General features: G+C 41.3%; 1 protein-coding gene across 4 annotated transcripts; it reads right to left on the reverse strand.

Moving 5' to 3' along the window:
• Positions 1-21979: 21979 nt before the first annotated feature.
• CUL2 (cullin 2) lies at positions 21980-107824 on the reverse strand. Of its 4 annotated transcripts, XM_077945018.1 has the most exons (22): positions 107388-107539; positions 105139-105229; positions 88300-88440; positions 79617-79719; positions 77293-77387; positions 70882-70987; positions 66834-66916; positions 56513-56609; positions 56307-56417; positions 50636-50798; positions 46294-46418; positions 43697-43804; positions 42977-43036; positions 42031-42159; positions 41840-41926; positions 40033-40185; positions 39357-39434; positions 35938-36004; positions 28315-28517; positions 25818-25919; positions 23978-24094; positions 21980-22567 (listed from the first exon to the last, which is right to left on the reverse strand). In XM_077945018.1, the coding sequence occupies exons 3-22, from the start codon at positions 88416-88418 to the stop codon at positions 22436-22438; spliced, it is 2238 nt and encodes a 745-aa protein (XP_077801144.1). In that variant the 5' UTR covers positions 88419-88440; positions 105139-105229; positions 107388-107539; the 3' UTR covers positions 21980-22435.
• Positions 107825-144179: the final 36355 nt, after the last annotated feature.

Genomic DNA, 144179 nt, shown 5'->3' on the forward strand with positions numbered 1-144179 from the left:
AAAAAAGTAGAGACAGGGTTGCTTAGGCTGGCCTTGAACACCTGGGTTGAAGTGATCCTCCTGCCTTAGCCTCCAAAATTGCTGGGATTATAGGCCTGAGCCACTGTGCCCAGCCCAGTGTAACTTTTTATAGATATAATTCCTTCCTGAAAATGTTGGTTTCCATCTCCATGAACATAATAGGCATAGGGATTTTACAGTTTGTATCTAGTAGTTGCGCTATCAGGAGTAGCTGTGAGTCAGTCCCTACTGTCTGCTGATACTGATTCTCATTATTTGGCCTTGTTCCCTCAAGTAGTAAATTGGATCTGATTTTGTGTTGGTCATTACAGTTTTGTTTTGTTTTTTTGAGACAGAGTTTCGCTCTATAGCCCAGGCTGGGGTGCAGTGGCGTGACCTCAGCTCGCTGAAACCTCCACTTCCCAGGTCCCAGTTCAAGTGATTCTCCTGCCTCAGCTTCCCGAGTAGCTGGGATTACAGGCACGCACCATCATACCCAGCGAATTTTTTTATTTGAGTACAGACAGGGTTTTACAATGTTGGTCAGGCTGGTCTCCAACTCCTGGCCTCAAGTGATCCGCCCACCTCAGCCTCACGAAGTGCTGGGATTACAGGTGTGAGCTACCATGCCCGGCTAATTCTCTATTTAATCCTATCTAGACTGTGAGTTACTTGAGGACAAGTAACTCTTTGTGTCCGTGATGTCTATCATGGTGCCCTGCTCCTAGGAGACCTCCAATAACTGCTACATGAATGAAGGAATGGTTAAGAAAGGATTTATTCTGATTTCTTAAATTTTGACATTTCCTCCAAAAGGGTGATCTTATCTTTGGGAGTAAGAGTTCAATCTGTTTTTCAAGGACTGACTCTTAAGGACTGAACCTACAGAGCCTGCTCAGGCTTGCCATAGATGCCTTTCTTCCTCTTTCTCATAGCACTAATCTCTGCTTCACAGAGAACTTTTCTTTCCAGGTATTCGTGTTTCAACAAGTCAGGAAGCAAATGATTTGACGTTAATTTGGTGTCAAAAAGACGTCAGCCCAGGATCCCAAAATTAGATTTTAAAAAAATCAACGCATGGAGATTAATTTACTTTAAAATACTGTAACTTTCTTTAAGGTACTTTGGCAAGGATAATGTGATGTGTGTAGGCATGCCTGCTTCTCTGTGTGTGTGTGTGTGTGTGTGTGTGTGTGTGTGTGTGTCTGTGTATGTTCGTTTAAGATACACTTCAGGGAAGTCAATGTCTTTAATCAGGAACTCGCTCTTCAAGAGTGGTCAGCTAACATTTCACCTTAAGGCCACACAGCAGAGTCAGTTACCACAAAGCCTTCACTGTACATATGTTGATTGATAGAGCAGGGTTTTAGTAGCAAAATGAATGTCATAAATAGGTTTCATTTGTAAAATTGGTGGCTTGCTAAACAGTATGATGAATGTCAGAAATGGTCTCTTTTTCTACAAAGAAAATACCAAGCCCAGTTAGTTTCACAGACAAGTCAACTTTTTTGAAAAATGTCATTCTAATTTTATAGATTTTCCTAGAGAGGAGAGAAAAATAGATTACTCCCCAACTCATTTCATGAGGCCTATATAAATTCCATTAAAATAATTAGTATCCTTTAAAATCAGGAAGAAGACAAAGATGCCCCATAGGACCATGTCTGTTCCACATATTCCGGCCAATACAAAGAAAACAAATTCGAGTCAAAGGCCTGAAAGGGAGGAAAGAAAACTGTAATTATTTTGTGATTGTATGAATCCTCTCCTAGAAGATTGAATATATAAAGGAGAGAGTTTAGCAAGATGATAAACAGAAGATCCACATATAATATGCCACAATGCATTCTATTCATTAGCAACAATATTACTAATATTGTTAGTAATATTACTTCTTTACTATTTATTTCATTTATTTTACACTGGCATTTCCTCTCTTTACTTTTTTTCTTTTTTTTTTTTTTCTTTGCTGATGTGATCACATCCTCCTTTATTTTACCCTTCCTGCTTGTTATTTTGGAGACTGGCCAGCAAGATGCTTTCCAGCTGGAAAGATGGTGAGGGACCACTCAGTGATGCCGAGGAACTGACCCTGATCCCTACTCCCACTCCAAAGATGTGACCTTCCTGGCTCTAAAATTAACTCAAGAAACTGCAGACCCCCAAAATTAGATTGTAAAGGTTCTCACCACAAAGATCTGGGTGTGATGGCTCATGCCTGTAATCCCAGCATTTTGGGAGGCCAAGATGGGCAGATCACTTGAGGTCAGAGTTCAAGACCAGCCTAGGTAACATAATGAAACCCTGTCTCTACTAAAAATACAAAAATTAGCTGGGTGTGGTGGCGTGTGCCTGTAATTCCAGCTACTCGGGAAGCTGAGGTGGAAGGCTCGCTTGAACCTGGGAGGCGGAGGTTGCAGTGGGTCTACACAGCCTCACTGTACTCTAGCCTGGGCAGAGAGCGAGATCCGTCTCAAAAAAAGTTCTCGCCACAAAGGAATGACAGTATGTGAGGTGATGGATATGTTCATTAGCTTGATTTAATCAGTCTGCATTGTCAACATGTATCAAATCATCACATTGTACTCCATGAATATATACAATTATTACTTTGTAAATTAAAAATAAAATTAGGGGCCTGGCGTGGTTGCTCACACCTGTAATCCCAGCACTTTGGGAGGCTGAGGTGGGCAGATCACGAGGTCAGGAGATCAAGACCCTCCTGGCTAACACAGTGAAACCCCGTCTCTACTAAAAATACAAAAATTAGCCAGGCATGGTGGCAGGCGCCTGTATTCCCAGCGACTCAGGAAGCTGAGGCAGAAGAATCGTTTGAACCCGGGAGGCAGAGGTTGCAGTGAGTTGAAATTGTGCCACTGCACTCCAGCCTGGGTGACAGAGCGAGACTCTGTCTCAAAAAAATAAAATAAAATAAAATAAAATAAATAAGATTAGGTCAGGTTCTGTGGCTCCTGTCTGTAATCCCAGTGCTTTGGTTTGTTTGTTTGTTTATTTATTTATTTATTTTTGAGACGAGTTTTCCTCTTGTCGCCCAGGCTGGAGTCCAACGGTGGGATCTCGGCTCACTGCAACTTCTGCCTCTCGGGTTCAAGTAATTCTCTTGCCTCAGCCTCCTGAGTAGCTGGGATTACAGGCAAGTGCTACCACACCCGGCTAATTTTGTAATTTTAGTAGAGACAGGGTGACAGGGTTAACATGTTGGTCAGGCTGGTCTTGAACTCCTGACCTCAGGTGATCTGCATGCCTCAGCCTCCCACAGTGCTGCAATTACAGGTATGAGCTACCGAACCTGGCCTGTAATCCCAGGGCTTTAGAAAGCCCAGGCAGAAAAAATACTTGAGGCCAGGAGTTGGAAACCAGCCTGGGCAACATAGCAAGACCCCATCTTTACAAAAAATTTTAAAATTGGCCAAGTATGGTGGCACATGCCTGGGGTCCCAGCTACTCAGGGGTTCAGGCAGGAGAATTGTTTGAGCCCAGGAGTTTGAGGCTGCAGTGAACTATGATCATGCCACTGTACTCCAGCCTGGGTGACAGAGGGAGACCCTGTCTCTAAAAAAAAAAAATGAAATAAAATAAAAACAAATTAAAATTTAAAGACTCTCATAACTAGATGGTACATTTAAACCTAAATAGATCAATACTTTTATTAAACATTAATGTCATAAATACTCCAATAGACATAGATTGTCACACACACACACATACAAACACACACACACAACAAGCAGCCCCTCATGTTTGTATTCGTTCATTACACAGAAGTATTAAGGTCGTTTATATAAATTTTTCCTGAACAGAATGCAAGTCCTAAAAAATAAAGGGCTGTTAAACACCCTAGAATTAAACCTCTCAAATCAGGCAAGATTCTATCAGCACCAAAAAACACATCTTTTTTAGTCCTGCATTGTATCTTTAATTTGTTGAGCTTCTGTGTCCTTGGCTAAAGAAATCAAGAATTTCCAGTGTATGGATGTGGAAATCGGAAGTGGGGATGGAGCAAGGAATGGGTGTATCATTCTGTCATTCCTTAACAGACCTAAAAAAATGCAAAGTTCTGATGTAATTTTCCATTTCACTAATGATTCCATTTTATACCGGATACACATAAACAAATATTTCTCTACCATTACCTGTGAAAAGAAAAACAAAAGCACACTATCAAATATTTCTGTTCACCAAGGCACTCCATTCCTTGGGCAGTAAGATAAAATCTTAAGAATGCTGTAACTATCCTTCTGCTCCCTTACCCAGTATTGCAACACACACACACACACACACACACACACACTCACACACACACAAGTTCATTACTCACCATGACAATCTTGTGGTCTTCTTTCTGATTTACTTATCATTTAATTAGAGTTCTTCTGGAATATTTTCATCAAACAGAAGTAGGTGTAGGATTTATTTTCTAAATCTTGTGTAATTTTGAATATATTTCTTCTACCTTAACAGTTATATAGGCTGGGCGCAGTGGCTCACACCTGTAATCCCAGCACTGAGGGAGGCTGAGGTAGGCAGATCACTTTAGGTCAGAAGCTCAAGACCAGCCTGGCCAAAGTGCTGGTATTACAGGCATGAGCCACCACGCCCAGTTCACCAGGATATTCCTTAAGTGTTTTATTAATCCAGATTGGGATTTGGTGAATTCTTTCATTTTGAATACTCAATTTCTTTTTAGTACATAGGATTTATTATCATTATTATTGATTTGGTTTAATTATAGCTTCTCTTCTACATTTCTTTTTTAAAAACATTTCTAGGCATTACATCATTTACATGTAAGGTTGTCTGAATCTAGGCTTCAAAGACTTTGTCAGTTTCTTCAATATTTCCATCTGCTTGTAATTTTATGTTTTGAGATTTTTCTCTCACTGAATCTTCTGGGCCACTAATTTAACCTGCAACTATCCTCTTCTTCAATCATCAACTGAAATTTAAAATGAAAAACTCATGTTTCTTATTTATTTTTCTTTCTTTTTTTTTTTTTTAGACAGTCTTGCTCTGTCGCCCAGGCTGGAGTGCAGTGGCATGATCTCGGATCACTGCAACCTCCGCCTCCCGGGTTCAAGTGATTCTCCTGCCTCAGCCTCCTGAGTAGCTGGGACTACAGGCACGTGCCACCACGCCCGGCTAAGTTTTGTACTTTTAGTAGAAACGGGGTTTCACCATGTTAGCCAGGATGGTCTCAATCTCCTGACCTCGTGATCCGCCCACCTCGGCCTCCCAAAGTGTTGGGATTACAGGCGTGAGCTACTGCGCCCGGCCTTGTTTCTTATTTCCGCAAAGTATTTTATGCTGTAATAGAATCTCTTCTATTCTGGCTGGGCACAGTGGCTCACAACTGTAATCCCAGCACTTTGGGAGGCTGAGGCAGGCAGATCACTTGAGGTCAGGCATACGAGACCAGCCTAGCCAACATGGTGAAACCCTGTCTCTACTAAAAATACAAAAATTAGCTGGGCGTGATGGCATGCACCTGTAGTCTCAGCTACTGGGGAGGCTGAGTTGGGAGAATTGCTTGAACCCAGGAGGAGGAGGTTGCAGTGAGCTGAGATGGCACCACTGCACTCCAGGCCTGGGTGACAGAGTGAGACTCAAAAACAAAATGAAAAGGAATCTCTTCTATTTTATTTTATTTTACTATATAAATTTAAGGAGTACAAGTGCAGTTTTGTTACATGGATATATCTTGTAGTGGGGAAATCTAGGCTTTTAGTGTAACCATCACCCAAATATTCAATTTTACTTTCTTGTTCCTTTTTGGTCCAAGTTATTGAATGCCTTCATAGATTCCTGCTTTTCCTTGGGCCGGTTCCTTTCAGATGGGCCAGTTCCTTTCCTTAGCTCACTCGTGAGTCTATTTATCATTGTGGTCCAGACCGAGCTAACTGGATACTTTTGCAATCTCTCAAGTAGTGCAAAGTCTAGGATTGGCTTTCCCTATGGTAGGTGACATGCCAGCTGGCAGGTTGAAAGGGGATCTGGGAAGCTTTATTGTCCCTGCTGTCCTCAATGGCAAAAGCTAGATCTGTACAGCCTCAGGCCTGTGGGACACCATCTTTTCATCCTTGAAATTCTCTCCTTAGGAGATCAGCAGTGCATAGATTTTCTCCAGCCCAGCTCTCCCCAGAAAGGGAGCTCTGGTCATTGCTCTGGGCTTCTTACTGCTGGTCCCACCCCCATCCTGCTTCAGTCATTCCTGTTGGTTGAACAGGAGACACCAAGCTTCACCTGCCTGATGGCCACAGCTTTAGCTGCACTCAGGAAGGGGACTTAAGCTGGTGGTTGAAATAGAGGAAGAAAAACTTGCCATTGTGTCTCATTGGTTTAGGGATGTGGAACCATGGCAACTTCCGTGAAAGGCTGCAGAGAGAAAAAGAGAAATATTTAGAGCAGTAATTTTTTATTGTTGCCTGTGGAGTCTGAATCAACGGGAAGGCAAGTATTATTTATTGAACACTTAAAATAGTATGTCAGGCATGGCGCTAGGAACTTCAGATAAGTTATCTCATACAATCTTCACGACAACACTATAGTTTTTGTTCGTTAAGAGATGTGAAGGAACTTGCTCAGGGTCACCTCGGTAAGCTATTCAATGGACTAGAATGATTCAACTTCCAAATGTCTACAGTTCCCCATTGAGCTGGAGAGAGAGGGCAGCCTCCCTAACGAGCCAGCTCTACAGCTTCAGCTCCCAAAGCTTGCAGAGAACCAGTTGCCATGACAACAGGACAAAATGCAGAGACCCTAGTTGCTGGGAGAAAATGACATGAGCCAAAAGATTAAAAACTTACCCCGGTACTGGAATGTACGAGTTACTTACAAAGAATGCCTGTAATTTTGAGAGTTTAAACCACCAGAGGGAGACAGAGATTGCCACAGGTGGGGGAATCTGTATTCCAAATGTAGCTGCCTCCCAGCGCTCCTGCCTTTTCCCCACACCAAGGACCTCTGCCCAGTCTCCAGGGTTGACCCTCCCTCTTTCAGAGCTCCTCAGACTATCTCCTCCCAACCAGAGCTCAGGACTTGGGACCTGGCCCCTTGAGGGTGACAGAAAGGTGACTTGCATCTGCTGGGGGAAAAAGCAGAGGCATTCAGAAACGAGAGCCCTTCCAGTAAACCAGTTTGCACAATGACCAGGAACTCTGACACCCTAAACCCATGGGAATCTTGAGTAGAGAAATCTTAGACACTGAGGTAAGGGTGGTGCTCAGAAAGTATTTTGGTCGAGATTTTTCCAGACCCTTCGATTCATAGTGGCATAGATGCTGGCAACCTGCTTGCTAGTCTCCCAAGCAATTCCAGCCTGGCGTCAGGGAGGAAGATGCCCTCCGTCCTCGTTCATCTGGAAAAAGCAGGGTAACACGTGTTAACTCTTACATATCAAATTCCTCTAGGAATTCTGGGGATTCCTTTTATTTGGCTCAGAGAGGAAACACCTAGAACATTTATACTCTAACCCAGAGAACTGAGGTGGCTTCCTGGGTATTTCTGCTGTGCATGAAGAAAGAAGCTATTTCATTTCGGCCAGAAACATAAGTGGGGGCTGGATTCAAAAGCAGATTCTCCCCTTAAAACAGCTTCTTTCTTTGCTTCTAGTCATTAAGAGACAAGTCATGAGTCTCTTAAGCAGTAAGCACGTGAACAATTGGTCTGGTTCTAATTAGTGGCCCTTCCAGCAGCACTTTTGGGAGCAGAAGTGTATGAACTGCTGCAGAAAACGAGTTAGAAACTATCATAAAGGAGGAATGTTGCGCTTGCAGGAAAAAAGTTATGAAGAATTACCAGATAGCAGGGGAATGACATGTCTTCACTGCTGCTCCAGAGAACTAGACTAGAACCAAAGGGTGGTCCTGGGCGTGAGGCATGAGGAGAACTAGATAGGGAAGAGGTCTGTGGAGAAGTAGTAGAACCAGATAATGGAAACAAACAAACAAAAATAATCAACGCAGATAGAGTCTGATTCTAGCCAGGGCTTCTAGGCAGCTCAAAGCCTAGTGTCAGAGGATGTAATAAACTCGGCACCATTTGGGACAATCACTGGGACCAGGCACTCCCCTCCAGCAGGCAGGACAAAGGATGCCAGGAAGCTTTCCAAAGATCTTTCCTCAAAGGACCGTCACAGCTGGTGGTGGGGTATGTGGAGGGCAGGAGGCAAAAAAGAGAACGCATGGTACCGGCATTCCATCACCAGGACAAGGCCTGGTGAAGGCCTGGCAGGAAGCTAGGTCACTAAATAGAAACTAAGGGGCTAGGTTCAGTGGCTCAAATCTGTGGTTAAAAAAAAAAAAATTAAAATTTGACTTTAGTCAAATTACATTTAAAGGAGTTTAATTGAGCAAAGAATGACTGGCAAATTGGGCCATCTCCTGAGCCAGAGTAGACTCAGAGACGCCAGTGTAGTCACGTGGTGGAAGATTTATGGGCAGAAAAAGGAAAGTGACATACAGAAAATGGAAAAGAAGTGCAAAAACAGCCGGATTGGTTATAGCTCAGCCTTTGCCTTATTAGAACATGGTTGGAACAGTTGACCACATTTGATTGGCCAAAACTGGTTGGTTGGCACAAGAGTAGGCTATAGTCTGTTTACAATTCCATTTAGCTTATAGTCCACAATGTACAGAGAAACCTTTAGGTTGAACTTAAAATATGTAAGGAGATAGCTTTAGGTTAAATTTGATTTAATACTTATAATCCCAGCACGTTAGGAAGTTGAGGCAGGAGGATCTCTTGAGGCCAGGAATTCAAGACCAGCCTGGGCAACATGGGGAGACCCTGTCTCTATAAAAAAAAATTAGCCAGGGCATGGTGGTGTGTGCCTGTAGTCCCAGCTACTCGGGAGGCTGAGGTGACTGCTTGAGCCCACGAGCTTGAGGCTGCAGTGAGCTATGATGGTACCATTATACTCCAGGCTGGGTGACAGAGCAAGACCTTGTCTCTAAAAATTGAAGAAAGAAAAAGGAACTAGGGGAGTACACTCTTGTTTAAAGCCCAGCTGGTGGACTCAGCCAATAAAACAGGAGGATTAAGCAGGAAGGAGAAGCACGAGGCACACTGTGGCTTGAGCTTCACACGGACCAGGATGCACGAGGCCTGTGGTGCTCTGCCGTGAGAGCTGTGGCAGAGCATGTGGCATTCTGGAGTCTCTGATCTTCTTCTCACAGTACTGGTTTTCAGTGCTTGAAATAAAATACCCAGGATTATAAAGGAAACCAACAACATTGAAAGATTGTTATCAAAATAGTATTAGAAAACACATTTTTGAGTCCAGGCACGGTGGCTCATGCCTGTAACCCCAGCCCTTTGGGAGGCCAAGGCAGGCAGATCACCTGAGGTCAGGAGTTCAAGACCAGCCTGGCCAATGTGGTGAAACTCCATCTCTACTAAAAGTATGAAAATTAGTCAGGCATGGTGGCGTGTGCCTGTAGCGCTAGCTATTCAGGAGTCTGAGGCAGGAGAATCGCTTGAACCCAGGAGGTGGAGGTTACAATGAGCCGAGATCACACCACTGCCCTTCATCCTGGGCGACAGAGTGAGACTCTGTCTCAAAAAAGAAAAAAGAAAAAATTTTGACTTAGGGACATGTAGCAACAACAGATATTCCTATGTATTAAAGTATCTAGGGGCTGGTGAGAGGTGTGGCAGAACATGTGGGTCTGGGGAATGGAGAGCAGCATGCAGAGCTGGGGAAGACCAGGAAAGACAGAGGGAGGGACCACAACGTGGAGTCCACTGAAGAGGCAACTTTGGGAGGTGATAATGACTTAAATACCAGGAAAGTTACTACAGAGGTCAGAGGACTTGCTGTCGGGCTGCTGGGAAGAGGGTATTTCGGTGTGTGAAAGGTTAAGCCTTTAAGACTCAACTCAACCTCCATCCTCCTGGGGCCCAGGAGACACAAGACCCAGGAAATACCATCTGTAGATCCTCACTATAGCCACCCAACTGTCTTCCATGCTTTTTGTTTGGGAGCTGAGTGCTTCAGAAGCAGGATTCTGTGGCATTTCTTGTTTGAATGGTGTCCAGTCAGCTTGACTGCCAGATCAGCTTCCCCCAGTCTCCCCAGCCTGGGACCTGCTGACCTCCCTTGCAGGCATTTGTCCATTCTAGGTCCATTCCCTGCTTTGGGGTAAGAGGCCCATAGCCCAGCACTGCTCATTCAGGCTTATTTGGTGCCCAATGATGATGCATGAATTTCCTCCTGCTTCGGAGACCTTCAGGCCCTAGTTGGGTGAACTAGACATCTGCCTTGCTTCTTCCACTTGGATCTCTGTCATGGAAGCCTGCCTGGTGCTTCAGTTCCTCCAGTCCTGTGCCTGGCTTGCCCATTCTGGGCTCAGTAGCTGGGGCCCTGGTAACTGTGGACTTCCTTCCTGATGGCACCTTCTGCTTGTCCACCCTGCTGAACATCCCTTGCCTCTAGTCATCCTGATATATTGATCTGGCAGCCTACTGCTTGACACACATCTGCTATTCTGCTGGCCTGCCGTCATTGTCTCTGGTGGGACCTGTCTGCCAGGTGCTGAATATGTTCTGAAAGTAGACCTGGCCATGCATGGTGGCTCATGCCAGTAATCCCAGCACTTTGGGAGGCCAACGTAGGAGGATCGTTTGAGTCTGGGAGTCCGAGACCAGCCTGGGCAACATAGCCTCTTGAAAAAATAAAATAAGAAAATGAAAATAGAGCCAACAGGGTTTCAAGATGAATTACATGTAGAGTGTGAAAGACATGAGTAAAGAGCCGGGTGCAGTGGCTCACGCCTGTAATTCCAGCACTTTGGGAGGCCGAGGCAGGTGGATCATCTGGGGTCAGGAACTCCAGACCAGTCTGGCCAACATGGTGAAACCCCATCTCTACTAAAAATACAAAAATTAGCCAGGTGCAGTAGCGCATGCCTATAGTCCCAGCTACTTGGGAAGCTCAGGCAGGAGAACACTTGAACCCGAAAGGCCTTGCACTCTAGCCTGGGTGACAGAGTGAGACTCCGTCAAAAAAAAAATGAGTAAAGAAAAACTCCGAGGTTTTTGGCCTGAAAAACTGGAAGGAAGGAGTTGCCATCAACCAATATGGGAAAGGCTGGAGAAAGATTGTCTTGACTAGCTCAGATTACTATAACAAAATACCTTAGGCTGCATAATTTATAAACAACAGAAATTTATGTCTTACCGTTCTAGAGGCTGGGAAGTCCAAGATCAAGGCAGCAGCCAGTTCTGTATCTGGTGAGGGCTCATTTGCTCTGCTTCATAGATAAGGGTGCCTTCTCACCCTTATTCCCTATAGCTGCAGGGCTGAGATTGCTGAAAATCAAACACAGAATTTCACCCTATGTCTGGCTGAATCTCATTGCAAGTTGTACTCCTGGCCTTGCAGAGTGCCCACTATTAAAGTGAGAGCATTGATTGAGAAAGAATGGAGTCTTGTTAGTTGAGGTGGGAATGTATGGCAAGATCCTGGCAAAGCAGGGGGCACTGAGTCCCTAAATTCTGATGAGTCTTTTTGCCAGTGGAAGAGGTCTCTACAACCCTAGTGGTATCAGCCTCTCCTCTCACAGTGGTATCAGCCTTTCCACCCAGTCAGGACTCACAGGTCCAGGAATCAAGGGGTGAAAGTGACAGCATCACTCTTCACTATTACCCCTGGTAACCATTAGCAAAATCTTTGCTTCCTGGCCCCGTAATCTTATGCTCTGGTGACCTAGAGGTCTTAGTTCCGGAGGGAAGAATGCTTCAATCGGGAAACACAGCAATGATTTCATTGAACTGGAAGAGTATCCCCAGCCACTTTGAACTTCTCATGGCTCTGAATCAACAGGCAAAGAAGAGAGTTCCTGTGATGGCTGGGGTGACTGATGCTGAATACCAGGAGGAAATTGGACAACTACTCCACAGTGAAGATCAGGAAGAGTATATCTGGATTACAGGAGATCCCTTAAGGTTGTCTCTTGGTACCACCTATGATTAGGGTCAATGGAAAACCACAACTCCTCAATTCAGGCAGACTTTTAATGGCCTAGACTCTTCAAAAATAAAGGTTTGGGTCACCCCACCAGATGAAGAGCTACAACCAGCTGCAAAGGGAATATACAGTGGGTAGTAGAAACAAGGTAGTTACAAATACCAGCTATGGCCATGTGACCAGTTACAAAAACAAGGAATGTAATTGTCCTATTTCCTCCTCATCTTGTTATGAATGTTTGTGTTTCTATTTTTCATCTCTTATTCCCTTATCATATAACATAAATACTGACTTTATATCATAGTATTTATTAATTTTACACCATAGTATTTAAGTTATGGGCTATCAACAGAAGAATAAACATCACTGATAGATTTTACCTCCTCTTTTGGGGAAAGGATTGGTGCGTTTTCAGTTGCATATAGGGTAGTTAGTTGTATCATGTTAGGTGGAACTATGACCTTGTTATTGACTTTTTTTGTTTGTTTTGAGGAGTCTCGCTCTGTCACCCAGGCTGGAGTACAGTGGCATGATCTCGGTTCACTGCAACCTCCACCTCCTGAGTTCAAGCAATTCTCCTGTCTCAGCCTCCTGAGTAGCTAGGCATATGCCAACACACCTGGCTAAGTTTTTGTATTTTTAGTAGAGACGGGGTGTCATCATGTTGGTCAAGCTGGTCTCAAACTCCTGACCTCAAATGATCCACCCTCCCCGGCCACCCAAAGTGCTGGGATTATAGGCATGAGCCACTGTGTCCAGCCTGTTACGGTTTTCATTTGGAGATTAAATATGTTTTACAGCGAGGCATACAGGTGCCAAGTTGACAAGAGGTAGACTTGTGATGGTTAATTTTCTGTGTCAACCTTACTAGCCCTCAGGATGCCCAGATATCTGCTTAAACATTATTTCTGGGTATGTCTGTGAGGAGGTTCTGGAAAAGAGTAGCATTTCAATCAGTGGACTGACTAAAGTAGATTGTCCTCTCCAATATGGGTAGGCATAATTCAACACTTTGAGGGCCCAAGCAGAAGAAAAAGGTGAAAGAAGGTTGAATTCTGTCTCTCTACTTGAGTGCTTGAGCTGAGACATCAGTCTTTTCCTTATCTTGGAATGTGAGTTATGCCATTAGCACTCCTCCTTCTCAGGCCTTCAGACTCAGACTGGAATTCATGCCATTGGCTTTCCTGGGTCTCTAGCTAGAAGACAGCAGATTGTGGGATTAGTCAACCACCAATATCTTGTGAGTCAATTCCTTATAATAAATCTCATTTTGGGCCAGGCGCGGCGGCTCATGCCTATGAGCCCAGCATTTTGGGAGGCCGAGGCAGGGGGATCACCTGAGGTCAGAAGTTCGAGACCAGCCTGGCCAACATGGTGAAACCTCATCTCTATTAAAAATATAAAAAATTAGCCAAGTGTGGTGGCACACACCTGTAATCCCAGCCACTATGGAGGCTGAGGCAGGAGAATCGCTTGAACCCGGGAGGTGGAGGTTGCAGTGAGCCAAGATTGCGCCATTGCACTCCAGCCTGGGCCACAAGAGTGAAACTCTGTCTCAAAAATAAATAAATAAATAAATAAATAAATAAATAAATAAGTAAATCTCATTTTACATGAACAGTCAGCCCTCTGTATTCATGGGTTCCACATCCATGGATTCAACCAACTACAGATCAAAAACATTTGAAAAAAAGAAAAGAACAGTTGCATCTATAATGAACATGTACAGACTTCTTTTTCTTCTTATAATTTCCTAAACACCACAGTATAACAACTACTTACATAGCCTTTACCTTGTGTTAGAGATTATAAGTAATCTAGAGATAATTTAAAGCATACAGGAAGATGTGCATAGGTTCTATGCAAATACTACATCATTTTGTATAAGGGACTTGAGCATCTGTGGATTTTGATATCCGTGAGGGGTCCTGGAAGCAATCCCCCATGTAAACTGAGAGACAACTGTGTGTGTGTGTGTGTGTGTGTGTGTGTGTGTGTGTATCCTGTGGGTTCTGTTTCTCTGGAAAACTCGAATACACAGATGATTTTCATAAAAATGAACATTCACACCCATGCAAATACCCTAATTTTGAGTTCACATCACACTTCACATTACACTTGTATTTTTCAAGTGTATTTTTGGAAACCACAGCACTATAATACTGTGTTCTGCTGCATCCCAGGAGATTCCTTGGTTGGTCACGTACTTGCCCTTTTATGGATAGTCCCTGGTGGGTTTGATGGTCTAGCAGGGATCAAAATGAGCTGGCTGTCTGACCTTTCTCTGCTTTCTCTCCCCTCATCTCTGCTTCCTAAAGAATCCCACATTGGTTGCTTCAAGGACTTCCAATTGCTGTCAGAACTTTCAGATCTAATTAGATTGAATTTTAATTACTAGGTCAGCAGTGAGCCTGATCTGACTTTTGGAGAGCTAAGGTTGACCCCCACTAAGGGTGCAACTGCCCAAGAAATGCAAACTGGCTCACTCCATTTAGACTTGGAGGTCAAATGCCAGAAATAGTTCAGAAAAGTAGTGGTGGCTGGCTACTGAAGCCTCTTCCTTAATTTGAGTAACTCTCTTCCCTACTTTACGGAGCAGTGGAGATGGCAGCCCAAACCAGAGCCAAGTAAGTAACTTACAAGTGAAGGCACATGCACCTTCCTGACGGCTGACACCATGTATTTCCAATTTACCATTACCAAGTGGCTGGAGGTCCTCATCTTTCTTGGCTGTCAACAGTTAGAGACGATTATTTTAAAATATACAATCTAGGGTGGGTGTGGTGGCTCAGTCTATAATCCCAACACTTTGGGAAGCTGAGGCAGGTGGATCACCTCAGATAAGGAGTTCGAGACCAGTCTGGCCAACATGGTGAAACCCTGTCTCTACTAAAAATTTAAAAATTAGCCGGGGTGGCCAGGCACAGTGGCTCATACCTGTAATCCCAGCACTTTGGGAGGCCGAGGCTAGTGGATCACCTGAGGTCAGGAATTTGAGAGCAGCCTGACCAACATGGAGAAACCCCATCTCTATTAAAAATACAAAATTAGCCGGGCATGGTGGTGCATGCCTGTAATCCCAGCTACTTGGGAGGCTAAGGCAGGAGAATCGCTTGAACCTCAGAGGCAGAGGTTGCAGTGCGCCAAGATCGCGCCACTGCACTCCAGCCTGGGAAACAAGAGCAATACTTCATCAAAAAAATAAAATAAAATAAAAATTAACCGGGCGTGATGGCACACGTCTGTAATCCCAGTGACTTGGAGGCTGAGGCAGGAGAATTGCTTGAACCCAGGAGGCAGAGGCAGCAGTGAGCTGAGACTGTGCCACTGTACTCCAGCCCGGAGGACAGAATGAGACTCTATTTCAAAAAACAAAAAAAATAAAATGTACAATTTAAACAAGGTGTCTCAGATATCTACTTTGCAGCACTGCATTGATATGCATTTGGCGAGTTTCCTTTAACATCAGTATACTTCTCCTGCATCACTGACCTCCTCAGGCCAAAATTTGATACACTTGATGCTAGACCAGCGTTCTTTTTCTCGTGTGTGTGTGTGTGTGTGTGTGTGTGTGTGTGTTTTGAGATGGCTCTGTCACCCTGGCTGGAGCACAGTGGCAGGATCTCAGCTCACTGCAGTTTCTGTCTACTGGATTCAAGCGATTCTCATGCCTCGGCCTCCCAACTAGCTGGGACTACAAGTGTGTGCCACGCCCTGCTAATTTTTGTATTTTTAGTAGAGACTGGGTTTCACCACATTGGCCAGGCTGGTCTTGAACTCCTGACTTCAAATGATCTGCCCACTTCAGCCTCCCGAAGTGTTGGGATTACAGGTGTGAGCCACTGTGCCCGGCCACTAGACCAGCTTTGTTTCTGCTAACAGTAGATCTGAGCTTATCATACCTGTTTTTTCCCCTAAAGACAAACAGCCTGAAAACCATCCATTTAAGAATGCTGAGGCTCTCGGCATAGGATTGAGTACTACTGAGCTAGGGACAGCCCCATAAACTAGTTGATACCTGAACAGGGCTGCTTATGAAAGTCACAGAAAATTTTCATCTTTTTTTCTGCAACATCAAAGTTCCTCCAAGGAAAATATCAGTCTGGCCATCCAAGTACAAAAATAGCAACCCACTGAGTTTACTCCTTACCCAAGGCTGCAAACTTCAACACAGTCTACAATTCTTCAATTACTAGAACTATAAATAGCAAGCTACTAACAATGGAAAAAAGGAAAACAATAACAAAACATCTAATATCGCCCTTTGTTATTCAAATTCTTTTCCACAAGTTGGTTTCCAAAGGTTTCTTCCTTTGCTGATGACTCATTTTAAGCTTGCCAGGAGTACAGTGCAAAAGCAGTAGTGAGCAAAGATTTATGAATATAAGAAAGAACCAGCCGGGCGCGGTGGCTCACGCCTGTCATCCTAGCACTTTGGGAGGCCGAGGCGGGTGGATCACGAGGTCAAGAGATAGAGACCATCCTGGCCAAAATGGTGAAACCCTGTCTCTATGAAAAATACAAAAAAATTAGCTGGGGGTAGTGGTGCACACCTGTGGTCCCAGCGACTCGGGAGGCTGAGGCAGGAGAATCACTTGAACCTGGAGGTGCAGGCTGCAGTGAGCCGAGATCATGTCACTGCACTCCAGCCTGGTGACAGAGAATCCGGCAGGTTCACCTTGGGCTCAATGACCCCGCTTCTGTAAATGTGTTCTCACCTCAAAGCGGGGGTGAAAAGACCACTCACTGAAACACAGGAAGGCAAATACTAGAATGTATTAATATATAAATAACTAAAGGAAAAATCTCATTCCTATTCATTCCCATTTTTATGACTTAACATGTCTGTAACACATTCATGTGGTAGTAAATGTTTGTTATTCTCTAGTCACAATGAACCTGGAAAGTGTTGACTCATGGGTTAGGGTCAGAGAGAGGAGAATGGTTCAAACAGCTTCTAAGGATTGGTTTCTAAGAATCAGGATGGGAATAGGTGCACAGCGAACTTTCAGCCTTTACAACCAACCACCTGCTGCACTTGCACATCTCAAAAGCACATCCAGTGCACATTGTCTAAAACCCACCCTACTAACTTCCTTCTCCATTCTGGCTTCTAGGATCCTCCTAACTCGCTAAATGGTATTAGTTGTGAAAGCCAAAAATCTAGGTTGCCATCCTTGACTCATCCGTTCCCCTACTCACCCTGTCTCAAACCATAACTCACTCCGGTTCATCCACTTGATCCCTCTAGAAGTAGCCACTGTCATTAAGATAACTCCTGAGCTGGGCACAGTGGCTCATGCTTGTAATCCCAGCACTTTGGGAGGCTGACGCGGGCGGATTGCTTGAGGTCAGGAGTTCAAGACCGGCCTGGCCAACATGATGAAACCCTGACTACTAAAAATACAAAAATTAGCCAAGCATGGTCATGCAAACTAATCCCAGCTACTTGGGAGGCTGAGGCACAAGAATCGCTTGAACCTGGGAGGCAGAGTTTGCAGTGAGCTGAGATGGCACCACTGCACTCCATCCTGGGCGACAGAGCAAGACTCTGTAAAAGATTACTCCTGCCCAGACCTCCTAATTTCTTCCGATCCATTTTCCCTTAAAATTTACAAATATTGGCCAGGCGTGGTGGCTCACACCTGTAATCCCAGCACTTTGGGAGGCTGAGGCGAGTGGACCACCTGAGGTTGGGAGTTCAAGACCAGCCTGGTCAACATGGTGAAACCCCATCTCTACTAAAAATACAAAAATTAGCTGGGCATGGTGGTGTGTGCCCATAATCCCAGCTACTAGGGGGGCTGAGGCAGGAGGATCAGTTGAACCTGGGAGGCGGAGATTGCAGTGAGCAGAGATCGTGCCACTGCACTCCAGCCTGGGCAACAGAGCAAGACTCTGTTTCAAAAAAAAAAAAAAAGAAATTCACAAATATTATGACATAGTTCACACAAATGCCAAAGCAAAATAATATATAAATATGTACACCATAAAGCATGTTAACAAAATGAATATTCACACACTGACTAGCCAAGTTATGAAAACATTGCCATCATCTTTTAAAAATGTAAATATAACTAAATCACTCTCTGCATAAAATGCAAATAATTCGGCCACACTGGTCTTTTTGATTTCCAGGTTCTGGATGCCTCTTATCTCAGGATCTTTGCTGTCACTTCCGTTTAGAATGTGCTCTCCCACCTTCATTCTCCACCCATTAACCTCTCTTATGAAATCCTCCTGAGCAGTCAGGATTTCCTTCACAAGCACTTACCACATCTGGAATGACACAGCTCTGACTGACTGTTAAAGACCGGAAGCTCCATGTGAGCACAGACCGCATCTTTTCTGCACATCATTGCGTATCTTGCACCCAGCGTAATGCCCTGGCACCAGTACCTGTTTGCTAGATGATAAGAGGAGGAATTTCCTGGGTTGTGGATAGGGGCCAGGGGAAGAAAAAAAAAAATCTCTTACAATTTCATAGGTAGTACAGCCATTCCTTATGAAAATTATCATTTTTCCCCATTAGTAAATCCTACCTTTAATAAATTCTGGCCTATGGGGCCATATATTTCAAAGGAGTGCCTAATTTAATTGCTTTGGCCTTGATATGCTCCAAGAACACAGCAATCTTCTACTAGTGGGTCTCTCCACATTAATTTCCATTAATTTTGCTATGGCCCATGTGCAACAGCCCTTAGGACTAGTTTGTTTACTTATTTATTTATTTATTTATTTGAGACTGAGTTTTGCTCGTCGCCCAGGCTGGAGTGCAATGGCGCAATCTCCACCTCCTGGGTTCAAGTGATTCTCCTGCCTCAGCCTCCTCAGTAGCTGGGACTACAGGTGCCCGCCACCACGCCCAGCTAATTTTTTGTATTTTTAGTAGAGACAGGGTTTCTCCATGTTGGTCAGGCTGGTCTTGAACTCCTGACCTCAGGTGATCCACCCACCTCAGTCTCCCAAAGTGCTGGGATTACAGGCATGAGCCACTGTGCCCAGCCACGGACTAGTATTTTTAAAGTTCGCATCCTGACTTTGACCTTGCTCAACCAAGAATTTATTCTTGGAACCAAAAATTAAGTACATAGCTCAACAAAATTAACTGGTAACAACTTTTAAGTATATATACACTGTGAAATAAATGTTTTGTAATAGTACATGTGAATGTAAAATACTAAATTCACAAATACCCTTTGTCATGAATCAGCTATGTGCCAAGACAAATTCCTTAATCGTGTGTATTTACATCATCTTAAATAAGTATCTTAAGAAAAATATGAAGTTTTTATCATACATTATTTAACTGGAAATAAATTGTTACTCTAAAAAGTCAGGAAAAACTATTCTTTATGTATGAAATGAAGTTATTTCTACTTATTTTAGAGGCTATGTACATAGAGAGGCTATACTTATAACATCCATGGAATTGACTGGCATTTAAATTCAGGTTCTGCAGTTTACAATAGTAACTCCTAGAAAAGTCTCATTTAGCTTCCTCACCTATGAAAAAAGAAGCATTGCCTACCAAACAGGATTACCTGAAGATTAAATAAAATAACATAGGTGGAAGCACCTGTCATCAGTTATACTCAAAAAGTTTTTTTAAGAAGTGGACATGGGATAGCATGGTAGCATATATAGGTTACAAAATCCTAAGAAGATAGTAAGTTACAAAGAAAATAAAGCCTGGCATGGTGGCTCACACCTCTAATCCCAGCACTTTGGAAGGCTGAGGCAGGCGGATTGCTTGAGCTCAGGAGTTTGAGACCAGCCTCGGCAACATGGCAAAACCTTGTCTCTACAAAAAATACAAAGATTAGCCAAGTGTGGTGGCATGTGCCTGTGGTCCCAGCTACTTGGGAGCTGAGGTGGGAGGATCACTTGAGCCCGGCAGGTCGAGGGTGCAGTGTGCCGTGATTGCACTACTGCACTCCAGCCTGGGTGACAGAGCAAGACCCTGCCTTAAAGCAACAAAATAAGCACCCAACCCCCAGAGTGTTTGTTTATATTAAAGCAAATGGTCATAAAATATTGGACTAAACCTTAAAATAAGTCTGCACCTTCATTAGCAATTAAATATTTGCTTTCCAAGGGGAAGGATATTGGCATGTTGACAAGGCCTCATGCTGACTGGCTATAAAATGCATCACTGACTCATACACGTAAACTACCTTAGTATTAATGACTTCTAAAAAACTTCTGAGGGTTTTGCTCACTTGTGTTTTCTGCAGTGAAGCATAGAAAATCCTCCTCTCCTTGCTCCTTTTTCCTTTTCGTAGCTCTGGGCTATTTTGTCCACTCGCACTAGTTATTGCACAGCAGGGCAGCCAGGTCAGAGCTCTGGGCTGTGTGCTACAGCTTCTGCAGTGATGACTTCAATCTCCTGACCTAACTTGACAAGACTGCAACTGTTCCCTGCACTCTGCAGGGGAAGGTGTGTGCTGCAATGAATTCCAAACATTGCTCATTTTCTGAATGGTGCCTTGGTTGAATGGATCTGGCCTCTTTTCTTCCTCATGCGAGAGATGTTTCCTTTCAGGTAAAATGGAGAAAGGATGTGAAGAAAACTCTTGTAAGCCATCTCTGTAGACCTTCGCACAAGTACTTTGTCCATTTTTCAGTATATTTTCTTGACAATTAGATACCAGGATAAGACTTAATTTAACATTTATAAATATTTAAGAAAAAAGGAATCAATTTGGAAAACTTTTATCAATCAACAAGTTATCAAAACAAGGGTTTTCTTTTTGACAGTGAATGTACAATATTATATGGTTTGCCATTATTTCCTCATTTGGAAGAAAGGTAAAATGAGAAATACAGTATATAAGTCATTGTAAGTTCAGCAGATTTTTAAAACACTTGAGACACGAGTTAGAAAAAATGCAATCGAATAAACCAATTGTAAAAGCCATTTCAAAACAACAACAAATTTAAATATGAACCACCTATTAGATGATACTAAGTAATTATTGTTTTTGTTAGGAGTAATATAAAATTGTGGATTTTTTTAAAGGTCTTATTTAAGTATTATAAGTGAAATACTTTCTGTGTGATTTGCTTTAAAATATTCCGGATTTTAAAAATTGTGTGTTGGATGCATGCAGTGGCTCACGCTTGTAATCCCAGCACTTTGGGAGACAGACAGGATTGCTTGAGGCCAGAAGTTCCAGACTAGCCTGGGAAACATGGCGAAACCCCATCTCTTATTTAAAAAAAAAAAGAAAAATTGTTTGTCTGTCAAGGGAGGAGGGGTGTGGTGGTGGTGACGGCATGGATAGACAATAAATATGATAATAGATCGCAGTATTCTAACACTGCTGTTGAGATATATATATATATATATATATATAAAATAAACAAAATAATGGGATTTATATATGTGGCACCCAGTACAATGTACAATTTTCTTTAAAAAAAGTATTTAAGTTATGCATTGCTAAGCACATCTGTAACTGATGAGAGTGACTCTAGTATCTAAACTGTTGGAGGAGGGCTATAAGGGTAACAGGTAGGGAAGGCATATAGAAGGAATATGTTGGTATCACAGATTTCCTAAGACTCAGGGAAGGCCATAGAGCTAGGGTACTAGTCTATGCTAGAACTAATGGATTATGCAACAGAAGAAAGACAACTTTTGAATGAAAAGCTCTCTTTGTGCCAGACTTGAGGTCACCACACATCCTGCTCACACTCTGCGATGTCTGTGGGGTAGCACACCACCAGAAACTGCTGATGGAATTACATCTTCAAGATTCAAAACGTTTAGATCCAGTATATCTAATCCATAAAAATAAAGCATTCTTTATCCTGAATGCAGTTCTATGCATTCAAGAACAATAATCTAGACATTTTTCATGTAGGATTTAAATAGGAGTACAAGTGAATTAAACCATTCAGATAAAAACGCAACTAAAGATGCATTAGCTGCTTTGAGTCAATATATTGTGTGGTCAACCTGATACTCCACATAAAAAAGGCATTCTATTTCTTTATTTTTTTTTATTTGACAAGCAGCAGTATCATGTTTGTCATTTTAATGTAGATACAATTATTAGGTTATCTGTCATATTACAATATTTAAGTTTTTTAATTTTATGTCCTTTAAGATACATTAAAAAAAAAAAAAAAAAAAAAAAGACACATCAACTGCAAACGTGAAGGGGAGAAAAAGCATGGTACCCAACCGAATGTCCACATTTCAGCAATACTTCACTCATTCTTTTAATAAAGTTTTAAGAAATGTCATAATGACATGAGCTTGAAATATCTCTAGGCATTTTCTTTGACGCTCATGACGTGGCACTGGTGATGTTGTAAACAGCAGAAAACAGGGGCTGCCAAATGACCAAATTATGGAGGCACAGGCCTGCTTTTTCCCACAGGAATACACCAAATGGTGATGGCAATGATCTTCTCACACCACGCTGGAGGAGAGCGACATCACGCGACGTAGCTGTATTCATCTGCCGATGCCTGGCTGCGTTCGATGTACTGTTTGTCTATCAGAACTTCAATACACTTCTTAATCATGCTGATACTGGGATTAAACCTAGCTCTTGACTGACTAATCACCTGTGGAAGAGAGATGTTGAAGTCAAAGTACTGCCAGTTCTTCAGCTATAAGTAATTACTTTTAACCAATCAGTTTAAAGTGCCTCAAAGGTACTGAGGTTTCAACAAATGGGCCAAATTAAGTATGAAAATAGGAACTAAATTGTGGAAAATGGATACAGCAAAATCTAATAATGATACATAATTAAGTGAAACAATAAACTAAGTACTCACACACAACCCCAAGCTTCTATTTAACTTTAACTCAACTCTCAGTTCTTAGTTCAAACACCACTTTCTCAAGAGAGTTTCCCCCAGCAGACCCCAGGCCAGGATATTTAAATACATTCCTACAGTACTGCATACCTTTCCTTTAGTGCATGTTAATACAATGTTATAGTTATTTGCATATTACTTCAATAGTGTATTTCTTCCCCCATTAAACTGTGAACTCCAAAACAGCCTGCCACATCTTCAGCTGCTCTGTACTACATCCCAGGCACCAGCCCACAGCTGTCTATCACATGGTAGGCTCAAGTAGTTATGGAATGAATGATGGGTCAACTTCCTTCAATAACTGGACAGAAGACTCAGTGAATCGGTAAGTTTTAGACCTCTAAAATAAAGCCAAAGCAAATATGAATTTATTATCATTTGAGATAGCATCTCACTGTGTCACGCAGGCTCAATCCCTGGGCTCAAGCAATCCTCCCACCTCAGCCTCCCAGATAGTTGGTACTACAGGTGTGCCACCACACCTGGCTAATTATTTATTTATTTATTTATTTATTTATTTATTTTTTAGGTGAGATGGGGTCTCCCCGTGTTGCCCGGGCTGGTCTGAAACTCCTGAACTCAGGTGATCCTCCTGTCTTGGCCTAACAAGGCATTCAGATTACAGGTGTCCACTAAGCATGGTGGCTCATGCCTGTAACCCCAGCACTTTTGGAGGCCGAGGCAGGTGGATCACCTGAGGTCAGGAGTTAGAGACCAGCCTGGCCAACATGGTGAAACTCTATCTCCATGAAAATACAAAAATTAGCCAGGTATGGTGGTACACGCCTGTATTCCCAGCTACTCGGGAGGCTGAGGCAGGAGAATCACTTGAACCTGGTAGACAGAGGTTGCAGTGAGCAAGATCACGCCACGGTATTCCAGCCTGGGTGACAGAGCAAGACTCTGTCTCAACAACAACAACAACAACAACAACAACAACAAGGATTACAGGCATGAGCCACTGTGCCCAGCCTGCAAATCCGAATTTAATACTGAAATTATAAGTGAGTACAATTCTGATTAAGTATAAAACATTTCTTTATGCTATCTGAGGATCAGGTTATTTCTATATTCTCTTTAAGAAGAAAGAGATTGAATCTGTACAATGACAATGCCCTCTATCCTAAGAAGCCCTGAGGACTGCCCTCTTTTTACCTCTTGAATAAGGGCATTGTGCCGAAGCACTTTTCGTGCTTTCATGATACGAACTATAGCAGCTTGGAGATACATTTTCCGGTCCTCATCGACTGCACTTCTAGTCTGCTCCATTTCCTGTTTTACAGAAGAAAAGAAAAAAGACCCAACAAGACATTAAGTCACTGAACTTGTTTTAAATTCATTTTATCAGTGAGTGCAAATACTTTTTTTTTTATTTTGAGACAGGGTTTCACTCTGTCGTCCTGGCTGGAGTTCAGTGACTCGATCTCAGCTCACTGCAACCTCCATCTCCTGGGTTCATGTGATTCTCATGCCTCAGACTCCTGAGCAGCTGGGATTACAGGCATGCACCACAATACTGAGCAAATTATACAGCTATGTTGTGCTAATATCACATAACCACTGCTAAAACATCTACTCTACAATTTCTAGGGTTAAAGTTGAAAGGTTATTAGAAAAAAAATTTACATTATTATAAACTGTACTGTTAAGGTAAACAGGTAATAAAGGAGGACACAGCAATAATTTGCAAGATCATTTCTTATCAGTGATTACAGAATCTGTATCACGATGCTTTTAGATGGAGTTGTGTCAACTGCGGTAATTAGCTCCAAATGCATACTGGATCAGGCTTCAAAGAGAACAGCTGTGAAGTGCCATTTTATGTGGCTCAAGCAGAGAAGCCAGGAGAGGGGGCCTATCTCCACGGAGCTCAAGAAACACAGGAGAAGCAAGGCATAGAAGCAGGCCATGCCACAGTAATAGGATCTCCTCATAGCTTTTCAAAGACAAAATACAATCTATATATTTATGTATTAGCCTGGAGGAAAATGGAATCTTGACCATTTTAGGTTTCAAAGTGAATCGCAATTAATATTTGTCTCCCCCATGGGGAATTACGTTTCTGGAGAGGGTCTAATGTCTTATATTATCTTCACATCCTGCACCAGCCCAAGGACTGCACACGGAAGGCAATCAGGAAGCATGAGTGATAGTAACAGTCTATCCTAGACCAAAGCAACAATCACTGCTAAGTTAAAAGAATGAAGAGCCGAGGTCCCCTCCTCACACTGGCCTGTTAGGACCTCACTCCACACCCACTAGATCACAATCTGCATTTGAACAAGATGCCCAGGTGGCTCATTTGCATATAAAAGTTTAAGAAGCATTCTCTACTGACAAGTTTTCTTTGAAACAAATGAGCTGTAGGCCACGCTCGGTGGCTCACACCTGTAATCCCAGCACGTTGGGAGGCGGGCGGATCATGAGGTCAGGAGATGGAGACCATCCTGGCTAACACGGCGAAACCCTGTCTCTACTAAAAATACAAAAAGAAAATTAGCCGGGCGTGGTGACAGGCGCCTGTAGTCCCAGCTACTCGGGAGCCTGAGGCAGGAGAATGGCGTGAACCTGGGAGGCAGAACTTGCAGTGAGCCGAGATCACACCACTGCACTCCAGCCTGGGTGAGAGAGTGAGACTCCGTCTCAGGAAAAAAAAAAAAAAGCTGTAGAACTTTCCCTTATTTTACAAATGAAAAATATGAAATTTTATTACTTCTCAATGTGGGAATTTTCGGAGAGAATGTAAAGTTACACATTCTAGTGGTTTAAGAGCAAATACAACAAAACCATACTCTTTTCCTTAGAAAAAACTAAAAAACAAGTAGAGATTTCTGTTTGATTGTAAGGTTAATAAATGCCAACAACAAACCAGAAAAGACATACCCCACTATTAAGTTTGCTGTGCAATGTTTTGCACAATCTCAGTGTAAACACTTGTAAAGTCCAATGCTTAAATGTTTCCCCCTCAAAAAAACTTGACATTAAAAACACTTACTTGTGGTGTGTCTTTCTGCATTGATGTAGTAATTTTAAATTTTGTTCGTTTACTGCTAAAGTTCATATTTAATGAAAATGAAGATTCTGCATCAATATCTTCCTACATTTAAAAATAAAACATTTATATTTACAAAAACCAAAATCTTATAAATAAGAGCTTGCTGCAAGCAATTCCACTAAATGAATGACCAAGCAAAAAAGTCTCCACTCTTATAACTTTTATATTATAGATTACCAAATTTAAGAGAAAAATAATTCTTTTGTTCAAACAAACAGGAAAAACCCAATTTTATTTTCTACTTTTACATCTGCCAGAATCTTAAGCAGTTTATATTTGGCAATAAGATATTTGCTGGTCCTACTATTACATACACACTACTTTTTGATAAAAGAGTCAAGCTCATTGCCTAGAGTTTGACATTTTAATTTTTATGAAACACCAAAGTTCATAACTTTTCCATCACCCCATTCTGAAAAACCAACCAAATTTTTTTTACAAATGCTGCAATAACAAAATACCCACTGTAAATGGCCTGATGGCAGGAGAAAGCTGTGCCTCCAGTAGCACACAGCATCAATTTGCCGTGACCTGGGGTGATGGTGAAAACGTTTACTTCAATCCATCTTTTATTCACTCTTCAAGAAGCAAGTGGCCTTTGCTCAGAGGAAAACTGTTAAGCCAATTTTTAGAATAACAACTTCCATATCAGGCTTAAGAAAGCCACTGATATCACAGGGTGGAATTTCTCTGGCAGAAGGATCAAAAGGCATTTGGAAGATGAACTAATTCTCAATAATAATCTAATACATTCTGCTAAGGAATGGACGGATTCATAATTAAATTAAAAGGCCAGGCATGGTGGCTCACGCCTATAATCTCACCACTTTGGGAGGCTGAGGTGGGCAGAGTGCTTGAGCTCAGGAGTTCAAGACCAGCCTGGCCAATACAGCAAAATCCGGTCTCTACTAAAAATTTAAAAATTAGCCTGGCATAGTGGCTCACACCTGTGGTCCCAGCTACTTGGAAGGCTGAGGCGGGATTATCACTTGAGCCCAGGAGGTGGGGGTTGCAGTGAGCTGAGATGGCACCACTGCACTCCAACCTGGGTGGTACAATGAGATCTCACCTTAAAAACAAATAAAAAATAATATAAAATAAAATTTAAAGTGCAAACAAGGAATCTATGTTTACTTTGTCAATTTCTGGGCAGCATGTTTTAGAAAAAAAATATAAAACCTTCAAGCATTTACTAGCCTAAAATTAAAAACCATAATTAATTAACCTTAAGAAATCCCTATTTTGGCCAGGCACGGTGGTCACACTTGTAATCCCAGCACTTTGGGAGGCCAAGACGGGTGGATCACCTGAGGTCAGGAGTTCCAGACCAGCCTGACCAGCCTGGCCAACATTGTGAAACCCTATCTCCACTAAAAATACAAAAGTAGCTGGGCATGGTGGCATGTCCCAGCTACTCAGGAAGCTGAGACAGGAGAATCATTTGAACCCAGAAGGTGGAGGCTGCAGTGAGCCGAGATCACGCCATTACACTCCAGTCTGGGCAACAAGAGTGGAACACCGTCTCAAAAAAAAAAAAAAAAAAGAAATTCCGTATTTTGCTAAGATTCTGATGCCAGAAAAATCATTTCTCAAAATTATGAAAACATTGATTTGAATTTCAGAATATATGCCTTTTACAGTTGTTCAATTGTAGACTATAAAATGTCATCATCATCTTCGGGATGTCAGCAAAATGAATTGATGAGAGAAATAAACCGTAGGCTATTAACTTTACCAAAATAAAAACAAAACATTATTTATAGAAATTTTTTTCTTACAAGCACAATAATTTGAAGGAGATATAATCCCACCTCTGTTGCATTTTTAACTATTTAAACATCTAGGATATACTATGAAAACAAAACAATGAAATCTTGTAACTAGAAAAAAAGTTACAGAGAAAAAAAGTAATATACTAATGGCTTGTTATTCTTGTGACAGGCATCAAAAATATATGGTGGTTAAAAACAGATGATAGTTAATTGAGTGCTGACATTAAGAACACTTGGAATGGAGTTACACATATTAAATATGTGTACAAATAGACGTCAACAGGCTGTCATTTCCTGGTATAGAACCATGAAATTAAGCACATTTATAAAACCAAAAACCCAGAAAGTCTTTAAAGGCTAGTTTCAAAATCTCAATTAATCAAAATCTTCCAGATGGCAATTCTTTTACAATTATTCAATAAGCTTTAACAGTATAGGACAAATAAAATCAAACTATAAAGGGCACATGGCACCAACTCACACAGCACGCTCTGTGATGCCTTACACTCGCAGCTCTATGGAGCGTGCAGTAATGTAGTGAATGCAAGTGCTTTCCAGAGCACAAGGTGCAATGACAATTACAGCCTTACTTTAAAACTGCCAATGTCTCATGAAAAAGCTTTAAGGTTGATAATGCTTAAATTCTTTGGAATATTACTACATACCTTTTCTGAATCATGGTTAATCATTTTCACATCAAGTAATGATTTGATTGTTTTTGTCAGTTCCTTTTCATTCATCTGAGTGCTGTCCTGAAGCTCCTTATAACTGACAGTTTCACTGTTGTTAAAGGCAAGAAGAACTGCCATTTGGTATGTCGTAACCATGGCTACATATGGCTTGCCCAAATAGTTCATTTTAACTTCACCTACAATTAAAACAAAAACTGACAGTGAAATGACCATTCAAAGAAACATTTCAAATTTACTCTATTTCAGACATTTTCCTCTGAAAGAGTAAACCAATAGTTTTATTAAATTGTTGTAAACCCACTGCTGTTAACAAGGTAGTCATTTTGTTTCTTGGGAAGGTGAAGATCGAATTCTATTAGTTTTGAGTATATGGTATAAATCAGTTAAGCTATCATAACTTCACCAGTAGGTTAAAACAGTCTTTAAGGCCAGGCACAGTGGCTCACATCTGTAATCCCAGCACTTTGGGAGGCCGAGGCAGGCAGATCACTTTAGGTCAGGAGGTCGAGACCAGCCTGGTCAACATGGTAAAACCCTGTCTCTACTAAAAGTACAAAAATTAGCCAGGCGTGGTGGCACATGCCTGTAATCCTAGCTACTCGGGAGGCTGAGGCAGGAAAATCGCTTGAACCTGGGAGGCCGAGGTTGCAGCAAGCCGGGATCGCGCCACTGTACTCCAGCCTGGGTGACAGAGCGAGACTCTGTCTCAAAAAAAAAAAAAAAAAAGTCTTTAAGTACTAATAGAAACGCTAAGACTTAGGCAGAAAAAGAAAAAAACAAAAAATCCAAACAATAAAAGGAGGTGGGTGAAGGAGAAATGGACGGACAAAGGGGAAAGTGATACCAACAACTGACACAAGTCTCCCATGGAAGGTTCAAGCCTCCTGGGAGGTCTACAGCCATATGGAAAATGCTTTTACGGTCCTGTCCAAGCTGTAATTTCGGCCACAATTAATGCTATTATGTCTTATAAATAACATTTTTCTTTCCAGTAACTTCCTAGAGGCAAATAGGTAAGAAAGGAGACAAACAGGCAGACCCATTCTTTTGCTGAAATAGTTGATAGCAAAAGAATTTAATTTAATCTGAATGTTTTCATAAAAATGAAAAACATTTAATCTGAATGTTTTCATAAATATGTTCCATATGGGCCAGGCACGATGGATCATGCCTGTAATCCCAGCACTCTGAAAGGCTGAGGTGGGCAGATCACTTAAACCCAGGAGTTCAAGACCAGCCTGGTCAACATGGCGAAACCTTGTCTCTACTAAAAATACAAAAATTCGCCGGGCATGATGGCATATGCCTGTAATCTCAGCTACTCGGGAGGCTAAGGTATAAGAAGCGCTTGATCCTCGGAGGCGGAAGTTGCAGTGAGCCAAGATCGCACCACTGCACTCAAACCTGGGAGACAGAATGAGTATCTGTCTCAAAAAAAAAAAAAAAAAAAAAAAAGAAATTCTGTATGCTAAACGACCCTGAGCTCCAAGAGATAGAGCAAGTATTATGTATACTACAGTTCTGCAACATCCTGGGAGACAGCAGCATGACATCAGCACACGGAAAGCTCATGACGCGCACACACACAGCCTGCATTATTTGACTGCTGAACGGACTATAAGTGAAATCAACACGAGATTTGATTTTAAAGCTCTTCATTGTTAACTCAAGGAAGTTGTATTTCTCATGAAATTACCCCAGAGACTGCATTTTCCCTCTTAAGGAGAATTAGTAACTCTGATTAAGGTTTTCTGCTTTATGTATTCATTACCTCATTAAAGATTTTAGGCTGGGCATGGTGGCTCAAGCCTGTAATCTCAGCACTTTGGGAGGCTGAGGCGGGCGGATCACCTGAGGTCCGGAGTTCGAGACCAGCCTGACCAACATGGAGAAACCCCGTCTCTACTAAAAATACAAAATTAGCCGGGTGTGGTGGCGCATGCCTGTAATCCCGTCTACTCCGTAGGTTGAGGCAGGAGAATGGCTTGAACCCAGGAGGCAGAGGTTGCTGTGAGCCGAGATCGCGCCATTGCACTCCAGCCCGGGCAACAAGAGTGAAACTCCGCCTCAAAAAAAAAAAAAAAAAAAAAAAAGGTTTTAAAGGCCATGAGTGAATTCATTAGCTTAATATCACCGTAAATGCAATACTATCTTGATTATCATCATTTATGCCTTGACTTATTTTAGATAAAAATGATATTCAGAAATATTTTTCAGAATTATTTGGATGGGAACACCAAGAGAAAAAATTCATAACCCTTTAAATTTTCACAAAAGGAAGTTTAATATATTAAATTCAATATCCAATTCATAGAAACAGCTTGTGTAAAAACTTATCATTTGGCATATACTATTAACACTTTCCATAAACAGGGCTCTTATCAACATTAAATTTGGAAAATGTGGTAAGAAGTAAAACATTACATAAATTACATTTTGTTATTTCTGCAATGATGAATTAAACATATGCAGAAACAAACAGAATTATGCATCAAGCACCAAGATGATTAAGTGGCACCATCAGCCAGGATGTCACTGATGCTGTAATATGCTGCCATGGGTTTGAAAACAGAATGAGTCTTCTGCCACACAAAAGTTGTCGTTTAGCACCACGAGATCCAAAGAGCATTAGGAGATTATGTGAGGCCAAAGTATCATGTACTTCTTATTGAGTTCATTCTTGCATTGTGCCTTTTCTTGCTATTTTTCAATACTTTACCAGGGATTGGGGTACATTGACCTCTTCCCACTTTTCTTAGCACCATATTCTTACTGAAAAGACTGGGGAAGGGGTGGGAAGGCACGGGGGGCGGGGGGGGGGAAAGGAAGCCCCAAACTTGGATGATTCATTTAATTATTGTGATGTAAACACAAATGAGAAATGACAAGAGTGGTGATTTACCCTGCAGAATAGGCTGGTGAACCCTAAGAGACTAAAAACTAAAATAAAACATTCTGATACATGATACTTAAAGTAAGCCAACAATAATTCAAGCAGCATTTACATGACAGGAAATAAAGAGTGGGCAAAACTCTCATAATAGTTTCATCCAAGTCACTACCCAGTACCTGTGTCAGCTCTCTACTCTCTCAGGGAATGCCGAAGGCATGATAGAATATCACCATTTTGCAATCAGTTGTGAAACAACTGATTCTGGCAAGGATCATCAGTGGAGGCTAAAACTATATTAGGTTCCTGGAACAGGGTATTCATGCCAAAGTATCATCCCTCAGATTGTCTGCTGAGCTAACCGAAAAGGGGAAAGAGTGCCTCTACAATGGAGAAAACTGGTGGTTACCGCCTTCCAAATTTAGCATCTCTAATAGTGAGACAACCTGACATTAGATGCCTTTGAAATACGCAATATGAAATACACAGGACCACCTATGAAATATCCTTGCCAATAATACTTAACTGAATATAATCAAACCTTTAGAACTAATTTCCACTTTCCAGAACATACAAGGAATAGAAAACAAATTAAAAAGTAAAAAATTTTAAAAATCCCAAATAAGTAATCCAGAGTACTGGATACTCTACAAGACAACTGGCCTGGTCTGTTCAAAACGGTATGTCAGAGGATGCTGAGAAGTGGGGCGGTGGAAGGGAAACGTAACAACCAAATACAATTAGTGACCTCTGACAGTCAAGCAAGTCAACTTGGGACACTCAGGGAAATTTGAATATAGACTGGACATTAGACAATATTAACACCCCTGCCTATTTTTAGCTGTTGGAAGTATTTGAAAACAAAAGCGAGACAAATTTAGTCAATAGAATCGTTACCTTTTAAGGTATGCACAATTATATGGTGTTACTTTTATTTTGGCAAACACTAGTAACTACCAACACATACTATGATGTAGGGTTCACAAAGTTCTAGCTTGATCCATACTATGTACTGTCTGGTGAAGTTTTATCTTCTTTGAGTTCATCATTTCTCAACGTGTCTTTCAGCAACTGACCAGGAATCTCGGCAACTTCTTGCTCTGCCACAAATAAAACTTATTTATATGCAGACAGTGTAATAGTTTCTGTCACACTGTCTGGTCATATCTCTTTATCAAGTATCTGTATGTCTTTATCAAACTGTTCCTTATGGTTAATTCTATCCAAAGCCCTAGTCATAAATTCACTGGAATTTTCAGGATTTTTCTCACTCTGTCACATCTGGCATCACAGATTGCTTCTTAAAATTCTTACCTCTGTTGGTAATACACTCTCAACACTCTCCTTTACCTAGCTTGGTTAAGTCCTATTCATTATTTTTATTTTATTTTATTTTTTCAAGACAGGGTCTCACTATGTTGCCCAAGCTGATCTTGAACTCCTGGGCTCAAGGGATTCTCCTGCCTCAGCCTCCCAAAGTGCTAGATTACAGGTGTGAGTCACTGCACTTGGCCCTATGAGTTCTTGAAAACAAGTTGAGACGTGATTTCTCCAGAAGCCCTCCCTCGCCAGGACCTGACTGCCACCACCATTCTGTATTACGCCCTGGGCTGACCTCTACCACGTTCAAAACACTGTACCGTAACTATGTGCTTGTCTGTCTGCCTACTAGACATGAGCTTTTTTTGAGGGCCAAGGCTCTGTATTTTATTTCTGTCCACTTGGTGTTTAGAAGTACTTGAGACACAGAAAATGTTCTTTGAATTGATCAATGAATTTTACAACGATAAAGACGAGGAAGCAGGCTCAAAGGAGTTAAGTAACTTGCTCAAGATTACACAGCTAGTAAGTTGTGAGCTAATAACTCCGACCACAGGTCTTCTAATTCTAAATTCCCCCAAATACCACTTTGTGTAGCATCAACCATTTGTAAAGACTCTTCATTTACAATAGAAAAATTAACCTTTTCTGGGGTATTCACTGAGCTGGAAATATAGCAATGGACTAGGAAGGAATAATTTTCATTCTGTGTTTAAGTGGAAGTAACAGCGGTTCTCAAGAAACAGAACTCTGAGTGATCTGTCCAGCCTCAGAGCCAGTGTTTTAAAGAAGTCCTGGAGCCTTAGGTCATATATGGGTAATCTAGAACAATCATCTTCAATACACATGGTGTGTGAGAACCTTTTTGTTAAATGAATAAATGGAGAACAAAAATAAAACGAAAAATGTTGGTCAAAGGGGACAAAGTTTCAGTTAGGACCAGTAAGTTCTGGAGCTCTATCATATAGCATGGTGACTCTTAATCACACTGTGGAGTAAACTTGAAAATTACTGTGACAAGGCCAGGCACGGTGGCTCACGCTTGTAATCCCAGCACTTCAGGAGGCCGAGGTGGGTGGATCACGAGGTCAGGAGTTCGAGACCAACCTGGCCAACACGGTGAAACTCCGTCTCTACTAAAAATACAAAAATTAGCTGGGTGTGGTAGTGTGTGCCTGTAATTCCAGCTACTCAGGAGGCGGAGGCAGGAGAATCACTTGAACCCAGAAGGTGGAAGTTGCAGTGAGCCCAGATCACGCCATTGCCCTCCAGCCTGGATGACAGAGCAAGACTCTGTCTCAAAAAACAGCAACAACAACAACAAAAAAACAAAGAAAATTGCTGTGACAATAATTGCTGTGACAGTAGATGTTAAATGGTCTCACCACAAATAGATAAGTGAGATGCTACTTACGTTAATTAGCTTGAGTTAATCATTTTACAATATAAACATAAAAACAACTCTAACTCCTGGTTTCACTGATACGTCACAGGTGTTTTCAGTACCTTCAGTGATTCAAAACAAAAAATAAACTTATAATGTTCTCTTTCCAAAGGATGTAACTATTTGGTTTTAACTAAAACACAAATAATATTAAATAAAAGAAATGAACAAACAAAAGAGCTCCCAAATCAACTTATTATGTATCAGCTTAGAAATTTAGTATAGCTCAAAAACAGAAAGAAAGTTATTCTCCTTCCTATTTAGGTGATACTGGTGACTATTTTCGAACTAAATTCCAATGGCTAAAAAACTATGTGCATAAATTTATTTTCTTCTTATACACCACTAGTTGTTATGAAAAAAATGAGCCCCTTATTAAAATTACTTTAGGAGACATGATTATTGCTGAAATGAGAATACCCAAGGAAGTTTAAACTCCCCTAAACAGATATTTATGCAAAGTAAAAGCAAGCTAAATTGAACTACACTAAGATATATTAGCTTTCTTAGAAAAAAAAAATATATATAAAACCCTGGTCCAGCATTTTTTTCTTAAAATCAATTATATTTGCTAAATGAAAACAGAATATTTGTAAAATTAAAGGTCAACTTACTGACTGACTGACTGAGATAGAGTCTTGCTCTGTTGCCCAGGCTGGAGTGCAGTGGCACGATCATGGCTCACTGCAGCCTCCAGCTCCTGGGCTCAAGTGATCCTCCCGTCTCAGCCTCTCGAGTAGCTGAGACTACAGGTGTTCCACCACGCCTGGCTAATTTTTGGATTTTTAGTAGAGACAGGGTTTTGCCATGTTGCCTAGGCTGGTCTCGAACTCCTGGGCTCAAATGACCCGCCCGTCTCCGCCTCTCCAAGTGCTGGGGTTGCAGGCGTGAGCCATTGTGCTTAGTCAAAGGTCAAATTTTAACCACCACTAAGAGTATCAGTGAAAATCTCCTTATTTCAAAAATTATTTTAAAAATTAGAATGTCCAACTTGCTCAATAAAGATCAACTTACATAAATAATGCAAAATGTATTACTAATACAATGAGATACAGAAATGTTATACTAATGTATTACATTTCCCAAGGTGTAAATCAGTCAAATAAACAGCAAGTATCATAGTTACTTGGATGAAATCTTCCTTGGGGAGGAGACAGAACACATTTCCTAATAAAGGTTTGGCAAATGATTTTCTTGTACCATTTCTAAGAAATATTAGCATATATACCCCTTCCTTCTTGTACAAAGGAAAAGTGATTCAATGAACTTGCCAAAGCATAGTTTAGTTAAAAAAAAAAAAAAGAGAGAGAAAGAAAATTCAAGTATTTGCTTTGGCTTACATCTTCAGGTAACTCCACACACAGTCCACAATAATTCAGGTATTAATCCCACTGTAAGTAAGTGGACCTCATTGTTCCAGAAAGAAGCAAAGGAAATTAGATTGTGACTAAAGTTTTTTAAAATTGGAAACTATTGAAAATTAAGTGGGACTTTCTGCAAAAAGCTTTACTATCTATTGCATTCACTCCAGTATCACAAGTAAAAATGAAATGGTTAGGTCTCCTTATGATGCTTTAATAATGAAATTGGCAAGGGGATCTGGCATATTTAGAGAACAAGTTTCTAAGTGTGTCTGACCCATCAAATCTGAGTTTCTAATAAATTTGCTAATGTAGTGGTTGGCTACAGAAATGTAATAAATCAGTATAAAGTCAGAACATTTCTTTAAAAGCAGAAAGATTATAAACAGTATAATTATAAAATACTATTAAAAAGTGCTATACTTTCATTTGAATTTCATTGTTAGTTGCTTTAATGGGGAAAAAGGTTGATGGAAGAGAAAAGGTTAAAAACTGTAATTGGGCCACAGAAAATCTGTTTCTAAATTAATATAAGCATCAGGTAAATTTCATTAAGTCAGATATAATTAAATGCATTTTACCTGTACACAGATAATGTAACCATGTAAGTTTCCTTCCACTGAAATGTTGGCTATAAAATAATTCAAACTGTAAAAAAAAAAAAAACCACATTATTTTTAGCTACAACTTGCCTAGTTAATTAACACTATACTACAAAAGCAATAAAAACCATTCATATTAGAAAAGACATTATAGCCAATCTGATTTACCTCCTTCTTTTGCAGAGGAGAAAGCATGTTCCTGTGGTCCCTAATCAAGGCTATACACATGTTATTCCAGCTCTTTTAATTGACAACCTGTTCTAGAGCTCTCTCCACTAAACCACAGCACTACAAATTTGACTTTCTGAAATGACAGTGATTATCATTTCTGAATAATATTAACATGGACTTTATAAATTCCACTTACTAACCAAACACAGCAACATACATGTTTCACCATGAAAACAGCAACCCCATCTTCATTTCTAATCTCCCATTTGGCAACATATAGCTTCCACATTCAATCAGACACAAATACGAAGTTTTAGAGTATGTCTCTGGATATTCTTTTGCTGATATTATTGTGAACAATTAAATTTAAATTCTATTAATGTAGCCTTGAAATTTTAAACATTCCTCCCTGGACTGAATGTGTAATTACAGGACAAAAATACGGAGTTCCTTTTTCTTTAATAAAGAGCTAGTATACAACAAAGAGAGGAAAAATGATGCTGAATGTGAAAAAGATAAAAACTCAATTTTTTTACAAAACTAAAAAATAAACTGCATTATGCCAGTTCAGAATTCTGAATAAACTTTTAGCATGATGTACCATATATAACATACTTAAAGCTTTTATTTGTATATCAAACTTTACCTTTTGTACTTTAAAAAGGAAGTTCACATAAAGCAGTCAGCAATGACTGACCTATCAGCTATAGTATGACCACTCCTTAACAGCAAAAGTTAATAGCTCTAGCCAAGAAGATGAGTGAGTTCTTTCAGTAGTTACTCTTAAGTTTGCCTAGTCCTGGGAAGCTGAAATTTGTTGAGCCTATTTTCCCTCTAATGGTGCAGAATCCTCCTCTACCAGCAGATCCACCAATCCCTTTGCAGGATGAACAGGAAATGACTAGCACCTGGAATACTTCAGCTTGCCTGCTTAGTTCTAATCCAGACAAACAGCAAATTGAAATACATCATAAGGGGATTTCAGAAGTATGATCTGACTAATAATCCCGAGGGATATAATAAAATTCAATCACTACTATATAATTCACAATTGATCTATAACACATTTACAATGAATCTCTGGACAAAAGCAAAATAAAAGTTTTAAAAAATCTGTCATTTTTTCTCAAAACACTTTTGGAAATGATAAATTCCAGCTTTAAAATGCTCATAATTTAAAGTGCAAAACTGGCTTCAAAATGTATATTCCACGCTCTAAAACCTTTTTTTACCTCTTCAATACTACTATTTGGTAATAATATCAATATGCCAAAAGAAGATAATGACTCATACTTACATTTAAAATCTGACTACAAAGACTCTCGTATCTATAGCTAGTCAAGAACAGAATCCAATAAATTCATCAATTCATCTGGCACTACAAAGACCAAAGTTATAAAACCTTCCTTGGTTATGTCATTAAAATAATTGTGTTAGCAAAGTTTATTAGTAAGAAATTAATGCCCTTTAAGGGCATTAATTAGATCTCAAAGAGCCTTAAAAATTCAATGAGTTTATTTACCTTTAATAGATAGCTACATTATTATACTCTACATTAGATACTTCTTCTTTTTATTTTATTTTATTTTTTTTGAGACGGAGTCTCGCTCTATCGCCCAGGCTAGAGTGCAACAGCGCAATCTCGGCTCACTGCAACCTCCACCTCCTGGGTTCAACCGATTCTCCTGCCTCAGTCTCCCGGGTAGCTAGGACTACAGGTGCATGCCACCACACCTGGCTAATTTTTTGTATTTTTAGTAGAGACGGGGTTTCACTGTGCTAGCCAGGACGGTCTCAATCTCCTGACCTCGTGATCCGCCCACCTCGGCCTCCCAAAGCGCTGGGATTACAGGCGTGAGCCACCGCGCCCGGCTACTTTAAATACTTCTTAATATTATTCAGGGTTTTGGCCTAGGTAAAAAAGAAATGTAACAATTAAGATTTATTGGCCTAAAGTATAAAAGAAATTACTTTTAATTACATCTTTAATTCCACAGTTTTGAGACACTTTGGTGTAAAATAAAGGTAATTCTTGATAAATAGTCATATTTAAGATTAAGATGTAAAAAAATGCAAATCATCACTAAGGCAGGATGAATTAATTTACATGTGAAAACTGTACATTATTAAGTATACAAATGGATTTCAATCCTATGTGTCTGAAAACTTGGACTTTACTAGAAAAAAAATAAAGGACAAACTCCCTCTACTGGTAATTGGAGACAATTCAAATGGAGAGAACAGTATTTTTGGAACCAGAATTTTATAGACAGAAAGAAACTCACTTCCTATTTGTAAATGGGGAAACTAAAACCTGATGAACGCTTTTAAGCAGTTAAAAACTATAAATGGAAAATAATTATTTCAAGGAAAGAGGAAATAAAAAAACTAAAGGAAAACTTCATTTCTGTCAGCTCCTATTCTCTCCCTTAATTTCAATCAGGGACACAGGATTTTTAAAAAGAAATGTAAAAGACTGCCAAGGCCAGGCATGGTGGCTCATGCCTGAAATCCCAGCATTTTGGGATGTATCCTTTCTGCAAAATTTGTAATAACCTTGGATTATAGTCTGCCTCATCCAATGAATGTCTGCACAAATAAATGGTCTTCTTCATGGTTTCTAAAACAGTCTGTGCTACAATCTCTTTTCAAAGAAGATGTAAGAAGTCCTAATTTAGCCTCCTATTCTGAAAGTCTATCATGCTTGCCTTCCTGAAACCTACCTGACTGGTTACAGCACTCTCCTCTTATTACCACAAAACTATAACCACTGTCGATCACTGTTACTACTTACTCTACTAGCAGTTACTTCACATATACTCACCTACATTACAGGACAGAAATAAAAAATATTACAAGGGTTGAATGAGGTATTTGGTCAAAATTCAAAAGGAAAACTGGTAAGTGATATTTTAAGTGTTGAATTCTAAGCTTTCTTCTGATATCAACATTTTTATAATTTAAAACTGCTTAATAGCAGATGACAGATTTATTCAGAATAAGAGACATGGTTTGACAAAGAACTGTATGACATTCTTAGCATTTTAGTTTTAATATTAGTAACTACAACAACTTACATTCTTCCCAAAGGGCAGACTGACTATAATTTGTGAATCTATTTTTATCACATGAACCCTTAAGACTTTGAAAAAATATTAAAGGTGATACAATATGAAGACAATTATTAAAATTCCTTTAGTCTTCTAGTACATTTCCTGCAAACTTACCATCTGTACACTTTTTTCTAATTCCTGGGGAATTGCAAACGTAGATGAAGGAGCCTGAGTAAGTGGCCACGCACCAGCCTAGAAGGAAAAAATAAAAAAACTAAATGGATCAACATCTAAATTGAAAGTAAATATTTATTAAATAATCTAAGCATCTAAAACATTTTTTTCTTCCTCAAAATGCTGATAAAATTTGAGTATTTCTATTATGGCACATTTCATTCCAAATCAATAGGACTTTTATTTATTTATTTATTTTTCCTGAGATAGAGTCTCACTCCATCACCCAGGCTGCAATGCAGTGGCACCATCTCCACTCACTGCAGCCTCCGCCTCCGGGGGTTCAAGTGATTCTCCTGTGTCTGCCTCCTCAGTAACTGGGATTACAGGCACGCATCACCACACCTGGCTAATTTTTGTATTTTTAGTAGAGATGGGTTTTCACTGTGTTGGCCAGGCTGGTCTGGAACTCCTGAGCTCAAGAGATCTGCCCGCTCTGGCCTCTCAAAGTGCTGGGATTACAGGCGTGAGCTACCACCCCAGCCCAAATCAATAGGACTTTGGAAGCCACGATCTACTGACAGAACTAAACGTAATCAGGCATCCATTTATGAATCCTTTGTATCAAAGTCCTGAAATGATTAGTAAATGCTCATAGTAAAACACATATTCATACCTGTAGAACATATATTTGAAAACTAATTCCCAAATCTATTACTGTGTCTTGGTTTTTGATAAAATTGTTGAACTTATTGTTGAGATCAGCGCTGACACTCATATCTGTATACATCCGATGTAGCTTGCTGGTAAACTCATAACCACAGGCTTGCTATAAAAAAAGTTTTAGAAAATACATGACTTCAAAAGAAAAATAATAAGTCATATTGGTTAATAAGAATGTGTCAGTATTGCTAGGTCTTTGGTCAAGAGTTCTTGCATGTACACTTATACCCAAGGACTAGTAATATATTCTTCATAAGTCAAAGCAACTAATCAAAACCTTTCCAACTTTCTTTCTTTTTAAAGGCATATTTTAAGTAAGTGAATAAAATCCACCTATTTAGGAACAATAAATCTCCCCATAAACAAAAACTTTTTTATACATTCATCTCTTATTTCAGCACTGCAAAACGCCCCATTACTATACATAAGATACCTTATAAGGATTTTATGTTGTGTTTTGTTTTAAAGACACTGTTGCCCATGCTGCAACACAGTGGCTATTCATTGGAGCCATCGTGGTGCACTACAACTTCGAACTCCTGGGCTTAAGCCATCCTCCTATCTCACTCTCCCAGTAGCTGGGACTATTGGCACATACCACAGCTGCTGGCTCTTATAAGGTTTACAGATAGTATCAAATGAAAGATTACATAAATGATTACTGGGAATACTCTAGCCAGTAGTCAATTGAAAAAGGTCTACTTAGGCATATTTTTAATAGCATCTACTGAGTGATGAAGAAAATTATTTCTTTAAAATTATTCAAAATTATGTTGTTACCAGGTTAGAAAATCTGAATCTCTAATCTTGAAATATAAAAGCTCATTAACACTACTATTTTTCTGGTAATTAATCTATTTAGAGGCAGGGTCTTGCTCTGTCACTCAGGATGGAGTGCAGTGGTGTGATCATGGCTCACAGCAGCCTCGATGTCCCAGGCTCCAGCAATCCTCCCACCTCAGCCTCCTGAGTAACTGGGACTAGCCACCAAGCCCAGGTAACTTTTGTATTTTTGGTAGAGACAGGGTTTTGCCATGTTTCCTAGGCTGGTCTCGAACTACTGAGCTCAAACAATCTACCTGCCTTGGCCTCCCAAAGTGCTACTATTACAGGCGTGAGCCACCACACCTGGCCAACTCTACTTTTAGAAATTAAAAACTAAGCTTTTTTTTTTCTTTTTTGCAGGTTTCAAAAAGAGCACATAGCAACTGGGTGCAGTGGTGCACACCTGTTGTCCCAGCTGCTCAGGAGGCTGAGGCGGGAGGATCGTTTGAGCCCAGGAGTTAGAGTCCAGCCTGGGCAACATAGTGAGATCCTATCTCTTAAAAAAAAGAAAAAGGAAAAAAGGAGTGCATATTATATTCAAAATGTCTACTATGCAGGAAAATTTATTGAATAACGCAGGAGAAATAAGAACCTGCTACCACTTATCGGTGTGCAAGCAAGCTGAAATGATGTAAAAATAAATTGAAATGGAATTGCACTCCAAAATTTGTACTTAAAGGAATATTTTAGGTGTATTCATTTAAAGTAGTAATAATCTTTTATCGTTAATACTGATTATCCAGTGAATCTTCATATATAAGCATACATACTTTGTCCTTTTAATATAGTATTTGTATATCCCACTGTGTGAATATAAAAATATACATTTAACCGGATGAATTGTTTCCTGTTACTGCATACAATGCTGCAATGAACATCTTTATACGCTTGTGAGTGAATTTCTAGGACAGTACCAGATTAAAGACTTATATTACCTTTAATTTGTTGATCATGGCTTCTTCAGAGTCCATAGACATGGATAACCCATGAATTAAACGTTTTGCCAGCATTCTTGCGTAGAACTGCATTTAAAAATATTTTAAAAGATCACTTCCTTTCTAATGATTTAGCATTCAGAAATAAAGTTGACCAAAACACAAATGAAACTTTTTTGTTCACAGCATACCTTTTGAAAGACATCCTTGTCATCAATGTATTTGAACACCGTGATGAAGCTCGTGAGCCTGTCTTCCACTTCATTCTCTGTCATCCCTTTCGCCGACTTCTTCAGTAAGTTGTCACAGTACTTAGCAAGCTCATGTAGAAATTGATAATAAATCTTACAAAGGGTGCTTCTGTATATATCATGCCTCAAAGGAGGCAAAGTGGTGATACAAGATAAGATCAGTGGACAGAGTTTTTACTGTTTTTTTAAGAGACTGGGTCTTGCTCTGTCGCCCAGGCTGGATTGCAATGGACAACATCATAGCTCACTGCAGCCTCAAACTCCTAGGCTCAAAGGATCCTCCTGCCTCAGCCTCCCAAGTAGTTGGGACTATAGGCATGCACAACCACACCAGGCTTCTAAAGCTTTATGTAATAATCATAAGTGTAACCTAAATAAAATACACATCATAAGGTATATTTTTTAAAAGAACAAGTCAAATATCGAATTATCACTTATTGACCAATAAAGCAACTGATATGGGTAATATAAATTTTTAAAAGAACACCTGGGTGAGTTTCGAGCGGTTTTATAATTTTTGACATTGAATAAGTACTTTAAAAAAAGTTACAAAAACCTTGTAAGCAAGTTTCCTTCAAAGGTTACCCAAACTTTATCATCAGACTTCCTTTAGATTTCAGATATAACAATCTACATGAAAAGTATTAAAATTATTTCAAAATAGACATACATTAAAACCCAAACTTTGTAAAATGATTATTTTTTAAGAAAAGACACACGGTATGTTGCATTCCTTACATAAATGCCAAACTATGTACAATGTAGATAATTTTCCTTTTGTTTTTCTGAAAAATGCTACAAAAACCAAATTAATTTGATATTCTCAGTTTTCATGTTCTAATACTGACTTTTCATAAGATTACTTTTCAGCAAACACCAAACTTACCAGTTCAGGTGCTTTGCAAACAGACTTAGGTTCTCTGTAATTTACAACCGACGTAAGGGCCTACATAAAAAACAGGCCATAATTAACCACCAGCCATAGGGAAAAAGTACAGCTAGTTCAATACAAGCCATAATCCATACATCCAAAATTACCCCGCCACATACGACACAGCATTGCCAGTAGTTTGTTAATATTTTCGCACCTAACACAGTGGACTCCTCTGATTTTATTCTCTAATTACAAAATATCTATACATCTTGTTGCTATTGCAAGATACTCTGTAACTCATTACCAAAATTTGAACAGATAAAATAACACTACTTAAAAAAAAAAACTTACAATCTTGTAAGTAACTTTCCTTTAAAGTATACAAAAGTTCACGTAAAACATATCTATTCTCTTTTCAAATATTATTCAATATAGCCTAAGTATTATGGCCAAAGAAAAAAATCAGTACTAAAAATTGTAAAATTATGCATGTCTATCCAGAAGATATCAGATTAAAAATTCCCCTTATATAGCATAATCATGGGAAATTCTACAAGCATTCAATTTACTATTCAGTTAATAATTTAAAAGTTATATTATTTCCATTTTGAATTTCATATTTAATCTCCATGTCTAGGTCAGAAATCTCATACTAGGAGTCTAATCCTGAAACTGCCTAAAGAATGACAGAGCTTTATGTACATATATAGTATATACGTATTTAAAACTTACCTTATCCAACGCACTCATGAAGTGCTGATCACCATTCAAAACAGTATTGATAAGCTGAACAAATTTACCATGTACTTCCAAAACTGACTCCACAAATAGTGTTGGCATCTAAAAACATGAAATATAAGTACAAAACCACATTTTAAAAGGTTCAAGTACAAACTACTAGGTTTATTAGACTTGAGTAAATTTTTCCTCAAGGAAATTATGTTTTACACATGCACACTTCTCAGAAAGTGGTTTTAAAAATTTAAAACTTTGGTGTTGAAAATCGCTTGTCGGCCGGGCGCGGTGGCTCAACCCTGTAATTCCAGCACTTTGGGAGGCCGAGACGGGTGGATCACGAGGTCAGGAGATCGAGACCATCCTGGCTAACACGGTGAAACCCCGTCTCTACAAAAAAAAATACAAAAAAACTAGCCGGGCGAAGTGGCGGGCGCCTGTAGTCCCAGTTACTCGGGAGGCTGAGGCAGAATGGCGTAAACCCGGGAGGCGGAGCTTGCAGTGAGCTGAGATCCGGCCACTGCACTCCAACCTGGGCAACACAGGGAGACTCCGTCTCAAAAAAAAAAAAAAAAAAAAAGAAAGAAAATAGCTTGTCAGCCGGGCGTGGTGGCTCACGCCTATAATCCCAGCACTTTGGGAGGCAGGGGGATTGCCTGAGGTCAGGAGTTCGAGACTAGTGTGGCCAACATGGTGAAACCCTGTCTCTACTAAAAATACAAAAAAATTAGCCAGGCGTGGTGGCATGCGCCTGTAATCCCAGCTACTCGGGAAGCTGAGGCAGGGGAATTACTTGAACCAGGGAGGTGGAGGTTGCAGTGAGCAGAGATCGCACCACTGCATTCCAGCTTGGGCGACAGAGCAAGACTCCGTCTCAGAAAAAACAAACAAACAAAAAAACAACAAAAAAGAAAGAAAATAGCTTGTCATTCAACACAACAAGCTAATGTCATAGACTGTCTAGTACCTGCCAGAAGAACCCACCAAAAGCATACTTTTCTACTGTGTTGGAATAACTTAAGGATAACAAGACCTGAATTACCAGGTCTATCACTTTCATAGAGGCTTATATAAGCAAAGACTGCCTGCAAAGTCACTGAAGGCTGAGAGAGAGGAGAGTTAAAAAGCCAGTAACCCTGAGAACAGAGACCCCTTGAACTCAGCAAGACAATCCCTCACATCTCAGAGAGAAGAAATACCTAATAGTGCAAAAGTGAGTTTTCCCTCTTAATGGAGATAACCATGAAGAAATTACTACCTAAGACTTAACTAAGTCAGCTGGATTTGAGTCTACTACAAATGTATTCACTTATGTTTCCATCTCCCAGCCTTGACACAAAATTCTATGCTTCTATGCCCCATGTCATTGGACATGGAATCTATAAACGTAATAACATAAACTAGTAAGTTTGACAAATAATACAGAGTAATAAATCTGCATAATACAAACTAATAGTTCTACAAAAATAGAAAACTGTGGTAAAAGGAATTTGAAGAAATTAAAAAATAGTAAACTTACACATGATTGTGGCAGAACATAAAAACTAAAAATTATTACTTGCCAAAGACCAATCTGTCGCTAAGGTAACAGCCTCTAAAAAGTGCTCCTGAACAGTGACGGCTACACACATACACACAGATACTATCTTTTTTTTTTTTTTTTTGAGACGGAGTCTTGTGCAGTCACCCAGGCTGGAGTGCAGTGGTGTGATCTTGGCTCACTGTAAGCTCCGCCTCCCGGGTTCACGCCATTCTCCCGCCTCAGCCGCCTGAGTAGCTGGGACTACAGGCGCCCGCCAACATGCCCGGCTAATTTTTTGTATTTTTAGTAGAGATGGGGTTTCACCGTGTTAGCCAGGATGGTCTCCATCTCCTGACCTCGTGATCCGCCCGCCTCGGCCTCCCAAAGTGCTGGGATTACAGGCGTGACAGATACTACCTTACAGATTAAGTCAAACAGCTCTACTTAAGAAGAGATAGTAACAGTTGAAGTTACGTCTCTCTTGCTCATCAACCGTCACCAGTAATAACAAGATTTGGTGATAGGAAAGACAAACTGTTACAGTCATGTGATTGGTAAAGTACTCAAGGAAGATGAGTATTAGGGACACGAGGGTTATTGTTTCCGGTATTTGGGGCAGCAAGCATATACTTACAGAAGATTATTTGAATCTAAATTTGCTTACTAGACAACCAAATTCACAGAATATGGAAAGGAGGAAAATTACAAGTTGTCTATATTACCGCTGATTAATACTACTACCATGACAACAAACAATGTTATCAACGCCAATTACAGAAAAACACAGTTACTTAGAAATGGCAAGCTTATTTTTCTGTGAAAAGTTAACAACTGTTCAATGGACACCTCCGTATGGCTAAGCAGCAGCCTATCTCATCAATAGCTTTCTAATAATTTGATAATTCCAAAATGAGTCCAACAAGCTCTAGGTTTAAAACATTTGAATAAAGACATTTCTTTTGTTGGCATGGTAAGACTTTTTCTTTCATCTTTCAAAATAGTAAAGTCAAAGGAAAGACTCCACGATGGATCTGATTAGGAGGAAAACACTGCAGTTCCCCACACAACTCACATTTTCCTGAGTAAGGTTGCTGGTTGCTCGAAGGCCCTCATCATGGATGTGGTTTTGTAGCTCCTGAATCATATGAGGTAAACCAGTGGACACAGCACGGAGTAAGACGTACATATTTGCCATGTCTGAGAGGAAAAAGACATCTGAGGATTAACTCCTAAATATTTTCATTTATTAGGTAATATATGGATCCAAGTGCAGGAATACAATCCAAGTGCAGAGTACCCAGAGAAAAGCCCCCCATGCCCACCTCCCAGCCACCCAAGCCCCTCTCCCCACAGGAAAGGGATGTGGTTATTTAACATCTTCCCAAAGATATCTTGTGCAAATTCAAGTGAATACATATATTCTTCCCTTTGCCCCTTTTAATACAGTGTACTGTATTTTGTATATTATTTGTAGCTTCAGAACACATTTTAACTTAGTAGTCTTTTCCTATCAGTACACAAAGCATTTCTATGTATTTTACAGCTGCACAGTACTCCATTATGTGGATATATTATAATTTCTTAACAACTAATGGAAATTTAGGTGGTTTCCAGTCTCTTGATATTGCAATGTTACAATCAATAATCTTATACATGAGCAAGAATATATGCAATATAAATTCCCAAAAAAGTGAGGTTACTGTGTCAAAGTTTAATCTTGTAGACAGATCCTTCTAACCACAGCTGCCAACAGCAGAGAGTTCCTTTGCCAACAATGTGTTACCAAACATTTTGATCTCTAACACTGGGAGGTAAATAATGATCTCTCAGTGTAGTAGGTTTTATTTTAAATGTTTTATTAAAGCATCATACATACAGAGAAAAGTATACAAACCATAAGTGTGTATCTTACTGAATTATTACAAGTGAACACACAACACACCTATGTAATCACACGCAGGATAAGAAATAGGCATTACCTACACCCAGGAGTCCCCTTCATGCCTCCTTCCAATCACACACTCTTGCTCCTCTGCAAAGGTAACCACTGCTGTGACTTCTAAATCACAGATGAGTTTGAACTATATATAAAAATGGGATCACACAATTCTTTCACAACTGGCTTCTTGTGTTCAACAAAATGTGTATAAGGATCATCTATGTTGTTGTACCTGGCTTTAATTTGTTCATTTCCACTCCTTTATAATATTCCATTGTATGAATATACTGTACTATTCTACAGTTACTGGACATTTGAGCCGTTCCAGTTTACGGAGCTATTACAAATACTAATAATATGAACATTCCTGTAAGTCTTTTTGTACATATGTCCAGGCACTGGCGGTCAGAAGGTACGGTGGGGTGGTTATACGTTTAGGAGTAGAACTGCTGGATCATAAAATATGCATAATATATCCCACTTAGCGGTCAATGCCAGTTTCCCAAAGTAGTTGCATCAATTTATACTCTCACTTCAGTGTTCGAAAAGCTCCTGCTGCTTCACATTTCTTTTTATGTTTATTGGCCATCTGGGTATCTTCTATTCTGCAGTGTCTGTTTTTTGGCCATTTTATATTTTGGATATAAATCTTTGCTATTGCAGCTACATTACCCTATAAGTGTCTTCTGATGATCCAGTGGTTTTCATGGCTTTTTTTTTTTTTTTTTTTTTTTGAGACAGGGTCTCACTCTGTCACCCAGGCTGGAGTGCTCTGGCAGGATCTCGGCTCACTGCAACCACCACCTTCCAGGCATGAGTGATCCTCCCACCTCAGCCTCCCAAGTAGATGGGACCACAGGTGCACACCACCCCACCTGGCTAATGCTTGTATTTTTTTGCAGAGATGGGATATTGTCATGTTGCCCAGGCTGGTCTTGAACTCCTGAGCTCAAGCAATCTTCCTCCCTCTTAATGGCCTTTTAATAATCCAAAGTTTTTCATTTTAATGTAGTTCACTGGATCAATTGTTCCTTTGTGGTTAGGGCTTTTTGTGTCCTATTTAAAATATCTTTCCCTATCTCAAGGTTATGAAGATATTCTCCGATATTATCTTCTAAAAGTGTTATTTTTTTTACCTTGTACATTTAGATAAAAACTCTAGTGAATGGATTTTGTATATGGTATCTGACGTAGTGATCAAATTTCATTTTCTTCCGAAATGGACATCCAATTGACTGAGCAATGTGTGCTGAAAACACCATCTTCTACCTGCTGCTCTGCAGCGCCACCTTGGCCTTACATCAAGTGGCCACATATGCATGGGTTGTTCTGGGGTCTCTTATTTTATTGTGATATCTGTCTGTCCTTGTGCCAATGCCTCACTGTCTTAATTACTATAGGTTTTACAATTAGTCTTGCTGGCCATTAAAGTCTTTCCATCATACTCTTCAAGACAGTGACTTCCGGAATTAAAAAAAATTATTGTGTTTTGACTACATTGTCCTGGGTCTACGAAATCAATGTTGCTTTAAAAAACACGGGGCCGGGTGCGGTGGCTCACGTCTATAATCTCAGCACTTTGGGAGGCGGAGGCGGGCGGATCACGAGCTCAGGAGTTTGAGACCAGCCTGACCAACATAGTGAAGCCCCATCTTTACTAAAAATACAAAAATTAGCCAGGTGTGGGGGCAGATGCCTGTAGTCCCAGCTACTCGGGAGTCTGAGGCAGGGGACTCTCTTGAACCCGGGAGGTAGAGGTTACAGTGAGCCAAGATCGCGCCACTGCGCTCCAGCCTGGGTGACAGGGCGGGACTCCATCTCAAGAAGAAAAAAACAAAAACAAAAACAAAAAACCTGATTAATGGCCAGGCGCGGTGACTCACACCTGTAATCCCAGCACTTTGGGAGGCTGGGGCAAGTGGATCATCTGAGGTCAGGAGCTCGAGACCAGGAGGCCAACATGGTGAAATGCTATCTCTACTTAAAAAACGCTATCTCTACTAAAAATACAAAAATTAGTCGGGTGTGGTGGCAGGCACCTGCAATCCTAGCTACTCGGGAGCCTGAGGCAGAATTGCTTGAACCTGGGAGGCGGGGGTTGCAGTGAGCCGAGACTGTGCCATTGCACTCCAGCCTAGGTGACAGAGCGAGACTCCATCTCAAAAAAATAAATTAATTAAATAAAACATACATATTATCTTTCCTCCTTATAAAATTAATGCATGTTTTTTGTTTTTTAAAAAAAAATCAAAGAGGCTGGGCGCGGTGGCTCAAGCCTGTAATTCCAGCACTTTGGGAGGCTAAGGCAGGCAGATCATGAGGTCAGGAGTTTGAGACCAGCCTGACCAACATGGTGAAACCCTGTCTCTAATAAAAATACAAAAAAATTAGCCAGGTGTGGTGATGCACGCCTGTAATCCCAGCTACTCAGGAGTCTGAGGCAGGAGAATCATTTGAATCCAGGGGGCAGAGGTTGCAGTGAGCCAAGATCGCATCACTGCACTCCAGCCTGGGTGACAGAGTGAGACTCTGTCTCAAAAATAAAATAAAATAAAATCAGATATTGCTGATTTTTCATGTTATATAAATGATTACTTTTGTTATATAATATTTGTATTTCCTTTTTATAGTCTTTGTCTTTGTTCCTACTGTTTATCAGGAATTCTAAATGTACTGAGGAAATTAGCTCTTGTAATATATAAAAATGTATAAACACAATTTCCCACTTTTTCTTCTGATTTTAGAACACTCTTTGAAAACACTTGCCCAGGCCGGGTGCGGTGGCTCAAGCCTGTAATCCCAGCACTTTGGGAGGCCGAGACGGGCGGATCACGAGGTCAGGAGATCGAGACCATCCTGGCTAACACAATGAAACCCCGTCTCCACTAAAAATACAAAAAAATTAGCCGGGCGTGGTGGCAGCGCCTGTAGTCCCAGCTACTCGGGAGGCTGAGGCAGGAGAATGGCGGGAACCCGGGAGGCGGAGCTTGCAGTGAGCCGAGATCGCGCCACTGCACTCCAGCCTGGGCGACAGAGCGAGACTCCGAATAATCTGTCAAAGTTTATTTAAAATATTTTAAAGAGCCGGGCGCGGTGGCTCAAGCCTGTAATCCCAGCACTTTGGGAGGCCGAGGCGGGCGGATCACAAGGTCAGGAGATCGAGACCACAGTGAAACCCCGTCTCTACTAAAAATACAAAAAATTAGCCGGGCGCGGTGGCGGGCGCCTGTAGTCCTAGCTACTCAGGAGGCTGAGGCAGGAGAATGGCAGGAACCCGGGAGGCGGAGCTTGCAGTGAGCCGAGATCGCGCCACTGCACTCCAGCCTGGGCAACAGCGTGAGACTCCGTCTCAAAAAAAAAAAAAAAATATTTTAAAGACTGTTACTAAAATATGCATTAAACCAACGGTGACTGGAAGATGATATAAAAGGTAGATGTATAATTTAATTTCTACTCACGTTTGGTAGAAACTTACCATTTTTTTTCTCTTGTCGAATGATATTATGACATTCTGCATGTAAAAACTGTAAGTGGTCTGCTACCATTCGTTGCTGACATTCATGAATCACTTTAGTATATGAACTTGGATGTAGGTATTTTCGACATCGAATTTCTTCATCTTTTAGTCTACCTAGAACCTACAGAAATATATTCTTACAGTCATGAACACAAAGTTTTACTATGAGGAAAAATCTGTAATATCAGCAAGTAACTCGGCCAAATTTTAATGGCTAAATTAAACATGGCAAAGGTAATAAGGGTTACATAAGCAATTTAAACCCACATTCCATAAATCATTTCAAATTTTTATTTAAGCTACTAGCTGTCATCTACATTCCACCAGTCTTATAAGCAAGAACTAAAGTTAAAGAGTCTGCATTTTGTCTTCATTTACCTACACCATCATCCAATTACATGGACAACATAACATGTAACAGGAAAAGTGGGTACAGATGATTAAAAATCAGAACAGGTGATCTCTGTATGAATAACTATCAAATTAAAAAATAAATTATATTGAGATCAAGTAGATGAATCTAATTATTTTACATTGGTTTCTCTTCTTGTAAATGGAACTGTATGTGCATGATAGTTAACTATCATATTAAAGATTTCATTAAAACTTTTGAAAGTAGGAGCCAGACACGGTGGCTCACACCTGTAATCCCAGCACTTTGGGAGGCCAAGACAGGTGGATCACCTGAGGTCAGGAGTATAAGACCCGCATGGCCAATATGGCGAAACCCCGTCTCTACTAAAAATATAAAAATTAGCTGGGCATGCCTGTAATCCCAGCTCCTCAGGAGGCTGGGGCAGGAGAATCACTTCATCCCGGGAGGCGGGGGTTGCAGTGAGCCGAGATTGCACCACTGCACTTCAGCCTGTGTGACAGAGAGAGATGCTGTCTCAAAAAAATAAAAATAAGGCCAGGTAAGGTGGCTCATGCCTGTAATCCTAGCACTTTGGGAGGCCGAGGCAGGCGGATCACATGAGGTCAGGAGTTTGAGACCAACCTGGTCAACATGGTGAAACCCTGTCTCTACAAAAATACAAAAAATCAGCCAGGCGAGGTGGCAGGTGCCTGTAGTACCCAGCTACTCGGGAGGCTGAGGCAGGAAAACTGCTTGAACCCGGGAGGAGGAGGTTGCAGTGAGCCGACATCGCGCCCCTGCACTCTAGCCTAGGCAATAAGAGCGAGGCTCTGTCTCAAAAAATAAATAAATAAAAATAAAATAAAAATAAAAAATAAAAATGTTGAAAGTAAATATACATTTAGTCATAGTCAAGTGTGTCAATCAAGACTTATTAAAGTTTATCCTACGTAAAGTGCTGAGCTACAAATAACACTGTTTAATATTAACAAAAACTAGCCAATAAGGAAAATAACCAAAGAATTTGACTAATTTCTGTCTCAAGACAAACCAACAATATATACACAGACAAACGCACAGGCTTGGAAACACTCTGTAACATGAAGCTGTGTAATTAGAGTTTCTGAAATTAAGTGTGTCCGGGAAACTACATACACCTGGCACTTTGGAGAGTGCTGCTGAGTTGGCCTGGGCACAAGGAGTGAAAATCATTCCTGGAAAGCATATCAGAAATTTTCAATAAAAATGAGGCTCTAGACAGCAGGGTCCCATAGTCCTGTCTTTCTTATTGTGCGACCCTTTGAAGCCAGGAGTTCAGGGCAAAGTCATAGACTCAGGTTGGGCAAGAAGGGGTCTAGAGCAGCGGTCCCTAATCTTTTAGCCACCAGGGACTGGTTTGGTGGAAGACATTTTTTCCACAGACGGAGTGGGGGTGGCATTGTTGGGGGCAGGTGGCTTCCAGATGAAGTATTCCACCTCAGATCCTCAGGCATTAGATTCTTCTAAAGAGCGCACAACCTAGACCCCTCGCATGCAGAGTTCACAATAGGGTTCACACTCCTGTGAGAATCTATGAGAATCTAATGCTGCTGCTGTGACAGGAGGCGGAGCTCAGGCGGTAGGTAATGCTCACACAGTGGCTGCTCACACAGGGGCTGCTCACTCCCTGCTGTGCGGCCAGGTTCCTAACAGGCCACAGGTCAGTACTGGTCCTCCCCGGTTCCTAACAGGCCACAGGTCAGTACTAGTCCTCAGCCTGGGGGTCGGACACCTCGTCTAGAGGACAAAAGTGTTCACCACATATCACATCAGCTAAGAAAGGCACTTTGGTTAACAATAAATCCTTTAAGGGCTATTTTTATAACAAATAAAAAGGATTAAGCCTATTAGTCATTCAGAGCATACTACAGTGACTTTAACCTGCTTGCTAAAATTAACTTAATGCAACAGGAATTACAGTGGGTCTGAGAGAGGTGGAAGAGGATGAAAGAAGGAAAAAATAAAACTGATAACTTAGGGGAGAGAGGTGCATATCAAGAGAAACGTTGACAAAGTTGGACTGCCCCAGTGCAGGGCTTCAAACAGCTGTAAAACCGCTGGGGGAAAGAAAGGCCAAAGCTAGAGGAAGGCAGCAAGGGAGGCAGGAAGGCTGTACTGACTCATTTCCCAATTAACTAAATGGAGAACAAAGTCCAGGATTTTGCCCTTGAAGCTAATATGGTCCAACATTATTTCCTGAAATGAGCTTTTCTTTTTCTTTCTTTTTTTGTCAGACAGGATCTCGCTCTGTCGCCCAGGCAGGAGGGCAGTGGTACAATCTTGGCTCACTGCAACTTACGCCTCTCGGGCTCAAGTGATCTTCCCACTTCAGCGTCCCAAGAGCTAGGACCAGATGACCACGCCACCATGCGTGGCTAGTTTTTTAACTTTTTGTAGAGATGGGGTTTTGCCACGTTGCCCAGGCTTGTCTTGAACTCCTGGACTCACGTAATCTGCCCGCCTCAGCCTCCCAAAGTGCTGCGATTACAGGTCTGAGCCACCATGCCCGGCCTGAAATAAGCTTTTCTAATAAACACTCTTTTCCAAACATAATTTATTCCAATGCCCCTCTCTCCCTTTTAACACCTTGAGATGTAATTTACATATTATATAATCCACCCATTTAAAGTGTGAAATTCAGTGGTTTTGGTATATTACATTATCAGTGCTTTTAAACTGTGGTAAAAACATAGATAATAAAATTTACATTAGCCATTTTTACATGGGCAATTCAGTGGCATTAAATAACTTTCACTGTGTTGTGCAACTACCCCCATTGTCTGCTTCCAAATATTTTTCATTACCCCATCAGAAACTTTATAACCATTAAGTAACAAATCCCCACATCTTCCTCCCCTGATAACTTCTAATCTACTTTCTGTCCTTTTGAATTTGTCTGTTCTAGATATTTCCTATAAATTGAACCACAGAATATTTGCCCCTTTGTGTCTGGTTTTTTTCACTTAGCATAACATTTTCATGGTTCATTCATGTTGTATCAAGTATCATAATTTCAATCCTTTTTTAAGACTGTGTGGTATTGTGATACACATGTACATTGGTTTTCTTCTGTGGTTCCTGGTTGATAACTCCCTTAGCCCTAGTTAGTCTTTAGTTATAATGTTGAGTGTGTTAGGTCTCAGGAAACAGAATTTCTCTCCTACTCTCCTTTCATCTGCCTCAAGGCAGGACTCTAATCTTGCCCTACCTTTCTGACTGTGGGTCATAAGACCCTCCCCAGAGAAAGCCCCAACCTATAAGCTGGGGGAAAGACTACTGACATCATGAAGCTTCCACAAAAATCAAAGAAGACTCGGTTCCACAGGGACAGAAGCTCCTGCACTTGGGGATGATTTCAGACCTTGCCCTATGTATCTCCTCAAGTGGTTGTTTAATTATATCCTTTAAAATATCCTTCTTAATAAACTAGTAAACACTGAGTGTTTCCCTAAGTTCTGTAAGCTGCTCTAGCAAATTAATGGAACCCAGAGTGTATTGTAGGACCTCAACTTGAAAGCCAGTCAGTCAGTAGTCTGGAGGCCCAGACTTGTGACTGGTGTCTGGGGGTGTGCAGGGCAGTCTTGGAGACTCAGCCCCCAATCTGTGCGATCGGCCACTATCTCAAGCAGATGGTGTTAGAGTTGAACTGGAGGACACCTGGCTGGTGTCTGCTGCTTGGTGTGTGGGAGAAAAGAGCCACAACTTTGTTTACAGAAGCCTTCTGTGCTGATGATCGTTGCTGCGATGTCAGAGCAGAGGAAAAAACATGGTTTGAGAGTTTTTCACTACACGGGATGAATAATATTCCAAAGGACGTACGTGTCACATTTTGCTTATCCTTTCAACTTCTGACAGACATCTGGGCTACTGCCAGCACTTGCCAGTGGCATCTTTTTGAGAGCCAGATAGAGCAAAGTGTATGTATCACAGATAATCTGTGTGCGATTCTTAGGGCTGGATCTAGAGATTTCAACAAGATCTAAGGTGCAATAAGGGCTAAGAGCTTAGAACCACTGATCTAGTATAACCTGAACTTAATTGATGGCGGGAAAGTTCCAGATAATTTGCTCAGGGGACAGAGCTAATTAGTAACAAAAGCAGGAAGAGAGTCAAACAACTAAGACCTTTAGATCTGGGCTTTGTGGACGACAGAACAGTGTATCAGTAAGCACTGATGCTTTGTAACTTGTGGCCTACAGATGTAGGACGACAGCTCATCCACTTACACTACTTGACCTTTCCTGGCTACATAAACTAACACAAATCATCCAAAATAAAATGCTTGAAATACAACACTGCAGATAAAAAAACATGGCTAGAAATTCTAATATCTCTTATATATGGTGATTTAATTTGTATGATCACTTTTTTTTCTTCTACTACTGAGAAAATATAAATGGAATTTAACATATGATAACCAATATGTACTGATTTAGTGATCAATTAAAATTTCTTGGCTGGGTGCAATGGCTCACTTCTATAATCCCAGCACTTTGGGAGGCTGAGGCGGGAAGACTGCTTGAGTTGAGGAGTTCTGAGACCAGCCTGGGCAACATAGCGAGACCCCATCTCTATAACAAATTTTAAAAGTTGCTGGGCGTGGTGGTGTGTGCCTGTAGTCCCAGCTACTTGGTAGGCTGAGACAGGAGGACCACTTGAGTCTGGGAGCCATGAGATCAAGCCACTGTACTCTAGTCTGGGCATCAGAGCAAGACCATGTCTCCAAAAAAAAAAAAAAAACCTCATGTGGGGTTGTCTCTCAGCTTTCCAAGAACTTAACAGACCAAAAGAGTGACTTATCCAAATGTCATTCTAGACATTACTATATTTTCCCTCATATTTTTCCTCTCATTTTAAAGGAAGAAAAAATCCTCAACACAGAGCTTCTGCACTTATCCTATTCTCTAAACAAACCACTAAGCATGAAATCCAGTTTATTATTCTGCCAAGAATGTGCATATATATTAATTTCAAGGACAACCAAACCAGGCAGTCAGGATTTATCAAAAAGTATCAGTTATGACGAAAACTGGAAGGGTACTGTTTTCTCAGGAAAATGTTACAACAAGAGCAATGACTTAACAACGATATTGTATAATAACTGTAACTCAGAGCTAATGATTAAATAAACAATCTTTTTCCACCAAAAAACCCCCAAAAACAAAGAATGATGTTAAATAAAACCAGGCCAGATACAAAAATAGACAAACGTATTTAGTATGTTTTATTTCTTACCTTTTCCATATACTGTGAGCAGTTTGATTCTTGTAATAAATTTGAAGCTTCTTGTTTATAATACTCTCCTGTTTCAGTCAGAAAGGGAGACTCAAAGATTTCCTGATAAAACTGAATAAATCAATTACATCATATTAGAAGAAATTAGAACAAGCAGTTTAAAAAATTAAGTCTGATTATTTATATTTTTAAAGGAGGCTGTTTACCTTTAAGGGGAATTTTTTCTTATACTGTTCAACATGAACAAAGGAGTTAATAACCCCATGGATTACTTTCTGGTTTGGGTCTTCTCCACCACGATCACTAAAACAAGGCATAACACAAAATATTCTTCAGAATATAAATTATCTATGGAAATATACCAAAGTATGCCAAAATATGGCTCCTTATTCCATTGGTCTAATCAAAGTGTAAAGAACTATAAAAAGGTACATGCATGAATCTTAACGATTTTTTTCATATTACAGCTGAGATAATATTCATGATAGTTATTAACCGTAGACATTAGATGTCATTTCGAGAAATAAAAGGAAAACTGATTGTAAAGTTCGAGATACTATGCCAGTACTAAGATAACACTTCTTTAATTTTAACAAAGTAGATACGAGCCCATCAATTCAAAACTTTAATACTGCTGGTTAAGAATGCTTGAATTTCACTCACTACAAACTACAATGTCTTAATCATATTAAGACATGTAGGTGAATGTTAGATTTTCTGATTAAAGGAATATGAAATAGAGCCAGGCACCGTGGCTCACGCCTGTAATCACAACACTTTGGGAGGCCAAGGTGGGAGGATCCCTTGAGTCCTGAGTTTGTGAGCAGTCTGGGCAACACAGCGAGACCTCATTCGGAAAAAAATATTAGCCATGCACGATGGCACGCACCTGTGGACCAGCTACTCTGGAGGCTGAGGTAGGAGGATCCCTTGAGTCCTGAGTTTGAGACTAGCCTGGGCAACATAGGAGACCCCATACAAAAAAAAAAAAAAAAAAAAAAAACAACAACTTAGCCTTGCACAGTGGCACATGCCTGTGGTCCCAGCTACTCTGGAGGCTGAGGTGGGAGGATCGTTTGAGCCCAGGAGGAGTTGAGGCTACAGTGAGCCATGATTGCACCACCGCACTTCAGCCTGGGTGACAGAGTAAGACCCTGTCTCAAAAATTTTTTTAAAAAGAAAAATAAAATAGAAAAAAAAGTTTGTTTAAAGCCATAGTAAAATAATCTAGCTCTAAATTGGGATTTTTTTGACCCTAGTACCAATGCTCAAATCAAATCATTATGTTTTATCTCACTACACGCACTCTTCCAACCTACTTTAAAATAATTTCTTCTTTGCATTAATGTCACAAAGAGAGCAACAGAAAACACATTATTATCATTCCCTAGTAAGAGCTTCTTGCTCTTTATATAGGATGTAAGAATTTTCTATCATTTAAGAAAGGCATCAAGGAAAAGCATCCAGGCAATCACCTTTACATACTAGAGTCCTTCCCTGCCTCTGAGGCCCTCTAGTCCTCTTTGATTCTTTTGATATTCTGGGAAACTTTTTTTGGACATGAATTAACATGGCTACAGTAATTCTGTCATTCATAGAGAATCCTGATATCTTGATATTGCTGATTAGTTCATACAATAAGGTCACACATGTGAGCTCATTTCCTTGGCTTGAGTCACATGTGTGACCTTACATAAGCCCACGTTCAATCTGGTGTAATACTGATCTGAACTGTTTTCTCATGTTCTGCTTGTGGTGGAAGAACAGATACTTTGGAGGACATACTGGCAAAACTCTAAGTATACATACTCTATGACCCCAAGCAAACATCTGCATACGTGCACAACAGAAAAAAGAGTGGTGTTAGTGGAAAAACTGGAAGGAACCTAATATACGCCACTAGGAGAAGAGTTTAATAAAGTGAGGTAGGCCTCACTAGTTTAAGTCTGAGTTCATTCTGGTAAAGTTTAAAAAGCTAACTGGTCAGCCAGGTGCAGTGGCTCACGCCTGTAATCCCAGGACTTTGGGAGGCCGAGGTGGGCAGATCACCTGAGGTCAGGAGTTGGAGACCAGCCTGGCCAACATGGTGAAACCCAGTCTCTACTAAAAATACAAAAATTAGCTGGGCTTGGTGGTGCATGTCTATAATCCCAGCTGCTCAAGAGGCTGAGGCAGGAGAATTGCTGGAACCTGGGAGGAGGAAGTTACAGTGAGCCAAGGTCGTGCCACTGCACTCTAGCCTGGGTGACAGAGCAAGACTCCATCTCAAACAAAACAAAACAAAAAACCCCAAAAAACTGGGTTATTAAAAAGGAAAGAAATAAACATTTATTTTGCTTTTCCTATATGAACTTACCATTGGGTAACTAAACAGCAGGAGAGAAGCAGCATATCTTGATAAAATTTTCCAGGTAATAAAGAAGAACAAAATGATCGATAGCTCTAACAAGCAGTTCTATAATATGCTGACTAAATTACTAACTTCTTTATTTCCTTTAACAGACATTCCCACCTAGAAAACAATTTTAAATATCCAGAATTCTATTCACTATAAAAGAAAGATGTGACTCACATCAGAAACCCTACCTCAACCTCCATATTTGCTTAATTCTCTATGATAGTTGCTCAATTCTGTGAGTGAATACATTAGATTACAATAAAAAATAATTTGGTTAAAGATTTCTAAATGTCTCCCCCTCCAAGGGTTCTGCACCTATTTCAGTCTAATCTAAAAACACGTGTCTCCCAGAAGAAGGAAAGAAAAAAAATAAGAGCAGAATAATGAAAGAGAAAACAACAACATACTAGAGATCATTTAAAATCAAAGTTAGGGCTGCGCACGGTGGCTCACTCCTGTAAACCCAGCACTTTGGGAGGCAGATCATTTGAGGCCAGGAGTTCGAGACCAGCCGGGCCGACCTGGTGAAACCCCATCTCTACTAAAAATACAAAAGTTAGCTGGGCGTGGTGGCGGGCGCCTATAATCCCACTTACTCAGGGGGCTGAAGCAGGAGAATTGCTTGAACCTGGGAGGTGGAGACTGCAGTGAGCTGAGATCACGCCATTGCACTCCACCCCAGGCGACAAGAGTGAAACGCCGTCTCAAAATAAATAAATAAAACAAATATAAAAAATAAAAAATAAAGCCAAAGTTAGTTCTTTAGGGGGAATAAAATCCAACAAAATATATACGCCTCTAATAAAAGTGATCAAAAAAAGAAAATGTGAATACGCAATATTATGAATGAAAGGAAGACATTATTCCAGGTGAAAATGAAAACAATGTCTTCGCCAAATCATCGTGATCAAAGTTATCACCAATGAGAAGTCATGTTGACACCATCTATTCCTTGATATAATCTGATAAGAAGGGTACATTACCTTCTGGTATTTTTCCAAAAATCCATAGTCTCAGTCTAATCATAAGAAAACATCACAAAAAACAAAATTGAGGGACATTCTATAAATATCTGACCACTACTCTTTAACATTTTTATGGTCATATATGAAAGGAAAGGTTTCCACAGAATAGAGACATAATAGCTAAATGTGATTTTGTGATCTGGATTGAACGAGAACATCAGTGCAAAAGCAAATGCAAATAAACTGTAGTTTTAGTTAATAATGATATACCCATTTTCATAAATATACTAACAGTTGTAACATTAGGGGAACCTGGGTATGAATCTAAAATTACTTCAAATAAAGTTTTTAAAAGAGAACACTGTTACACAACAACTTCCCAATGATTTTGCAAAAAAAAAATTCACAACTGATTTAAGAGGAAACACAAGTTTGACTAGTCTTAAGATCTGAAATAACAGAGGCATTGTTAAAAATCTTATACAAACAAATCATCTTACAAAGAAGCCCCAGGCACAGGTGGTTTTTCAGTTTTACTAAACATTTAAGAAGCTGATAATCCCAATTGTATGCAAACTTTTCTACTCAAAAGAAAAAGAGGGAAATACCCAATAGTTCATTCTACAAGGATAAGCTGGATGCCAAACCCAGACAAAGACATTACAAGACAGAAAAATTACAGGCCAGTTCCACTCATGGGCATAGATGCAAACATCCAAATAAAGCATCAGCAAATCAAATTCAACAGTCTATAAAAACTATAATGGACAAGGATCAACCTAGCCTTTATCCTAGTTATACAAGCATAGTTTAATATTAGAAAATCCACAAACAAGCTAGGCACAGTGGCTTATGCCTATAATCCCAGCACTTTGGGAGGCCGAGGGGAGCAGATCACCTGAGGTCAGGAGTTCAAGATCAGCCTGGTAAACATGGCGAAACCACGGCTCTACTAAGAAATACCAAAAATTAGCTAGGCATTGTGGCAGGCGTCTGTAATCCCAGCTACTCAGGAGGCTGAGGCAGGAGAATTGCCTGAACTGGGGAAGCAGAGGTTGCAGTGAGCCAAGATCGTGCCACTGCACTCCAGCCTGGGCGACAGAACGAGACTCTGCCTCCCCACCTCAAAAAAAAAAAACAACCAACACACTTTTTTGTAGTATCAGTGAATATCAAGTACCCTGAAATAAATCTAACAAAAAGCACACAAATCCCTTACAGAAAACTCTATAAAAGTTAACCAGGAGATACTAAAGAAGGCATAATAAACAGAAAAAGATGCTATGTTCATAGAGAAGAAGACTTAATACTGTGAAGACGTATATCAAACTCTCTTCAAACTAACTTATAGATTCAATTCAATATCAATCCCACAGAATTTTTTTTTTTCTTTTGAGACAAGGTCTCTGCTATCCAGGCTGGAATGCAGCAGCACGAACATGGCTCACTGCAGCCTCTACCTCGAGGCGCAAGCAATCCTCTCACCTCAGCCTCCCATGTAGCTGGGACTACAGGTGCACACCATCACACCCAGCTAATTTTATTTTTATTTTTGTAGAGACAGGTTCTTGCCATGTTGCCCAGGCTGGTCTCAAACTCCTGGCCTAAAGTAACCCTCCTGCCTCGGCCTCCCAGAGTGCTGGCATTACAAGCCACTGTGCTTGTCTCCACAGAAAATTTTGTTTTAGGAAAGGGGTCTATAACACTTACGTGAAAGAGCAAAGGGCCAAACAACAGCAAGAACACTTCTGGTTTCTGGAGGGCAAACTTATCTTGCCAGATAGCAAGCCTTACAATAATAAACACAGTGAGGCATTGGCACAGGATAAACAAATTGATAAAGAGAACAGAAAAGAGTTCTGAAACAGAACCACTCTTGTAAGAAACAGAGAGAGGGTGTGTATGTCATGACTGTCTTGCTCTTGAGTTATTACTTCAGAACATAAAAAACTTTTACTGATTCATCAAATATTAACTGCAGAGACTTATTTCAGATTAAAATTTGCTAAGCAATTCCCTGATTGACTGGGGACAGAGAAACCCACTAAGTAAATGCAAAAACAGCAATTCTGGCCTTGGGATTCCATAAACCTTCTTAAAATTATGTAACAATTTTGTGTGCCTATGCATACCAAGCATTTTTATGTCGGGAGGCTCCACAGCTTTCATCATGATCCTAAAGGAACACAAAGCTCCCCCCAAAAGAGATGAAACCACTGCACTTAAATAAATACAAAGGTACAAGCAGTTTTCAAAAGTTACAAGGAGGGGAAAGGAAGTCTACGGCAAAAGGAAGAAAATAAAAAAGGAACATTGATATTTTGTACACTGTTTAAACTGAAAAAAAGCTATTTTATTTTGAAATAATTATAGACTCAAGGGAAGTTGCAAAAATAATAAAGAGAGATCTGATGCACCCTTCACCTGGCTTTCTCCAATGGTAGCATCTTACATAACTATGGTACAGTATTTAAACGAGGAAACTGACATGGGTGCAATCTATAGACCTTATTCAGATTTTGCCAGTTTTTACACACAATCATTTGTGTTTATGTGTGTATGGTACTATGTAATGTTATCACATGTCCATATTCATTTCACCACCACCATATTCAAGACAGAATTGTTCTACCACCATTAAGGAATCTCCCCATACTTCCACTTTATAGTCTCACACCAACCATTAATCTCTTCTTGTTTAAACTTTTAAAAAGAATATATTTTTAAGTATTCTACCTACTTTTGTAATACATCCAAAGGAAAAAAGGAAACACTCCAATAAAAGCTTTATGAAATACATGGAGAATTATTTATTGCAGACCAGTACCTCACAAATACTGGTCTGAACTGGATGCATAAAAACATCTGGGGAGCTTTGTAACAATGTAAGTTCTTACTCTCCCTGGAGTGTGCATCAGTAGCTATGGGGGAGAGCCAGATATCTATGTTCAAAATGCTCCCCAAATGTATACACATATGAACATGTGTAATACTATACGTAAATCTGTATACAGATATGCATGTCCATATAAATGTATATGTACTAGTGTGCACACATACACAACTGTAAACGCATAGAAAATTTTTATTAGAACATACTGTAAATCCTTTATAGCAGCTTCCTTCAAATAGGAAGGTACGAGGAGAAACCAGAACGTTTTTTTTCTTTCCCCCGAGATGAAATCTTGCTCTGTCGCTCTGTCTTTGAGGCTGGAGTGCAGTGGTGTGATGTCAGCTCACTGCAGCCTCCGCCTCCTGGGTTCAAGCAATCCTCCTGCCTTAGCCTCCCAAGTAGCTGAGACTACAGGTGCATGCCATCATGCCCAGCTAAATTTTTTGTATATTTGGTACAAACGGGGTTTCACCATGATGGCCAGGCTGGTCTCGAACTCCTGACCTCAGGTGATCCACCTGCCTTGGCCTCCCAATGTGCTGTTAGCAACTGCGCCCAGCCCTCCCCTCCCCTCCCCGCCTTTTTTAACACAACAAGAAAATGGGGGACTGCTGAAGGTTCTCTGTGTTCGGGCTAAAGTCTCTATGGTCCTCTCAACATCGCCCAGAAAGGTTTCTTACTTTTCTCTTTAACCTTCTATACATTTCAATTCTTTTTTTACAATCAGCATATCTTACTCTGTAATTTTTTTGTAGAAGGAAAATTGTTTCTACTAAACTTTCATTTTCATTTGCCACATTTGAGAAACCATTAGCACAGAGTAATGTATTTTTGGTTGTTTTTGCAACGGAGTTTCACTCTTGTTGCTCAGGATGGAGTGCAATGGCGCAGTCTCGGCTCACTGCAACCTCTACCTCCTGGGTTCAAGTGATTCTCCTGTCTCAACCTCCTAAGTAGCCGGCACTACAGGCACCCGCCACCACGCCTGGCTAATTTTTGTATTTTTAGTAGAGACAGGGTTTCACTAGGTCTAGTTTCACTAGGTCCAGGCTGGTCTCAAACTCCTGACCTCCGGTCATCCGCCCGCCTCAGCCTCCCAAGGTGCTGGGATTACAGACGCGAGCCACTGTACCCGGCCAGAAATGTTCTTTACAGACTTATAAAAGTATCTAGGAACCCAGGGATTCATATGGGAAAAGGAAAGTGTCAATACATCGACAGGAAATCAAATTTGTGATAAGCTCTGCTAGACCTGAAAAGAATTTATTCTGTAAGTCTGGTTAGCACCTTCTACAACAAAGTAAGTTGTAGGTATGCACAATAAAATACTTCTCCTTTAGTAGAAATGGCAATAAGATGCAACTTGAATGAACTATTTCTAAAAATGTATGAATATATGGGTAAGACCACAGACTTACCGACCAAAAAATGACCTAAGTTTTAATTCCAGTTGTGCCATTTACTACTTACATGACATAGGTAAATTGCTTACTCTCTCATGTCTCATTTTCCTCACTTTTAAAATGAGTTTATAACATTCACCATCATATCCTCTTATAAGGATTAGATAAAATACACATGGAGAGTTTCTACTACAGCTTCTCAGACATAGTAATGGAAGTTACGGTCTGACCATATTAGCTCAAACAACAATGCGTAAAGAGTTAAAGCAATGCAGTGGAAAGACCCCAAGTGGAAGGCTAAAAGCATGAAGTCCATTTCATTAGCTATATTCAAGTTTTCAACTCATTTCTCTTTGTTGAAATTCAATTTATTTACCTGTAAATAAAACTTGCTGTTTCCTTAAGACCGAATGAAAAATGTGTGTGAAAACACTAGAATATTCAAAGCATTATAAAACTGAAACGTATTCCCCACTGAGTTAAAGGTATTGGAGCCAGGAGTGGAAGAAAGATTCTGTGCATAAAAGACAGGCATAGACTGGGCGCAGTGGCTCACGCCTGTAATCCCAGCACTTTGGGAGGCCCAGGTGGGCGGATCACAAGGTCAGGAGTTCAAGATCAGCCTGGCCAACACGATGAAACCCTGTCTCTACCAAAAATACAAAAATTAGCCGGGCATGGTGATGCACGCCTGTAATCCCAGCTACTTGGGAGGCTGAGGCGGAAGATTCGCTTAAACCCAGGAGGCAGAGGTTGCAATGAGCTGAGATCATGCAATTGCACTCCAACCTGGGCGACAGAATAAGATTCTGTCTCAAAAAAAAAAAAAAAAAGGCATAAAGGCTGGGCATGGTGGCTCACTCCTGTAATCCCTGCACTTTTGGAGGCCGAGAAAGGCAGATCACTTGAGGTAGGAGTTCAAGACCAACCTGGCCAACATGGTGAAAACCGGTCTCTACTAAAAATACAAAAATTAGCAGGGCATGGTGGTGCCCAGGTACTCGGGAGGCTGAGGCAGAAGAATCACTTGAACCCGGGAGGCGGAGGCTACAATGAGCCGAGATCGTGCCACTGCACTCCAGCCTGGGAGACAGAGCAGGACTCCTATTTCAAAAAAGGAAAAAAGGACAGGCATAATGAATTCAGAGTTAGATTAGCCCAGATGTGAATCCTTAGAATTATTATTAGATGGAGGCTGGAGTCAAATGATCTGAGTCAGATCACCACCATTGACTTTCCATGTCAAGGATGTCATGCATGTAAAATGGTGACACTAATAGTATTAGCCTTCTAGTGTTGTAAGGATTAAATGGGAAGATGCATGTAAAAATTTTAGAACAATGCTTGGTATGCAGTTCCCATGTTTAATTTCTATTATTAATATGTCTTAGTTTCCTCAACTTTAACATGCAAAACCTTACCTAAGAGAGCTGTCATGAAGAATAAGTGAGATCTCAGTAAAGTATGTGAAACAATGCTTTAACGGAAGCCGATTATAACAACAAAAATAAGACAAGCAGACTAGATAATCTATCTTTTCCAGAATTAATATGCTATAGTTGTATCATTTTTCTTACATATTTTTCATCACATTGATTTTTAGCAAACTAACAATCACACTTAAGAAAAATTTACCAGGTTGGGACAAAATTATATTAAAAAAGATATTTCATAAAAGTACATTTGGAAAGTATAGCAGTATTGTCATTATACTTTTAAATACTTGAATTCCAAGTCAAAAGAAAAGTTAGTATATTTTAGCAGAAGGAATTATATTAGAACTTAGAAGTTTTGTTGGGCATGTTCTTTTAGCTCATAGTTTTGTAAAGAAAAGAGGAAGAAAAACAACGGGTTACACCCTAGTGCTTCACTATTGCCTTTCCTCTCCAGCTCTCAATCTCTAAAAACAATGAAATCATTCAAATGGTCAGTGACAATTTTTAAAAATCAAGTTACCAGTTGCTACCACCTACTTTCTATTTGGTATTAAAAATTTAAAAATATTCTCTTATCCTCTTATGTGAGGTGTGGTGGTGGGTGTGTGTGTTTAATCCCTTACTTCCTCCCAGGAGTCCCATACTAAGTACCATGGCTTTGACAAATTATTCCTCATATTAAAAAAGTCCTCATTTGGGTCTTCTTGAAGAACACAGATATAGGTGGAGTGGCCATTATTACACCACAATTCACTGGTCTAGATAATTCCTGTAACATCAGTCCCAGTAACCTGGAATTTATTGGATATGTATTTGTGTGACTGACAGAGTGCTTCTGAGAGTCTTTGAGCCAGAGCTGATCCAAGGATGTTCTATTCTAGACTCTACAGGAAAATATTCTTTGTACTAAATTGCATTCACACAGCACTAGGGTAAAAGCATCAACCACTCTGAGCCATGGGTAGAGTGGAAAACCATTTTCCCATAAATTTGTATCACAAAATTAGGCAAGTTATTGATTATAACACTGAGGCTAAGAGGTAACCAACTAACTAGAAGAATCTGTCTTCCTGAAGAGGCAGTCCTCACTGGGATTTAAACAGATAATATGTACAAGCGACTCAGGGCGCTGCCTAGAAAATCTAAGAGGTTTCAGCTCTGAAAAGCACATGAATCACTTCCCTCAGACACTTATTTATATACTAAGTATATTAGGGTATAAGAAAAGACCAGAGCTCCTCCACCAAAAAAAAAAGAAGAAGAAGAAGAAAATGAAACAACTTAAAAATGCTGGCACTTAGAAGTAAAATGAGGCTCATTATGGTAAAACCAGCCCCAACGCTAGCCACTGGCTATGCAACTGTACAGTATTTTAAAATCATATCAAACAACAAAATAAAATTTACTCAGCTAGATAAATGTCCCCACTCACTTTTTGATTTCTCGGAGCAGCATTCGGATAAGAATGGCCTGAAGTGGTTCAACCATCAATTTTCTCCACATATCCAAAGCTAGCTGCCAGGAAAAACGAAAATCATCAGGGTTGAATTACTTAGTATATGTTTTTTACATTTGTTCAAGGTTTTTTTTTAACTAAAAATACTTATCAAAAGAAGTATTTACACTAATAGTTCAAAATTCAAATAAAACCTAACAAAAATTTTAAAATTCAAAGAAAATAAATTTCTAATTTGAAATATCAATGACCATTCTACTAGCCCTATCAACATTATTAAGGCTTTATTATTAATTGAAAATCTTAATTTTAGGCCAAGTGCAATGGCTCACGCCTATAATTCCAGCACTTTGGGAGGCCGAGGCAGGTGGATCACCTGAAGTCAGGAGTTTGAGACCAGCCTGGCCAACATGGTGAGACTCTGTCTCTACTAAAAACACAAAAATTAGCCAGGCGTGGTGGCAGGCGCCTATAATCCCAGCTACTCAGGAGGCTGAGGTAGGAGAATCACTTGAACCCAGGAGGCAGAGGTTGCAGTGAGCCAAGATCATGCCATTGCACTCCAACCTGAGGGATAAGAGTGAGACTTCGTCTCAAAAAAAAAATCTTAATTTAGGCCAGGCACAGTAGCTAACGTCTGTAATTCCAGCACTTAGGGAGGCCGAGGTGGGCAGATCACGAGGTCAGGAGATCAAGACCATCCTGGCAAACACGGCAAAACCCCGTCTCTACTAAAAATACAAAAATTAGCCTGGTGGGGTGGCGTGCGCCTGTAATCCCAGCCACTTGGGAGGCTGAGGCAGGAGAATTGCTTGAACCTGGGAGGTGGAGGTTGCAGTGAGCCGAGATCTTGCCATTGTATGCCAGCCTGGGACAGAGCAGGGCTCCGTCTCAAAAAAAAACAAAGAACAGGGTCTTTTTGTGGTTTTAACTCTCATTTTATTGCGTGAAGCTGGGGATTCTTTAATGTTTATTGTCCATTTTGGTTTCTTTCCTGTGAAACGCCCATTCCTAATTTTGCCCATTAGTCTGTTAAAGTTTGTCTTGTTCTTAATAAAAGCTAGAGTTTTTTTACATACTGTGGAAATTAATCCCTTGAAAGTTTCAGTCTGTCCCAGTAAATCAACTGCTCAGTTTCTTTATTATGTTTTGGTAAAAATATATATTAAAGTTTAATATACTCAAATTTACCAATCTTTTCCTTTATCATGGGTTTTTTTTTTTTTTTTTTTTTTTAAGAAATCCGGCCGGGCGCGGTGGCTCAAGCCTGTAATCCCAGCACTTTGGGAGGCCGAGATGGGCGGATCACGAGGTCAGGAGATCGAGACCATGCTGGCTAACACGGTGAAACCCCGTCTCTACTAAAAAATACAAAAAATTAGCCGGGCGAGGTGGCAGGCGCCTGTGGTCCCAGCTACTCGGGAGGCTGAGGCGGGAGAATGGCGTGAACCCAGGAGGCGGAGCTTGCAGTGAGCTGAGATCCGGCCACTGCACTCCAGCCTGGGCGACAGAGCGAGACTCCGTCTCAAAAAAAAAAAAAAAAAAAAAAAGAAATCCTTCTCTGCCCTAAGGTAACAGGCATGTGTGTGCTCCTACTCTGCCTTCCAAGTTTTCAAGCTCTGCCTTTCACATTTCGGTCTTTAAACTTCAAATATATTTTCCCCACATAGAGTATAAATTATTCCAGTACTGAAAACCAATTTTTTTTTGTTTGTTTGACTCTTGTCTTTTTCCACCCTAACTATATCCAGATAGGCTGTTGCTAGCCTCTCTATTGTTTCCCTAGGGTAATTTTATTCTGATCCATTGGTAATTAAGCATCTGTCTTCTCACAAGGAACACTGTTCAAGTTTTGCCTTTCCTTCTTCTTAAATAGCATGAACGGGGGTTGGGGAGGCAATATATGAAAAACTGGTATTTTATACATGTGGTAGAAGGGCAAACTGGTAAAGGCCCTTCTGAAAGGCAATGGGGCAGAGCTGTGAAACTTCAGGATGTGCTTCAACAGAGGCTCTACTTCCTGACACCCAGTCTATAAAAAGTTCTGCTCATGTACCATGAGATATATACATAAATATAACTCCATGAGCATAAGATTTTTCTCTATTTTGTTCACTGTTGTATTCAACATATATAACACAGAGAGGTTCAAAAATAATGAATGAATAAATGAATAGTGGTATTCACTGCAGTGTTGTTTGTAATAACAAAAACTTAAAAATTGGCCGGGCGCAGTGGCTCACGCCTGTAATCCCAGCACTTTGGGAAGCCGAGATGGGCGGATCACGAGGTCAGGAGATCAAGACCATCCTGGCTAACACGGTGAAACCCCATCTCTACCAAAAATACAAAAAATTAGCTGGGCGTGGTGGCGGGCGCCTGTAGTCCCAGCTACTCGGGAGGCTGAGGCAGGAGAATGGCATGAACCCGGGAGGCAGAGTTTGCAGTGAGCCGAGATCGCACCACTGCACTCCAGCCTGGGTGACAGAGAAAGACTCTGTCTCAAAAGAAAAAAAAAAATTAAGGGGATAGTTTAAAAAATTACTCTGTATCTCTACAGAATATTAAGCTTTCATAAAAAACAAACTTATGTAAAAAAAATTAATAACAAAAAAAGGGAAGAAATATAGGTTGTAGAACTTTACGTGTGCCATTATATTGCAGTTTGAAAAATAAAATGAAAACTGCTGCACGTGTGTGTGTATGTAAATATTTGTAAATACACTGGTAAAGTTCAGAAAAGATGCAGACTAAATCGTTTACAGTGATTTCCTCCGGGAAGAGAAGCGTGCTTGACGGTTCTGGTGATAAGGGAAAATTTTAAGTAAATCATTCACTTACAATGCTACTAACTAAAAGCAACTACTGTTAGTATTTTGGTATTTCTCATTGATCCTTTTCTCTACATCATCTTTTCCCTACAGTTGTATTTGTATTCAACATATACCTATAATTTTGTGTGCAAATTTTTTCATAAACCATGTCCCCTTTGTTAAAGTTTCTATGAACAATTTTCTGCTATTAATTTATCCAGTTGCCTACTTTTATAACAAAATCATATATATAATACATTCTTCTTTCATGCTTTTTATTGCTGAATCTTGGATGCTGAAATTTTATACTGTTCAGCCATTAGGCACCCTATTAACAATGATTGCAAAGAATACTTTTAAACATTAAACACTTTTATCATATTTATTATTTTCCAAGTATGGATCACTAGGCTTAGGACTTGGGATTACTTGGTCAAAAGTTATTATTTTAAATTGTAATGAAAGAAAGACACTGATCAATTTCTTTCAGAAAGGATTACACTAACTTAAATGTCTACTAATGCTGCCTCTTAGCCATTTATTTCCTTCATTAATACAAATCACAAGTTAACATTAATTTCCTATTTGGCATCTGCTTCCCTTACATGAACTTACAAGTTTTTGTGTGCAGGGACCGTCTGTCTGTTCACCATTGTATCCCCAATGCCTGGCTACTCAATAAAGATGTATTAAATGAATAAACAAGCTTGTACAATAATATTTCTTTCACAATCAGCATAATTTTCCATATTTCAATTTGCACTGTACCTCAAGAACTTGAATGAACTGACCAAACTGCTCATTTTTGTTTTACTCTGAATTTAATTACTTTTATAGTAAAGTTACAATAAATTTGTTAAATTCATAAATTTGTGTTTCCTCTCCTCTAGCCTGTCTTTTAAGTACTTGTCCCTTGTACTTTTAACTACAGGGCCATCAACACTTTATACTTGTTTTTGAGTTTTTTCACAATGCAGAACCATTAACCCTATCATTTATCCATTATAAATTTAATTATCAAAAGAGTAGTTGTCACATCTTTTTCATCCCTCTAAGGATTCTTAGGAAATCACTATAGCATTTTATTTAGGATATTTTAAATCTTGACCATATTAAGCTAGCCAAATCAGTGTCCTTAAAAAATGATGCACAAATTACCTCAATGTATAAAAACATACTTATGTTCGCTAGTCATTTAAAGAATTTCCTACCTCTCCTATTTCCATAAGTGGTTCATTCATATCTACACCACCATAGCCATACTGAAGGTCCGCTTCTGTTAATTTATTCTTTTTAATAAACTGGGTGTTGAGATACCTGGAAAATAAATGTAATATCAATGGATATTAAGTTAAAGTCAGTAGGAAAGCAAATAACTTGCAACTTCAGAAGAATATTTTTAAGGTTACATATCAATCATGGAATAGCCTACTAATAAATCCAAAAGAAATGAATTAGGTAGAGATTAGAAATATAATAAAAATTAAAATTATCAGCCCACCTTTCTCTGCAAGCCCTTACCCTTCTAGCCAACCGCTCTTATCCAAGTTTCAGAATTTCTACAATCTCATTTGCTACTTCCCAGACTCTTCTTGGGAAAGTCAAGATAAAGTTCACTTTCCAAAAATTAAACAGAGAATGGTTAAAAGATCAAAGTCAAGTTAGCTTTCTAATTTATATTCTAATCACCAGGAAGAAATGCAATTTTTCATTTTTAAACAAAAAAGATCACAATTAGTAGGTAAGAAAATGGAACAGAGTGTTACAGATAGTAAGTATGGGCAAGATTGACAGATATAAGATGACTTTGTCTACCAAAGGAAAATGAATTATAATAAAAATGTTTAATATATTTTAAGACTAATAAATGTGATTAGCCTTAAGAATAACTGAGATGAATACAGAATTCTAAAATAAAACATGGAGAAAGGACTCATAACGTTCAAAGGTGTACTTTTTAGGATCCCAGATTTCACTCTAATGCCTTTAATGATCACCACCTAAAACTATTCATTTGAAAGGCTCCGCTTACAGCATTTTAGGCAACAACCCATGAAATCTATATGTGAATATATACACTTTTCAAAGTTCACTATACCAAAATGAAGCGTCCACTCAGACAATTTAAAAACAAAGACAACTAAAACAAGACAAAAATTTTGGGAAACAAACACATAATTCCTGGCCAGGTGTGGTGGCTCACGCCTGTAATCCCAGTTCTTTGGGAGGCTGAGGTGAGAGGATCACTTGAGGCCAGCAGTTTGAGAGCAGCCTGGGTAACAGCGAGACTGTTTCTAAAAGAAATAATGACTCCTAGAAAATTGACTCCAAAGTGGTATATCCACAAGCATTTACACAAGCTCCACCTCCATATTCACTAGTGTCAAGGCTCTAGACTCCATGGCTTACAACCTTGATGTACCATTTGACATTTTAGTGTCCTCTGACCATAAGTTACAAAATCATACTCCTTTTTTCCCCCCTTTAAAATGCCATTTATTCCTTCCTCTCTATCCTCACTGTAATTCTCAAAATTTCATGCTGAGTTTCCAACCATGCCTTCCAGCTGAGGAAAGAGGAGTAAGATTGAGAGACAAAAGTAAAAGGTAGAGACGGGATGGCCTCTCCACCTAAGTGCCCCATCCCAGATATTCTAAGGGTAGTCCCCTTTCATCTGAGTCTCACAGCACAGACCCACCTTTCAGGCCTGCCCTGAACCGCAGAGGAGTTAGCCTTCACTTCCCAGCCCTAAGCAAGTAACTATTTAACGCACAACTGTTTTACTTTCTTCACAGTAATTGCTACTACATGAAATAATCCTATGCTTTTATTGGTTTCTTTTTTTGTACATTCATCTCCTCTCTAGAATGTAAAGTCTACAAAGCAAGAACCCCCTCTTGTAGACAGCATCCACAGTAGTGGCAGGCAAAAGTCAAGGCCTCAAAAAATACTTACTGAATGAATTACTGAATAAATAAACGGATAACATTCCAGACAGCCAGGATAGCAAAAGCTAACAGTAGAACACAAACTTGGAAAAGCAGCCTGCAGCCAGATCATAAAAGCCATGAATACCAGAAAATAAAAGTAATCACTAAATTTATTGAGACCACCTGTCAGACACAGCCCTAAGCATTTTATGAGGCTGAATACTATAAGACAGATATATGTGGTACTCCTATGATCATTTTATACATAAGAAAGCTGCAGCCTAGAGAGGTTAAAGAGCTTGCCAAAGGTCAATCAGGTGGCAGGGCTGGCACAGAAACTCAGGAGGTCTTCCACTCCCATTCAATACGCATCAGCTGAGGGTGTACTGTGTGCCAGGTACAATATGAGGCATGCAAACACAAAGATGAAAAGCAAAAACATGGTCTCTGCCCACACAGAGCTCACTCTGTGCTAGAATATAGAAACAAATGTAAGATTTCATCAAGGAGGGGTGCTCCCTCAGTAGAGGGTACTTAGTTGTCATATCATTACCATTTACATATGCCTTCCAATATGGAATCTCTGCTCCAAACCGGTTTTCTTTTCTGGTCACTGGAACCAAGACCATTCCGGTAACCTCACCTAAAACATCAGAATCCCTTACCTCATCCTTTCATTTTGCCTGCTTTAATTAGTCAGTCTTCCTGTCTTCCTAAAGTATTCATCACCTCCTCCCACTACTTCCTTTGACTTCCAATGTACTTGCTTACCCTCTGCCCCGATCATGTGAAACACTTTTATGACTGGGCTCTACTTCAGTTTCTGGCATCTTTAATTCATCTAAAAATTCTGCTGTCAGGATGTCACTTCCCTATTCAGAATTCTACAGGAGCTTTCTTTAACTATGTAATAAGTGTAAACTGCTTAGCATAGAAGCAGATGCTAGATCTGCAGATCAGGCCTGAATTCACTAATCCATTCCAAAGATCTGGATGTATATTCTCGAGCCAGGTTACTAATTTAGTGCAGCTTTACATGCTTTGTATCTGCTAGGACAAACCAGTATTATCTTTTCCTCACAGAATAAAATTTAAACTAACTTACATTAACTATGTCTTTCTTATTGCAGATTGCTACTCTTGGTAAATTTAAGCTTGAAATACAACGTTTTAAAATCAAGTCATGGCCAGGTGAGGTGGCTCACGTCTGTAATCCCAGCACTTTGGGAGGCCGAGGCGGGCGGATCACCTGAGGTCAGGAGACCAGCTTGGCCAACATGGTGAAATGCCACCTCTACTAAAAAAATACAATAATTAGCCAGGCATGGTGGTGGCTGCCTGTAATCCCACCTATTCAGGAGGCTGAGGCAGGAGAATCACTTGAACCCAGGAGGTAGAGGTTGCAGTGAGACAAGATCGCACCATTGCACTCCAGCCTGGGCGACAGAGCAAGACTCCGCCTGAAAAAAATTAATTAATTAATTAATTTAATTTAGTCATGATTTAAAATATTAACAGTGCCATTTTTCATTTTAATATGGACACCATTATTAATTTTATTTTATAAGTCACTGTAGTATTTTACAATCAAATTTATTAACCACATATTTGCTTCCTAATAAAGACATGCGGCTGGACACGGGGGCTCATGCCTGTAATCTCAGCAGTTTGGAAGGCTGAGGTGGGCAGAACACTTGAGGTCAGGAGTTCAAGGCCATCCTGGCCAATATGGTGAAACCCCATCTCTACTAAAAAAATACAAAAATTAGCCAGGTGTGGTGGCACGTGCCTCTAATCCTAGCTACTCAGGAGGCTGAGAAAGAAGAATCACTTGAACCTGGGAGGCAGAGGCTGAAGTGAGCCAAGACTGTGCCACTGCACTCCAGCTACGGCAACAGAGCGAGGCTCGGTCTCAAAAATTAATAATAAAATAAAAGAACATTTATGATTCATGGGAGAAGGTCTAAATATCATTATGAACAGGTGATTGGAAGATGCCAATTCTGTAAAGGGAAATAAAATCTCAGGATTCCCAAAATTCCTATGCCAAAACAGGAATTTAACCTTGGAGGCTGAGTCATGCTAAATGGTCATCCTTTTCCTGGACAGATAACTGTTACAACTTTGTGTGGAAACATTATATATTAGCCAGACCCCTGGGGTAAGGCAAAAAACCTCAGCCACTTCCTTATGACTACCCTCCCTCAAAAAGTCACTCATACATAAATTCTTTGCCAGCCTTGAAACCGTTAAAATGTAAATCCTCCCATAACACATGGACAGGTCAATTATAACTCCAGATCTGTAATCTAAAGTCTAGTTCCTAAAACCTAAGGTTTGTTAGCATCCACCTGGTAAGTGTCAATTCTTAGTTGATATTCCCAGGCACAGAGCAAAGGCAAGATGACAGTAATCCTTCTTCACCTCTCCGTGAGATGTCTGAACAACTGTTTTCTTCCTCTATATCCTTTTTCTTCAAAGGTTTACCTTATATAAAATGTAGATTTACTGGGCATTAATTAGTCTCACAAGTAGATAATCATTTGCCTCACTGCCACCACCCCTCATGTTTTAAGGAAAATGTACAAACACTAAACCTCCTAAGAACCTCTTTGGACAAAACAGCCACAGATGCATCTGTGCCTTGCATTTTCCTGGGTGCATCCTTAAGCTGGCTCAATAAACCTTGATTGAGACACCTGCCTCAGTCACTCATTTTGGTTAACACTTCCAACCCTCATGGATGACTTAGAGAGGGTCAAGACTCCAGGGGAGGAAGTGACTGGAGATGTTGTGGAAACATCAAGAGAACTCAGAAGTGGATCCTGAATATGGGACTGAATTGCTGCAATCTCATGCTATAACTTGAATGGATAAGGAGTTGCTTCTTATGGATGAAAAAGTGGTTTCTTGAGATAGAATCTACTCCTAATAAGATGGTAGGAACATTGTTGAAACGACAACAAAGGATTCCAATATCATATAAGTCTAGCTGGTAAGGTGGTGGCAGGGTTTGAGAGGACTGACTCCAATTTTTTAAGAATTTCTACTGCAAGTAAAATGCTATCCAACAGCATTGCACCCTACAGAGAAATCTTTTGTGAAGAAAGAGTCAACTGATGCAGCTAACTTCATTGTTGTCTTATTCGGACACATTGCCACACATTGCCTCCCCAACCTTCAGCAACCACCACCATGATCAGTCAGCAGTCCTCAACACCCAGGCAAGAAGACTGGCAAAATGATTACAACTTGCTGAAGGCTCAAATGATCAATAGCATTTTTTCTTTTTTAGCAATAAAGTAATTTTAAATTAAGTTGTGCACATTTTCTTAGACAATACTACTGCACACTTTGACTACAGTATAGCATAAACATAACTTATATGCACTGGGAAACCAAACAATTTGTGTGACTTGTCTTATTGCAATATTCCCTTTATTGTGTGGTGGTCTGGAACTGAACCCACATCATCTCCAAAGTATGCCTATACAAGAAAAAGATTGAGAGTAGAATCTACTTAAGTGAAATAGCATGTTTCTGGAACAAGATTATGGTAGAATTAAGTAGTTAAATGGATGGGCTTCGGATTCAGACTGATCTGGGTTTAAATCCTGCCTTTGCGACTCATTAGCTGAGTGACCTTCAACAAAATCATGCTCTCAGCATTGCTTTCTTCCTCTGTAAACAATGGAGATACTAACTACTCATATCATTTTACACACACATACTAAATACGCTGCAACACTGACTAAAAGTTCATAAGTAGCACCAATTTAATAGTACTAATTTAGACAGACACAGTGGCTCATGCCTGTAATCCCAGCACTTTGGGAGGCTGAGGTGGGAGAACGGCTTAAGCTCAGGAGTTCAAGACCATCCTCGGCAACATGGTGAGACAGCATCTCTACAAAAAATAAACAAAATTAGCTGGGCATGGCGGTGCACACCTGTTGTTCCAGCAACTGGGGAGAAGAGGGTTTGAGGTGGGAGGATTGCTAGGGCCCAGGAGGTTGAGGCTGCAGTGAGCTGAGATCATGCTACTACACTGCAGCCTAGGTGAGATCCTGCCTCAAAAAAAAAAAAAAAAAAAAAAAAAAGGACAAAATAAAAGAAAGAAAAATAGAAAAAGAAAGAGAGAGCAATCCAGGCAGATGGAACAGCACCAGGAAAGGCAGGAAAATGAGAGAGACCATGGGTCATCATGAAACTACAAGTAATTCAATATGCCTAGAGCATGGGGAATGCAGAACTTCAAGGGGAAAATAACCCAGTAATTTATCTAACATCGTTTGCATCAAACATAAAATACTGAATGCTAGAGCAAATAAGAACATATTGAGGGGACATGAGCTGAGATTTTCCCACTAAGTTTCATGCAAGTTGAATTTTCACATTGATCTCTGTTGAGATTAAACACATGCTACAGGTTGCAAACAATCAGAAGAAACAGAGCCATGCAATTGAGTACAGTTTTACTTTTCACAGAACATTCCACACACTCCCTGGCTCCTAAATACCCACCTTACCCTGACTATAGACCTTTCCCCATAGCAGAGAAAAGTCCATGTCAGAGAGGATGCTTTAGTTCTGCACATGTGAATGAGAAATAGATAATAAAAAAATTATCCTGTCAACTATTGAATGCAGGCAACGCTGCTTAGCTTGTCTAGACTTTAAAGGCACACTCACCTATATAAGCAGTCCATATAGTCTGCACCCTTGCTGTATTCTTCCCAGTACCTATGATACATAACAAGTACTTGTTCTTCTGACTCCAGAACTCTCTATATAAAGAGGAAAAATATTTTTACTTGAAAAGCAATAATCATTTTCACTGTGAACCATAAAATGTATCAAAATTAATGTTCTAAAATAATTTACATAATTAAAACTGTATAAATTACATTTACACAATACATATTAACTACACTTATTAAAAATGAAACAACTGGGAAAGATGTGAGTCTTCAATATGAAAGTGAAACATCCATAATAGAGAATAAAGTGAGCCGGGTGCAGTGGCTCACGCCTGTAATTCCAGCACTTTGGGAGGCAGAGGCGAGCGGATAACCTGAGGTCAGGAGTTCAAGACCAGCCTGACCAACATGGTGAAACCCCATCTCTACTAAATACAAAAAAATTAGCCAGCCGTGGTGGCACACGCCTGTAAGTTCCAGCTACTTGGGCAGCTGAGGCAGGAGAATCACTTGAACTCGATCACGCCAAGATCCTACCACTGTACTCCAGCCTGGGGAACAGAGCAAGACTCTCTCTCTCAAAAAAAAAAAAAAAAAAAAAAAAATTCACACAATGTAACCTAAAATATAAAATTGCAAAAAAATTATTAATGTCTTATGTAGTTATCATTTATGGTGTAACCAAAGCTCACTAGCTGACAATAGTAGAACTTTAAATTAACATACTAAACATAAACACTTTAAGACCACTTTAACACACTTGCAATCAAAAGTGCTTTCATAAGTGGATAAATGATCACATTAGAACACTAAAATGCACATGCCATATACAGTCAAAAGTAGAGCATTTTCCAGTATTTTCAGGGAAACAGCACACAATCAATTGTGCCTTACTTATGAGTTTTCGTTTTTTTTTTTTTGTACAGATAGTGTCTCACTATATTGCCTAGGCTGGTCTTGAACTCCTGGCCTCATATGATCCTCCTGCCTCAGCCTCCCAAACTGCTGAGATTACAGGTGTAAGCCACCACACCAGGCCAATTCTTACTATTTAAAAAAGTATCTACTCCTGACCACGTGCAGGGTTAGACAGTTTAAATAAACTGTGTTGTTTTACTCCCATTTTATAGATAAAGAAAGACAAAACTCAGTCCATAAGGTAGTTGTTAAGTGAGTTGCCTGTGGTTACAACAGCTAATAAAAAGCAGAGTGAAGATTCTTACGCAGGCACAAAATTATCTCACCCAGTTCCTGATTAGATCAGTAGTCTAAATTAAGTTAGAAATGCTGTCTATGGCAAAATACTGCGAAGTTCACTGTTTATACACAGATCATGTCTGTGATGCTGCCCCCTATGTGTAGCATACTAATCAAAAAACTGGTCACGGGACAGCTTCTATCATCGTTTACCATTTCTTTTTAATTTTAGATTTTGGGAAGACTTTATATAGCATATGAAAGGCAGCTAAAAAGCTGAAAATAATAAAGACAGAGATTTACCAAGAGATACGAATAAACAACAAGGGAAAATTTGGCTGTGTTAAACAATATCCAGAGGAATAGGATATTCCTATGAGTTTTAAAACTCAACAAACTCTGAGCTGACCCTCTCCTTCATTTACTAATTACAAGATGCTGAACAAGTAAACTGATTTCCCTAACAACACAGTGCTTGACTCAAAGATCTTAATATGTATATATTTTTTAAATGCCGATTAAGAAGCAAAAACAAGGGAGGCCAAGGCGGGAGGATCACTGGAGCCCAGGAGTTTGAGACCAGCCTAGGCAATATAGTGAGACCACCGTCTCTACCAAAAAAAAAAAAAGAAAAAAAAAATTGCCAGGTGTGGTGGTGTGTGTCTGTATTCCCACCTATTCCTATATTTAAAAAAAGCAGGCCGGGCATGGTGGCTCACATCTGTAATCCCAGCACTTCGGGAGGCCGAGGCAGGTGGATCACAAGGTCAGGAGATGGAGACCATCCTGTCTAACATGGTGAAACCCTGTCTCTACTGAAAATACAAAAAATTAGCCAGACGTGGTGGCGGGCGCCTGTAGTCCCAGCTACTCGGGAGGCTGAGGCAGGAGAATGGCGTGAACCCGGGAGGTGGAGCTTGCAGTGAGTAGAGATCGCACCACTGCACTCCAGCCTGGGCGACAGAGCGAGACTCCATCTCAAAAAAATAAAAAAAATTTAAAAAGCAGCAGCAGCAGCAAAACAAGCTCACCTTGATAAAAGTTCTACACTGGAAAACAGTATACTAGTAAGGTACACAACTATCAACATATTTATATCATGTATGTATCATTGCTTACCTTGTGCAAATGCCGAACGTGATTTTCCAAAAAAATCTTAGTTTCTGTATAAAGTCTTTCTCCAAGGGGTTCAGGATAGGCCACACATAAAGCATAGATATCTCTAGTTAAATTATTAAGGTTTTCATATTTATTGGAGACAAGTTTAAAACATAATGAGATTTACCTTGTTTGGCATTAAAAAATGAAAAAACATTACTTCTTTCCATGGTTTAGCTTATAATATACATAATACTGTTATATATATGACAAAGATAGAATACATAACCATGCTTACTTTAAAAAGCACTATAAGATTTATTCATTTATTTGTTCCACAGGTATTTACTGAGAATTATTTGAAGACACTGTAAGGAAAACGGTTCTTATCAGACAGGTTAAAATCCAGAGGGAGTTTCTGGAAATTCAAATTACCCAGAATCCTACAAAATAAGATTTATATTAGAATGGATATTAGCATAGTATCAATGAAGGGCTATGGAATATGACAAGAGGCAGATATGTCTAAGCAATTCTGAGAAACTAAACAAAAATTATTCATTTGACACAGCCTCCTACACCATAGCAGTTAGGATACTCTACCGTTATTCTATCAGAAGAAATATACCATGAATAGGAATATCAATTAAGTTTCTGAACATCAACTAAGTACCTTGCTAAGTCTCACCGGAGGTAGATAACAGGAGTGGAAAGAAGTAAGACCTGAGACTTTACCTTTCACTAGCTAGTGAACTTCACCAAGTTTCCTAGCCTCTCTGGGGTGGCATTTCCTTTTTCCTTTTTTTCTTTTTTCTAATATTCTTTGCTTTATTGGATCTTCTCAACATCTCCAATAATTAGAAACATTATAGACCAAGAAGAACAAAAGATAAGACTTAAGGCAAAGCCCATTTACAAGTTTGGGGCCAGACACGGTATTAGATTATGATTCTGGGAACTAGGTGTTTCATATGCTGCCTCCAACCACTGTGACAAGGCATTTTGGGGGTAACAGCTCATTTGTCGACAGGAACACTGATACCAGAGCAACACAGAGGTCAGGACCTCCAGGTGGTTATACTCCAGGACTATTCCATGATAAAGCTATGCCATCTGATCGGTACGATGACCACCACCAAGTGTCTTCAAGGTAAAGATAAGGAACCTTTCCCTGACATCTCCATAGTTTACCCAAATAAACTCAGATATGTTAAAGTACTTTATAAACTGCCCATCACTAACCAAATGTAGAAGATAAAGGACCTATGAGCAACCTGAGATCAGCCTAACTAAAGATGCTGATACAAACTGATAATAAGGCTGATGATTCAGGATGAAGTCAGGTGTTTACGTTTAGTAGAAAGATTAGGAAATACTGTGAAATAAAAATGTTAATTTAAAAATAAGGATGCAAATTCTTCCTCCTCTATGTCCCCCCCAACACTTTATATATTATTCTACAAAATTTATTTTTATACAGTAAAATTTACTTATACCTTTCCCATCCACATTAGCCTATCCTTCATCAACTCCATACTCCCAGCTCCCAGGCACAGTTCCCAGCGCATGACGATTTATTAAATCCTACTGAAGGAAAGGAGAGGGAAAATCAATCTCACATGCTCCCTTATGCCAGAAAGCACAAGCAGCCCTCTCCACATTTATTTACTTATTTATAAATTTTTGATCGGTTCTATTTATACATTTTTAAGCTTTATTTATTTATATTTTTACTTCAAAAAATTTTTTTGTAGAAACAGGGTCTCACCATGTTGCCTAGGCTGGTCTCAAACTCCTGGGCTCAGGCAATCCTTCTGCCTTGGCCTGCCAAAGTGCTGGGATTATAGGTATGAGCCACCACACCCAGCTTTACTTATTTTTAGTAATAATTAGTAATTAAATCATTTTAACAAAGATTACGTAGACTTTGTAACAAAGACTATGTGGACATTTTAACAAAGATTATGTCTTATGGTTCTGAATACCTACTTCTAGAATTTTCATACAACATAATGATGTTATTTGCTCCAACTATGTCTTCCTAAAGCCATATACACACTTACTTCTAAAAGATATGACTTAATTGGTACTGAAAAATTAAAACTATTCAATACCATGATTTTTGCATATGTTAATTATGTGCCCAAATGTCTCACAACGCCAAAATTAATATATCCACTGCATGTAAATGTAAACAAAATCTATTGGAAGGATTTGTGTCACATCTCCAGCTTAAGGAGAAAGGAGCTACACAAGAGAAGTGGTACAGGTAGACTCTCCTACTTCATTCCATACATAGTACTTCTGCACTGTTGGACTCTTCCAGAATATACGTATTTTTTTAATGGAGTGAATCCACCTTAATAAAAATTTAAAGTTCATGTTTTAACTCACCATAGTTTTGGGTCTCAAACCACTGTATAATTTTAACCAATTAAATATGTTCTTTTTCTCTAACCTATTTAAATATCCAACCAACCAGGAAATGTTTAGCCCTTATGAAGAACACCTATGAAAATGAGCTTTTCAACCTCCAACACTCAGCTATGATTTGATTATAGACAAGACACTTTAAAAGACAAAAAACGTTGGCTGGGCATGGTGGCTGACACCTGTAATCCCAGCACTTTGGGAAGCCAAGGCGGGCGGATCACAAGGTCAAGAGATCGAGGCCAGGCGTGGGGGCTCACGCCTGTAACCCCAGAACTTTAGGAGGCCAAGGTGGGCAGATCACGAGGTCAGGAGATTGAGACCATCCTGGCTAACATGGTGAAACCCCATCTCTACTAAAAACACAAAAATATTAGCCAGGCGTGGTGGCGGGCGTCTGTAGTCCCAGCTACTGGAGAGGCTGAGGCAGGAAAATGGCGTGAACCCAGGAGGCGAAGGTTGCAGTGAGCTGAGATCGCACCACTGCACTCCAGCCTGGGCTACAGAGCAAGACTCCATCTCAAAATAAATAAATAATTAATTAATTTAAAAAAGAGATTAAGACCATCCTGGCCAACATGGTGAAACTCTGTCTCTACTAAAAATACAAAATTAGCCGGGTGTGGTGGCACATGCCTGTAATGCCAGCTACTTGGGAGGCTGAGGCAGGAGAATTGCTTGAACCTGGCAGGCGGAGGTTGCAGTGAGCCCAGATCACGCCACTGCATTCCAGCCTGGCAACAGAGTGAGACACCATCTCAAAAAAAAAAACAAAACAAAAAAACAAAACACAAAATAACTAGAGGTCAGATTTCAACTTAAACATTCTTTCACTAGACTTATCTTTTCCTAAGTCATTTTTTAGGGAGCCAGAATACAAAAACTCTTCTATTTATGAACTTTCCAGTTTAAAAATGTCTCAGTCAGAAACTAAGCTGTTCCAGAATGAAAGCTCTTAGCTGCAACCAAAAGATAGTCCTAATCAGCAGCAAAGTTATTTATTTTATTTCATGTTCTCTATTAAAAGGTGTTTCCTATGATTGGGCTTAATTTTGAGATTTAACAGTATGAATTCTATTATGCTGTGGGTCAAAAACAGTAAGAGTTTTGCAATGGAGTAAAAGTAAAGGTTATCTAAAAAATTGAAAATGGTAAGACAACCAAAAAAGGATTTGACAATTAAAAAATTAAATTAAATTAAATTAACAGTAAAAAGGAATTTGCTGACCTTTTTTTTTTTTTTTTTTTTTTTTGAGACAGAGTTTCGGTCTTTTGCCCAGGCAGTGAAGTGGCACAATCTCGGCTCACTGCAACCTCCACCCTCCAGGTTCAAGCAGTTCTCCTGCCTACCTCCCGAGTAGCTGGGATTACGGTTGAGCGCCACCATGCCTGGATAATTTTTTTGTATTTTTAGTAAAGATGGGGTTTAACCATGTTGGCCAGGCTGGTCTCGAACTCCTGACCTCAGGTGATCCATTCGCCTCAGCCTCCCAAACTGCTGAGATTACAGGCGTGAGCCACTGCGCCCCGCCAGATTTGCTGACATTTCTAATGAGAAAGAATACAAATGCGGTATCTATGAAATCATGAATTAGCAAGCAAGGATAAAAAATGACTAATTAAATCAAAAATTTTCAAGTGTACAGCTAGTGAATCAATGTGAACAAATATCAATTAGCCTGATACAATTTAGAATAGGGTGAGGCAGTTGCTGATGCACCAAACACACCTGACTATAGATAAAATCTTTCCCCATCGGTAAAATCCAAGAAAGAATGATGGGCTGCTATGTACAGACTCCATGGCTACTAAGACCTTCTCCTTCTAACACTTGTGAAAAGTGTCAAGGATACAGATTACCTGCCTCAATATTTTCAAATGACATCAAAATTGGTCTATGTTTGAAAGAGATGCCTGATAGAATATAAACTAGAAATGATGGCCAGGTGTGGTGGCTCACGCCTATAATCCCAGAACTTTGGGAGGCCAAGGTAGGTAGATCACCTGAGGTCAGGAGTTCAAGACCAGCCTGGCCAACATGGTGAAACCCTGTCTCTACTAAAAAAAATACAAAATTGGCCGGGTGTGATAGCACATGCCTGTAATCCCAGCTACTTGGGAGGCTGAGGCAGGAGAATCGCTTGAACTCAGGAGGCAGAGGTTGGAGTGAGCCAAGATCACACTATCGCACTCCAGCCTGGGCAGCAAGAGCAAAACCCTGTCTCAGAAAAAAACAAACAAACAAACAAAAACAAATGAAGACAACAGTATGCCTGGGTTTAAATGGTGGGAGGATGAACTCATTTTCCTACCTGGAAGAAATATGTTGAGGGAAGGCAATATTAAGTCTCCCCTAACAATCACTTTGGACCTACTATAATCTTTTAGATGCCACTTCTCAAGTAGGAAAATGTCTACATTATGCTGCTGGAGTCTGGAAATCTGTCCTAACAGCTACTAAAAGAGAGAAAACCTTGAGTAAAAGTAAACCAGAACAGGGCCAGGTACAGCCTATTTATACATAGTCCAAAAATCAAAGAATTCACCATTGGCTGGTCATAGTGGCTCATACCTGTAATCCCAGAACTTTAGGAGGCCGAGGCAGGGGGGGATCACTTAAGATCAGGAGTTCAAGACCAGCTTGGCCAATATGGTGAAACCCCGCCTCTACCAAAAATACAAAAATTAGCCAGGCATGGTGGCACGTACCTGTAATCCCAGCTACTCAGGAGGATGAGGCATGAGCATCACTTAAACCCAGGAGGTGGAGGCTGCAGCGAGCCAAGATCACACCACTGCACTCCAACCTGGGCAACAGAGACCCTGCCACAAAAAAAAAAAAAAAAAAAAAAAAAAGATTCACATTATTTATTCTATTTATATAAAGTCCAAGAATCAAAGAATTCACCATTTAAGAACCACAAAAAGCTGGGAGCCATGTCTCACACCTGTAATCTCAGCACTTCAGAAGTGCCAAAGTGCCTGGATCACATGAGCCCAGGGGTTCGAGACCAGCTTGGCCAACATGGCAAAACCCCATTTCTACCAAAAGTACAAAAATTAGCCAGGCATGGTGATGGGCACTTTTAATCCTAGCTACTCAGGAGGCTGAGGTACGAGAATCACTTCAACCTGGGAGGTGGAGGCTGTAATGAGCTGAGATCACTGCATTATGTCTAATAAAAAAAAAGAACCACAAAAACAACAGGCACAAAAATCAAGATAGTAGTTAGTTCCTAGAGAAACGGGTGGGATTGTGAACTTAGAGGGTCACGTGTTTCGGGGGGGGTTATAGTGAATGTTGACAATGTTCTATTGTTCAATGTTCTATTGATAACATAATTGCTTGCATTATAATTATTTGTGCAACAGTGTATTTTATGAACTTGTCCATATTTGTGTTCTATATATACCCACACTCCCCACAAATGCATGCTAAAAGTTCAAATAATAATGCATATCTGAAACAAGGTGGGGGGACCTGTTTTTTCCTTTTCAAAATATTTACATTGTATGGCCCTTAAAATTTCTACTTAAGATATTAAGGGTCAGAAGTGAACTTTATATTCTTGGGCAAAATAACAGGGAAAATGATGGAATTTTACCTTATAACAATCAGTAACATAGCCTTTTATTTATTTTTGAAATGGAGTCTTGCTCTTGTTGCCCAGGCTAGAGTGCAGGCCCAATCTTGGCTCACTGCAACCTCTGCCTCCCAGGGTTCAAACAATTCACCTGCCTCAGTCTCCCGAGTAGCTGGGATTACAGGCACCCACAATCACGCCCGGCTAATTTTTTTATTTTTAGTAGAGACAGGGTTTTGCCATGTTGGTCAGGCTGGTCTCAAACTCCTGACCTCGTGATCCACCCACCTCGGCCTATCAAAGTGCCAGAATTAAAGGCGTGAGCCACCGTGCCCGGTCTATACTCTTTAATCATTATTTTTGCAGACTTTTTTTTTTATTTTGGGGGAAAAGAAAATTCAGGATCAAGTGAAGAATAACTGGCCCAGCCACCAGCTGGGCAAGGTGGCTCACACCTGTAATCCTAGCACTTTGGGAGGCCAAGGTAGGAGAAGTGATTGAGCCCAGGAGCTCAAGACCAGCCTGGGCAACATAGTGAGACCTCATCCCTAGAAAAAAATTAACAAAATCATCTAGGTGTGGTGGTACATGCCTGTAGTCCCAGCTACTCAGGAGGCTGAGGTGGAAAGATCTCTTGAGCCTAGAGGTTGAGGCTGCAGCGAGCTGTGGTCACACCACTGTACTCCAGCCTGGGTGACAGAGTGAGACCCTGTCTCTAAAAAGTAAAGATTAAAAAAAAAAAAAAAAAAAAAAAAAAAAAGAATAACTAAACCATATTAGATGGACCAAACAAATAACATCAGAGAAATAAAGTGACTGAAGGGGTCACTTTCCAGGGAAGTAATCTATTTCAAAACCACTTAAAAACCAAGAAATTGTCAATTCTGTACAACGATGAGGAACACATTTTAATTATTTTTTCTTTACCTCCTGTTCATTTTCCCTCCTCTTGCTCGTCTTGTAGTCATCTATAACCAACTCCTCTTCCCTCTCTGCTCCTTTAGTTAAAATATCCTTAAAAGCACCTAAAAACATGCCTAGACCAATCTCACAAGTAGCAACACTTACACAAGTGGCAACACTTTTTCAACTTTTATTAAGATTCTTGCCCCAATCCATAAGGTTCCACAGAAAGATTAGTTATCTAATTCAAAGGCAGAATCTGCATTGGTTATCCTCTAGATAGACTAGAAAGCATGGGAAATTGGATGTTTAAGATACTATATTCAAGTCTGTGCTCCATCAATCACTACCTGTGTGACCCTGGACAAGTAAGTCCCTTACCTCTGACATCAGTTTCCTCATCTGTTACAGTCAAGTAATTATTTTTGCACCACTGATCTGATGGACTTGAGATATCAAATAGCATAAAAAATATAAAAGATCTTTGCAAACTATGAAGCCTTCCGAAATGTCATCACCCTTTTACATGTCTTCAGTGCCCAGAACATAGTTGGCTTAATAAACTTCCGTTACTGCCTACTGGAGTTGTAAGGAATTAAATGGTTTTCTGTTGGTCTAAAGAACTTTACTGTTCTTGCATCCACATTCAGCTTAATATTAACAACTGAATTAGGCATTGAGAACAAGCTGAACCACTATCTTATGAAATCAGAGCTTTTCTAAAGAATGTATGCCCCATATAATGAGGGCAGCCCTTCTGTAGCCCCAGAAGATTACTAGAGAGGGCAGCACTAGTTAGGTCTAGCAGATCACTGTCATGGAGGAATGCAGGAAACTAGGCTTCAGGGCATCCTAGAGAAATCACCAATCTGCATTGTTACATAAAGCTCTCAATTCACAAATGTAGGCAATCTAATGAAAAACACACTTCCAGCTGGGCGTGATGGCTCATGCCTGTAATCCCAGCACATTAGGAGGCCGAGGCGGGCGGATCACGAGGTCAGGAGATCGAGACCATACTGGCTAACATGGTGAAACCCCGTCTCTACTAAAAATACAAAAAAAAATTAGCCGGGCATGGTAGTGGGCACCTGTAGTCCCAGCTACTCAGGAGGCTAGGGCAGGAGAATGTTGTGAACCTGGGAGGCAGAGCTTGCAGTAAGCCAAGACTGCGCCACTGCACTCCAGCCTGGGCAACAGAGCGAGACTCCGTCTCAAAAAAAAAAAAAAAAACACGCTTCCACCCCAGTCACTGAACTTGCTGTTCACTCTCCACCAAGTGCACTCTTCCCCCCAAAATCACATGGCTTGCTCCCTCGCTGCATTCCAGTCTCTGCTCTAATGTCACCATACTCAGGGAGGTCTTCCTTGGCCACCCATTCTAAAAGAGCAGCACACACACAGGTACTCCAAGCCTCCCCCACTTCCTTATCCTGCTTTCATTTATCACGACCTCTTCTTAAAAGCAATGACATTAGATTTTTTTTTAACCTGCTTAGTGTCTGTTTCTATTTTTATAATAGAAAGGCATTTTTTTTGTTCACCAACTATATTCCCAAAGCCTAAAGTAGTCCTTGACAGATACCAAGTACTCAATAAATACTTGTTGAATGAAAGGTTATCAAATACTGATTGCCATAAAAGAGGTGACAAACTTGGAAATGTAGATAATAATATATTAGAAAATAGTTACATGGGAAAGTTCCTCCATAACATTGAACATCTTCTCACTTTTCAACAAGTTTATCAATTTTAGAACACTGATCGAGCTGCCATTAAAAGGATACGAGAAGCGGTCATTCCATGTTGCTCTTTCAACATATTCCAACATGACCACAGCTTTTATTGTCGTCAAAAGTTTGTTCCATGTTTCATCAAAATCAACTACTCTTGGTTTCAAAGACATTGTGCAAGTGTAGTGTTGAAATCTGTCAATTAAAAACAATAACAAGGTTAGCATTAATTCCATAAGCTTAGTTATTTGTTTTTAAAGCACTACATAATTAAATAGCATGATATATGCAAGGAGTGAGAAAGCTACCATCTTTTCATGACTATCCAGACAAGAAATTTCATAGACTATTTACATTCATTACAAACTCTAGGAAATGGAAAGCTTCTAGTACAAATTATTTATGATCAAGGGTATAATTTCAAAGAGTTATAGTCCTCATTTAATATCTCGAGGGAAAGAAACGGGGACCCACTTAACAAGCCAACTTCCATCATGGGAAATAATGCAGGACATTCAACTGAAAGGTTTTGGCCCCAAATCCTTGTGGTCTGCACTCCTGAAAGTGGGGAATGAGGTAGCATGCAAGGGAATATGAGAAAACACAAGAAAATGAAAGGTTTTACCTTCCTGGAGCATCAGTTTTGGTATAAGATTAGGGAAGAAATTTACATTTATATTAAACCAAACAGGGATGAATTACGGAGTAGAATATAAAATTCCCATGACCTTTTAAGATTAAAAAAAGATTCCAAAGAAATGTCAGGTTTGTAGTGGAGAGCTTAAGGCTCCTTCCCAGATTCTTGGGATATCTACTTCCCAGGTCTAATGAAAAGCATGGCTCTAGCATGGAACCCCTGGCTCCAGTGAACCTAATGGGCTTTTTTTTTTTTGAGATAAAGTCTCACTCCGTTGCCCTGGCTGGAGTGCCGTGGCACAATCTCAGCTCACTGCAACCTCCACCTCCCAGGTTCACACCATTCTCCTGCCTCAGCCTCCCGAGTAGCTGGGACTACAGGCACCTGCCACCACACCTGGCTAATTTTTTGTAATTTTAGTAGAGACGAGGGTTTCACCGTGTTAGCCAGGATAGGCTTGATCTCCTGACCTCGTGATCCGCCCGCCTCGGCCTCCCAAAGTGCTGGGATTACAGGCGTGAGCCCTGAATGAGCTTTTAAGGGAGTTCAAAGACTCCTGCCTCACAGACAAACTGCATTTAGGAATTAGCTGGTTTCTGGAACAAAAGGGTCCCAAGGTTACAGAAACTTGGTTCAAGCTAGATTCTAAATCTTTCTCAATATCACATCAGATGATCAGAATTAAAAGAGAAACTTTGTAAGTTAAATTTAATTGCTCAAAGGAACATTTTTCTGGCAAATGTTTTAACAACCTCCCTCAAGTCTCCCCTCATTAGCAGGATTGTGAGGCACCAACCTAGTCTGTAGCCAAGGCCAAAAAAGGATGAAACATCTTTTCTCTTGTCCCCCACCATGGGGGAAAGGGGAGGCAGAGAATGGGAGGAGGGAATGATGCACAAAGAGAACGAGCAAAGGGAGTGGGGAGGACGGCGGCTACACCACCAGCCATGGACTGGGAGAGGCCCTTCTGTGTTCCCAGCTGAGAAGACAGTTCAGGAACAGACTCCATGGAAAAGAATGAAAAAGATCAGAGAAAAGCCAAATATCCAAAAGAGGGTAAGCCATGTTGAATCACATCCTCTTTCCTCAACATACCAAAGCCTCCACCTCCTGGCCTTCAACTCATTCCTGAACTATCTAGAACAGATTAGCAGTGATTTTTTACTGTGCAAAGTTGGGAAGGTGGGAGAGGAGATGGTGGGAGAACTTACTGAGTTTCCTAAGCTCTATATAAGGGAATTAACCATGCCTCCTTCCCTTCCTTGTTTACCACATCCTATCATCAACTGTGCATATGAGTATTTCCTGAATCCATCCATACCTGTGTAGCCCCACAAATGTTTCAGAATCAGGCCCTCAGCAGAAATAGTAACAGCTGTTAATATTTACATTGTGTGTACTGTGAGTCAAGCACTAGTCTAAGTACCCTGTGCAAACTCATTTAATCCTTCCAACATTCTGACAGGTAGGTCCCACCGTTCTCCCCATTCTCTTTTCTTTTTTTTTTTTTTTTTGGAGACGGAGTCTCGCTGATGTCGGCCTGGGCTGGAATGCAATGGTGCAATCTCGGCTCACTGCAATCTCTGCCTTCCAGGTTCAAGTGATTCCCCTGCCTCAGCCTCCCAAGTAGCTAAGATTACAGGCATCCACCACCACGCCCGGCTAATTTTTTATTTTTAGTAGAGACAGCATTTCACCACGTTGACCAGGCTGGTCTCAAACTCCAGACCTCAAGTGATCCACCCGCCCTGGCCTCCCAAAGTGCTAGGGTTACAGGCACGAGCCACCGTGCCTGGCGTGTTCTCCTCATTTTCTAAATAAGAAATCTGAGTCACAGGTGATTCAGAAACTTGCTTAAGGTCACAAAGCTATGTAATGGTGGCATCAGGATTCAGACCCGCGCTGCAGCCGGTGCTCTTGGCTGCTGTGTGCAACCATGCTGCCTCACTAACATACTTGGTGAATACTTACTCCTTGCCAGGCACCATTCCAAGCTCTGAGGATACAATGGACAAAAACAAAGTTCTTGACTTCAAGATCAGAATCTCAGACCTTGCCCTTATCAAAGACATAAAAATAACCTACCTAAGCCAAAAAGTTGGCCATGTTACTTTGTACATAAAGTATGAAGTTTGTTGTTTCCTTCTATAGACAGTATTCAGTTTAGGCTCAACTGCAACATGGCACCCAAGCTTCCTCTCCTCCTGGTACTCCCTACCGTGACATCATAATCCAGGAACTTCTCTCTGCTTAGAGATCACTGAACACATCAGCCTGATTCATACACTTGCCTTTACCCTTCCTATTTTCTCTACCTGAAGTGCTCTTCTTTTCCTTAGCTGCCCCCTCCACCCATTCCACCTAACTCCCACTGACAGTCTTGGGACTTGGTCCATTAGCTTTTTGTTGTTTTTGTTCCTGAGACAGAGTCTTCCACTGTCACCAAGGCTGGAGTGCACTGCAACCTCCGCCTCCCGCGTTCAAGTGATTCTCCTGCCTCAGCCTCTCAAGGACCTGGGATTACAGGTGTGAGCCATCACACCCTAATTTTTGTATTTTTAATAGAGACAGGGTTTCACCATGTTGGCCAGGCTGGTCTTGAACTCCTGGGACTCAAGTGATCCGCCTGCCTTGACCTCCCAAAGTGTTGCGATTATAGGTGTGAGCCATTGTGCCTGGCCTACATCTGCTTTTAAAAAACTTTCTTGGACCATTTAAGCTAGGTAAGGTGTCCTAGCATAGGTATTATCTGAGAACTCCACACTTTCCTCTATCAGAGCACTTCATCACTCTGAACTGAAATTACCTGAGTGTTTCTGAAAGTGGGGACAATTCTGTAACTGCATACTAAAAAGCTGGCAATGCTCCCCTCACGTTCACTTTCTCCTCTTATAAAATGGAATCATTTTTTACATACTGCTTGTAAATTAGTTTAACAGTTGCAGGCCGGGCGCGGTGGCTCACGCCTGTAATCCCAGCACTTTGGGAGGCCGAGGCGGGCAGATCACAAGGTCAGGAGATCGAGACCATGGTGAAACCCCGTCTCTACTAAAAATACAAAAAATGAGCCGGGCGCGGTGGCGGGCGCCTGTAGTTTCAGCTACTCGGGAGGCTGAGGCAGGAGAATGGCGTGAACCCGGGAGGCGGAGCTTGCAGTGAGCCAGGATAGCGCCACTGCACTCCAGCTTGGGCGACAGAGCGAGACTCCGTCTCAAAAAAAAAAAAAAAAAAAAAAAAAAAAAAAAAAAAAACAGTTGCAGAGACTTTTTTTGCTTTATGGAATCAGACTGACACTGACTTCTCTGTTGAGACTGATAGATTTCTGGTACTATAGGAAAATACACAGTCACAATACATGCTTGGATGGACAGAAAAGCTGGAAGCCAAGGTGCGAGAAGCACCAGCCTCCTGAAATACACCAAAAACTGACAAACCAATAGCAGGAAGTATGCGGAGACAGTCTATCAGATTCTCTGCTTCCCCAGCAGAAAGCTCACATAACTAGGAAAATTAAGTTTCTCTGTTTCCTTGAAATTGCTTAGTAATAACATTTAGGGAAAGTTTACATAAGGATGTGAAAGAGACACAGCAAAGAAGAAAGAGGACCACAGTCACACTACTTCTACCTCCCAAGCTGTCAAACAACTCCTAAATCAGTCTTGTTCTTCATTCCTGTGCCTTAATAAGATTCCCATGAGCACTCAGATTGTGTCCCATCAAGTAACTGCAAAAATCCAAATCTCCTGAAATCACCACAGTCCCCGTTAGCTTTCTTGTGAGTTCCACTCTTCCAACAATGGGGTTTTAGGCACACAGGTACAGTGGCTAGGGCCACTTATGGGCCCTAAAACACACACACACACACACACACACACACACACACACACACACACGCTCCACATTTTAAAAAATTGCAAAATAAAAATTTCTATTTAATTACTTGTTTCCAGAAAACATATGTCAACGTTAATATATTTGCAACATTTTTGTTACATTTGAAAACACCTGTAGATTTGATTTCCTCTCAGCATAATTTCTAAATATGCATGATTGTCAGTAATAATTACAAAAGTGAATTATAAAACACAGTTACCATATGACCCAGTAATTCCACTCCGAAAGTATAAAGAGAAATAAAACTCCCAAGAGAAATACAACATATTCACATAAAAACTGGTACACAAATGTTCACTGCAGTATTACTCATAAAGGACCTTGAAATAGCTCAAGTGTCTATCAACTGATAAATGGTTAAATAAAATGCAATATATCCATACAATAAATTGTTATTTGGCAATACAAGGAAAGGAAGTACTGATACACACTATCACATGGATGACTCTCAAAAACATTCTACTAAGTGAATGAAGAGGGCCACAAAATAGCCACATAATGTATGATTCTATTTATATGGAGTATCAAGAATAGGCAAATCTATAGAGACAGAAAGTAGACGAGTGGTTGCCTAGGGAACTTGGGGGGAAAATGGGAAATGACTGCCAACGGGGTGATGAAAATGCTCTAAAGTTGATTGTGATGATAGTTGCAAAACTCTGGGAATATACTAAACACCACTAAATTATATATTTCAAATAGGTAAATTGAATGGTATGTGATGTATATCTCAATAAAGCTGCTATACATTTAAAAATGAATTATAAAAATCCTACCAAAAATTTTAGAGCAATTTAATGGGGATGAGGTGGAAATAAGTATCAATACATCCCCATGGTCGTTTAGCATAAAATTCTGAAATCTCAGTCTCTCTCCCACCACTCCCGTGTACGCCCTGGCTGCCACCTCCCATCGCCAGAGGCAATAAATGTTATATGTTCCTGGGCGTATTTTACACATATATGGGATTTGTTATTCCCTTTCACATAACACAAACATGATCTTTTTTTCATCTGTTTTACATAAATGGTATACTATTCAGATTCTTATATATCTGCCTTTTTCTCTTAAGAGTATAGTTGGGGCCAGATGCAGTGGCTCACGCCTGTAAGCCCAACACTTCAGGAGGCCAAGGTGGATGGATCACTTGAGGTCAGGAGTTCGAGACCCACTGGCCGACATGGTGAAACCCCGTCTCTACTAAAAATACAAAAAAATTAGCCAGGTGTGGTTGTGGGCGGCTACCCCAGAGGCTGAGGCAGGAGAATGGCAGAAACCCAGGAGGCAGAGCTTGCAGTGAGCCGAGATCGTGCCACTGTACTCCAGCCCAGGCAACAGAGCAAGACTCCGTCTCAAAAACAAAAACAAAAACAAAAAATTAGCCGGGTGTGGCGGTGGCTGCCTATAATCCCAGCTACTTAGGAGGTTGAGGAAGAGAATCGCTTGAACCTGAGAGGTGGAGGTTGTAGAGAGCCGAGATCATGCCACTGCACTCCATCTTGGGCAACAGAGCAAGATCCCGTCTCAAAAAATAATAATAATAATAAAGGAAAAAGAAATAAAAATCAGGCCAGATGTGGTGGCTGACACCTGTAATCCCAGCACTTTGGGAGGCCAAGGCGGGCGCATTACCTAAGGTCAGCAGTTCGAGACCAGCCTGACCAACATGGAGAAAAACCCTGTCTCTATTAAAAATACAAAATTAGCCGGGTGTGGTGGCGCATGCCTCTAATCCCAGCTACTCAGGAGGCTGAGGCAGAAGAATCGCTTGAACCTGGGAGGTGGAGGTTGTGGTGAGCCAAGATCGCGCCACTGCACTCCAGCCTGGGCAACAAGAGTGACACTCCGTCTCAAAAAGAAAAGAAAGGAAAAGAAATAAAAATAGTATTAAAAATATATATTTACAGATGTAATGATATGCTGTCTGAAATCTGCTTCACAATTAAACAGCTTGCTCATGAGTTGATAACTGTTAAGGATGAATAACAGGGACATGGGGATTTATTACAGTATTCTTTTGTTTGTATGTGTTTACAATTTTCCATAATAAAGGAATTTAAAAATCCTACTCCTCATAAACATCATTAATATTTTCATAAATTTAGGGGAGAAAGCACATCATTTCTTACTAACTGAAAGGTGTTACTAACCTTCTTCCCTTCTGAGAATCTTAACTTTCCTGTGAGTTTTAGGTTTCCAAAGTTGTAGGAGAGCTCACAAAACACATAGTACTGTCCCTAAATATGATGTGTTAACATAGCCTGACAAAATGTCCACCTCCCAAAAATTTAAATTACTAACAGCAGAAATAAAAAAATATATATATTTTTTTAAGATCAGATGAATTTTTTTTTTTTTTGAGATGGAGTTTCAGTCTTGTTGCCCAGGCTGCTGGAGTGCAGTGGCACAATCTCAGCTCACTGCAACCTCCACCTCCCAGGTTCAAGCAATTCTCCTGCCTCAGCCTCCCGAGTAGCTGGGATTACAGGCATGCGCCACCACACCGGGGAAATTTTGTATTTTTTTTTTTCTAGAGACGGGGTTTCTCGATGTTGGTCAGGCTGGTCTCAAACTCCCAACCTCAGGTGATCCCCCTGCCTCAGCCTCCCAAAGTGTTGGGATTACAGGCGTGAGCCACTGCACCCAGCCCGACTTTTTTCATATAAAGAGATTTGTTCCTGTGAACTCACTTGCTGGAGCAAAAATAAACAATTTAGATAACTTCAGCAGGTAAAAGTTACAGTCTCTCAAAAGATTGATTTTGGTGTTTCATATTTTACTTACCTTCTAAAATTCTATACCTTCTAAAATTCTAAAATTCTTACCTTCTATAATTATCAATAATGTAAATGGCTAACCTCTTACTATTTTGATTCTCTTTATAGTGAATAAAACTCCTGAATGATGATTTATTTCAGTATTGATCATCAGCAGCAATAAAAATCTGGCATCCAAAAATTACCAGTAAGATGTAATAGAGTGCTCTAAACTGACTTCAGATAGTTAAGACACCACAATTTAAATGCCACTCGATAGGCTTAGAGCCGATTTCCTTCTAAATGCAAAAAATGAGAAAATACTTAAGATCCAATAAAGAGCCTTACAGTAGTCCCCTGCCTTATCCAAGGGGATAAATTTCAAGATCTCCAGGGATGCCTGAAACTGTTTTTCCATATACATACATACCTATGATGAAGTTTAATATATAAATCAAGCACAGTAAGAGATTAACAATAACTAGCAATAAGATACAACAATTATAACAATATGCTATAATAAAAGTTACATGAGTATGGTCTCTCAGAATATCTCACTGTGCTGTACTTGCCCTTCTTGTGAAGGTGTGAGAAAATACAATGCCTATGTAATAAGATGAAGTAAGGTGAGTGACACAGGCATCAGAAGGTCGGCATTAGGCTACTTACTACTAACCTTCTGTATTCCTGAATATGTGTTACCGTCCCTGACTTAGAATACATGGCTTGGTGTCATTCGTTTCTGGGGATCCCTTGCTGAGTCTTCAAATAGGCTCAATGCTTTCTGGCGCAGTATGTTGCCATCAAGTGGAACTTGTCTCTGCTCATGTCTTCCACCCACCAGTGTGATGCCTTTTCCAAATTAACTAAGCACTTATTACACAATGTAACTCTCACTTTTACAGTTTGAGGTTTGACAGCAAAACTAGTAAGAATGTCTTTCTTCACAATTTCTTTTCCTTCATAATTGTGAAGAAAGAAAAAAATTCTTACTAGACCTGTTTAGTAAGCTTAGCAACCTCAGCCTATTATTAAGCCTGTTTAGGGCTTAGCAACCTCAGCCTATTATTTTTTTCTTTCCTTATTGAGAACTTTCAACTTTTCACATAAAGGAAGTACTCTATGGCAGAAGCCTCTCTGGTGTATCCATATTGCTAGGATCACTACTCCTGTACTTTGGGGGCCCTTATTAAGTAAAATCAGGGTGACTTGAACACAAGTACTGCAAAACTGCAACAGTCTATCTGATAATCAAGACAGCTACTAAGTGAATAATGGCAGGAGGCATCGACAGCGTAGAGATGCTGGACAAAGGGATGATTCATGTCTTTGCAGGACAGTGCAAGATTTCATCACACTACTGAGGACAGAATTTCATTATGAGTTATTTCTGAAATTTTCCATGTAATATTTTCAGACCCCACTGACCATGGGTAACTAAAATGCAGAAAACAAAACTGCGAATAAGGGAGGCAGGTAGGTGGAATACCATATTAACTTGGCATTATTTTCCATTTCCATAGGTGGACCCAAAGCTCCCAGTGGTGTACACTGACCAAATATGTTGCCATCATTTAATATTAAAATAAGCTCCAAGAGGCCGGGCACGGTGGCTCAAGCCTGTAATCCCAGCACTTTGGGAGGCCAGGACGGGCGGATCACGAGGTCAGGAGATCAAGACCATCCTGGCTAACACGGTGAAACCCCGTCTCTACTAAAAAATACAAAAAACTAGCTGGGCGAGGTGGCGGGTGCCTGTAGTCCCAGCTACTTGGGAGGCTGAGGCAGGAGAATAGCGTAAACCCGGGAGGCGGAGCTTGCAGTGAGCTGAGATCCAGCCACTGCACTCCAGCCTGGGTGACAGAGCGAGACTCCATCTCAAAAAAAAAAAGCTCCAAGAATGCATCTAAACATTTTCATCTTGCTGTATCAAATGAGCAACCCATTGGACGTAACTAAGAATTCCCTTTCTTACTTGGAGGTTAAGGGTGCAATGTTTTTTGTTGCAGTAAGGTTTGACCCACAGAGCTCTAAGTACTCCACAAACATCATTTCCATCATGACTCTCCTGCTTTAGAATTCCCACTTTTATTTATTTATTTGTTTATTTATTTATTTTTGAGACAGGGTCTTGTTCTGTCGCCCAGTGCAGTGGTATGATCCTGGCTCACTGCAGCCTTGACCTCCTGGGCTCAAGTGATCCTCCCGCCTCAGCCTCCTGACAATTGGGACTACAGGCACACCCACTGCACTGAGCTACCTTTTTGTATTTGTAGAGATGGGGTTTCACTATGCTGCCCAGGCTGGTCTTGAACTCCTGAGCTCAAGCTTCCAAGCTTCCACCAGCCTCTCAAAGTGCTAGGATTACAGGCATGTGCCACTGCACCCAGCATAGAATTTCTAGTAGTACGTGTTTTGCTTTTTTTTTTTTTTTTTTTTTTTTGAGACAGAGTCTCGCTCTGTTGCCCATGCTGGAGTGCCGCGGCGCAATCTCGGCTCACTGCAATCTCCGCCTCCCGGGTTCACGCCATTCTCCCACCTCATCCTCCTAAGTACCTGGAATTACAGGCGTGTGCCACCACGCCCAGCTAATTTTTGTATTTTTTTTAGTAGAGATGGGGTTTCACCATGTTGATCAGGCTGGTCTCAAACTCCTAACCTCATGATCCGCCCGCCTCGGCCTCCCAGAGTGCTGGGATTACAGGTGTGAGCCACTACGCCCGCCCAGTAGTATGTTTTTTGAAAAAAGAAATGAGTTGGGAAAAAGAGTGAACAGACCTGGTGAGAGGTCTGAGAGACCTGGTCTTTACAAAAAATAAAATTACAGTAGTTGGGCCCTCTGGTTACACATGCCCGCAGGGAGTCTCAGCTACTCAGGAGGCTAAGGTGGGAGCTTGGCTTGAGCACAGGGAGAGTTCAAGGTTACAGTAAGCTACAATGGCACCACCGCACTCTAGCCTGGGCCAAAAGTTCAAGATCTTGTCTCAAAAAAGCAGCTACCTGCTTCCAAAAATAAACCCACTGCACCAGAATAAAAGACCCCTCTCCGCAATGAACTTTAGACTCCCATATAAGCCTGCACAGTCTGTACTTTAAGTTTTCACATCGCTCTTATCAGCTTGAAGTTTAATGCCATTTTCACCTGCTTTCTCATTTTTTGTTCAATAATCTAGTCAATGAATTTAAGAAACCAACCGACATTTTTTTAAAAACTATTCTCATATATGTATCCCCGATCTCAGGTAAGTTAGAGAATTTGAATTTCTGAGTCCCTCATGACAAGCAAGCCCATTTTGTATGAATACTAGACAAAGCTAGAACCAACCAGCCTTTACACAAATTATCGAAATACTGAGAACACATTTTTTGGCTGTGTGCAGTGGCCCATACCTATAATCCCAGCACTTTGCGAGGACAAGACAGGCAGATTGCTTGAGCCCAGGAGTTCGCAGCCAACCTGAGCAACATGGTGAACCCCGCCTCTACAAAATACAAACAGATTAGACAGGTGTGGTGGCATGCACCTGTAGTCCCAGCTACAAGGGAGGTTGGGATGGGAGGATCGCTTGAGCCCAAGATGTGACCGCACCACTACAATCTACTGTATTTGCTGGCTTCTATATAATACATTAAAACCTATGTCCTGACACTGCTATAGAAGACACAGGCACGGAAGAATAATTAAACAGGGGATACAGTTATGGCAGATGCATATCAATTATCCCTCTAGCAACCTTCTTGACACCTCCTGTTTATAATCCCAAAGACAGCCAGTGAGGCAGCTCAAGACTGTAACCTCAGCATTTTGGGAGGCCAGCATGGGAGGATCACTTGAGCTCCGGAGTTCAAGACCTGCCTGGGAACACAGCAAGACATCATCTTGACTGGAAAAAAAAAAAATTTGCCTGCAGTGAGTTATGATCACACCACTGCACTCCAGCCTGGGCAACAAAGCCAGACCTTGTCTCTCAAAATAAAAAGTTCAGATACATGCTACAACAAGGATTAACCTTGAAGACATTATGCTAAGTCAAATACACCAGACACAAAGTGAAAAATATCTTATGGTCCTACTTAAACAAAAGTATATATGTGGGCAAATTCATAAAGACAGAAAGAAGATGAGACGTTATCAGATGCTGGGGGAAAGGGAAATGGGGAGCTAATGGTTGCACAGTTTCTGTCTGTCTAGTAACGAAAAAGTTTTGGAAATGGTGGTTTTGGAAATGGTGGTGAGGGTCACAATGACACTGTAAATGCAATTAACACCACTAAACTATACACTTAATGACGGTTAAATTGGTAAATTTTATGTTATGCACGTTTTAAGTGCTTAAAAACTAGATCACAGGTACAAAGTTCTGATATCAGAGAAGTATCTGAATCTCACTGCAAAATGCTCTCTAAAAATTTTTAAATGGATGCATTCTAATCAAAATACTTGGAACTATGATGACAAAATATTATTTTGGTTCAGACAGACTATTATCAAATAAAAGAGAAATATTTTGAGATAAAATTTTTCTGAAGGCTCAGGACTACTTGGGGATCTTTCTCTTGATGTCACATTATTCATTATTTTGGTAACCATACACTACTTACATAATTACTATGACTATTAGAAAGGTATCTTTGGCTGAGAGCAGTGCCTCACGCTTGTAATCCCAGCAGTTTGGGAGGCCAAGGCGGGCAGATCACTTGAGGTCAGGAGTTCGAGACCAGCCTGGCCAACATGGTGAAACCCCGTATCTACTAAAAATACAAAAATTAGCCAGGTGTGGAGGCAGGAGAATTGCTTGAACCCAGGAGACAAAGGTTGCAGTGAGCCAAGATCGAGCCACTGCACTCCAGCCTGTGCTGGACTCCATCTCAAAAAAAAAGAAAAAGAAAAAAGAAAGTTATCTTCTATTTCCCACCGTCAGAGAACAGCAGTTATAAATAAAGGGGCAAGGCAAGCATTAATCCTGTGGTAATGAATTGTAGTCAAAGGCATCATTTACACACTCATGGTTTTGAATACACAAACACACATATACATGCAGATAAAAGGATATACACATAGATGTTTGTGTATGCATGGATGAATATACATATATTTCTAGCTCTGTTCACTGAGAAGGGCCTAGGAGCAATGACACCACGGTGGCAATGAGCACACATAGAACTTAGATCTTGGTTTCTAAATATTATTCTCCAGTAAAAGGAACCAGAGCTCCTCCTTGGAAAAGTGATTGATTCCAAGGCTGAAGCAGGAAAAAATACAAGTTGAACCTAGAACATCTATGATGCCAGAAAACAGAAGGTGCTTTCCCCCCACAAAATGAGGGTGGGGGGCATGTCGAAAGGACACAGGCTAAACTAAAGGTCAAAACTGGAACAAATCAGAGCAAGAAAATACTGATAGGATTAGATTATAAAACATAGGTGGGTCACAGTGATTCATGCCTGTTGTAATCCCAACACTTTGGGAGACCAAGGCAGGAGGAATCCTTGAGCCAAGAAGTTCAAAACCAGCCTGGAGTATAACCTGTACTTTCTCTCCTTCAACTGAATTAAAACAAGGCTAAGATATTTTTTAAAATTTACATATGGTAAATCCATGTTTCATTCTTTGAAAAGCAACCTACAATATAAAAAGACTAAGTCACTGAATTAATAGATATAACTAATATTATTTATAATGTTAAACTATATAAAAGAGGCCAGGTGTAGTGGCTCACGCCTGTAATCCCAGCACTTTTGGAAGGCCGAAGAGGGCGGATCTCTTGAGGTCAGGAGTTCAAGACCAGCCTGGCCAACATGGCAAAACCCTATCTCTACTAAAAATACAAAAATTAGTCAGGCTTGGGGGCAGACACCTGTAGTCCCAGCCACTTGGGAGGCTGAGGCAGGAGAATCACTTGAACCCAGGAGGCAGAGGCTGCACTGAGCTGAGATCGGGCCACTGTACTACAGCTTGGGTGACAAGAGTGAAACTCTGTCTCAAATAAACAAGCAAACAAGACAATACCCCACCTTAAAGCAAAAGAAAATACCCCACCTCTCCTCCTACAAAAGAAAAATCAACAGGGTTCAAGACACCCCAAAAGTTTCTACAGATTCAACACGACAATCTTAACCTAACATACTACTGTCTCAAAACTTTTAAGAATCAAAGGAATTGTCTCCAATAAGCCTTTCCCAATGAAAAGCCAAATATAAAGTACTGACATAGAAATCTATACATTCTTAAAGGTAACCCAAAGATTATGCTAACTGCAATATGACAGATACATTACTGTTAAGATTCAAACCCAGGCACAGAGCCAAATCACTCTGAATAGATATTGTGATTAAATGATTACTGAGAGAGGGTTCAGTCATACATCTCATAGATCAATAACCTGTAATAAATCTCACAACATTCCAAATCACTGCTTGTTCTTCTAAGATTTAACATGAGCCAGTCATAAGTCTTCCTAATATTAAGATTCTAGGGCCGATCCTGTCATCAATTTACTTAAAAATAACTGATAGTAGGATGGGCGTGGTGGCTCACACTTGTTAATCCCAGCACTTTGGTAAACTGAGGCAAGTGAATCATGAGGTCAGGAGTTCAAGACCAGCCTGGTCAACATGGTGAAACCCCGTCTCTACTAAAAATACAAAAAAATTAGCTGGGCAGCCTGTAATCCCAGTTACTTAGGAAGCTGAGGCAGGAGAATCGCTTGAACCTCGGAGGCGGAGAATGCAGTAAGCTGAGACTGCGCCACTGCACTCCAGCCCAGACGACAGTGCGAGACTCCGTCTCAAAAAATAGTAATAAAAAATAACTGGCTGGACGTGGTGGCTCACACCTGTAATCCCAGCACTCTGGGAGGCTGAGGCGGGCAGATCACGAGGTCAGGAAATTGAGACCATCCTGGCTAACATGGTGAAACCCTGTCTCTACTAAAAAAATACAAAAAATTAGCCAGGCATGGTGGCGGGTGCCTGTAGTTCCAGCTACGTGGGAGGCTGAGGCAGGAGAATGGCGTGAACCTGGAAGGCAGAGCTTGCAGTGAGCTGAGATCGCACCACTACACTCCAGCCTGGGTGACAGAGCGAGACTCCGTCTCAAAAAAATAAATAAATAAAAATAAAAATAACTGATTGGGCCAGGCACGGTGGCTCACGCCTGTAATTCCAGCACTTTGGGAGGCTGAGGTGGGCAGATCACGAGGTCAGGAGATAGAGACCATCCTGGCTAATGTGGTGAAACTCCGTCTCTACTAAAAACACAAAAAATTAGCCGGGCATGGTGACGGATGCCTGTAGTACCAGCTACTCGGGAGGCTGAGGCAGGAGAATGGTGTGAACCCGGGAGGCAGAGACAGAGCGAGACTCCATCTCAAAAAAAACCCAAAACTGATAGTGCATATGAAACATTGCTTTCAATCATAGCCAGACATTTTTCCAGAATACACAAAGAACAGGCAGATAAGGTAGAACAGAAAAGAAACAGTGCAAACTTTTGTAAAGTCTCACAAAAAGAAACAGCTTTTTGCAGTAAGGGAGGAAAGGCGTAAGGGTGGAAAACCGTTTGGGTACTATGTTCGGCACCTGAGGGACGGGATCATTGTATCCTAAATCTCAGCATCACACAATATACCCAGCTAACAAACCGACGTGTGTACCTCCTGCATCTAAAATGAAAGTTCAAAAAGATAAAAATAAAGAAACAAGCAGCCTGGCCAACATGGTAAAACCTCGTCTTTACTAAAAATACAAAAATTAGCTGGGAGTGGTGGAGGGTGCCTGCAGTCCCAGCTACTCGGGAGGCGGAGGCTGCAGTGAGCTGAGACTGAGCCCCTGCACTCCAGCCTGAGCGACTCTGTCTCAAATAAAAAAAGAAAAAAGAAATAAGGCCGGGCACAGTGGATCACACCTGTAATCCTAACACTTATGGAGGCTGAGGTGGGTGAATTGTTTGAGCCCAGGAGTTTGAGACCAGCCTGGGTAACACAATGAGTCCCTCTTTGCTCTGACACCCAGGCTGGAGTACAGTGGCTCACTGCAGCTCCACCTCCTGGGTTCAAGTAATCTTCCCATCTCAACCTCCCTAGTAGCTCAGACTACAGGCATGCACCACCACACCTGGCTACTTTCTATATTTTTAGTACAGACAGGGTTCGCCATGTTGCCCAAGTTGGTCTCAAGCTGCTGGGCTCAAGTGATCCACCCATCTCAACCCCTCAAAGTGCTGGGATTACAGGCCTGAGCCACCATACCTGGCCAGAAACAGCTTTTTAAACAACTCCACACCTGTAGGTCAAAAACTTAATGAGACCAGCCTGGCCAACATGGTGAAGCCCCATCTCTACTAAAAATTCAAACTCCAGCCTAGGTGACAGAGCAAGACTCCATCTCAAAATAAATAAATAAATAAACAAATGAACTTAACAAGGGCAGGGACCAAATCAGAATACACTGCAGTACTCCAGTTTTCTCCTCTTCTTTCTACATTCTCTGTGTTCTCATCCTATTTCGTAACTTAAGTACTACTTAACACTCTAAAAAATACAAATGTCAAAGCAAGTGTATTACCATTTCTGCAAAGTGGGGACAATATTTGCTTATATGTCCACAAATATTTTTTCCAAGGATATCTAAGAAACAGCTAACAATGTTTGGCTCCAAGGAAAGCTGGATGACAAGGGTACAAGGAGTGGAGAGAGATATTCATTCTATTCCCTATTAACAGTTGAATATTTTGGTTTTCTGTTTGTTTGTTTTAGAGACAGGGTCTCACTCTGTCACTCAGGCTGGAGTGCCGTGGTGCAATCATAGATCACTGCCACTTCCAACCTGGGCATCTGGCCTCAGTTTCCCAATAGTGGGTACTACAGGCATGTGCCACCATGCCTGGCAAATTTTTTTTAAATTATTTTTTGTAGACATGTGGTCTCACCATGTTGCCCAGACTAACATTTTAAATTTTGAGTCACGTGAATATAGTTTTTGTTAAACACATTAGTATACCAATAAATAAATGCTGAGGACTCTCCATATCCATCTTTCTCTCTTCACTAGAAGTTAAGTTCCATGAAGCCAGAGATTTTTAAACTACTATATCCACACATCTGGTTTAAAGCTGGTGCTTGAGAAGCCCTTGTTCAATGAGTTAATCACTCCTCAACCTCTCACTAAGTTCTACACTTATTTCCAATCACCTACTTCTCACCTCCACTTGAACAATGAGATCCAACTTAACATGTCCAACCCAACCCCATCCCATACAACAGCCTGCTTCCCCCCACCCTTCTTCATCTCAGTACACAGCATCATCATTCTCCAGCGGAAGCCAAAAACCCGGGAGTGACCCCTGTCCCACTGCATGCTCATCTAAAACATGACAATTTCAATAAGTATCTTCAACTCCAAAATAAATCTCAAAACCTGTCACTTGTACCTTAACCCTCCACAGCCACTGCTCTTATCACTGGTCTCCTTGCATCTCTCCTCTTCTCCAGTTGAGTCTGATTCTCAATCAGACCTTATCACTCCCAGTTTAGAAGAGTTCCAAAAGCCTTTTAATGTATCATAAGAACAAAAGCCAACATGATCCAGCCCCTGGCTAGGACCCACCTTTAATCTCTATAAGGGTCCACCTTAAGCCAATTTCAGTTTGTTGGATCCAAGTTTGATAGCACCTCAGGGTTTTTCCATTTGCTCCTCCCTAAAACAGGAAAACTTTTCCCTCAGAATTTCAAACTTTACCTCAGGAAGGTCTTTTCCGGTTACAGTATCTGAAGTAATCCCCCAATTACTACCACAACTCCTTACCTTATTTCCCACACAGCACTTATTCTCTGAGATTACTTCTTATTTACCATCTGTCTCTCCATCCCAAGCCAGAATTGACACTCCACGAGGATAGAAATTTAATGGGTCAGCCAGGCACAGTGGCTCACGCCTGTAATCCCAGCACTCTGGGAGGCTGAGGAGGGTGGATCACGAGCTCAAGAGATCAAGACCATCCTGGCCAACAGGTTGAAACCCAGTCTCTACTAAAAATACAAAAATTAGCCGGGCGTGGTGGCATGCACCTGTAGTGCCAGCTACTCAAGAGGCTGAGGCAGGAGAATTGCTTGAACCTGGGAGGTAGAGGTTGCAGTGAGCCGAGATCGTGCCACTGCACTTCAGCCTGGTGACAGAAAGACTCCATCTCAAAAAAAAAATGTAATGTGTCTTGTTTACCCTTGTATCTTTAATGCCTGCAGCACTGCTTGACAAATAAACCAGGTACTTAATAAATATTTGTCAACTGACAGACAACACAAAAACGACTTTAAAGAAGGTCCATAACATTTAATCTAGTGACAAACTGCTGAGGGTAAAAGACATGGATAATCTTCACAATTATAGAACACTTAAAGCCACCAGAAAGGATAGAGAATGGAGAGTATTTCAGATGCAGGAGAACATCCAAATACTCAAAAGGCAATTGAAAAGGAATTTTTCCTACGCTATGTGCATGCACATTGTAGAAATGTTCCCCCAACTCATAAACAGCAACTGAAAAAAACAAGTAATTCAAAACACTGTGGGCTGGGTGCTGTAGCTCAGGCCGGTAATCCCAGCACTTTGGGAGGCCTAAGCAGGGGGATCACCTGAGGTCAGGAGTTCGAGACCAGCCTGGCCAACATGGTGAGACCCCCGTCTCCACTAAAAATACAAAATTAGCCGGGCGTGGTAGCATATGCCAGTAATTCCAGCTACATGGAAGGCTAAGGCAGAAGAATTGCTTGAACCCGGGAGGCGGAGGTTGCAGTGAGCCAAGATGGCACCACTGCACTCCAGCCTGGGCGACAAGAGCAAAACTCCATCTCAAAACAAAAAAACTGTGTACTTCTGTTACCTCACGTGACTCTTTTGTACGCATCTTCCAGATACTGTATATGGGCAAAAGAAGCAAAGTATAGCTAATTTATGTTCATGTGTTTGTCTTGAAAAGGGATGTAAGATTCTAAAGGGTAGGCAACAGTGTTTTGAATGTTTTTAAGCGATTATTATGTAGTCAGTTGTCAATCAGATCAAAGTGATTATTTCCCATACTTTACTACGAAGGTAGGCTTGGGCCAGGTCTAGTTCAAAGACGTTTATGTTGAACAGTCACAATCTATAGCGAATGTTAATATTTTGCATCTTATCTTCAAAATTTAAACGCCCAGGGTACTGGCCTTCAACTGTTAATATTAATCCATGGGGCAAAGATGTGGGCTTAACATTAATAACAGTCTGCAATTCACAGATGTTTTATTTGCATGCACGTAATGGTAGGGAATGGTCCAGACTCCCTAGAGGGTAAGCAAGTGCTAGAAAGCCTGTGAGGATCTTATTTCACCAGACCCTAAGTGTTGAGACAAGAGGTCTAGCTAGCATGCACGTAGGATACTCCTCCCCAAAGCTATCAATCTTTGCAGTCTGCAGAAACAAAAGTGAAAACACTCGTGGTAAGGATGCATGAGATGCCCCCCACACACACACAAACACACAGAGTTGTGTATTCGTGTGAGCACGTAAATATTTAGAAGAGTACACGCACTCTCACCTTCCCTCCTTCGGAGGAAAATGGGGCCGCGGGAGAGGCGGCCAAGATCGGATTGGGGAGGCCCGGGATCCAGTCCAGGGGGTGGCAGGGCTTAGGGGTCAGCGCTCTGGGGAGCCGAGGTCACTTACGGGATACCATCTTACCGGGCCTCCCCGTTTCATCCCTCTCCCCACACCTCGTCGCCCCCAACTCCTCTCCTCCGCCCCAGCCCCGCCACCCATTAACCGGGAAGGGAAGTTTCCCGGCGCCTGCAGCCCGGCTCCCCGACCCTCAGCGGGGTTACCTTCTGCAGAAGCAGGGCAAGGGGCAGGGGACAAGGGGAGGGGGAGGCAGCCCGAAGGAGTGAAAGACGAAGCCCCGGCGAGGAAGGTGGGCGGAGGCGGCGGCGGCGGCTGTCAGCTCGCGTTCCCCTGTTCACAGCGCTGCCATTACTGTGCGCCGAGGCCGCCTCCCCGGCCGGCCGCCGCCACCGGCCCCGGAGACGCGGGGGGTGGGGAGCGAAGCCCGGGGAGCCCGCGCGCCGACACTCACCTGTCTCCGCGAGGAAAGACAGCGAAGTCCAAGGCCGCCACCGCTGCCCGGCGGGACAGGGGCGGTAGGGAGGGGGGAAAGGGGAGAAGGACGGGCCGATCACGGGATTCGTAAAACAATCGTCCTCCTCTGCCTCCGGCTTTCCCCAAAACACACCCTCCGGTCTCCTTCTTCCGCTGCTGCCAAATCCCCCCCCGCCGCCGGAAAGCAATGGTAGAGGCCGCATTACGGCAAGCGCAGGGAGCCAAGCTTTATGTGATTGCGAAAGGCCACGAAAATTAATATTCCAAGTGATTCCTTGCTGGGCTTGCTGTCAATGAGGCAATTGCGGTTCGCTGAGCTGATGGACACAGTACCCACTCACTACCCGTTAGTCCAGGGGCTGATAATAACAATATGTTGGAATGGTGCTTTCAACAGAAGTATGTTTTCCTTGTTTCAGACCTCTGTGAATATCCTAAGACACCACAATCGTCTTGCCACACACTTCCATGGGCTTTGCAAATGATCAAAAATATATTAGTAAAACTACTTCTCCTCTCTGACAAACTCTTTTTCTAGTTAGTTTTTATCTACAGAGAACTTCTTGGACATACATGTATTTTCGATAAGAAACTTCACATCTTTGTCACTAATAGCCCAACTTCACCAAGCCCCAAGCCTATCAGTTTGAAGGGTTTTCCTCCCTTGGAGTTTTAAACGGTAAAGTTGACAAAAATGTAGAATTACTCATCACCTCCTCATATATGCAGGGCCACAGGGGAACAAAAGCCCCTCCGTAGTGCTTTTTTGCCTTTCATATCCTCAAGAGCTCACCATCAGGGTCTTGTTCATTTATACCATTCAGCAAGCTTTTCCCTCCCATCCCTTCCTTCCAAACTGCACCAACCCTTCAAGGCCCATTTAAAACCCTGCCTCCTGACCTGATCAATCCCTACAGTCTTCTGTAGGGACTGTAGGGATCCCTCCTCTTCTAGCTTCTCTTAGTACTTGAAGTCTATACTCTTTATTTCATTAAAGAGTTTTTATACACTAAATTCAATTCAACAATATGTTTCCATTATGTGACCTTTTTTTCCTTCCGTGTTTCCTCCTTTTTAATCTAGTGATTCTCAAAGTGTGGTCCCCAGACCTCTGGAAATCCCTGAGACCTTTACAGAGGTCACAAGGTTAACAACTAGTTTGTTAACAATGCAACATGTCTGGTCCTTTTTTGTTTTTGTTTTTTTGGATAGAGAGTCTTGCTCTGTTACCCAGGCTGGAATGCAGTGGTGGCATGATCTCAGCTCACTGCAACCTCTGCCTCCTGGATTCAAGTGATTCTCCTGTGTCAGCCTCCCAAGTAGCTGGGATTACAGAAGCCCGCCACCACACTCAGCTAATTTTTTGTATTTTGTAGAGACAGGGTTTCACCATGTCACCATGTTGCCCAGGCTGGTCTTGAACTCCTGAGCTCAGGCAATCCACCCACCTCGGCCTCCCAAAGTGCTAGGATTACAGGCCTGAGCCACCGTGCCAGGCCCCCCCCCCCGGTTTTTGTTTTGTTTTGTTTTTGTTTTTGACACAGGGTCTCCCTCTGTCCCTGAGGCTGGAGTGCAGGAGTGCGATGGCCCGATTATACCTCACTGCAGCCTCAAACTCCTGGGCTCAAGCGAGCGCCCCATCTCAGTTTCCCAAGTAGTGGGGACTACAGGCACGTGCGCCACCACACCCAGCTAATTTTTGTATTTTTGGTAGACGTGGGGTCTCACTGTGTTGCCCAGGCTGCTCTGGAACTCCTGAGCTCAAGCGATCTGCCCACCTCAGCCTCCCAAAAGTTCTGGGATTACAGGAGTGAGCCACCACGCCTGGCCTCCTCTGTCTTTTTGACTGAGTTTGTTTTTGTACTGATGGTGCAAAGGAATAGGGACACTATTGATGCCTTAGCAGGGATCAAGACAGTGCCACCAACCTGTCTGGGTGGTCGTTGGATCGCTATATTCACTGCCACACATTCCCAGTTTTTAAGACTATTGATTTAGGAATATCCTGGATGAAGCAGAAGCATTAATTTTATTAAATTTTGGCCCTTGAATACAAGTCTTTCTAACACTCTAGGTGAAGAAATGGTACATACACATACACTTCTGCATGCCAAAGTGGGATGACTGTCTTGAAGACAAGCACTTGTGTGGTTGACTTACAGGCTGAACTACCTGCATTTTTCATGGTGAAACTGCCTTTGCAAAATATGATAGTAAGAGGAATCTGACCTCATTGATTTAATCTTGCTTCTGACCTCCAAGGTGTTCCTGGTCATTCCTGGGCATAGGCCAACTTAATTTGGGGAGGAAGTTAGTTTATGGTTTAACTTGAAAGCTAAGTTCCTCCCTAAAACTACCCTTGCTCTTGCTTAGGGATAAAAAACCACCTTTGGAAGACTAATGAAAAGCAGCAAGAATAGGATTATGGGAGGGGTGTGAACTTTGCTAAAGTGTAGGCATATTTCTATTAATATACTCCCTTACTGCTCAGGGGTCATATGGCCAGAGGTCACAAGATTTGTGACTTCCCCAGTTGCTCCTATAAATAACATCAGTATTATATAACTGAAGATCGCTTTTTGAGATATTTTTCAGACTGACCCCACCTGGACTCGTGACTTGTGACTCATAACTGGTCCCATAGCCCCACCCAGAGGCAGGCTCAGCACTCAAGGACTGTTTTCCACACCCCCATGATTCCATCCCCAACCCATCAACAGAACCCATTCTCTAGCCCCCTGCTCACCAAATTGTCCATAAAAACCCTGACCTCCAACCCAGGGGGAGACTGATTTGAGTGATCACTCCAGTTCTCCTATGTGGCTGGCCTTGGGTCAATTAAACACTTTATCTACTGCAATACCTTGGTGTCAGTGAATTTTGTCTGTGTAGTAGCCAAGAAGAACCCATCTGGTCATTACAATGGAAGGCCATTTTTACTTGAAAGAACAATGGACAGATTTGGTGACTCATGCCTCCCAGCACTTTGGGAGGCTGAGGTGGGCAGATCTCTTGAGTATAGGAATGTGAGACCAGCCTGGAAAATATAGAGAAACCCTATCTCTACAAAAAATACAAAATTTAGCCAGGCATGGTGGTGTGTGCTGGTAGTCACAGCTACTTGGGAGGCTGAAGTGGGAGAATCACTTGAACTCGGGAGGCAGATGTTACAGTGAGCCAAGATCACTCCACACTGCACCCAGCCTGGGTAATAAAGGAAGACTTTCTCTCAAAAAAAAAAAAAAAAAAAAAAAAAGAAAAGAAAAAAAAAGAAAAGAAAAGAAGAAGAAATTACCACTTGTTGAATTTCACTATAGTATTAAAGAAGAATATCCGTAATTATCCAAAAGGACTATTTAATTTTCTTTCAAAGTCCTGAGTTTCTTCATATACTTCAACCATAGAGAACCTAGCTATCTTCTATTAAATCAAATACTTAGAGAGTTGCAAAAATACAAAAGCAATCCTTTTCTTCTGATCAAATTTTTTTTATTTTGGAAAATATGGTCATTTTTCATAAAAGCATGCAATTTATGTCAAAATGTGTTTGGTTTATTGTTTTTAAAATTAATCAACAATTTAAAAAAGTTTCATCCTTTAAATTTCTAATACAGTAGCTATTTGTAGATAGACAGATAGTTTCCTAAGGCCTCCCTAGACACTGAGCAGATGCCAAGATCATGCTTCCTGTACAGCCTGCAGAACCATGAGCCAATTAAACCTCTTCATTTCATCAATTACACAGTCTCAGGTACTTCATTATAATAATACAAGAATGGCCTAATACAATAGATATAAACCACATGAACATAAGCTCTTCGAAGTCCTCAATAAATTTTTTTTTTTTTTTTTTTTTGAGATGGAGTTTCACTCTTGTTGCCCAGGCTGGAGTGCAATGGTGCGATCTCTGCTCACTGCAACCTCCACCTCCCAGGTTCAAGCTATTCTCCTGCCTCAGCCTCCCGAGTAGCTGAGATTACAGGCACGTGCCACCACGCCCAGCTAATTTTGTATTTTTAGTAGAGGCGGGGTTTCACCATGCTGGTCAAGTTGGTCTTGAACTCCTGATCTCAGGTGATCTGCCTGCCTGGGCCTCCCAAAGTGCTGGGATTATAGGCGGGAGCCACTGCACCCAGCCAGAATAATTTTTAAGCATGTAAAGAAACTGAAAAGTTTGAGAACCCTGCTCTAACTCATGAAATTCCTTCACTCTCATCACTTTTCTCTTAATTCTGGTTGGAAATGTGATCGAGCATGAAGGGTGCCAACCATGAATCACTATAACAGCCCCCTTTATTTCTAAATTCCAGAGATTGCCCCCACCTCTTGACAGTTTACCCCAACTCTATAGTAGGAAAATGATATTCTTAAAATAGTTATTAGCATCCAAGCCCTTAATATCAAAGTGAAATTACTTCCTTTTTCCAGGAAAAAAAAAATATTTCTGGGTAACCCTTTAAGTTACCACTTTTAGCATTAGTTGGACCTTACTCCCCAAACAAACCTGAAATCCTAGTTCATCTATGATTGCTTTCCTTGTTTTACTTTATAGCAAATGCTACATTTTACAAAACTGTGTTTTGGCCTTGTATGTTTATTTAATTCCTTTATAATTGTTTCTGACTTCAAAAGTAATGTGCTGGCGGGGCACAATGGCTCACACCTGTACTCCCAGGACTTTGGGAGGCTGAAGCTGGTGGATCACTTGAGGTAAGGATCACTTGAGGTAAGGGAGATCACTTCGAGACCAGCCTAGCCAATATGGTAAAACCTTATCTCTACTATAAAAAAATACAAAAATTAGCTGTGCATAGTGTTGCTATGGGATTTCAGTGTTGCTGAAATCCCAGCTACTCAGGAGACTGTGGTAGGAGAATCACTTGAATTCAGAAGGTGGAGGTTGCAGTGAACCGAGATCGTGCCACTGCACTCCAGCCTGGCAACAGAGCAAGACTTCAACTCAAAAAAAAAAAAAAAAAGAAAGAAAGAAATACATACTTTTTGTAAAAACTACCTCTATTACAGAAATAGAGAATCATGTTTGGGTTGATGTACATAACTCACAATTTATTTATATGAATATGATCAAATATATTTTTATACATATCAGAACATATAATATTTATGCTATTTTGTAGTCAGCTATTTCTACTTCTCTGCTTTTGACCTTTATGAAAATGCAAATAATTATTTTGTGTGTGTGTGTGTGTGTGTGTGTGTGTGTGTGTGTGTGTATATATGTTTTTGAGACAGTGTCCCTCTGTTACCCAGGCTGGAGTGCAGTGGCATGATCTTGGCTCACTGCAACCTCCGCCTCCCCAGTTCAAACCATTCTCATGCCTCAGACTCCTGAGTAGCTGGAACTACAGGCATGCGCCAATACACCCAGCGATATTTTTTGTATTTTTAGTAGAGACAAGGTTTCACCATGTTGGCCAGGCTGGTATTGAACTCCTGACCTCAAGTGAGACACCCGCCTCAGCCTCCCAAAGAGTTAAGGTTACAGGTGTGGGCCGGGCGCGGTGGCTCAAGCCTGTAATCCTAGCACTTTGGGAGGCCGAGACGGGCGGATCACGAGGTCAGGAGATGGAGACCATCCTGGCTAACACAGTGAAACCCCGTCTCTACTAAAAAATACAAAAAAAAACTAGCCAGGCGAGGTGGCGGGCGCCTGTAGTCCCAGCTACTCGGGAGGCTGAGGCAGGAGAATGGCGTAAACCCGGGAGGCGGAGCTTGCAGTGAGCCGAGATCCGGCCACTGCGCTCCAGCCTGGGCGACAGAGCAAGACTCTGTCTCAAAAAAAAAAAAAAAAAAAAAAAGATTACAGGTGTGACCCACCAAGCCCGGCCAGTTATGTCATATATTAAACATTTTTCTACCTTTTATTTTGGGGAACTAAAGAAATAGATACTGTACAACAGTTTTAATGTTTGGAGTGGCTCATTAAGGGTCTATTTTGAGGTTGGGCGTGATGGCTTAGCCTGTAATCCTAGCACTTTGGGAGTCCGAGGTGGGTGGACTGCTTGAGGCCAGGAGCTTGAGACCAGCCTGGCCAATATGGTGAGACCCTATATCTACTAAAAATACAAAAATAAGCCCGGGTTGGTGGTGCGGGTGCCTGTAATCCCAGCTACTCAGGAGGCTGAGGCAGTAGAATCACTTGAACTTGGGAGGCAGAGGTTTCAGTGAGTTGAGATTGCGCCACTCCAGCATGGGCAATAGAGCAAGGCTCTGTCTCAAAAAAGAAAGAAAGAAAAAAAAAAACCCAGCTATTTCAAGCTTACAAAAGTGCGAGTCTCTTTACAGAAGTGGCTAACGTGATAGCCGGGTACAGTGGCTCATGCCTGTAATCCCAGCACTTTGGAAGGTGGGGATAGAAGGGTCACTTGAGGCCAGGAGTTCAAGACCAGCCTGGGAAACAGAGCAAAACCCTGTCTCTATGAAAAATAAATACAACAAAATATCAGTTGGGTATGGTGGTGCATGCTGGTAGTCCCAGCTACTCTGGAGGATCACTTGAGCCCTGGAGGTCGTGTTTGCAGTGAGCTGTGATTATGCTACTGCACTACAGACTGGGTGACAGGGCCAGACCCTATCTTTAAACAAACAAATAAACAAAACTGTATAGGTTAAGAAAGTAAGGAAGTACTAAAAAACAAAACAAAACAAAATCTGCTTCCATAAGAGTATTTCAAAGGGGCACAGGAGCCAACTGAGAGACAGATGTTGTTGTTTGCTGAAACTAAAGTGTTCGTGTTAGGTTTTTAGTAGTAGAAAGATGTAGCTTCAGGTCCCCCCCGCCGTCTTTTTTTTTTTTTTTTTTTTTTTTTTTGAGATGGAGTTTCACTCTGTTGCCCAGGCTGGAGTGCAGTGGTGCAATCTCAGCTCACTGCAAACTCTGCCTCCTGGGTTCAAGTGATTCTCCTGCTTCAGCTTCCCAAGTACCTGGGATTACAGGCACCTTCCACCATACTTGGCTGATTTTTGTATTTTTAGTAGAGATGGGGTTTCACCATGTTGGCCAGGCTGGTCTCGAACTCCTGTCTTCAAATGACCCATCCACCTCAACCTCCCAAAGTGCTAGGATTACAGGCATGAGCCACCGTGCCCAGCCTCATGTCCCTTTTCTTCAAAGGTTCACCTTATCTTATGTAAAATGTAGATTTACTGAGCACTAACTAAAGTGTCACAAGTATGCAACTATTTGCCTCACTGCCGCCCCCTTGATTTAAGAAAAATGTATAAATACTGAACTTCCTGCGAACCTCTTTGGAAAAAGCAGCCAGATGCATCTGTGCCTTGGATATTTCCTAGTTGTACCCTTAAGCTCGCTCAGCATACCTCAAGGAGGGAGGACTGCTTGAGGCCAGAAGTGCAAGACCAGCCTGGGGAGGCTGACGTGGAAGGATTGCTTGAGTTCAGGAGACTGAAGTTGCAATGAACTGTGATCATGCCATTGCCCTCCAGCTTGGGCAACAGAGCAAGACCCCCTGTCTCAAAAAAAAACAAAAAACAAAAACAAACAAAAAAAAAGAACTTATAGTACCCCTCAGCCAGGTGATCAAGCTCAGTATTAACAATGTACCCTTGGCATGATGTGATGAGAATGGCACTTTACCTCTGTGATCATCCTCCCCAAACCTCTAAACCCAGTCTATCATGAAAAGAATATTAGACAAATTCCAGCTGGGCACAGTGGCTCACGCCTGCAATTGACACTTTGGGAGTCCCTAGTAGGTGGATCACTTGAGGTCAGGAGTTTGAGACTAGCCTGGGCAATACAGCAAGACCCCATCTCTACTAAAAATAAAAAACTTAGCTGGGCTTGGTGGTACACGCCTGTAGTCCCAGCTACTGGGGAGGCTGAGACATGAGAATCACTTGAGCCCGGGAGGCAGAGGTTGCAGTGAGCTGCAATTATGCCACTGCACTCCAGCCTGGGTGACACAGCAAGACTCTGACTCAAAAAAAATAATAAATTAAATTAAATTAATAAATAAATAAAAGAGAAAAAGTACGAGGTCTCTAAGCAGAAAAGCTCAGAACTCATATCATATTCTGTGGGTGATGGTGGTACTAGATGAACAGGTTATATCTTTGCCTCTCCGAGACAATTCTGGTTGAAAGCTATTTAAAAAGGAAATATAAAAAGTATTCTTTTTTAATAAAAAGAAATTACCAGTGGATCCTTTATATTTCTTTGCAGTCACTTTTAGACAGGTAATTTAATAAGATAAAAGCTGCACTGAAAAAGAACTCATTTGGAGGAAAAACCCACTATTTGAGATAGATAGCTCACTATTTGAGATAGATGATGCATTTATGATTTCTCAAAATTGGGAATACAGAGTAAATCTCGGTAATGGATTGCAAGGACTTATACATGATATGTGAAAGAAGGGGAGATGACATTTTTCTGAACTGTTACATCATATTAAAAATACCGCACGCACGGTGGCTTACACCTGTAATTGCAGCACTTTAGGAGGCCAAAGCAAGAGGATTGCTTGAGGTCAGGAGTTCAAGACAAGACGTATTTCTACCAAGAAAAAAAAAATGTGTGTTACCAAGAGCAAAATATGAATTGTGACCCACCCAGATAAGGATGATGACAAAGAAGATGGAATAACTTGTAACTTAATAAAAATAAGCAGGCGGGGCACAGTGGCTCATGCCTGTAATCCCAGCACTTTGGGAGGCCGAGGCAGGTGAATCACCTGAGGTCAGGAGTTTGAGACCAACCTGGCCAACATGGCAAAACCTCGTCTCTACTAAAAATACAAAAAATTAGCTGGGCATGGTGGTGGGCGCCTGTAATCCCAGTTACTTGGGAGGCTGACGCAGGAGAATTGCTTGAACCCAGGAGGCAGAGGTTGTAGTGAACTGAGATTGCATCATTGCACTCCAGCCTGGGCAACAAAGCAAGACTCTGTCTCTAAATAAATAAATAAATAAAATAAGAAATATAGGCCATCTCATTTGAGAAGATAGGAACAAAGAAAGCAGAACAAGTCAAATGTGGCAAGTCTGGAGGGAAGCTAATTCACAGAAATAACAAATGAACTAAAAGACGTAGTTCCTGGGCTAAGGAAGGTGGTTGATCAATAATATTAACCTGGGCCGGGTGCGGTGGCTCACATCTGTAATCCCAGCACTTTGGGAGGCCGAGGCAGGTGGATCACGAGGTCAGGGGATCCAGACCATCCTGGCTAACATGGTGAAAACCTGTTCTACTAAAATACAAAAAATTAGCTGGGTAAGGTGGTGCACGCCTATAGTCTCAGCTACTCGGGAGACTGAGGCAGGGGAATCACTTGAACCCGGGAGGCAGAGATTGCAGTGAGCCGAGATAGCATGACTACACTCCAGCCTGGCAACAGAGCGAGACTCCATCTATAAATAAATAAATAACTTGTACCAAGTGGGTCCTGAGTACTGGGTATGCTCAACATCAATGTTAGAAGTAGAAACTACCCAAGATTATACAACCAGATTTCTAAAATAGCACACTTAGGCTTAGCAAGGCTGAGGCAGGCGGATCACCTGAGGTCACAAATTCAAGACTAGCTTAGCCAACATGGTGAAAGCCCATCTACTAAAAATACAAAAAAAAAACCACAAAACAACAACAACATTAGCTGTGTGTGGTGTGCACACCTGTGATCCCAGCTGCTTGGGAGGCTGAGACATCAGAATTGCTTGAACCTGAGAGGCAGAGGTTGCAGCCTGGGCGACAGAGCAAGTCTCCACCTAAAATAAAATAAAAAAATAAAATAGCACACTTAGGTATGGATGGCAAGGTTAAGAATCTTAGCTAAGTGTCAATGCCTTTTCCAATAAATAAAATATGTATTAAGCCAAAATAAAAAAATTAAAAAGTGGACTTTTATTAACCTTATGGTTTACTTGTCTAGATCTCTGTGGGCAAGTGAATAAAACTAATATACTAAAAATTGTACAGTGGGGTTTTTGTTTTCATTTTTTTTTTTTCTAAAGACAGGGTCTTGCTGTGTTGCCCAGGTTGGTCTAAAACTCCTGGTCTCAAGTACTCCTCCTGTCTCGGCCTCCCAAAGTGCTGGAATTATAGGCATGAGCTGCTGTGCCTGGTCTTGCACAGTCGTTTAATATTTAATAAACATTCTATAAAATAAAATATTCTGGTATAACACCAACCTAAAAAAAGGTTAGCAACATCTTGCTTCCAAAAAAACATCATTTGCTATTAGAAAAGAAAACAAAGAAAAAAAAATTCACAATATGAACTCTCAGATCAGAGTATGCACCAAACACTCCACTAGGAATAAAAAAGGATAAATTTGCTGGGCCTTTTGTAACCTGCATTACACGTAACAAGTTACTTGAAGCCTACATCCTCATCACAGTTCCCTTATTAGAAAAGATGGGAGGCATGGCCCCTATTGCACTCTTATACTTTATTTTCTGTTTTTATTTTTATTTTTAAATGACCCAGGCCAGGCGTGGTGGCTCATGCCTGTAATTCCAGCACTTTGGGAGGCCGAGGCAGGCGGACCACTTGAGGTCAGGAGTTCGAGACCAGCCTGGCCAACATGGCGAAACCTCGTCTCTACTAAAAATACAAAAATTAGCTGGGCATGGTGGTGCGCACCTATAACCCAGGTACTCAGGAGGCTGAAACAGGAGAATTGCTTGAACCCGGGAGGCGGAGGTTGTAGTGAGTCAAGGTAGCACCACTGCACTCCAGCCTGGGCGACAGAGTCCATCTCAATAAAAAACAAATTACCCTACAGTAAAAATTGACTGGGGAGAGGGGTGTACCTTCTGTCCATTTCAACCCATTTACGGCCATGCGTGGCCATCACCACAATCAGGACACAGAGGAGTTCCATTCTCCCCAACTCCTCTCTTGTGCTCTTCCTCTATATATCACAGGGTTTTCTTTCCATGTCACCATGGGTTTTTGTCCATGTCCTTTGCCACCTGAGTTTTTCTCCCTTCTTCCCAGCCATTTCTGAGCACTTGAGCCTTGGAACAATCGGGAATGGAGAGTGCCTCTAGTGAGAAGAGGGAGAGGGAATTAGAGGAGAGGCCTTCTGGGTTGTGGGAATACAGGAACCTTATTCAGATCATGAGGTTTCAGCCTTCTATCTGGAAGAGTCTCACAGCCAGTTGGGCACTTAACTTAGCTCAACTAAAAATCTTAAAGGTGAGAGGTATTGACAGACATTCACTTGATGTCGCTGGCAATAGTGGTTTATAATTGCAGGACAGCTCAAAGCTACAGAACCAGTTGCTTTCAGCATGGAGACAACTGGTCTACCATTGGAGAAAATCTGGAGACCACACTTTGACCTCATTAGTACCAACATCTAGCCATACACAGGAATCTGTTTTAATATCACCAGATTAACTCACATCAAAACAGCTGCTTTGATTTTTAGGGTCCATTATTATTCCTGTTTTACCGGAAGCTACAATGAAGACTTAAGTGATGGAAGCGTCAACACAATAGATTCATGCCTACTAATTCCTGCTGTAGAACCCCTGAGACTAAGATTAGTTTCAAACTGAAGAGTTACAAGTGGGATGCTAGGTCCTCTTACAGCTCAGTCACCACACACACAAGCACTCGTTTCTTCTGAATCAACTCCTGTAACTCTTCAGTTCCAAACTAATCCTTTGCATCATTCAATTCTACTGGGTATCAAAAGCATAATTAGAAGATGTGTTTCACCCAGAACTACAGCAGTTGCTATTGACACGTGTAGTATAGTACAGCTTGTGCTCGGCTCCCTGCTCTAATTCTACTGCACCAAAGGGGAATGGTTTCTAATTAGAGGAAGTAGAATTAACAGAGCATGAAAAACATGATATCCGTGACATAACCTAAGTTATTTAGTGTCTGCACTTGACTAATAAAATAAGAAACAGTCTCCCAAAGTGCTGGGATTACAGGTGTGAGCCATTGCAAGGCGGGCCAATCACCTGAAGTCGAGAGTTCGAGACCAGCCTGGCCAATAAGGCGAAACCCCGTCTCTACCAAAAATACAAAAATTAGCCAAGCATGGTGGCACACGTCTATAACCCCAGCTACTTGAAAGGCTGAGGCAAGAGAATTGCTTGATCCCAGGAGGCAGATGTTACAGTGAGCTGAGATTGTGCCACTCCAGCCTGGGTGACAGAGGAGACTCCATCTCAAAAAAAAACAATAACATTGATAAAAATAAAAACAAAATAAAATAAGAAACAGGCTGGGCGCTGTGACTCACGCCTGCAATCCCAACACTTTGGAAAGCCAAGGCAGGCGGATCACTTGAGGCCAGGCGTTCGAGACCAGCCTGGCCAACATAGCGAAATCCCATCTCCACTAAAATACAAAAATTAGCCAGGCATGGTAGCACATGCCTGTAATTCCAGCTACTTGGGAGGCTGAGGCATGAGAATCACTGGAACCTGGGAGGCAGAGATTACAGTGAGCTGAGATTGTGCCACTGCACTCCAGCCTGAGCAACAGAGCCAGACCCTGTCTCAAAAAAATAATAAACAATAAATAAAATAAATGTAAAGGCCAGGCATGGCGGCTTACACCTGTAATCTCAGCACTTTGAGAGACCGAGGTGGGTGGATCACGAGGTCAGGAGTTCAAGACCAGCCTGGCCAAGATGGTGAAACCTTGTCTCTACTGAAAATGCAAAAATTAGCCGGGCACAGTGGCAGGAGCCTGTAATCCTGGCTACTTGGGAGGCTGAGGCAGGAGAATCGTTTGAACCTGGGGGGCAGAGGTTGCAGTGAGCTGAGATGGCACAACTGCACTCCAGCCTGGGCAACAGAGTGAGACTCTGTCTCAAAAAAAAAAAAAAAAAAATTAAGAAGAAACAACTGAAGTGACAATGTTAGTTCCAGCCATAATAATACTCCAATTATTAAAATCAAAGTTGAACAATGCTGCCTATCTATTAAGGGGAAGAGCCAGTTGTAACATTAGTATGAAGAGCTCTCTAATTTAATGTTTTCATTGTGTCCAATCTGTTATATATTTATAAATTACCTAATCCAGAAACCTATGCACTTTCAAGGTACTTCCATCCCAAATCTACTTGGCTCAAAATTTTTTTTTTTGTTTTTGAGACAGAGTCTTGCTGTGTTGCCCAGGCTGCAGTGCAGTGGTGTGATCATAACTCACTGGAGCTTCAAAGTCCTGGGCTCAAAGGATCCTCTCACTTCAGCCTCCTGAGTAGCTGGGACACAGGCGCCTGCCACCAGGCCAAGCTAATTTTTTGTATTTTTAATAGAGATGAGGTTTAAGCATGTAGCCCAGGCTGGTCTCTAACACCTGACCTCAAGTGATCTGCCCGCCTCAGCCTCCTAAAGTGCTGGGATTATAGGCATGGGCCAACATACCTGGCCGCTCAGAATGTTTTCACCGATGCAGGATTTTCCCCAGCCAGTATGAACTAATATTGCTCTCATACTCTGCCTCTCATTTATTCTTTCTCCTCTAGATATAATCTAAAGGTTTACAATAAAATGTAACATCTCCAAGGGATAGATCTTGGAATTGAGGGAATCCACTTAAAAAAAAAAAAAGAATATAAAAATGCAAATAAAAAATGCTAGTGCCGGCCGGACGCGGTGGCTCATGCCTGTAATCCCAGCACTTTGGGAGGCCGAGGCGGGCAGATCACAAGGTCAGGAGATTGAGACCATCCTGTGAATGGTGAAACCCCGTCTCTACTAAAAATACAAAAAATTAGCCGGGTGTGGTGGTGGGAGCCTGTAGTCCCAGCTACTCAGGAGGCTGAGGCAGGAGAATGGCGTGAACCCGGGAGGCGGAGCTTGCAGTGAGCTGAGATGGGGCCACTGCACTCCAGCCTGGGCGACAGAGCGAGACTCCGTCTCAAAAGGAAAAAAAAAAAAAAAATGGTAGTGCCTGGCATAGTGCCTTGGGAAAGGAAATTTAAGCTTCTTTAGCTTTATGGTAACTCATTTCTGTCTCCAACATCTGGAAAACTTTAAATATAGTCCATTAGCCCTACAAAAACACTGTTCTTGAGATAAGCATACACACATGCACACACACAATTTCACACATACGTGCAGGGTCCATAAGATGGCACCAGAGGCTGGACATAGTGGCTCACACCTGTAATCCCAGCACTTGGGGATGCTGAGGAAGGTGGATTGCTTGAGCTCAGGAGTTGGAGACCAGCCTGGGTGACATGGAGAAACCCTGTCTCTAGAAAAATATAAAAATTAGCCAGGCATGGTGTCATGCATTTGTAGTCTTAGCTACTCTGGAGGCTGAGGTTGGAGGATGGCTTGAATCCAGGAGTTCAAGGCTACAGTGAACCAAGATCTGGCCATTGCACTCTAGCCTGGGAAGATGGTCCCAGACATTACTCTTCCCATTAAGGTTAACCCCTTGACTTCCTGGTCTCCTTCCCTTTTCTCTCCTCCCCTCCATGTATTTTGATTGCCTAGAACCTTGGTGTAAGGAAGGAGGTGGAATTGCTGGGCTTCTTTTCCAATTTCTAGTTGTGTTAAGGATAGGGGAAATTTTAGGAAACTATAGTAATGTGCAAATACGGGCACTCAATACATTAATGGTAAATTAATTCAATGTATAAGTAACCATGGAATCCAAGATTTTTTTTTTAACATGAACAGTCCTACTAAAGGAAGAATCAAATACTTTTTTTTTTTTTTTTTTTTTTTTTTGAGACAGAGTCCTGCTCTTGTTGCCCAGGCTGCAGTGCAATGGCACAATCTCAGCTCACTACAACCTCCGCCTCCCGGGTTCAAGCGATTCTCTTACCTTAGCTTCCTAAGTAGCTGGGATTACAGGCGTCTGCCACCACACCCAGCTAATTTTGTAGTTTTAGTAGAGACGGGGTTTCGCCATGTTGGTCAGACTGATCTCGAATTCCTGGTCACAGGTGATCCACCCGCCTGGGCCTCCCAATGTGCTGGGATTACAGGCGTGAGCCACTGTGCCCAGCCCAAAGATTCTTAAAGATATATTCAGGCTTGGCCGGGCGCGGTGGCTCACGCCTGTAATCCCAACACTTTGGGAGGCCGAGGTGGGCGGATCACGAGGTCAGGAAATCGAGACCATCCTGGCTAACACGGTGAAACCCCGTCTCTACTAAAAATACAAAAAAATTATCCGGGCGTGGTGGCGGGCGCCTGTAGTCCCGGCTACTCGGAGGCTGAGGCAGGAGAATGGCGTGAACCCGGGAGGCAGAGCTTGCAGTGAGCCGAGATCGCACCACCGCACTCCAGCCTGGGTGACAGAGCAAGACTCTGTCTCAAAAAAAAAAAAAAAAAGAAAAAAAAAAGGTGTATTCAGGCTTGAGAAATGTGTTGAAACAAACAACATGACATTTAATAGGGATTAAATGTGATGGCTTGGATTTAGGTTTTAAAAAACTAAGTAACTGGGCCGGGTGCGATGGCTCACGCCTGTAATCCCAGCACTTTGGGAGACCGAAGCGAGTGGATCACGAGGTCAGAAGATCGAGACCATCCTGGCTAACACAGTGGAAACCCGTCCCTACTAAAAAAATACAAAAATATTAGCCGGGCATGGTGGCGGGTGCCTGTAGTCCCAGCTCCTCCGGAGGCTAAGGCAGGAGAATCACTTGAACCTGGGAGGCAGACGTTGCAGTGAGCCGAGATCACGCCATTGCGCTTCAGCCTGGGCGACAGAGCAAGACTCTGTTTCAAAAAAAAAAAAAATAAAAAAAAAATAAAAAAGAAAAAAGAAAAGAAAAAAACCCCAGACTAATTACATACAATAAAAGGAATGTAATTAATGTTCAACAGAACCCTTATTAAAAGCCATGAACCTGGCTCCTGAAAGAGTCAATCTCCTGAAAAAAAAAAATCAACAAACACCAATAAACTTTAGGAGAAAAACACACAGCAAATGACATACTGGTATGGGACAATGTACTTTACACATAGATAGCTAGGAAGGATGAGAACAGCATATATTCCCAACAATCACTGAAGTAACAGATGAAAAATTTAGAGGGTTGGAGATTAAACAAAAATGTGTAGGTGCTATAGAAAAAATGTTTGCATCCCCCCAAAATTCATATGTTGAAACCTAATCCCCAATATGATGGTTTTTGTAGTACGGGGCTTTGGGAGGTGTTACGTCATCAGGGTGGAGGCCTTCTGAATGGGATTAGTGCCTTTACAAGAGTTCCCAGAGAGCTCCCTCACTCCTTTGGTCATGTGAGGACACAGCAAGAGGACAACCATCTGTGATCCACAGAGGGGCCTTCAGCAGACACCAGATCTGCCAGTAACTTGATCTTGGACTTAGTCTCCTATAAAAAATAATTTTTTTTTTTTTTTTTGAGACAGAGTCTCACTCTGTCGCCCAGGCTGGAGTGCAGTGGCACGATCTCGGCTCACTGCAAGCTCCTCTTCTCAGGTTCACGCCATTGTCCTGCCTCAGCCTCCCGAGTAGCTGGGACTACAGGTGCCCGCCACCATGCCTGGCTAATTGTTTGTATTTTTAGTAGCGACGGGGTTTCACTGTGTCAGCCAGGATGGTCTCGATCTCCTGATCCGCCCGCCTTGGCCTTCCAAAGTGCTGGGATTACAGGTGTGAGCCACTGCACCCGACCAAATGTCTGTTGTTTATAAGCCACCCAATCTACGGCATTTTGTTATGGTAGCCCAAATGGAAAGATAGTGGGTCTGATGTTATCATTGTAACTCCTGTTAGAAAAAGGGTAAATTGTGTCTGCATTGCCCTTATCTGGTTTTGAAAGCAGAGTGGTTATGATCTGAAAAAGGATTACAGGTGATGACTTTGAAAATAGGCTGAAGACTAAGATTTTAAAGAAAAGAGCAGTTTACTTTATGACAGTATGTCTGATGTTATCATTGTAACTCCTGTTAGCAATAAGGAAAAAGGATAAATTATGTCTGCATTGCCCTTACCTGGTTTTGAAAGCAGAGTGGTTATGATCTGAAAAAGGATTATAGGTGATGGCTTTGAAAGTAGGCTGAAAGTCAAGATTTTAGAGAAAAGGGCAGTTTATTATTTCAAGTATTTTTCATAATTGTCAATAAACAAATATACATAAAATACCTCCAAAAAGATACATGCCTAAGTGTTGCCTCTGGAGAGAACTGGAGAAGTGGGGACACAGAAACGTGTCCTTTAATGTTGTTGTACTTTTAATGTCATGTGGATTTTGTGCCATGTTTATGTATCATCAATTTAACACTTACTAATTTTAAAAAGTAGAAGACCTGGTTCCTACTCTTCCTAAGTTCATTGCTCCTTTCCTGTGTACTTGTACTCTCTGGGATTATTGCTAATGTGGCACTTATCTGAAGTCACTGCAATTATTTAGGGCAAGGGAAGAGTTTGTGAGGTTTTCATGTTGGAAAAATAACATCTTAGCCTTTTGTGAATGGAGAATGGATTAACAAGAGGCCAGAATGGACGCAGGCTGATCAGTTAAGAGGCTATTGCACCTGCCTAAGTAAGAAGTGACAGTAGTTTGGGCCAGGCACGGTGGTTCATGCCTGTAATCCCAGCACTTTGGGCTAAGGTGGGAGGATTGCTTGAGCCCTGGAGCTCCAGACCAGCCTGGGCGACACAATGAGATCCTGTCTCTTAAAAAAAATAGAAAAAATTAGTGGGGCATTGTGGTGCATGCCTGTAGTCCCAGCTACTTGGGAGGCTAAGGTGGGGGGATCACCTGGGCCCAGGAGGTCGAGGCTGCAGTGAGCCGAGATCATACCACTGTACTCTAGCCTGGGTGACAAAGTTAGACCCTGACTCAAAAAAAAAAAAAAAAAAAAAGGAAAAAAAAAGAAAAAAAACAGTTATTTGGACTAGAATAGTGGCGGGAAAGACAGGGAGAAATGAAAAATTTGGGAGCTATTTAAATGTCTTTGATATTGGAATTGAGGTAGGAGGAAGTTACCAAAGATGACACCTGTTTCCAGATTTGGGAATGTATTAGCTTCCTATTGCTGTGCATGGATTCTTTGGGTCAGATTTGGGAGCGGCTTAGCTGAATAGTTCTTTTTCAGGGTTTCTCATGAGATTTCAGTCAAGGTATTGGCCTGGGCTACAGCCATCTGAAGGCTTGACTGTGGCTGGGGGATCCTGCTACCAAACCCACTCACATAACTGTTGGCAGGAGACCTCAGTTCCATGCTGTCCCTGTGGACTTCTCCATGGGACTTCCTAGATCTCCTCATAAATTGTTAGCAGTCACACAGAAATCTGATGTTTGCTGAATTAATGTTTTTTAAAAACCTAGCCATTTCTGCTAGGGACAGTGGCTCATGCCTATAATCCCAGCACTTTGGGAGGCCGAAACGGGCGGACCACCTGCGCTCAGGAGTTGGAGAGCAGCCTGGGCAGGATGGTGACAATATCTCTACAAAAAATACAAAAGTTAGCCAGGGGTGGTGCATGCCTATAGTTCCAGCTACTTGGGAGGCTGAGGTAAGAGGATTGCTTGAGCCTGGAGGTCGAGGCTCCAGTGAGCCATGTTTGCACCTAGCAGAATTTTTTTTTTTTTTTTTTTTTTGAGACAGTCTTGCTCTGTCCCCAGGCTGGAGTGCAATCTCGGCTCACTGCAAGTTCCACCTCCTGGGTTCACACCATTCTCCTGCCTCAGCCTCCCAAGCAGTTGGGACTACAGGTGCCCATCACCATGCCCGGCTAATTTTTTTGTATTTTTAGTAGAGATGGGGTTTCACCGTGTTAACCAGGATGGTCTCGATCTCCTGACCTTGTGATCCACCCGCCTCAGCCACCCAAAGTGCTGGGATTACAGGCGTGAGCCACCGTACCCAGCCAGAAATGGTTAGGTTTTTAAGAAACATTTAAAAAATGTTTAGCCTGGGTGACAGAGTGAGACCCTGTCTCAAAAACAAAACAAAACAAAACAAGAAACCCGGCCATCATTTCAACCAGGCAGAATTATACATTTATGCATCCATCAATCTTTAATTCCTTGATTGATTACATCATTATTTCATATATATTATGTGCCATGCAATGTTCTATAATTGTGCTGGGGCACAATATTTGTAGGGTCCTTTTCTCAATAAACTTACATTCCAGTGAGCAGAGACAGATAAAAATCAGGTAAATGAATGACAAAGATAATTTTGTCTACTAATTAATACTGTAAAGAAAAACAGTATAATTGAATGAAGTAATGGGGGATACTACATTAGCTAAGGCCATTAGGCAAGGATTTTCCAAGGCGACATTTGCGTTTACACGGCAAGGAGAGGCCAGCCCCACAAACATTTGCAGAACGAGATTTCCAGACAGTGGGAGCAGCAAGGGAAAAAGCTTGAAGGATGGATGAGTTAGGTGTGTTTGTGAAATAAAATGAAAGCCAGTGTGATCAGTGCATAATGAAAAGGAAGACCAAAACCAAATCTTGTAGGATTTTATCAACTTTAGTAGAGAAGTTCGGTTTTATTTCAACCACATGGAAGTCACTAGAGGTTTTTAAGCATGAATAATGATATAATCTGGTTTGCCATAATTAAAATATCCATAGTGGGCCAGGCATGGTGGCTCACACCTGTAATCTCAGAATTTTGGAAGGCTGAAGCAGGAGGATTGCTTCAGGCCAGGAGTTCAAGAGCAGCCTGGGGAACACAGTGAGACCCCCATTTCTAGAAAATAATCGAAAAATTAGCTGGGTGTGGTGGCACACACCTGTGGTCTCAGCTACTCAGGAGGCTGAGTTAGGAGGATCGCTTGAGCCTCGGAGGTCAAGGCTGCAGTAAGCCGTGATTGTGCCGTTGCAACACAGCAAGATTCTGTCTCAGAAACAAAACAAAACAACACATGAAATATCCATACTGCTATAGGAAGAAGGCAGTATAATTGTTTGCTAGGGCTGCCATAACAAAATGCCACAGATTGGGTGGATTAAAGAACAGGAATTTATCCAGGCGCAGTGGCTCATGCCTATAATCCCAGCATTTCGGGAGGCCAAGGCAGGCAAATCACTTGAGGTCAGGAGTTCAAGATCAGCCTGGCCAACATGGTGAAACCCTGTCTCTACCAAAAAATACAAAAATTAGCTGGGTGTGGTGATGCACCCTCATAGTTCCAGATACTCTGGAGTCTGAGATGGGAGAATTGATTGTACCTGGGAGGTGAAGGTTGCAGTGAGCTAAGATCACACCACTGCGCTCCAGCCTGGGTGACAGTGACACCTTCTCTAAAAAAATAAAATAAACAGAAATTAATTTTGTCACAGTTCTGGAGGCTGGGAGTCCAAGATCAAGATGCTGATATGGTTGGTTTCCTCTGAGGGCCTAAGGGAGAAGTCTGTTCCAGGCCTCTTTCCTTGGCTTGCAGATCGCCACCCTCTTGGTTGCTGCCTCTTCACATATTTGTCTCTGTGTGCATGCATCCCTGGTATCCCCCTCTTATAATTACACCAGTCACATGTGATTAAGGTCCTACCCCAATGGCCTCATTTTAACTTAATAATCTCTTTAACGACCTAATCTCTGGATATGGTTACATTCTGAGGTGCTAGAGGTTGCGACTTAGACAAGTGAATTTGGGAGAGACACATAACAGCTCATAACAGAAGTCAAGAATGGAAGCAGCAAGATCAGTTAGGACACTATTGCAGTATCTCAGGAAGAGATGCCAGTGGCTTGGATTAAGATTTTTAGATTAGGAGTAGTTGGATTAGATAATTATTTTAAAAGTAGCATGCGGCCGGGCGCGGTGGCTCAAGCCTGTAATCCTTGCACTTTGGGAGGCCGAGACAGGCGGATCACAAGGTCAGGAGATCGAGACCATCCTGGCTAACACAGTGAAACCCTGTCTCTACTAAAAACACAAACACAAAAAAAACTAGCCAGGCGAGGTGGCGGGCGCCTGTAGTCCCAGCTACTCAGGAGGCTGAGGCGGGAGAATGGCGTAAACCCGGGAGGCGGAGCTTGCAGTGAGCTGAGATCCGGCCACTGCACTCCAGCCTGGGCGACAGAGCGAGACTCCATCTCAAAAAAAAAAAAAAAAAAAAAAAAGTAGCATGCATGGGTTTGCTACTTCTAAGTGCTAAAAAGAAATGACTCAGGGATTATCATCAGTTTTTGGCCTGAGCAACTTGGTTGCCATTTGTGAAACAGAGAAAATGAAGAAGCAAGTTTACAGGGAGAACAAGAATTATGAGATTAAATTATTCTTTTTTTTTTTTTCTTTTTTCTTTCTTTCTTTTTTTTGAGATGGAGTCTCGCTCTGTCGCCCAGGCTGGAGTGCAGTGGCATGATCTTGACTCACTACAAGCTCCGCCTCCTGGGTTCACGCCATTCTCCTGCCTCAGCCTACCGAATAGCTAGGACTACAGGTGCCTGCCACCACGCCTGGCTAATTTCTTTTTGTATTTTTTGGTAGAGACAGGGTTTCACCATGTTGGCCAGGATGGCTATGATCTCCTGACCTCGTGATCCACCCGCCTTGGCCTCCCAGAGTGCTGGGATTAGAGGCATGAGCCACCGCACCCGGCCGAGAATAAAGGATTATTTAAGAATCACTCTTCTCTCATGAGAAGATTCTTTTTTTTCTTTTTTGGATTCAGGTTCTGGCTCTGTTGCCCAACTGGAGTGCAGTGGTACAATTGTGGCTCACTGCAGCCTCAAACTCCTGGGTTCAAGTGATTCTCCTGTCCTACTTCCTAAGCAGTTGGCACTACAGGTGTGCGCCACCACGCCTAACTAAGTTTTTCTATTCATACTTTTTATAGAGATAGGGTTTCACTATGTTGCCCAGGCTGGTCTCAAACTCCTGGCTGCAAGCCATCCTCTGCCTTGGTCTCCCAAAATGCTGGCATTACAGGTGTAAGCCATTGCACCCAGCCAAGAATTCTACTTTGAACATGTTATGTCTAAAACATATTAGACATTCAGGCCAGGCATGGTGGCTCACACCTGTAATACCAACACTTTGGGAGGCCGAGACGGGTGGATCACTTGAGGTCAGGAGTTCAAGACCAGCCTGGCCAACATGGTGAAAACTGGTCTGTACTAAAAGTGAAAAAATTAGCTGGGTGTGGTGTGGCACGTGCCTGTAATCCCAGCTACTCGGGAGGCTGAGGCAGGAGAATCGCTTGAACCTGGGAGGCAGAGGCTGCAGTGAGCTGAGACTGCATCATTGCATTCTAGCCTGATATATTGCTATTAATTTCCAAAAAAACTTTTCATGGTCTCTGATTCAATTCCTGCACAGCACAAACTCATAGCCTACTGTCCAAAGATTGGGAGTATGGTAGAAGAAGAGTCACTGCTCAACTGTACAAGGGTCTATGTGTAGAGAGGACCCTGAAGGCCTCATTACTCCTTGTACAAACTCACAACCAAATCCTATTTCAGCTCCTATTTTCTGGTACCTACTTTTCCTAGGACTCTTAGAAGTTCTTCAAAGTAAATCAAATTGTTTCTCACTGGTCTTCCCTTCTGCATCCTATGTCTACTATTAACTATCATTCTTTCAGTCTTACAAAAATTTGTTGAACTCTCATCTGCTGGAACTCTGCTTTCAGCAAAGATGGAAAGACCAGAACTGATTTATCCTTCTGCCTAAAACAACTAGAAAATCAGACAGAGTACATAAAACAATGGTTTTCAGATGGTGGATAATGGGCACTGCAGGACTGCGATCCCCAAGCAAAGGGAAAACACAGATGACTCCTACAATTGAGCCAGCTTACTGTCTGGAGGCAGTTTTCAGGCTCTAGTGCACGTAAAGGGAACCCAGACAGAGCATGGCTCTCTGGCTAGGTTGAGGAGATAGATACCAGGGTTCAGAGAAGTCACTAGAATTTTCAGAACAGACTGCGAGAGGAAGTCGTCTTGGCCGGGTGCAGTGGCTCACGCCCGTAATCCCAGCACTTTGGGAGGCTGAGGTGGGTGGATCACGAGGTCAGGAGATCGAGACCATCCTGGCTAACATGGTGAAACCCTGTCTCTACTAAAAACACAAAAAAATTAGCCGGGTGTGGCGGTGGGCACCTGTAGTCCCAGCTACTCGGGAGGCTGAGGCAGGAGAACGGCGTGAACCCAGGAGGTGGAGCTTGTAGTGAGCCGAGATCGTGTCACTGCCTCCAGCCTGGGGACAGAGCGAGACTCCGTCTCAAAAAAAAAAAGAAAAAAAAAAAGAACAGACTGCAAGAGAAGACAGAGCTCTATAGAGAGAGGTCTAGAGACCTGGAAAACGAGTTTCCTCAAGTCTATGGCTGAGTTTTGGGCTGTGCATGCATGAGAAGAACATGACTGGGACAAGAGAAATAATCTCTGGAAAGGAGTAGACAGAAAAAAATCCTAGACCTCACACAGGGCTGGAAATAAATTATTCATGTTCTCAAAAGTCAGAGTATTATACAGGGCATCAAGCAGAATCTTCAAAAGGTTGTTGCCTGAGTTGTGAAATCAAAATAGATCAAGATTAAAGACCATTCTTTACTTACACCAATAATCTTAAAATAAAATTTCACAAGGATCTAACTGATTTCAAGTACTTAACTGCACACTATATAAAATAATTCAGGCAGAGCATGGTGGCTCATGCCTGTAATCCCAGCACTTTGGGAGGCCAAGGCAGGCAGATCACGAGGTCATGAGACAGAGACTATCCTGGCCAGCATGGTGAAAGCCAGTCTCACAGTGTATTTGTAAAAATACAAAAATTGGCTGGGTGTGGTGGCCTGCGCGTGTAATCCCAGCTACTCTAGAGGTTGAGGCAGGAGAATGGCTTGAATCTGGGAGGTGGAGATTGCAGTGAGCTGAGATCAAGCCACTGCACTCAAGCCTGGCAACAGAGCGAGACTCCATCTCAAAAAAGAATTCAGCGGCCAGGTGCTGTGGCTCACGTCTGTAATCCCAGCACTTTGGGAGCCTGAGGTGGGTAGATCACCTGAAGTCAGGAGTTCAAGACCAGCCTGGCCAAAATGGTGAAACCCTGTCTCTACTAAAAATACAAAAAAATTCGCCAGGCGTTGTGGTATGTGCCTGTAATCCCAGCTACTCGGGAGGCTGAGGCAGTAGAATCGCTTGAACCTAGGAGGCGGAGGTTGCAGTGAGCCTATTATCACACTACTGCACTCCAGCCTGGGCAACAGTGAGACTCCGCCTCAAAAAAATAAAAATAAAAATAAAAATAATTCCGCAAGATCCAGTAACTAGCAATGTGAAATTCACAACATCTGGCATCTACCAAAAATTACCAAGAATGCAAAGAAGCAACAAAATATAATTCATAATCAGGAGAAAAATAGAAAAATCAATCAATAGGAACAAACTCAGAAATAATAGATATGATGAATCTAGCAGACAAGTTTTTTTTTTTTTTTTTTGAGATGAAGTTTCGCTCTGTCACCCAGGTTGGAAGTGCAGTGATCTCAGCTCGCTGCAACCTCTACCTCCCAGGTTCAAGCGATTCTCCTACCTCAGGCTCCTGAGAAACTGGGATTACAGGCACCCACCACACCCAGCTAATTTTTGTATTTTTTATTACTTTAAAAATTATTATTGTTATTTATTTATTTTTGGGGATGGAGTCTCGCTCTGTCACTCAGACTGGAGTTCAGTGGCGTGATCTTGGCTCACTGCAAGCTCCGCCTCCTGGGTTCATGCCATTCTCCTGCCTCAGCCTCCCAAGTAGCTGGGACTACAGGTGCCTGCCACCACACCCGGCTAATATTTTTTTGTATTTTTAGTAGAGACAGGGTTTCACTGTGTTAGCCAGGATGGTCTCGATCTCCTGACCTCAAGTGATTCTCCCTACCTCATCCTCCTGAAGCGCTGAGATTACAGGCATGAGGCACCGCCCCCAGCTGCAGACAAGTTTCGTTGTTGTTGTTTTTTGTTTTTTTGAGACAGAGTCTTGCTCTTGTCACCCAGGCTGGAGTGCTATGGCACGATCTTGGCTTACTGCAACTTCCACCTCCCAGGTTCAAGCTATTCTCCTGCCTCAGCCTCCTGAGTAGCTGGGATTACAGGCGCCCGCCACCACACCTGGCCAATTTTTGTATTTTTAGTAGAGACGGGGTTTCGCTATGTTGGCCAGAATGGTCTTGAACTCCTGACCTTGTGATCTGCCTGCTGTGGCCTCCCAAAGTGCTGGGATTACAGGTGTGAGCCACTGTGCCTGGCCCACAGACAGGTTTTTAAAAGTAGATTTTATAAATATACACAATATATTCACAAAAATAGAGGAAAACATGATCATGGTGAGGAGAGAGAAAATATTTTTAAAGTCCCAAACAGAACTTCTAGAAATGAAAGTGCAATGTCTGAAATTAAAAAATACATTGGATGGAGTTTAAAGAAGATCAGATGCTGCAGAAGAAAATATCAATGAATTTGACAACACAGATATAGAAACTATCTAAAATGGAGCACAAAGAGGCTGGGCGCAGCAGCTCAAGCCTGTAATCCCAGCACTTTGGGAGGCTGAGGTAGATAGATCACCTGAGGTCAGAAGTTCAAGACCAGCCTGGCCAATATGGCAAAACCCCATCTCTACTAAAAACACAAAAATTAGCTGGGTGTGATAGTGTGTGCTTTTAATCCCAGCTACTCGGGAGGCTGAGGCAGGAGAATTGCTTGAACCCAGGAGGCAGGAGATTCTCTTGAACCCAGGAAGCAGAGGTTGCAGTGAGCCGAGGTCGTGCCACTGCATGCCAGCCTTTGCAACAGAGCAAGATTCTGTCTAAAAAACAAAATAAAAATAAAATGGAGCACAAAGAGAAAACAAGGCCAGGTGCAGTGGCTCACACCTGTAATCCCAGCACTTTGGGAGGTGGAGGCAGGCGGATCGCAAGGTCAGGAATTCGAGACCAGACTGGCCAACATAGTGAAACCCCGTCTCTACTAAAATACAAAAACTTAGCCAGGCATGCTGGCGGATGCCTATAATCCCAGCTACTCAGGAGGCTGAGGCAGGAGAATCTCTTGAACCTGGGAGGCGGAGGTTGCCCTGAGCTGAGATCGTGCCACCACACTCTAGCCTGGGCGACAGAGCAATACTCCATCTCAAAAGAAAACATTAACAAGAGAGATAAATTAATCTAAATGTTGGTTCTGGCTGGGTGTGGTGGCTCACACCTGTAATCCTAGCACTTTGGGAGGCTGAGGCATGAGGATCACTTGAGCCCAGGAGTTTGAGACCTGCCTGGGCAAAATAGTGAGACCCCTGTCACTACAAAAAAATGCAAAATTAGCTGGGTATGGCACACACTTGTAGTCCTAGCTACTAGGGGGGCTGAGGCAGAAGGATGGGTTGAACATCCAGTCTGGTTAAGACTGTAGTGAGCCAAGACTGCGCCACTGCACTCCAGCCTGCAGGACAAAGTGGGACCTGGTCTCAAAAAATATAATAAAATAATAAATAAATGTTGATACTTTGAAGAGAGCATATCATAATCTGAAGAGAGCAATAAAATGGATAAAAACTGAAACAGGGAAAGAGAAAAGATAAAAATTACCAAGATCTGGCTTGAAAGATGATATCACTACAGATCTGATAGACATTAAAGGATATAAAAATATTATGGGCCGGGCACAGTGGTTCACGCCTGTAATCCCAGCACTTTGAGAGGCCAAGGTGGACCGATAACCTGAGGTCAGGAGTTTGAGACTAGGCTGGCCAACATGGTGAAACCCCGTCTCTACTAAAAATACAAAAATTAGCCAGGTGTGGTGGTAGGCGCCTGTAATCCCAGCTACTCTGGAGGCTGAGGCACAATAATCGCTTGAACCTGGGAGGTGGAGGTTTTACTGAGCTAAGATCATGCCACTGCACTCCAGCCTGGGCGACGGAGCCAGACTCCATCTCAAACAACAACAAAAAAATTATGAACAATTTTATGACAATAAATTTGACAATGGAGACAAAATAGAGAAATTCTCTGAAAGACATAAACTGCAAAACTTACTCTTTTTGAGTAAGAAATAGATAAGCTGAAAAGATCTATATCTATTGTTTCTCTCTAATGATGTTTAATTTCACAGTAATGTACCCAGCTGTGGCTTTTTTTCTGTGATGTCGTTTAACCCTCTTTGAATCCTTTCAATCTGAAATTTTCCTTATTTATAATGTAAGAATATGACTTTTGGGGGATTTAAAAAACAGTATGTCAAGTATTTAGTAAATGTCCAGTACTCAGTAAATATTAGATGTTCTGGCTGGGCATGGTGGCTCAAGCCTGTAATCCCAGCACTTTGGGAGGCTGAGGCAGGTGGATCATGAGTTCAAGAGACTGAGATCATCGTGGTGAAACCCCGTCTCTACTAAAAATACAAAAAATTAGCTGGGCGTGGTCGTGCACGCCTGTAGTCCCAGCTACTCGGGAGGCTGAGAATCGCTTAAACCTGGGAGGTGGAGGTTGCAGTGAGTCGAGATTGCACTACTGCACTCCAGCCTGGGTGACAGAGCCAGACTCCGTCTCAAAAAAAAAAAAAAAAAAAAGTTAGCCAGGGCTGATTTCCAACTTGTTTTGGATGTAAGCATCCAGAAGAGACATTTCTTCCACCCTTACAACAACAACAACAACAAAAGGCAAACTTACTTCAAATTACCAAGTATTTTTGAATTTATCAAAGAGTTGAGTTCCCAGAACAAAAAACCAGTCCAAAATCTAAGAAACAACAGATGCCTGCAGGAAGAGAAGGGCACTAGCTTACTTGGGACAGACACAACCAGGTACTGGTATAAGTTTAGCCAGAAGAATTGCGGAATTCATGCAGGCTGGTGTGGACTGGCAGAGCACTCAACTCTGTTGCTCAGGCTGGAGTGCAGTGGTATGATCTTGGCTCACTGCAGCCTCTATCTCACAGGCTCAATCCTCCCACCTCAGCACTCGAGTATTGGGACTATAGATGAGCGCCACTATGGCTGGCATTTTATTTTTTGTAGACACGAGGTCTCACTATGTTTCCCAGTCTGGTCTTGAACTCCTGGGCTCAAGCAGTTCTCCTGCCTCAGCCTCACAAAGTGTGGGAATTACAGGCATGAGTCAGTGCAACTGCCTTTTTTTTTTTTTAACTGCTCTAAAAGGCAACTATCAAAAGCAAAAATAGCACAAGTATTGTATGTTTACAGCATTTGTAAAAGTGAAATGTATGGCAACAATAGCACAATGAATAGAATGGAAGAGTTGGGAATACAGTGTTTTAAAGTCCTCCTGCTACATGTGAAGTGGTATATTACTGGAGGTTCCTATTATGTGGAACCTATTTGAGTGGACCATTCCATGAAAGTTGTAGGCATGCAAGAATAAAAGTGTTACAGAAATATGTGACCTTGAATTCTAAAATTACACTGCATTACATGTATTTTTATAACAAGTATGCTCTTATGCTTTAAAAAGCTGTCTTTGTTTCTTAATAGACTTGATTTTTTTCAGAACAATTTTAGGTGTGCAACAAAATTGAGCAGAAAGTGCACAGTTCCTATCATCCCCTCCCCCATATATGCACAGCCTCCCTATCAACATCCTGCACCAGCGTGTTCTATTTGTTAGAACTGATGAATCTAAACTGACACATCATAATCATCCAAAGTGCATACATTAGGCTTCATTCTTGGTGATGTACGTTCAATGGGTTTTGACAAATGTATAATAGCATGCATCCACCATTATAGTATCATGTAGAATAGTTTCACTACCCTAAAAATCCTGTGCGCTCCCATTGGTCATTCTAAATTTTCATTCCTCCAAAGCTAGAAATCCCAAAGTTAAAGTTGGCCTTTTTCATTCTAAAGTATGTCTTCAATTCTGGGAAATTCTCAGCAATAATTCTTTCACATGCTATTCTTTTTTTTCCCCTTCTGGAATTTCTATTAGAAAAAATAGTTATGCTTCTACCTTCCACATTTCTTTTTTTTTTTTTTGAGACGGAGTCTCACCTGTGACCCAGGCTGGAGTGCAATGGCACTGATCTTGGCTCACTGCAACCTCTGCCTCCTGGGTTCAGACGATTCTCCTGCCTCAGCCTCCTGAGTAGCTGGGACTACAGGCGCCGACAACCACGCCCAGCAAATTTTTGTATTTTTAGTAGAGACGGGGTTTCACCATGTTGGCCAGGATGGTCTCAATCTCCTGACCTTGTGATCCGCCCGCCTTGGCCTCCCAAAGTGCTGGGATTACAGGCATGAGCCACTGCGCCTGGCCTACCTTCTACATTTCTTAACTCTCCTTTCATGCTTTCCATGTCTTAGTTCCTTCCTTCCTCTAATCTTCTGGTTCATGAATGAACTGTCCAGCTATATTCAACCCATCCGTTGAGTTACATTAATATTTGTCAACATCCAATTCACAAATGCTTGTTTGTGCTTTGTGTTTCCAACATTTTCCCTTCTTTCTCTGAAGCTCTGTTAAGCTTATTTTCCATTCTTATTGTTTGATCCATTCACTTGACTTTCTCTGATATAGCTAGTTCTATGTATTGCTTTAGTAGTTCTCATGGTCCTCAGATGTTTCATGATTTTCCCTCTGTCCTCATACTTATTCCTTGGGACAATCAGCTGCCTTGGCTATCATGTCTACTGAGGGAAAGGGAGAAAAGCCTCAATGTTTGTTTGTGCTGCTCCAAAGGGTTTAGGACTTGGGAAAGGTATATGTCATGTTGAAGTGCTTCCAGGATAATGATCCAGTTCAAGCATTCTCTGTTTTTCCATTTTGGGCATGTCCAGATCATTTCACAATTCCTCTACTCCAGCCACTGCTACTGATGGAGAGGTAAAGGGAAAGAATAGGGGGATAGTGGGGCCCCCAGGCACAGGCTGGCCAATCCACACTGACATACCACATTTCCAAATGTCTTGGCTGGTTCTTTTTTTCCGACCTACTCCTTAAAGGTTGATGTTTTCCAATGCTCCCTGCATGTTCCTTTTATCTAACATTGGATGGAGTCTCTCTGGCTCACATTTTCTTTGCCTACACATAGCAGCCAAACAAATAATATTCAAAGTTTGTTAAATAATTGTGTAATTCGGAAATTCAAGGGACATTTTCAACCACATTCTGAATCTTGGAGAAGGTAAGGCTCAGTTTCAGCTTTAAAGTACCTGTCTTTATTGGTTCAGTTATTTTATCTTAAAAAGGAGGTAAATACCAAACAAAGTTAGAAAAAGAATTCTAATGGTCCAACTCTCTATTTCTGTGGATCTCCATTTGCATTGTGGAATTGCTTGAGCCATATAATTTTACCACGTTTAGTCTCTGGTGGATGTCAGTTAATATTAAGTGTATTATGGACTAATTTTTAGCTCTCTGTGAAAATCAACACACCCAGTTTTTAACACAAATATTTTGGTGTTCATATATCTAGGCATACTATAATTTTTAGGGAGGTTTTAAAATTAATTTTATTTATTTGTTTATTTACTTATAGAGACAGGGTCTCACTCTGTTATCCAGGTTATAGTCCAGTGGCACAAACTCCTAGACCCAAGGGATCCTCCTGCCTCAGCTTTCCACTTAGCTGGGACTACAGGTATGCCACCACGTCTGGCTCATTTTTCAATTTTTTGGTAAAGATAGGATTTCACTATGTTGCCCAGGCTGATCTTGAACTCCTGGCTTCAAGCAGTCCTCCCACTTAGGCCTCCTACCTCAACCTGTGTTGAGATTACAGGCACGGGCCACCTTGCCCAGCCCAGGGAGGTTATTTTTTGAAATTCTTTTCCTTAGACTGTATTGCTCTCTGAGCAATATAAGCCAGTCTGAGGTCACTCTTTTGGCTCTATACATTAATATTTATTTTTTATTCTTACCTTTTCAGAACATGGCAAAAAAACCTTTGGCTCCAATTTCTTTGCACAGCCTAGTATCCAGAGAGAGAGAAAACTGATCATCTATAGGGACTGCATGTATTATCAAGCTATGGTATTCAGATTTATTTTATCATCTAAATGATCATTTCCAATTTTGTATATTAAAAACTCAGATATAGAAGTGAGTGAATCTGTACACAGAAAGGCTTAGACACAAATACCAAATTAATTGTCATGCCAGGCTGGGCACAGTGGCTTATGCTTATGATGTCAGCTACTAAGGAGGCTGAGTTGAAGGATCGCTTGAGCCTGGGAGGCAGAGGTTGCAGTAAACTGAGACTGCACCACTGCACTCCAGCCTGGGTGACAGAGGGAGAATTTGTCTCAATAAATAAATAACATAAAATATAAATTGTCCTACCTGGGTGTGGGATGGCTGGGTTTTCTAGTTTCTATTATAAAAAGTTACATTTTATTTGAAGAAAACAAAGTATCCACATGATGGCACTATAACCTACAAAATAAGAGGTTGTCAATTTATGAAGACCAAGAACTTAGAGTACTTATTACTCTAAAATACTGAAAAGAAATTGCCTAAAGAATATGCTGAAAAATGGCTGGGCTCATGCCTGTGAATCTCAGCAATTTGAGAGGCCAAAGCAGGCAGATCGCTTGAGCCCAGGAGTTCAAGACCAGCCTGGATGACATGGTGGAAACCCCCTATAGGAAAATACAAAAATTAGCCTGGCATGGTGATACGCGCCTGTAGTCCCAGCTACTCGGAAGGCTGAAGTGGGAGGATTGCGTGAGCCCAGGAGGTTGAGGCCGAGTGAGCCAAGATCATACCACTGCAATCCAACCTGGGCCATAGAGTAAGAGATCCTGTCTCAAAAAAACAATAACGAAAAAAAAGAATGCTGAAAAAAAAGGCATTTTATATATAAGGTACTATGGATATAGTTCCCTTATGTTTTACGTAGACTTACTGGCTAATCCTTCATATCCCTTTCCAAATTCATTTTTCCATGATTTATTTAATAATAGTATCTTAGTCCTAAAGGGAGCACATGACCATGTTGGGAGCTACTTAATGCATTCCCCATAATGTCATGTCTTCCTATAGGCGATTCTAGGGGAAACAGTGTTAAATGAGACAGATGCCATCCATGGAGTTTATATCCTGGCCGGAAGATAGGCTTTATTTATTTATTCTTTTGGGGTGGAGTCTCACTCACTCTGTCACCCAGGCTGGAGTGCTGTGGCACGATCTCAGCTCACTGCAAACCCCACCTCCCAGGGTCAATTGATTCTCCCACTTCAGCCTCCCAAGTAACAGGGACTAGGGGCAAACCACCATGCCCAGCTGATTTTTTGTATTTTTAGTAGAGACAGGGTTTCGCCATGTTGGCCAGGCTGTAAGATATGCACTGTATTAAAACCTTTATGTTATTCGCTAACGTATTCTTCTTCACAAACACTTTATGAAGTCAGTACTAGGATCCCTGCTCTACAGCTAAAGAAAACTAGGCTGAGAGAGGGGCTAAGGCCACAGAACAAAAATGTGGCATGGAGCCCTTTTCCAATACGAAATATATTGATAATAACAATCTTCCTCTTTTCCTTATGCCTTTCTTCTCCCTTAGTGAGGCACGGTGGCACATGTCTGTAGTCCCAGCTACTTGGTCAGCAGAGGTGGGACGACTGCTTGAGTCCAGGAGGTTGAGGCTGCAGTGAACCATGATCACACTACTGTACTCCAGCCTAGGTGACAGAACAAGACCCTGTCTCAAATAAATAAAATAAAAATTAGTTTAGTTTAACGACTGCAATCTTATAGTTTGAAATAATTCAGTAACCTGGGTTTTTATTACAATATCCTTTAGCGATAGTTCTAAGTAGTTTCCTGAGCACAGAGCACGTCAGATTTAGAGGTTTAAGTTTACCAAAGTTAAAAACCAAAAGCACGTAAACACACACACAAAATGGTATTTCCCATGTTGGAACATAGAACTGTTAACTCTCTAATAGAACGAAACATTTTTTGCCAAATCGCAAATCAAAGACATCATAAATCAAGCACATATTATACTAACTTGTTTTTACCTTTCTCAAATATTTAAATTGGGCACACTATCTTTGTAAGTCTCAAATCCTAAAGTTTGAATAGAAAGGGCCTGCGTAGAAATGCTTTTAAGGTGAATCCATTTTCTAGTTTTTCTCTGTATTAAATTAGTAAAATAAACAAAATAGGATAGTCATTTGAAAAATGCTAAATCTTGGGATCTGTGGTCTAGAGAAAAGAAAGAGTACAGGGTTAAAAGTCACAAGTTCGGGGTTCTAGTCCTAATATTACTATATCTACTAGCCAAAGGACATTTTGAAACCTCTCAGCCTCTACTCTCTAATTTATAAAACAAAGGGGTTTATTTTGATTTCTAAGTTGTCAGATTTCACACAAGTCAACAAAGAAACTTGGCCAAGTCATAAAATAATAATTATAGCTTACATTTATTTAGTGCTTTACATGCATTAATTTAATTCATGTAACTTGTGAGGCAGGTAGTAATAATATTTTATTTATTTTATTTTATTTATTTATTTTTTTTGAGATAGAGTCTTGCTCCATTGCCCAGGCTGGAGTGCACTGGCACAATCTCGGCTCACTGCAACCTCCACCCCCTGGGTTCAAGTGGTTCACATGCCTCGGGCTCCTAAGTAGCTGGGATAACAGGCATGCTCCATCATGCCTGGTTAATTTTTGTATTTTTAGTAGAGATGGGGTTTTGCCATATTGGCCAGTCTGTTTGTTCTCAAACTCCTCGCCTCAAGTGATCTGCTTGCCTTGGCCTCCCAATGTGCTAGAATTATAGGCGTGGGCCACCGTGCCTGGCCAATATCCCCATTTTAGAGAAGCCACCTATACAAAAAAAAATAAAATTAGACAGGCATGATGGTGCACACCTATAGTCCTAGCTACTCAGGAGGCTGAGGTGGGAGGATGGCTTGAGCCTGGGAGGTCAAGACTGCAGTGAGCTGTGACAGCACCACTGCACTCCAGCCAGGGTGACAGAGTAAGATCCTATCTACAAATAAACAAAACATACAAAAAACAAAACAAAACAAATGACTTCATGCCAAACTTAGTTGTACTCTGTTAGCTAATAACATCTCACTGGAGTTTTTGCTTCAATTAAAATGTCATTTATTTTTAAAATATGTAAAGCACTCTTGCAGTACACAATTCAAGAGGCCACCAAAGATAATTCACAATCTCCTTTCACTTCTGTTCCTTAAGTTTCAGTCCCTCCTAGTCACTGTAGATTTTTTAAGAAGAGAAATCATATTACCAGAGCTATATCTAAGGAAAATGAATCAAACAGAAATGCTTAGGATGAACTATACTGGAAGTACCAGACAGGTAATAGTGGGAATAAAAAAAAAGGGATGGGTGCAAGTTTCTACAGGCAAAAGCAACAACACTTAGCATTTAGCACAGGGCCTGGAACATAGCAGGCACTTCAAAATATTTTCTATGTGGCTCCTGAATGACATGAGTAGACGAACGACCAAAATGATTTCAAGGTGTAGAGGCAGGATGACAAGGAGCTGAAAAGTGCCATTAACATTGCCAAAACAACAATAAAAAATCAAGATTCAGGTATGAAAGGGGAAGAAGACGAGACATGTAGTTTTGAACCTATGGGTTGGAAACGCTCATGGGCCACGGAAGTGAGAACTGTTAGGTGTTCGAAAATGTGATCTGGTGCTAATGAATGAATTTGGAAGGTTTGGGTATAAATGCTAGAATTATCTTTCAAAAAAATGGGTATGATTAGATAACTAAGGAAAATACTGTTTGAGGACAGTATAGAAGATGATGTCCAAGGACAGAAAATTAGTAACTGTCTACACTAGGGAGACAAAGATGAGTGAAACCATGAGAGCCAAGTATCATGAAAATTCAGGAGGGAGACTATATTAAGAAGGCGGCAGGCTTATGCCTGTAATCCGAACACTTCGGGAAGCTGAGATGGGAGGATCGCTTTAGACCAGGAATTTGAAGCTGAATGAGCTATGATTGCACCACTGCACTCTAACCTGGGTGACAGAGCGAGACTCTGCCTCTAAGTAAATACATTTAAAAAAGAAGGCAGCAGTCATTGGTACTATCAGATGAGGAAAATAGGTCAAGTAGAATGAAAAATGAGAAAAAGTCATCAGATTTAGTAATCAGAAAGGGGACAGATTTAGTAATCATTCCAAGTGCAATGGCTCATGCCTATAATCCCAGCACTTTCAGAGGCCAAAGTGGAAGGATTGCTTAAGCCCAGGAGTTCCCGACTAGCCTGGGCAAGAATGAGGCCCCATGTCTACATATAAAAATAAAAATTAAGTTAAAAAAAAAAGAGAGGGCCGGGCGCGGTGGCTCAAGCCTGTAATCCCAGTACTTTGGGAGGCCGAGGCGGGTGGATCACGAAGTCAGGAGATCGAGACCATCCTGGCTAACATGGTGAAACCCCGTCTCTACTAAAAATACAAAAAACTAGCCGGGCGTGGTGGCGGGCGCCTGTAGTCCCAGCTACTCAGGAGGCTGAGGCAGGAGAATGGCGTAAACCCGGGAGGCGGAGCTTGCAGTGAGCCGAGATCGCGCCACTGCACTCCAGCCTGGGTGACACAGCGAGACTCCCCGTCTCAAAAAAAAAAAAAAAAAAAAAAGAGAGGGAAGAGAGCAAAAATTTGGCAGGAAATAACAAACGAGTGGGTGGTGAGGAAGTGAATACAGCCCCTGCCTTGCCTTCCTCTCTTGAGAAATCTGATGGTGAGGGGATGGCAAGGGATGGAGCAGTAAGCAAATGGGCAAAAAATGAAATGTAAATGTACAACCTGGAATTGGCAACTCTGTGGCCTTCCTTATAGGGTTAGCAGTGCCAACAGTTTTCAAGAGGCAAGATACACATTTGTAGGGAATGAAGGAGCCAAGAGGACGAAAAAAGCTGCAGGTATACTCGTGGTAATTCAGCAAGATCTGATATGGGAAAGAAATGACATCTAACTTACAGTTGGATTTGGAAAGGAAAAGAGGCGCTCCTCCCGACCCAGAAAGGGAGGGAAAGTTGAAGTTATTTTGAAGTGAGGAGGGAGGATAAGGGTGTGACTGACAGCCTGTATTTTCTCAGAAAAGTAGGTGACCTACTTGTCCCTCCCCACCAGAGAATTAACTGTCACCTAGGTGAGGAGCCCCAAAAGCTAGACACTGGACTAACACAAACATGACTAGGTTTTTAAGTACTTATCTTATGGCAGATGTTTTTTTAAAATCTATAATAACCCTAACAGGTAGGTACTATTTTTCTTCCCATTTTAAAATCTTATGCTTCCCTTAAGAGGATATGAAACTTGCCCACAGCTAACAAGCATACATTTAAACCCAGATCCAACTGCATGGTTTTTTAAGTCTATTACATCTTATGTCAAGGGGATAGCAGAGGCCATGAACTGATGGGCTTATAAGTATGTGTATCTCACCTCTAGTACTGATCTTTGTAAAAAAACCAGATGAACAAAAAAATATGGTTTGTGCTTTCTGAATTTTATAATTAAGACTACATACATATGGGAGTAAAATACTGACAAGAAAGGAAACAGTAGAGAAAATACTTTGCAAATAAGAAATTGCCGTTCCTTTGATTTTTTTTGATTCATATGAACTTCTGTTACACAGACAATTGTTGTGGACACA

This window comes from Macaca mulatta, chromosome 9 (genome assembly GCF_049350105.2).
Source record: "Macaca mulatta isolate MMU2019108-1 chromosome 9, T2T-MMU8v2.0, whole genome shotgun sequence".
Taxonomy (NCBI): Eukaryota; Metazoa; Chordata; class Mammalia; order Primates; family Cercopithecidae; genus Macaca; species Macaca mulatta.

Bases quoted from the DNA above. Each gene is read 5' to 3' on its own strand.
- CUL2 (XM_015146738.3), bottom strand. From the start codon at position 88,418: ATGTCTTTGAAACCAAGAGTAGTTGATTTTGATGAAACATGGAACAAA. The intron at 77,388-79,616 runs GTAAGCAATGAT...CTCTTTATATAG, and splicing joins ACGTTCGGCATTTGCACAAG to AGAGTTCTGGAGTCAGAAGA. The intron at 66,917-70,881 runs GTAGGAAATTCT...TTTTCCTGGCAG, and splicing joins CACTTATGGAAATAGGAGAG to CTAGCTTTGGATATGTGGAG.